This window comes from Perissodus microlepis, chromosome 11 (assembly GCF_051167445.1).
Source record: "Perissodus microlepis isolate ML-2025 ecotype Zambia chromosome 11, ASM5116744v1, whole genome shotgun sequence".
Classification (NCBI taxonomy): Eukaryota; Metazoa; Chordata; class Actinopteri; order Cichliformes; family Cichlidae; genus Perissodus; species Perissodus microlepis.
Genome location: NC_140471.1, coordinates 27,163,953 through 27,308,131, shown reverse-complemented (window position 1 = coordinate 27,308,131; position 144,179 = coordinate 27,163,953). Strand labels below are relative to the sequence as shown.

Sequence of the window (144,179 nt, the reverse complement as noted above, 5' to 3'; positions counted from 1 at the left end):
GTGAACAGGCCTACTGTTGAGGGCTGTGAGTTCACACTCTATGGTGTATATAGAGACTGTATGTTGCTAACAAACAAATATACATATGCATATTCATTAATTCTACAATGTTTTAGAAGGGGGGCATGTGTAGACCCCATCTGATTAATTGTGTTCCTCCTCCACCATTATTAAATCGCTGAGGCAAATATCCCCCATATAATAAATCCCTCTTGGCCAATGATTAATCAAAAGGCACACAAACCTGAGACTGGTGGCGGGCAGGTAGAGTTACAGTGCTAAATCATCTTTATTGCACGACGAGCAGGTTTGTGCATTTGTTCAGGGTTTGCTGCCAAGGTGGACTCTCTGGTCTCTGGTCAGCCATGTCAGGGCCACACAGTCAAGCATTTTGGCCTCTGTGACATTGATTTGCCAACCTGACCAGGGCAGAAAGGTGAAGAAGATGGTTGCAGAATAGACTCTGAAAAGGCCCAGTGATTAAAAGGATTTTGCAATCCCATCGACAAGTTTCCTAGTCATCCCCAAAAAGAAAGTCAGAGATATGAAGCCATTTTATTCATATATGTAAAAGCATGTGTGGAAGGTTGGGGAGAAAAGTTTAACCTTGTCCTTCTCTAATTAGTGGTAGGTCATACTGCGATAATAGTGGGTGATGTAATTAGGGTGGGTAACACTCTTTCACTACTGGTACATGGAGACTCTGCGGGGGGCAGTGACATGAAGTAGAGATGGGTATTCTATAAGACGCAGCTTTCTGGAAACCTCAATTAACCTAAATGATTAGCTGTAGCCATGTAGCACCCCTCACTAGCTTGACATTTCTCAACCAAGTTAATATTAGCATAGTGACTTCATTCTGTCCAGATGTACTTCATCAAGGTCCTTTTACCGGGAGGTCTTTCTTGTCTTATTGACCGAAAATGATATTGTTTGTCGAATTAGCGCCTCGTTATTTCCACTGAGCACAGAAGGGCTGATGCAGATTTTATGGTTGTGTAATGAGTTTTATTTTTGTTTGATTTACAGGGTGCCGGGTAGTGGTACAGCAACAGAGACCATGGTTAAACCATGGCCGTATGGTTAAACTTCACCTTATTTTAAATACTGATTGATTCCAGTGCATTTTTAATTACATACTAATTCATGATTATGCTTTTAAACTGCATGGCCTGTTGCTGCTCTGAAAGAATTACAGGGTTGTTGAGTGTGAAGACGGAGTTTAAAGGGCATAGTCTTCTTAGCATCCACTACTAAATGTCACAGTTGTCTGTTAATGTGTCAACCAAATCAAACATGCACAGTGGTCGAGGGGTGCTAAGTGACAGGTGACCTTGGTGGCGTGATGGAAGACTGGGCTGCTGTTTGAGCCCTCTGATCTTGGAGTGGGAAACCCTGTCTGGTCTTGTCTAGAGATGTTCCCCCAACCAATTAGACAAGAAATGGCAGTGACACTCACACCCCACTTATCAAAACTGTTTTCAAGTGTGTTCATGAATTCAAATGAAATGCTTCAAACGTAAAGGCAGCGACATGTGATGTTCCGTCTGTATTATTTGTATCTCGGTCAACATGCATAATGTTGTTCTGGAGGTCAAAAAAGGGTTCTTTTTTCAAGTGTAACCCTTTCAAGAATACACAACCTCTCTTGCTTGTCTTCTTGCCCTGTAAGGTTTGCATAATACACAAAACAAGCTATAGATATTCTTTCTTTTTTTCTATTCTTCCCTTACCCCTAGTTACCCCTTCATGGACAGACATTCCCATTGGTTGAGACAGAGGACCCAGACACCTGGTTGGGTTGTCTGCGAGGCATCTGACCTCTCATACACATACCTGCCCCCCTCCTACATCTATTACTGGGCCCCACAGTGTTCCATAATGTTCTGAGTAGTCAAGCATATAAATAAAGGTGAAGCAAAATGACTGCCTCTGTCTTGACAGAAGTGCTGAACCACAAAGAACACCTTGAAGGGCATGTTAACTGTCAATAGAGTTCTGTGTAAGCCCCTTCAATTAACATAAAACTAAACAGCTCCCCAGTTAGCCGCTATATAACCCTGGCGCTGTCTCCCGTCACCCGTTCGCTATTTAACCCCCACAGTGTGGATGCCGTCATGCAGCCTAGCCGCGGAAAAGGCAGTAAACAACATTTCACCATGTACTTGCACAGGGGCGGTTACAAACATGCATACGCATAATGATATTCTACGCACACACATTCAGACCCACATTCACTCGCAAGAAATTCAAACACACACTAGTAAAGCTTCCTCACAGTCCCTGCAAATTACAAACCCAAAGAGGCCATGCCCACATTCTGCACACACACACACAAATTTGAAAAATCCCATTTACTGTGATGTTACGTGACTGAACATCGCTAGCGCAGTGTAGCTTACCCCTCTCTCCTAGGCCCATGGTAATGCTGCATGAGATTTGTGATGCAGTGGGGAGATGCATATGGAAGGCCTGTGCTCAGATCTCTCGGTCATGCACCCCATTAGGTCCTGCTGTTGATGCTGTTGCTATCAAAGCTGAAGTAAACGGCTCAGCAGTCGGCTGTATGCCTAAGCACAGAGACAGGCTAGCGATCACGCTATACTGCGACGATAGGCCTATCTATCTTGTAATTAGGACGTGTTAGTAGGCTACAGGGAGGTTACTTCAAGCACACAAACAACAAAGGAAGTATTCTGGTGTGCGAGATCAGCCTGATTTGGATTCTGCTACATTCTCCAATATATACCTTTGCTGTGTGCAAACTGAACCTGATATACTTTGCGATTTTAAACTAATGGTGTATTCCTTATTGAATTTCAACTGTAGTAAAGTATTTCATCATGCAAATTCTCAGACTTCACAGAATCACAACCAATCTAAAGAGGATAATTTGCCCTAAAGACAAACAGAATGATGAAAATGCCCAGAATGAATGGGCTAGAAGATACAACCCTCTATGTGTTGAATAGCCCCTAATGTGTTTGGGTTTTGCGATAACATGCAGTAAATACCCGCATTCTTCTGCTCGTCACAAAAAAACCAATGGCAGCTTTCACATTTGCTTCCCATCACCGGTGATTCCTGGGGAGGCGTTATTTGTGCAGCACACAACAGTGCTGCTCTGTTATAATTGTCTAGGTTTTGCAAAAGGCCACTCATCTTTCATTCCCCTGCCAACACACATACATATTTGTGGAGGTGAAACTAACATGCTTAGTTGTTGTCTTCCTGCTTTTGCTTTAGTTCTGGTGTGGATTTGCTCCCTTTACGCCCGGAGCAATATGCCTGTGTCTCAGGGAGAGGGATGGCATCAGCTGGCATCGGATGGCAGCAGTTCAAACCTTGGTTTCTGTCTGTGGGCGCTCCTGTTCAGCTAAGTAAATTGCTGGGGGAGGTTGCTATCTACCTTCTGTCCTTTATTTCCTTTTCCCTTTAAAAAAAATTCTTTAATTCCCTTCTTTATCCCCACCCTGTGTCTCTGCCTCATCCCTGCACACATATGACTCTTCTCGCGGTACTCATAGCATTAGTGAAAAGAACAACAGATGTGGAGAAGTGTGCTTGGATAAAGAAACTTAAAAGAAGTTTGAAATATCTGATATAGATTAAAAAACAACAGAAGTAAAAGGCGATGTGAAGTAAGACAGTGTTCACCACAGTTGAATGAAACCAAGAGGTGTCTGTGAGTGACAAAAGGTTGCTCATCCTATTGCTACCCGGCCTTATCCCTTTAGTGTAGCATGCTGGTTTTAGGTTTGCGGAAAGACTCTGCCGTGAAATTCTGCTAAGCATGGTCGGGAGCCGCGGAACATGGAACAGGGATGAGCCGGGATTAGGGAGGCCCAAAGCCCTCCCTTCATCTACGCCTTGTAGGGCGTCTGTGATCTGGATGGTGCTCAGTAGGCGCCACATGCCTGTCAATGTCCACCGACACTGACTCGCAACAAATCGCGGTCTGCGCGACAACATGGCCACACGCCACCTCCATAAATCCCCTGCTCTCCCACCGTGCCACACGTCTATACACCTCTGTCCACCAATCACCCCCCTCCTCACCCTCGATTGCCAGTCCCTCTCTTTATCTCCCTTCCTGTTTCCCTCTTCACATGACAATGTGTTCTCACTGTGATCTCGTCACGCCTCAAACCGCACTAGGCCACTTACTTCGTATATGATACTAGATGTGCTGGGTGTTTACAGGAGTTTAAATGTTTGCTTGAACGCCCATGTCAGGCTTGGATTAATGCAGTGCATGGGTGTGAATTTATTGTCTTAACTTGTGCTTTCTGTATCCATCTCTATGCACTTATGACTGTGCGTGTCAAGGGCCCATATGCTGTCCTCATTGAGTCATCCACCTTGTCTGCTGTTCTTGTCCTGTCCTTAAGACTGGCCATACTTGCACACGCCTTTCATCTGCAGTCAATACCTATTGAGCTTTTCATGAAAGGGAAATGACAGCTAGTTCATAACTTCAAAGGCTGATCGATATGTACCTGCACGGGCTCGAGTCCTCTATGAATCAACCCTCTATGCAAAAACTCCTCCTCGTGAACGACCTTCCCAAGCGCAGTGTACCTGAATGAAAATGTACCCATATTTAACTTGAAAAATATTTCAAACATATGAGTTGAAGCCGTATAATATACTCTTTGGGTTTAAGAATAATACAAAAATGATTCGGTGCAACTGCAGGTGTTAATTCTACTTGAGACTTTTACATGTGAAATTAAAAAAAAATGCAAAGATTGTTAGATGTTTGAGTCCTGATTCATGTTGTAAATTTGTGCTTGAATTTTCAGTGTGACAAGGGTGTCTGCCTGGAACAAGGGAAAAGTGTTGAAATCACGACTTAGATATTTACATGAAGCATTTTTTGCATATTTACTTTCTAATACGCATGAAATCATTTTTTAATTTCTTGACACTTTTTTTGTATTTTGTGTTATCGTGTGACTACATTTTTGCAGTAGGTATGTCATTGTTAATAGCTTGGTGTCTCAGAGGTGCAGTGCAGTCACAACAAAGCCTGCAGCCCTCAAAAACACACACACTTGTCCCCTGAGTCCAGGGATGTCGACACAGAAGACAGAGGAGTCTTTGAGGGCCTAACTAAGAAAGCTCAGGGCCAGCAGAGGAAGAAAAACTAAGGTGGAGGAGGGGAATAAATGATAAATATCTTTGCTTAGTTTTTCAAACATGAGCAGAAAAAAAAAAGAAAATTCGGAGCTTGAAATGCTGAACTCTGTCTACGTCCGGTTGCGACCAGCCAGCAGGCAGCTGTGGCAGCAACGCTTTGCTATGTATCTCTGACTCTCTCTCCCTCTTTCTGATGCTTTCTCCCTCGACCTCCCGTTCAAAGCAAAGTTGGCTCCTTATTTATGTGCAAATTTGCTCTTAGGCCCTACGAGGGTGGCGCGCATGCTGAATCTCTCCTTTCTGGGCTTTAGCAGATTATCCCGCTGCTCCCTTTGGTCCCTGTCGCCCTAAGCCCAGCTGCCCCGACCTTTTGTCATTGAGACTTTCTCTTCTCGCCTTGGTGTCTTTCTTTACCTCTCCTCTCCTCCCTCCCCCTTCCACCATCTCTCTGTACACTTCCCCCATGCCGCAAGGCCTGAACTCTCCTATCCTTCTCTAGACGCCACAGCCACCACCCCCGCAACTCCTCCTCATCTTACTCCTTCCCCCTCCTTCTTCATCTCGTCCCTTGCCTCTCTCCTCCATCTCCTGCCTCCCTCCTTCACTCCCTCTCAAAGGGCCATTATATCGCTCTCTTCATGGACAAAGGACCCTGGAGAGACAGAGGGACGGAGGGGGAGAGGGAGAGAGAGAAGTAACATGACTGGTGGTTTGCTGCTCTCTCGTTCCTAATCGATGAAAGTGGCCCACGTGGAGCTCTGAAGGCTAATCGATAGTCTTTTTTCCCCTCTTTTTTCCATTTTTTTTTCTTGACCGTCCGTTTTGTTGCTGACTCTGACAAAACATGATGGCAGAGCAAAATAAGTGGGGGAGGGGCATGTTTGGAGGGGACACCCCCTGATCCCTTCCCTCTGGGGGGGGGGGGGGTTCCAGAGGAGTGGTATAAACTGAATGTGTGCTTGACGGTGTCAATCTGCACACAGTAGAACAGAGGGTGCATGGACAAAATAGCCTATAAAAAATAGACAACGAAATCAAAAATGTGACCTCTGCTGACCCCATCTGTATCCCTACCCCAGCCTCACATCCCATCCCACCCGCTCCACACATTTGCCCCTTTTCTCTTTTTTTTTGTTGCCTCCCTGCCGGGTTGGGTTGCTGAGCAAACAGAAGGCAGAGTTGACTCCTTCTCCGCCTCAGCTTGCCGTATGAGCGCATAGACGGATTTGGGAAGCCTCCGTCTGTTAAGCCACTTCATTGTATTCTTCTCCATCTTCTTTCTCCCACCTCTCCCCCCTTGCTTTCTTTTGCTGGTCTCATACTGTCTGCATCTGGCCTACTGCTACTCATACTTGATGTAAAAGTGGTGTTGTCATCTAAAAAAAGAAAGAAAGAAAGAAAGAAAAGAACAAAAAAGAATATGACAACGGCAAAAAATTATTTTACTTGAGAGATGGTTTTTGTCGGAGCTGTGCTATTGTCACTTCATTAAAAATCCACATAATCTTCAAAAGACATGACAGTTACAGTGCACATCATTTTTGTGGACACTGGTGTACAGAAGCTTTGACTCTAAATCATTGAGGATTTCTTTTTGCTAAAGTCTTCTCTCTGTTTACCTACCTGATGAAGTCAGTGTTATTCAGACAATAAGATGCAATGTGCAGATGTTTTCACTCTGCCTCTCACTTTTTATAATTCTGTAATACAATATTAATGTTTGCACATGTAAAAACCAAACAACTAGCTGTCAGATTTTCCATATATCAGTACTACTTCCTTCCTACTGACCACTGAATATTTACAGTGACATGTACTCAAAGCTGTGATGTGAAGTATCAGTGAAATATTGAGATGAACTGAATTCAGTGTGTTGACAGTTACACCACAGCTTGAAGCACAGTCACCGGGTTGTTGCAAGAAGAAAATGACAGCGATCCATCAGTCAACAATTATTGTAATCAACTTTTCAGTACCTGATGTCCTAAAATAATTAATCTCACAAGTACTTCTCTGGAGGGTTTTATTCTTTTTCTGTTTTAATCTGCGATAAATGAACATACAACACGAAAGGAAATGGATGATTGAATTAAGAACAAATGAGGTGAAATGGATTTAGATGGAGTAAACTTGTTGTCTCAGGCAGAGAGCTGCACTTGCATGCATACACATCACATATAAAGCAGCGCACAACCAGGACCTTGTCCCTCCCTACTCATTGCTTTACTCACCTGCCTAACTGGATATTTAACAGCTTTTTCCCTTCCCTATCACATTCCTAACACCAGCAGAGAGAAACAATTACCCTCAACTCTGCCACTAAAATGACAATGCGACATCCTCTTCACTTTACACCATCCGACTGTTAACCATATGTGGTAATTACCTTTCTCCAGCATCTTCACAGTCACTTTATTAGTCCCCTAACAAGGCTTTTTAAAATATAAATAGTGGCCAATGAAATGGCAATTAACCTTGCAAATAGGTATAAATGACTGTCCAGGAGATAAGGCTATTGACAGGTACTGTCAGAGTGAAGGAGGGAGAGAAGGGGATAAAAGAGGGAAAAAGCAGATGGAGAAACAGGGAATGGTAGGAGATGATGCAGCCCATAGGCAAACTGCTCCCACGGGCCATTGTTTGTTGTGTCTGCGTTCGACTATTGTTTCGGCCCCTATTAACCTCTTGGCCTGCTGCGCGAGAGCGGGACGGGATGGGCGGATTCAAAATGACAGACATGGCCCAATGACATGGGAGGTGAGGAGTGGTTTTAACAGGGGCTTAGGGGCATTGGGGACTCAGCTGTCTGGCTAAATAAAGAGGGGAGGTGAATGTAAGATAGCGTTTCTGTGTATTTTTAAGACGAAACCGGGGGGTATGAGTGGCTGACCAGAAGGGGGAGGAGTTGGTCAGCCTATGACTTAGTGCAGATCTCTGATTTGCACCTCAGACAGTGCTCATGCCTCTCTGGCCCAGGACTGTCCTTATGGATGTATAGACTGTTTGTAAGTTGTTCTGGGAAAATGTCTGCCTGCTACATTTTTGCACTACGAACATAAACCTGTATTTTACAGTACATGTTTTACTTTTTCACTGACGTGACAGAAATGCTCTCTGTTAGATTAAAAAATGGGAAGTCAAAGTATTTTAAAAGATGCTCATCATTGATGTGCAGGTTGTCCACTTATAAAAGTGCTTGGATACAGCACTACTTTGTAATTCTTGCTTGTGGATTTCCATTTTGCTTTTATATTTGTAATCTTATTGCATTGCCTACTCATAGTACGTGCCCTTCTCACCTTAGTATTTTTTACACTCTCTTGATCTAATTTTTTTGCAATATTTTTCTTTGTCTGAATCAAGACTTTAAGTATGTAGAGGATAAGTATTCTGTGTGGTTCACGTAGCCTTTTTATCCTGTGAGTTAGAAATGACTGAACCTGACTTTATTCTCACATTTGCACAAAGACAGCCAGGCAGTCAGCCCGGCACCCGAGGTTGGCTTTATACTTAAAAGATTTAACTGAGAACAAAACAGAGGAGAAACTGGCACGTACAAGACTGAACCTATAGTAAAATATTGTAATCCTCACTTGCCACTTCATTAGGTATATCTTGCTAGTACTGAGTTGGATCCACCTTTTGCATTTAGTAGTGCCTTTATTCTTTGTGGTATAGATTTACAAGGTGCTGAAAATATTCCTCTGAGATTTAAACTGTCTTAAAGTTACATCCATATTGACATGATAGCATCCCACAGTTCCTGCAGATTTTTCAGCTGCACATCCATGATGCAAATCTACTGTTGAACCACATCCAGAAGGCACTCTACTCGATTGGGATTTGGTGACTGTGGAGGCTTTTTGAGTCCAATGAACCCAATTTCATGTTCAACAAGCCGGTTTGATTGGTATATGAAGGGATGGACATGGTCAGCAACAGTACTCAGCTGTGGCTGTGGCATGCAAACAAAGCTAAGTTGGTACTAAAGGGCCCAAACCATGCCAAGAAACCAGAGTGAACCACAAATCCAAGGTGAGATGGATCCTTGTTCTCATGTTGTTTACACCACATTATTCTGACCATCCAAATGCTGCAGACCAGGTAGCGTTGTTCCAGTCTTTTGTAGTCCAATTTTGGTGAGATTGTGTGAATTGGAGCCTCAGATTTCTGATCAGTCAGGAGTGGTGCCCAGTGTTGTCTTCTTCAATTGCTTCAAGATTTAATATGTTGTGCTTTTGAGATGCATAACGTGTTAAACATGAGTGGTTATTTCATTTACTGTTGCCTTCTACCAGCTTCTTCTCTAATCTCAGGGATCAACGAGGCATTTATACCCGGAGAACTGCTGCTTACTGGAATTTTTCACCTTTTCGGACCATTCTCTGTAAACCCTGAAGATGCCTGTGCAGGAAAATAGATCAGTAGAGCAACAGCTTCTCATATATTCCAATAAGGTCATCTGTCACCAAAAATCATGCCATATTCTGAGTCAATTAAATCACCCTACATGCTATTTGAACTTTATCAGGTAATTTCACCATGTCTGAATACACTTGGTTGCTGCCAGTTCAACAAGTGTACCTAGTGAAGTGGCCGGTGAGTGTGTACTCAGTGTGTCTTTTGAAAACAGCAGCAAAAAAGCATTTAATATGTTTTTCAGATTTTATGACTTCAAGTTAAGACTTTCCAAGATAAGAGACTTGTTCAAGGCAGCAGGGATCTTTCTCACAGTGGTTATAAAAAGACACTTGCAAAAGTCACTGTTTCTTAACCAATACATGTCTTACTGCATCAGCCAGAAGCCGCATTACAAAAAAATAGCCTTCCATTGCTTTGCACCATTTCCTGCTAACGAATGATGCGGTCTCTGCCTCCACCTATGTGTTCAAGTATTACAGGATTGTGACAAGAGGCGAGCTAACCCTTGAGAGCTGTACCTATGCTCTAGTCAGGAGTGAAACGATAGCTCTTTGCCACACATTGAGAGCCAGTGGGAAGAAGAAGCTGGAGGAAGGAAGCCCTAAGAGGATGAACCGTGGGATTTAGAGTCCTGTGGGTAGGGCAGAATGCCAGATATACTAGCTGAAAGTCCTGTGGATCAGATGAAGCTGTCAAACAGGGCAGTGAGATGAGAGAGCCATGGGGAGAGGGAGCTTGGAGATGGAGGCCAGGCAGGGAAGCTCGACAGATAGCAGAGACAGAGAGCTTAGACTGAGGATCAGGGCTGTTTTACAGGAAACTGTCAAAAGGTAGGAAGAAAAAGGGAGCTGAGATAGGGTGTGACTAGAGAATCAATGAGGTGAATGGAAAGTTCAACACAAAATAATTCCCACAAAGGTTAGATTAAGAAAATGATATAAGCTAATTTGGGGCTTCAATTATTATTGTGAATGAATGCACAGGAGACTACTATGTGGAAACAGGTCAAGCTCTTAAAATCAGCTGCCAGCTTCAGCTATAGCCACTTGAGAAACAAGATATAAAGGGTCAGGCAGTGGAAATCTTAGAGTAGAATCGACAAGACATATGAGCTGTGTTTAACACGTCCTTGTATGTCTGGACCCATTCAGGGAGCCTGGGAAAGTAGTGTTAAATTACGCAGAAGGAGGTAGCGGGACCTTGTCAGGACATGGCGTGGTGTTGTGGAGGGAAAAGCGGATGGACGTGGCACTGGTTTGTGCCCCCCGGAGTGCCCTGTCAGGCCTCATGACCACATTGTGTGACCACACACAGATGCCCACACACACACACAGACACACACACACACGGACATTACAATGGAAGAGGAGAGATTACAGGGCAAAAGAGGGAAAGGGAGCCATAGGCTTATTATCGCCTTCACCTTTTAACCTCTGGAGTTTTGAACTTTTAAGACTCTTTGTTTCTCTTGATTGGATACTTTAGCTTTTTCAATCCTGCCTGTCCTTCAAGTAAAATCCACACTACTGAAAATGAAATCCAGATTCCCATTCATTTATCAGACTTTTGTAAACTTTTGCCAGTATTTTAAACTGAAAGATATTATCTGACTGGTATTAACGTTTCAATTTGTGCCTCTGTATGTATAATTTGTGATGTATGTACATTAGCCTCTTTTGGTGCATTTTGTCATTACACATATTCCACCCACGTGGTTGGTTTGTGTCTATAGAAAATAAAATGCCATTATTAAAGACTAGTGTCATTACTGTATTTAGCCACCAGGGACACAGCTGTCACTATCTTTTTTTCTGTTGGTTCTGCTTTAAAGACAAAGTGTTTTGTTATTCATCTTAAACATAAAGTCCTTCACCTTCAATAAACATGAATGATTATATAGCGGCTGCCACCAAAACTCACACTGAAACGCCATATAAAGCCTGACAGTCTGCTTATCGATCAGCAAAGCATTGATCATACGGCCTGACACACTGTTGCGCTGCTCATTAGGTGAACATTAACATGCAGCCACATGAACTTAAATCAAGCTCTTCCTCATCATTTACATAGATCACTGGGCAAAGCTTTTTAAGGTACATCTCTGACCAGATCTGGTTTCGTTGCTACCATCAGTGAGAAGCTGAGATGCATCTGAATCATTTTGGTTAATAGATTTAATTCTATTGCTGTTCTTGATTTATGTCATTGTTCAATTGCTGGCTTATCTAACACGATGCCAGTGCTTCAACTGGTATGTCCACCACAGCTTGTTCAGCACAAAGCAGACACCTTGATGCGCTTGAGCAAATTCACTTGATGTGTCACATGTGACACATCAAACTTATTGGTAATGTCACAAGAAAAACAATGGTGTGCTTGGTTTCAACGTAACTTTATTCTTTCATGAGTTATTTACAAGTTTCTGACCACTTATAAAATGTGTTCAATGTGCTGCCCATTGTGTTGGATTGTCAATGCAACCCTCTTCTCCCCCTCTTCACACACTGATAGCAACACCGCAGGACAAATGCCAGCACAGGCATCCAGTATTTTGAATATGAGAGAAAATTCAGAGTCCACATGAAGTATTTTCATAATATATCGAAGCACACAGTGCGTACGTGTCCTTGTTCCTTCTCTGCTGTTCTCTTCTGCCTCGATCCGCAGCTTCTGTCTGTTTTTGTCTGTTTCAAGGTGCTACAGAATAACATTCAGTCCCCAGTCTGATTCTCTATTGTACTGTGTGGAGCAAAAACCTTGATGTGAAAAGTTGATGCTTAGCTGATAGATGTGGTCAGACCTTTCGGTTGGCGTTGTTGCATACAGCTGGTGAATGTCTTCCTCTGATGTGTCTGCAGCATCACTGCTGAATTAGGTATTGGAACAACAGAATAACCGTAAAATTGTGTTTTTTTATGGCAAGGGTATGGAGCCATTTTCATTCAGCATTCAGCATATTCTGCGACACTTCAGGGGTTACAAATCGGATTAATAAACGCCTAATTATTTTGAAAGGAAATTCCTCTGGCTTTAATCGAATATTAATCACTGCTTATCGTTGTCTTTTAGTCTCACTTAATTACCATGCTTTTTTGCTTTTTGCATTTTTTTTGCCTGTTCTCTAGGATGTGCACAGATAAAACGGTTAGTAATGGCACGGCTGAGTCACAGCTTTTATTTTTAATACACTCGATTATCCATGTTTTTTACTCCACCCAAACCCAGTTTTATAGTGGATAAGACCTTGAATGTTTTCGCTATGCTATACATTAAAGCATTTTTCTAACATAATATAGAAAAACAGTATGGAAAACATATTTCTTCTTTAAATGAAAACATTGTAGATGCTGAAAACTGTCATTTAATATAAATTATACATAGTACTTGTGTAAAAGTGTGGAAAACTACTGTATTTCCTTTATAGTTTTACTAAAGCACTCTCCTTCAAGGTTTCAGGTGTCAATTCAGTTTGTGATTTTAACAAGATAAATTTAATCAAGGCACAAATCAATCTACAACCTCGTTTTCAAAGTTAGAAGACTGTGAAAAAAGTAAATAACAACAGAATGCAAAGATTTGCAAATCATTTAAAGCCTGCATTTAATGAGAAAAAATTACAAAGAATCTATGAAATGTTAATTTTAAATTTGATCCAAGCAACATGTTGGAACAGAGGAAGATTGCATATCCTCTTCTTTTATTACTCCAAGTGCTTAAAAGTGACTTTTAAGCGATTTTTTTCCCCCTCATTCTTGCTTGATATAGGACTTCAATTGCAGTTAGAGGCAGTCTCTAACATATTTTCTTTATTTCATAATGCATGGATATCTTTGTTTTTAATTAAAGGGTGTCATTTGGGCTTGGCTACAGGAATAAACGCTGGGCCACTTTAGTAACTGTTTTGACGTTACAGAGCTATGCTTTTGTATTCGGTGTAGAATCCGGTTTTGCATTTGCTTGAGGAAATAAGCAAGACATTTCCTGGAAGAGTCTGAAGGACAGCATGTGAAAAACCAATGAAAGACAGAGACTTAGAATCCTGGTTGTACAGAAAAAACAGCCAAGCAATGAGCAGCCTCTCTCTCAAAACTATGCCCAAAAAGGTATGCATTCGAACAGCTTCTCATGCATATATTTCAAATAACACCTTATTTTGAATTCAGGTTTTTTTTTAATGTAAATATATAAGTTTTAAAATCTTAAACTACATTAAAAAGTAAAAAAACACTGATTTTTCCACGCTGCGTCACTCCAAATGCTATATATAGCCTTCAGTACTGTTAATGCATTAACAGCAAGTTATGTAACTCATGGATGCCATGTGCTTTCATCATGCACCCCCATATTATGCTGGCATTTAAAATATGTGCTGATGGTCCATTTCATCTTGAAACCAGAGAATGCATTGTGAGAAAAGAGTCCCACACAGAAGGTGATGACGTTTGTGGCTTATGTTTATAAATGATCGTTTTAAATAGCATTTTATGACACAGTAGCAATCAAGAGACCCACTCTGTATTGGTTTTTGGCTTCACTTTTAGAAGTTGCTGATTAATGTAATAATTGATGACAAGTTGCTTTTAGTTTCTGTAAAATATTACACAAGTTTTCTGGAGTTTTTTGAAATGTGCTGCCAACATCAAACTGAGATAAGCTTTTGTTTTAAATACATGTAAAAAAAACTCTATTTCAGCATCTCATATGATTTAAGTACTGTTTTCAATTAAATGATGGATTTAAATAGTTTACAAATGATTGCTTTGCATGCTGCTTTATTCACATTTTACACAGAAACTTATCAGTTTTGAAAATAGGGGTATGAACGGTTTGCATTTATCATTAGATTATACAAAAAAAGTCACTTTTTTCCTTTGGTGCTCATCCTTTACCTGTGGCTACACAAAGAGATGGACATTTCTGCCATCGTATCATATGTGGAAACTGAGGCATTTGTCTCCAGGGCACTGACTGACCACACGTACAAATCTTTGCTGTGTCCAACCCGAATATTCCCTGACGTGTCGGTCCAGCGCCCAGGGAGTATAATTTAACGTGATTGGCCAGCAGAGCTGGAAGGCATGATTCTGGCCTGTCCAACACCGTACATCACTGTGGCCTAGGGGCACTGTAGAAAGGGGGGGGGGTAGGATTTTATCCTGGTCCAGTTAACACCGGTGATTTAGATGAAGGAAAAGTCTGTTGGTTGCATATTTTTTGCGGGGAGATTTTTGCCTACTATTTTGAGGGGTTCTTTTACAGTTTGCATTCACTTGGAGGATTTTCTTTTCAAACCCATGTAGTCTCTCCACTTTCCTTTATTTTGTTCTCTCACACGGTTTCCCCCTCTTAACACTTCAATTGCTCTCATACGCATATGCACAAACGGTGTGCAATCTAGCATGTGCTCTTCTTTTGTTTCTTGATTGTGACACGCAGTGCTTTGGGCCAAACTGGGGAGCACAAGGGATGCTTAGCCTGATTCTGTCTCTCAGTGCCCCTGGATGCCCTGCAGGCCAAAGGAGATGGCCTGGGAAATTTTGCCATGTGCCTTACTTACATCATGTATGACATGTCTAGAACTGCCCTCGCTGTTTGTCATGTAAAAAATAGATCATTCAGGTTGCTTTATATGTTTGTCGGTATAAAATTATTGTGTTAAGGCCAGGAATTCATGTATTTGAATTATCCTTTTATCCTCACCGTATCACTGTTTCAGTTTTATACTTTCACTTTTTATACTGTGTGTGGTTTATATAAACACAAATGCAAGCAAAGTAATAAGAAAAGGGCTGGCAAAAGGGAAACTGATTAATTATCTGTTGTTCCTATGCCACAACCTGGCACGATGCATCCACTGGGTGGGTATTGCCAGCTGTATTTCTTTTCTGTCTTGCAGGAAAAAAAGTCTGTAGGACTCCAGACTGCACTGTAATAACAGCAGTAAGCTACACTGTCTACAAATGAGCTATGCCACCCACCTTTCCTTTACCATAATATCTTCAAAGAGGTGGAGATAGAGGGTGGTGGTTATCGTTGCGAGGGGAGATGTAGAGCGCAGCCGATTATCCTCTAATTAACGCTGATACCTCCCCCATGGACAATGTCCCATCTCATCAGTGGGCTGCTGCGTCTTAATGTTAGGTGCTAACTGCCTCTTTCGCATATGTCAGTCCTCGTTAAGGGACTATGGCGTGCTGTAATGTCCTTCTGTTTAATGGCTTGTAAAAAGATGGTTAACCCTCACTATTTAGCTTCTCTCCTTTTTCTCTTCTGGGTGCCACCGCGAGATGACAGATACTGCATGATCGAGCGCTCTTTAGGGGACTTTAATTGCAGACAGAGAGTACCTGCAAACGAGGATGTTGATAGAAGGTAAATGATTTCCACCTTAGCCATATGAGTGCCACAGTGTTAAACCGAGCAGAGTCACAGTTTGGTTACAAACAACTTGTTAGGGTGAGTGTTATTAGCAGTTAAAATTATTAGCTGTCTGTTAATACATTATTCTTCATACTGGGTTGATTCATGAATAAAGTACAGTTTTACCACAGCTATTCCATAATCATTAACGATGACACGTGAGTACACGTGTAACCCCCCCCTCCCGGAACAATTAAACGTTTTCCTTTTGAACTTCACTTCTGCTTTCATTAACCAGTAAGCACGTCTCAGAAATCTATTACTCAGTATAACTTTTACTCTTGCCATTAGTCCGTAAGGCAGTCACACATGAACTGTCACTTCTCAGGATGTGTGTCTTCACTAGACAACAGTAAGAATTCTTCTAATGTCAAGAGTAATGTTTCCTTTTTCTCTCGGCATCTCCTCACTCATCCTCTCTCCACCCCCGCCCCCACCTCCATCTATGCATTCTTGTTGTATTATGAAAAAAGCAAACACAATTATTTTTGATTTCCCGTTTGCCTGAGCAGTACATTTGGCCCACCCCTCTCTCCCCCGACCCTCTTGATTGAGGGCTAATGAAAAAGCTGTCCTGAGCGTCGCTCCCTCCCTGTATCCATTAAGAATAATTAGACGGGAACAATTTTGATGCCTGTAACCTCGGCGAGTGTGGCTAATGGTGTTATAAATTGCTCCTTGTCCTGGGCCCTGCAAGCATTGGCGCGCGGCAGTGGGGGCGAGACGCTTAATTCAAAAGCACTCTGTCAACAGCACTGATTTGTGTGGTTAATGAGAGCGTTTAAAACAACAGGCGCAGCTCATGCATCCTAATGCTGATGGCAGGAGCAGGTTCGATAAAGAGGCTTGTCCACCATAATTAGCCGCGACAAACGCCCAGGATTAAGAGACAGGGGGCCGTGCATAGTGTGCCCTCTTAAAATGAGCCCGTTTGCTCTCACTCTCCCTTTGCCTCTGTTTGACTGACTCTCTCCTTATATCCTCTTAAACAGCATGACTAACTGCATTTTTCTGTCATCTGTCTCTTTTGGTCAGACAAATTGAATGCCATATTTTTTTTTAAGAATTCGCTGTAGCTTTTCCTTTTTTAATTTATTTTTTGATGTATAATAAATGTTTCTGAGGCAGTAGAAAGATTAAAGTCTAAGATGGCTCTTTGGGACAGGGACTGCTGGTAGGGATACATGTTCTCTTCTCGTAAAATGTCCCATTTTCTCCCCTTGAGTCGACCCATTTCTCCGATGATCTTCATTACATTTTTTACTCTCTGCATTGAACTGATCTGTGTCCCTCTACCTGTGCATCTTAATTTATTCCCTCCCTCCCTCACTCTCTCTTTGATGCCCATTTTCACTTTTGTCCAGTTTCTATAACTCACTGTCAGCTTTTACAGTAGTAAAAGGAGTATGCCTGTGGGCTAAAGGCCTCAGGCTAAGATGTAAGGAAGTCATGAAACTTTAGCAGTACCTGAAAGCTGTCCCTTTGTGCTGATTTCCTGAGACAACAACTCAAAGAAATTAAAAGTGTCTTCATACTTCTTTTTAAAAGCCAAAGTAAAGAAGGGGAAAATAAACAAAACAACTACAGAAACCGATTCTGGTCACTTTGGTCGCTGCGATTGCAACGGACCTCAAATTGGGTAAAAGTCTTAAGACTGGGGTGAAATTTATCCTTTCTAGTCTTGTCCCTGTCTTAAAGGGGACTTTAATATGTTTTAATCAGCTGCATTCTGCAGAAGGTCTTCCAAAGGACTGTGTATGTGTCTCTGTAATGGATGGAGAAGCAGAGAGTGACAAAGCCAGGTCCATTTTAAAAGGTGTTCAATTCCCCTGTAAATGCAGGCTGACAAGATTAATTGAGCATTGCAAATGGTAAACTCTGATACCCACAGCTCAAAAAATGGGAGCGCATGCACAAAGATGCAGGTGTTGACACACAAAAACACACAAACATACATAAACACGTTGATATATGCATACAAACACATATATATTGTGTTAATAAACACACTAATGTGCACATATCTGCACACCAGTGTGTTTTCTTGCACACACATACAGCATACGTGCACGCACACCCCTGCTGGCCTCCCTCAGCCTACTTCGGAGTGTCTTGCCCAACACAAATGACTTGATGGGCAGTTAAATGCAGGGGTCGAGGGTTAAATGAACACCGTTGTTTATGAGGATGTGGTGTGAATCCATTTGCATTCTAATATTTGCTCTGTTCTGAAGACACACACACGTAGACACACACACATATGCACAGGGCCCGTTATGGGCAAAAGGGAGGGTGCGAAAGGAGGGGAGATGACTGGTGGACGGCTTGTTTTAAAATCCCATTATCAAGTTATTTATGGAATTCATGGCCTGACAACCTCTGTGACCTTGTTTTGTTAAACATGAACCAGACACGATTCCAACACGTGGTGCTGCCTATTAGCTTTTGTTTTCAATAGCCTTAAAATGTCAGCAACTTCAATCACCCTTTGGGCAGCTTTCCACTTGTGTGTTTTGGCCCTCATCAAACGGACACACGGTACACATATACAAACACAATCTCTCACATTTAGGTGTGCATAAGAGTATGTATGCGTAAGAGCACTCATGCATGCAGCCATAATCACTCACAAGCATGATGAAAGTGTGCACACTTGCACAGAATTATAGAAATGGGCGCACATGCACAAACATTTACACACACAAAATTCAAAATGTATAGATTCACACTCGCTTCAACTATCCCAAAACAAGGCCCCCAGACAGATGCCACCCCACCCCAGACCAGACCCCATTACTCCCTGTCTGTATTTGTGTTTGCTTGGAATTTAACCCAATCACTATGACTAGTCATGAGCTGACCGACACAGAAGGATGAAATCCATGCAAATCCCAACAACCTCTTTACCCTAATGCCCCTGTTTAAACATGGAAGGACCTTTCATTTTCCTTCAGCTATCAGCAACAGACATAAGTCAGCAACAACTCATTACATGTAAACAAATTGAGGGATTATTCAAAGATGTTTGGCTTGCAAGGTTGTTTTCAAAATTGGCTTGGTAACCGCGTTCACTTAAGGTGTAAAATACTGTTTTTACTTGTGTCTATTGTGGTTTACTGTATATTTTTGTGTTTATTGGGTGGTTAACCATCTGGATTCTGTCACCTCCTGACCTGTGTCTGAGGAAGGCATTGCGTGCGGTCTGGGTCATAGCTGCTTAGAAATAGGCCAATACCTCAATTTCAACCTCAATTGAAAATAGATATCAAGTTTTACATTATCAGTGCATTGTGATCTTGTATCACATCAGAGTTGTTCATGAACTTTTTGTTGTATTGTATACACTAAGATTTGTTCAGTTATGCACAAGTCACAAAATGCATGTTATCCTACTTGATCAGCAACTGTAATTTTAGCTTCTTTTTCTTCTTTTTATTATAAAAAACCTCACGTGCGAAATGTATTTGTTTTCAGGAAAAAAACAGTGCAGTGCACTTTACCGTTAACTGTTAAATTCTATTAGCAAGTTTCTCCATTTAATCCCTCATTCCTCAGGTTGCTCCACTGTATAACTGCACAGTTCAGTGTATAAATATATTATGATTGTGCCCGTTTCAATGAAGAACAGAGATCTTACAGTTTCACAATGTTCCCTGGCTCCATCATCTCTTTCTTGTTATTTGCCCACAAAACTCTGAGCAACGCCACTGGCAAAGATCAAGTATTTGAAGAGGGCAAACGTAAAATCGAGCCACAGACTGCCCCTGTGTGTCTTGCATTATTTAACGAGGCCCCAGCTGTGAGGCATGGAAGATTAAATCCCCCACATTCTAACATATGCCAGCTAAAAGACTTTAACACCAGTGTGGGCCAGTGCCACCAGGCAGAAACAGACTAAAACAACAACATATAAGCAGCCCTCACGTACTTCGCGATACTTTTTTAACCATTTAAGAAGATCAAGCCTAACGCTGATTAACATTTAGTGATCAACTGTGGCAGCTATAGGTCTGCCACAGGCCAAACTTCACTGTGCAATGTCAATCCATTATATATTGGATAAAGAATATATTTAATGGTTTTAGAAATGAATACATTATCCTTGGGTTTTTGTGCAGCCTCCAACACTAACCAGGCATTAACAACTGTTTGAATGTTGATCTTACTTTTTTCCACAATTTCTCAAAGACTTTGAGAATAACTTGAAAAATAATAAACAAGAAAAAGTGTTATACTGAAGAAATTTACAAGCTACTCACAAGAAATTCAAATAAATAATTTAAAGCAAAATAATTTCAGTGTTTAATGATATAATGTAGATGAAATGTTACTGAGCTACCCGGTAGACACTAGAGTGCTTTTATAGGTTGTAGATATAATGATGCTTCATTGTGTTTATTCCCAAAATAGGAACAAATAATGAGCAACTGAACTGTACCAACAATTCACATATATTAAATTAGGCAAAGGTAAATATTTCTGTACTGGTTGGCCATTTGATTTCAAAACACAAGAATTGGCCAACCCTTTATGACTTGAATAACTTTAAACATACTCTTCAGTTTTATAACGATGGGAATAACAACAAAGGACAGAATGTAGAATGTATTTTGTCTCAAGCATTTCTTCTTCTACAGCCACATTTTCTCTGACGTGTCACTGCAAAACAGTTTAGCAGTGAAGGGATTCAGCAAGCAAACATCTCTCAACATGACCATATATTCGGTGGAATTAATTTACCCCAAGTTGACAGCACAAGCAACACAATAAAGTCAATAAAAATAAAGTCTGTTTATTCCCCGTAAAGCAGGATGACAGAGAAAGCCACTGTGTGAACAATCAACAAGCTTGTAAACATGACTCGCGGTCATCAGCTGTTGTGAGCTACTCAGATTCCTGTGCTTTCTCCTTTCTTTACTGTCGGAGAGTGGCCTCATTACAAGTAATTATATGTTTAAATGCTGTGAGAATAAAGTTCAAACAAGGCCTGGAGAAAGCTTGCATCAGCTGCAGTGGTGGATAACAGTGCAAGTGAATAAAATTGCTTCAATTCTTCTGCATGTTGCAGAAATTTGTATCAGAGCAGACAAACAGACATGTTACTTTTATAGTGAAGGAGGAATGTATTTCACTGGAATTAATTCCGTTCTAAAGAGTTCATTCTCAACAATTTAATCTGCACTTGCACTGACGCGTATGTGCAGTTTGGAGAAATAAAAAGGTGCGCACACATACACAAATGTACACTGACTCGCACATAAAGCCCTGGGACGTTGTGCAGGTGGTTGTCATTGCCCCAGGAAAGAGTCGTTTTCACTAAAGAAGAGGTGCCAAAACACAGTAACTGGGTACAGGCCAACAACTGGGTAAGTGCTTTCCAGAGAGGAGAGAGGAAACTGAATAAGCAAGAGAACTTTTTGAGCAGTACTGACATGTTGGCTGCAAGATGAACAAAGTTCAGACTGAGTCCCGATGCCTAATTGGGCATTCCTTACCTAGGTCTCTAATTTAAAGTAAATGCAGTGATTTTTTTAATAGTCTATTAGTTTAAAATAATGATGTTTTACTACAACTGAGTCAGAAGTGTGTATAGATAATAAAATAAAATGTATTTAAAACAACATAGCATTGTGCAAAGTGTAGTGTGGTGTTTCCAGCTTGCCATGACTGCTGAGTGAGCAGAATGGAAAAAATTGTTAAGTGGTCTTTTAAGGCACTCTTGTGCATTACAATTTAGTACAGGATTTTTTTGGACATTCGGCTGTTGTGAATTTCTTGTATGACAAGAAAAAAAAGTGATGCTACATGCCAGAAACAACTTTTCACTGCTTTAAAGTCAACATGTTCATTTGCAAAGAAAGCATGCTAAAATAAAGCTAAAGATGCTGCAAGTTGATGCTTGAACTGACCCTAAGTAAGCAGATACAGCTTTTTTAGCAGGGCACAAATGCGAGGATGAACAGGCTTGTACCGTTGCAGATAAGCAGAGGAAAGGTTGGACAGTGCATCTCTAGAAACCGTGCAGGCTACTGAAAAACTAACACAGCAAATATAAAAAGAAATGTATTCGTATAGCAAGAAATGTCTCACACATTAGCTTTTTTTGATTAAGAACCCCAACACTAATCAGTTCACAAGCAGATGTTTGATAGAAGTACATCTGGTTTTTAAAAACAATAGTGTTTAATAAGCCTCTTTGTGCCCTCGGGTGACAAACAATCTCAAGCATGTCTTAAGCATTGTTTATTTATTATTATTACTATTATTGTTGTTACTTCTCAGTTGGCATGCACTGATATCAGCCACTGGATCTCTTTTTCTTTACACTTAAATAATTATTTAAAACACGTTGCTTTTGATTTTGACCTCTAAACGTATTAAAGGCATTTTCATGTCTGTGTTTATACTTCATGTTATCCAGTGAGAGTGCGGTTTCAGATTTTTCTCTGGGTATCCTGTAACATGCAAATACAGAATCTACTTTTCCTTATGCATTCAGCACATCAGAGTGGGTACCAAAGCTGTAGTGCACACTGCACCGTTGGCTCCAATCTGTACTGAAACTCCCTACCGGATCCAAAGGTGGTCTGCAGGGCCTCGTGGGCAGAGAACCTGCTCTTCTCCCTCTACCCCTTATGTTAGATACCTCTCTGGGGAGTGTATATGTGTGAGTATGTGTGCTAGGGGTGGCAGCACTCCCCAGTGTAGTGTTGGCCTCAGGCAGCACAAGGTAACATCAAACGATTCTTCTCTTTATGACTTATTTATTTATTATAGCAGCTCACTGTGACGTGTAGCGGAGAGAAAAAGAGAGGGAGAGTTTGTACTTGAACAGACTCGTGTGCATTTGTCACTTGTGTTGATTTGTTTTCATCCTGTCCTCAGACACCACCACCGGTTGCAGGAGCATCCTCCCTGGTGGGGAGCAAAATGAGCCAGGGGAGAGTGGGGGGTCCCTGTAACTCCAACTATGGGACCCCCACAGGTCTCTCTGCTCCAGCTTCCACTGTGTTCAAAGAGTGTGGGAACCTCCCTCATCTGCTGTAACTACCTTTCCAGAGCAGGCAGATACACAGAAACTCATAAAACTCAAGAAGAGAGATGTTTATAGCCTGTGTCACCTTGGGTGAGGCTGATTTTTTTAAGTCTTCCTCCATGCCATTCACCCTGGGAAAGCTTCACATAGGAAACACCTGCTGCTTCACTTTGACATACAAAAATCCCTGGAAAAAAAGCAAATATGACAAGGTAAATGCTCCAAGGCGGGCAGACATGACACCAACATCCAAATAAACATTCGTGCCAATACATTTATTATGTTTACTGAGTTGTCTTTGTGTTTTTTTCAAGTACTGCAAAATTCAGTTTATATTTGCCATTAAAAATGAAAATATAATATTAAAGCAGCTTAGAAGAAAAAGATAAATCAGTCGCTATTAGAACAAGCAGGGTTTTGTGTCAAAATGTAGCATTTTACTTAGGTCACCTGGTCTTCCTTGTGCACTTGGTTTTTAGTTGCAGTTCTTTGATTAGTTGTCCCGGTACTTCCTCTTGTTATGCTTATGGGCTACTCCACAGAAAGCCCAGGGAAAGTCAGGGCTCCTACCTACTTTACCTGTGATGAATCGCATTACTGCTGGACCAAGTGTCAGCCGAGCCCTTTGCTAAAAAATCGACCAGCTAAAATGGGTGGACGGGAAGCGGTATGGCAGAGCACTTCGTCCCGACACCTCCCCCACCCTCTCCCTCCTTCCAAATGAATATCCAACCTCGTCCTCCATAAAGTGCATTAGGCATAGAGAGTCATTAGTACAAATGGGCACAAGGTACTCCTGCAAGGAGCCTGCGTGTGTGTATGTGTGTGTGTAATGGGGATGCAGATGGGGAGGGCTGCCAAGCTGTAGGATACGCCTCTCTTGCCCATTGCTCGGTTTACCCAGCTAATCCTCTCTCTACACACACATACATAAAACTAGTCGGTGAATCTGCACCCATCCCTATTCACACCCCCTTCCTCCTCTGCCCCTGACTCCCACCTCACCCACCATTCCTGTGGAGAAGACAGGGTGCCCCCCTGCCCCTTGTTCTCTCCTGCTGCGATGGGGAAGTGCATCCTCAGTTAATAATGTATCAGAGAGAAGACAGAGCGAGAGAGAGAGCTCTGACCCAGACGAATGCAGCCTCTCCATTATTTAGCATTTACAGACACCTTCCAGCTCATTTCTGACTCAATATTTAATATAGCACTCGGAGAGGGAGGGCATTCTCTAATACTCACACCCACTTGATTTTCCGCTGTTAGTTTGTATTTTGGCCTAATGAAAAAAGAAGCTGCATACATATATATTTACAGACAAGCATGGGCTAAAAAGTAGGGGACAAATGGGTGATGCATTTTTGTGTAAGCGTGTTGGATGAAGGGCAGGAGTAATATGCAAACAGACATATGCACACAGGAAGTGAAGTGCTCACAAGGACGGGAAAATGTGTTTCCAGTCCTCTGCTTTTGTTCTGCTGGGTTACATGTGAAAGGACAGATGAGAGAGGCGTGTGTGTGTTTGTATGCGTGTGTGTGTTTGTATGCGTGTGTGTGTGTGTGTGTGTGTGTGTGTGTGGAACGGGGTCATGGTGGCTGTAGCTCTATGCCTCTATGGGGGGTCCTTGGCACGGATGGACAGACAGTCTTGAAAAGCATGATGGTTTGTCAACATGGCCTGCTGGGGCCAGCAACCTCACACCCCACTCTCCCTTTTGTCTGTCACAGATACATCTTTACAACACCTTGAGGTCAAATGTTTTACCCATCCATTTGAACACAGAGAATGCAATTTTGGGCTACAATCTTAATTTTTTGCACCCTACTTTACATACATCACCTGCTGTGATTGCAGTGAATGAACTTGATTGGCTGGAATTTTTGCAAAAAAGCTCTATATTGTGAAAACAAAATAAACGTGCCTGCTTTTTCTCGAACACCGCAGTGCTCGATATGTGCTAATAGCGACGCTGGCAGTAGTGCTCACTGGACCTTTGGCGATAATGCAAGCTGTCGGTGTCTTCTGCAACACACACACAGGTTTGAGCTTTACTGCTCCAGCACATATAGAAGCCACTGTCATGATTTTCAGTGTCACCCAGATTGCAGAGGCAGGTGAAGGAAACAACAGGGTATAGCTGGCATGTTATACATTTACAAAAGTTTTAGGAACCGTGCTGTCACAATTGTTTTTCACAGATAGCACTGCCCTGTTTGCATGTGATTTATCACCGAACATTTGCTCCTAGTGTTTTCTTTATAGCCTTGCTGGTGGTGCTTTTCTGCTGATGGTCTTGCAGAAAAAGAAAAATAATTTTCTGTCAAATTTGTAAATCTGTGGGGGGAAAAAAGGGATTTGAATTGTGCAAAAATACTCTGACTGTGTCTCTGGCTGTTTGATGGGTTTGGAATATGCAGGCCGTGTTCACACCAGTGTGGTGAAACATTTGTTTACAGTGGAACTGAGACTTTTTTTTCCTCCTAGCATGAAATGGGTTCAGTGCTGTTTGAGGTCATACTAAATACTAAATGGTATTATCTGCTTTTTCTCCACAGTGTACTGACTTTAATTTAAGTATAATGTGATTCCTATTACAATGTACATTAAATTTTAGTTTATATCCTTTAGTCTCGTTCTTGCCGTAGGAAATGACTGTTGGTGGTGGAATGGAGATGCCATGAGAAATTAGTGTTTCTCAAATACAAAATTAAAGAAAAGAGCTTTAATATTTATCAGCAATTTAAAGACTGAACTTAAATTGAAGGTGAAATATGAAAACAGTGAAACACTTTTAAACAAAGTAAAATGTTACAGGTAAAAACTCTGATGGAATTAATAGTTACAGCCAACTTAATTCAAGTGCATGACCAGTTCACCTTTAGTGAGACTTCTCACTGAGAGTTTATTTCTTATCAACAAAAAATATAAATAATATATTAACTTGTCAACAAACTGAGATGGCACATAACATAAACAAATAAATGCGAAATGTGTTTGAGATTTTTTTTTTTCCGGTTAACAGGTTGGGAGAGAACATTTCCTGTGCTTGCAAATATTAGAAAGTAGAGAGTTTGCACCTTTTTTCAGAGTGTGTTTTACTCTGGGCCCAATTCACATGTCACATGAAATATTCATCACACTTAAAATTTTAGTGGAGTTAATGAATTCTCAATTAACTGCGACAAAATGTTTGCCTGTGTTTCTCTTCCTGTCCGCATGACTACATGCATTTGTGAAACTCATTTAAGCATGTGATAATGCATGTACAGTACACCTAAACCCGCATGTCTACATATATATAAGATATATATGCAGGTGCATGTTGATGCTCACATTCACATAGAGTATATCAGTGCTTTAATCACAGCCCAGTGTTACACGCTGAGCAGTTGGCTTAAGACCAGTGGCTTTTAACCTGGCAGATATGTCACGCTTGTGTATTATTAGCTACAGGCAAAGGAAAGGAAGGACGTGTAGAAAGAATGCAGGCTCTTTATATGCAAATATTTGGCCCTGGCTTGTCAGGGCTCACCCCTGTCCCTGTGACAACAGAGGGAGCAAAGAAACAGAGAGAGTGATACAGAAAGAGGGATGTGAAAGAGGGAGAGAAGGAGGCTTTCCTCTCTGTTTTGGCTCCTTAGGGAAAAGCACTAGCCAATGTAAATAATGCCCAGGCACCAACCAGAAGGAAGCTACATGCAAATGATGGTGAGTCTCACCAAATGTACCTGCCTCTGTGTGTGTGCATTCTTTTTTTTAAATTACCTGTTCAGTAGGCTATGTCTGTTAGTCACCCACTCACTTATTCTGTCTCATTCTATCTGTCCTGTATTTCTGTTATCTTATAAATTCACTTCACCTTTCTGTGTCTTTTATGGCTCTGTATTTCTCACAGTTTATACTGTTGCACAACTTCCCTTGCCATTTCATTTGTGAGACAGTGCAACGGCAAAATGCTGCTCTTACAGTATTGAGCTATTTCACTTTGTGAAAAAGCTCTAGGCAGTGTCATTTTTCAAGTCGTGTAAAAATCACTTTGTCAGGGGTGATATAAATTACCTAGATAAATGCTGTCTGACCAGCTCTACTCTTATAGTTCCCTGGGTTTCCCATTCCCACAAGAGGGGATAATATGACTTCATCGTACAGCCTGTGTTTGAATTTCCCACATAAAGAATTCACATAAATTCACTCACTAGACTTCAGATGTAACACAGATTAAAAAAAAAAAAGTAAGATTAAAACTGAATAATAATAATAGTAATAATAAAAATCATCTCTCTTCTGGATGGTCAGTCTTGTTTTTTTGTTTTGCAGGCTCACGTTAGTGCTTGGTTTTTAATATTGTTAACTGAGCCTAAGCTATTAGCGTGGACTCGCTAATTATTTAATGCGTTGCCTCGTTTGTTTGCATTATTTCCTTGTTGACTAATCGAAAGCTGTACTGTAACTCGGAGGATGTTTTTATGTGTTTTCCTCCTCATACGACCTCTCTTTAGCGTTGTTCTTATCTGTCACACACAGTGTGCAGAAGTAGACAGTGTAAATCTAAGAAGCAAATGCTCTGCTTTATCTAGAATAACTTCAGTACATGAATATTAATCTATTTTTCTGATGCAAGACAGGTTCTCTGCAAAGGTAGTCAGGAAATTTATTTCCATGATAATAAATAAAAAAAAACAAAAAAACTATAAACCAAATGAGCCGAACAAACACGTGGTGCTGAAAATACTGTTTTACAAATCAGTCAACACATTCTTATTTACTGTAACCTTGGTTGTGTTTACATGGGCGTTGGGGGGTCACACACATTCATATTTTAAACGATCACACTCTCATTCAGAAGTAGTTGTTTACTTTGGGAAAAAAATGAGAAAAGATGCTCATTCATTCATTATCTCTATAAAAATGAGCACCACGATTTGGAGAATGTATTGACCTCGCAGTGATATAGTTACTAAACCAAATTCTTTAAACTGTTCTTGTTCCACCATACTATGTTACAGTTTTTATTATCATTATTATTATTATTATGTTCAGTCCTTCCTCTCCTTCACACTTACAGCATTTTTCCTGAAAGCACAGGACACACACATACACACATGAACTTACTGAGCACAGAGACAGAAAATCTATCTCAACAAAAAAAACAAAAAACTAAGGAGGAATGAGACGGACATGGCTGCTGACAGAAATGGGAATCTGACACAGAAAATAGGAGCCCACAGCCACTGACCACCCCTTTACTTCTCTCTCGTTTTACTCTCCTTCTGTCAGTGCCCACCACTGCCGCCATTTCTCTTTTTCCCATGGAATCCATTTCACATAATTAAAGACACTCAAATGAAATGGACCCTCAGGAAAAGTGGCTTTCAGCAAGGACGAGGTTGTGGAGGAGGTGGATGAGAGGCAGAGAGCTGGGAATGGGGTATTGGTTCTTCAAGGAGCACCCCTCCTTGCTACCACCCTCCCTCCTTCTCCTTCTCGACTGGGGCCCACCCTGAAGGGAGGCAGAGTGGCTCTGGCCCCAGTACGGATCAATATCATCTCCGTTATTAATATCAAAAGCACATTACTTTGTTTTGCCTCTGGCTGTGAGCCAATGCAGCTCAAAGGCCTTGTCCCGACCAACGGCCGTTTCCTTCCTTCCTCTCTACCCCACCCTCGCTGGCCATTTACCAGGACCATAATTTACTTTGGTGAGTTTTTAGGGTATTGTTTTGTCAGGGCCAATCAGGGCTGAGTAACAAATGATCCCAGTGGAGTGGCGGTGGCCTGGCCCCAGCCACCCCTCCTTCCCACTCTGTAAGTGACACACGTGGCCAAATTCATTTTTGAAAGTTTCACATCAATTGTGTTCGTCCTTGACTCCGGGAAGAACAGAGAGAAATAAGGAGGGGTTAAGAAGAAATAAAAAAAAGGGGGGGGGGGGGGGGGTGTCTGAGGACAAGCAGGTGCCAGGGTTAAACGGGACAGGGTGTGTCATTTACTCCCTCACCGTACGCCTTCCCACTCTTCCACAAGGGATGAGGTAACAACACAAACAAGCATCCCTGTAGCCAGAATTAGACATGACGGTATCTAATTGGCCCATTGAATTAAAAGGGCCATGGTGGAGCTCGCTGTGAGAAACAAAAAATATTGACCACTTAAAGGAAGAGAGGGGGAATTGATTTTCAAGACGACAGCAAGCGTTTACCTCATACCGCCAAGCTCACTCACTTTAAAGAGTAAAGGCTTACACACTGTTCAGCATGATAGCTCAACCATCCGTGTTTCTCAGTGTACATGGCTCAAATCTTCCATTGCTTGACAAGCAAACCCAATATGCTCATCTCAAATTCAGCGAGGATGCAGGCAATTCTTTGCATTATACCAATTATTTATTTGCTTATTCATTCATCCTTTCATTCATTTATTTATTTATTGAGAAATCATCTGCGTTATGATTTTATTTCGTGATCATACTTTATGCCTTTTCTTTTTGCAACAGAATGCACACAGTGGTTATTTTGGACATTGCTGCTTAAATGTTGATCTCTCACGTTCACGTCTGACAACTAAAAAAACAACGCGTGCCGATCATGCTGCATTATATCTTATTTTTACTGATACATTTATAGAACCAAGAGGGGAGTGGGACTAAGTGCAAGGTTTTTTGCACACCTTCTGTCTCACTGCTGTGTAGAAGTGCCACTAATGAAGGCTCTGGAGCCTTCTTCGTCTCCTGTCCCGTTCATCACATTTGTGGGACATACTGGGATGCCCAAGTGCCTCCTCGTCTTGCTCACATTTCACACTCATAAGAGAAACATAATTCACTGCTTATTGGATATAACTTTGGGCCTTTTTTGGTCTTGGATTGGATTGCTTTTCTTGCTTTTCCACGTATTATTCACTGGTTTTTGTGAGGTTAAAGAAATGGGAAAAGGAGAAGGATGCAAGGCTGCATAGCAAACCAAGTTTCATGTCTATTGAGCGAGCAGTCAAGCACCACCAACAGGTGCGTCTATGTTTGTATTTGAATGTGAATAGCGATTGACTTCAGAATGTTAATGTTGTGGAGGACTGCATGTTCTGTAGATGAGATCCTGCAACATGTGCATCAACATGATGGGAATTATCAGTTCTGGTGAGCACAGTGTACTTTTTCTGATCAGGGAGCAGTTTCAAAGTTGGTGACAAAGACTAAGTAAACTGATTAAGAATATTTGCTCTGTGATTGGATGCAAGCTGGACACTTTTGAAGCTGTGTTGGATGTCCTTGAACACCTGAACATCATAAATATTCCTTACCACCCAAAGCTCCATTTACTGGATAGGCAGCGGAGCACCTTCTCTAACAGACTGATTCAGCTCATCTGCCTCAAAAACAGATGTTTGTGACAGGAAATCTTTCCTACCACTTGCTATCAACTTCTATAGTACAGTATATATTATTGGCAAACACACCTGCCAGAAATTATTATCAGTGTCATTATTCATCATCATTTAAATTGCTGTAACAAAAGAATGGTAACACAGAATGAATGACTCAGGTCACCTTATGTTGTAAACCTAGTCGTTGCTACGACCATATTGGATTACACTGGGAGATTTAAAAGAAAATTACAAGCTTTATATTTCTTAAATCTTCACCACAAGTAGAAAAGATCTTCTGATGAGGTTGATGATTTAGTGTAAAAAAAATATCTAATACAACAAATTCAGTGGTCAAGTTGTTAAACAGGAAGTATATCTCAGTACTGTGAACTACTTGCAGATACTAGAGTGTCCATCTCTGGAAGTCTACCTCACTGGATATGTGTGAGAGCTGCTGATGGTGGAAAATTTCTGAATAGTGACATCTCCTCCCAACCATTTGGCCTCTGACAGTACGTGCTCGCAGCTTGCTTCTCGCTCCATATTGATGTCACGCACCAGGAGGTTGCTTCAGGGTGCCATTGTAGAGGGCGCTAATTTATGCTTCTTTCAGGGCGCCCAACACCAGGCACTGCAAACATCGCAGCATGGGTAAACACTCAGGTGCACTTCCTCTCTCTCAAACCAAAGTGCAAACGAGAATCAATGGAATTAAAGAGAGAAGTGAGCCCTGTTGCAAAGAAAAACAAGCCACCTTGGTTGGGGTGAGATGGCTGGAGGCAATCCAGTATGATGGGGTAGATGTTGGAGACGGTTGGATGTCAAAATGAACACACACGCACATGCACACAAAAAACGACCCAACAAAAAACAAAAAAACCTCACAGCAGAATTATGCTTCCTTAGATGAGTCTGTTGGGGATCCAGAAATACTTAAAGGCAATAAAGATGTTTGCTAGAAGTCAGGTTTTGTAACTGTTTCTTCAACACTGTTTATTAGGATGTGCACTGAAACATTATTATATTTGACAGTATTTTTTCTTTTTTTTTGCTGTGATTTTTAGAGCGGCAAGCATCTATCTTTTTTTTCTTTTTTGAAGGAATGCAGCATTTATCCAGTCTAGTAAGGAGGTGAGAACGGCAGGTGGAATTGACGGCAGGTGGTTGCTGCCATGCCAAGTTCTACTGTTTGACATGAGAGTAACGTGTCAATCAATGGCTTCCTCCCAGCCTCTCCTGTGGGGCCTTGTGCTATTGATTTCAGAGTGTGTCAGAGTGCCAGGGGGTCTTTACAACCACGCAGAAGATTCACACCACAGAAAAGCTCTTCCGTATATACACAGTAAGCTATTGCGACCCAATTGAACAAATTAATTGCTCAGTTACAATCGGAAAAAAAAAAGAAATGCTACAGATAAAACTATTTATGAAGCTAAAACTTCCCGCATGATGTTGCGGTCATGTCTTTCAAGTAGTGGTTTGGCTTACTGCTTTATTATGTTAATCACTTGCTTATCAGCTCAAGTATATTGTTTAATTTATGTGTGCTCCCGTGAGTGAGTAGAAGGCTCTAAAACAATCTTTAAATATAGCTGCACTTTCGAACAGTTCACAGGCTCACCGTTTCTTATTAACCCTCTGTGGACAAGTTAATTAAGAGCTCATTAAATCATATCTCCATCGCATCAGAGAGCCTTCTCTTCTGGCAACAAATGGGTAAGGTAATAAATCTCATCATCAAATGGTCCCAAATCAAAACGCTATGGCATCTGTTTGTTATCAAGGAGACAAGTTGATTAGAGGAGATAATAGGGGTCTTTAGTCCTTTCATTTTTGTATAGCCTCTTGAAATTGGAACAAAAAGATGAGGGTCTTGTGCAGATAAAATGAAAGTTGTTTTTAGTGCTGTACATTTGTCGAGTATCTGCTTGAGTTTCCACTTCCACCCCAACCTCTGCCTGGTGCAACACGAGACTGTTGTTTTACACAAATGGCTTAAAAAAGCTATCAAAGGGGAATTGTTTTGGTGGCATTATTAATTCAAGATTTAATTGCAGCCTCTTTATGTTTCACCTTGTAGCACAAAATGAAAGTGTGTCTTTATTGTTCCTGGAATTTAAGGACTGGTCTCTTTCAGGGTTTTACTTTCACGGCTACTGGTCTTTGATTGTCTACAAAGGCGCTGCCAGCTATCACTTGCCATAGGATGCACAATGCGCTTATGATCATTCTGTTTGAATCACTCGTGTGTCACAAAGTGCTGTTTGAATGCATAATAGGCATAGGGTGGATTCTGTAATCACTGTGCTTGTCTTCTTGCCAGCCGCTGTTATTTGAAGCTAACAAGAATTGGAGCAATGAAGCAAAGTGAGGTCACCCATATTGTTATGCAGTGGCCAGGCTTCTTCTCTTTTCCTTTTATCTGTCGGAGTCTTTTTTACCTTCCATCCTTTTTTCTTCTTTACTTCTCTTTCTACTTCCACTACCACCTCCTTCCCCCCGTCTCTCTCTCTGTCTCTGTGCACGGTGGGGGGAAATGTATGCTGGTGCCCAGGTGGAGAGGGGGAGAAATCAATAGTGAGGCTGTTTGAAGTTTTCTGAAAGACTTCCCAGGGAAGACGCTCTTGTCAGGGTGATAGATAAAGCTCGCACCTCAGTCAACCCCGGCAAGAGGCGGCCAGAGGAGAGGAGAAGAGAGCGCCTCACCTTTTTAAGTGGGGCCCTAATAATAAAACAGCATGAATAAAACATCCTGGCTGAACCACGCGCTGCATTAGCGCTGCTGTCCCGTTATAAATGATACCGGTGGCCCTGGCGCCATTTGGGTAAAAGCCCACAGCACCGCTTTAAAAGAGGGCTGTGCACAGGGAAAGGGAGATAGATTGATATGTGTGTTCTTCACTTATTTATTTATATGTTATGGAGCTCAAGGAAGAATGAGGGAGAATTAGTAAGCGTTAGTGTTGCAGGGTGAGTTATTGTTACTTTGTTGCTTTTGGAGAGTTGGTGTGATCAGCACTGTGAGGTCATTATCTTTACAGCCTATTTTTCCTCCCCAGTGACCCAAAAAGCAATCCTCAGAAAGCATGGTTGAAGGCATGCAACAATTAGAGAAAGAACTGCAACAAAAGTTATGTTTTTCACCAAGTTTATTGCTTCAACTCCCTTTCATATATCCTGGCACTGGGCCCCAACACTTACATCAGATACCCTCAAGCTCTGCTATCATAAAGAGTTATATTTTACCATGATAAGGTGAGTACTTGTTCTCACGCCTCATTGATCCTGTAGGTTGTATCATGCCAAGACAAGTGCATGCAAGTAACTCTTTCTACACGTTACAGTGTCAATACACTGGCAAAATAACATGGCTGCACTTTACAATTTCATCATTCATCCGCAGCATGCTAAGGTTTCGGCATAGTCTCAGAGCCAGAAGGCTATCAGAGCTTCAGAGGGACATAAATCTCCCAGCATTGCTGCCCTGACCTCGTTTGTTTTTGCCTTGACCATTTCTTACTCTGGGCTTGTGGTGGAAGGGTGGGTTTGCAGCCACGGGCTCCTGGACCAAGGAAAGCTCCCTGAGCGCAAGGGTAAGCAGGGTCAAGTGGCATGTCGCAGGGGTCAACAGCTCTCAATAATCCCCCTGGCCCAGAGGTGAAACCCTTGACCTCAGCTGTGGCTGGACACTTCTGAGGGAGGCAGAAAGAGAGGTCAAGCCTTCTCCACCTCCGCTTTCACCTCCGCTTCCTCTAGCTACACAGGTGTCGAACGCCCCAGTCCTAGCTAAAGGTCAGAGGTTTCAGTGCAAAAGGGGTTCCAGTTTATTGCTTTGGATCAGGCCGTGGTGGACTGCTGCTGAAAGTGCAGGAGGCAGTATTGACACAGAGGAAAGGTGCTGGAACCGTAGGTGTGTGAGATTTGCTTATCTGCCGAAGTTGAAGCCTCACTGGATCTGAGCCATGTGGTCTTGTTTTCTTGGGTTACGTGTTTAAAAAGTTCTGTGAAATCTAGATTATCTATGTGGAATAACTCTGCTCTTTAGTCAGTGTTTTACCTCAATCTGTCCTGCACCTCTCTTCTTTATGTACTTAAATATGGCTATGTCCAAAATCCCCCAGTATTCTGCATTTACCCTCTGCCCATTGCAAAATGATGGCGATTACGTTGTGGTGAGCACAGTTCCAAAAATCTCACTTTACCAATCATAACAGATTTTCTATTATGTATAAATTACAGGGATAAAGCCTATGAATAATGTTTAAAAACTGAGGCAACTTTGTAATCTGTGAGCATCTGTTGTGTCATTTGCCAAGAGAACACAGGAAATATGTTAAAGCTATTCTTGAGGAGCATCGTGAAGGACGTTGAGGAATGCTGAAACACATAAACCAAAACAAAAACCTTTGGAGAATATTTGGCGAACACGTAGAGAATGCAGAGAGAGAGCACAGCTGGAACGTTGAGTTTGTTGCATACTGAAGGGAGATGCGCACCTAAATCTGACAGCACCCCACTGAGACAATCACAGAACTGGGAGTCTCGTTATTTGTTTAGCAGCCACTGGATAAATAACAACATTGTGCTCTGAACTAAAACACTCTCTGTCTCCCTCTGTCTCTTGGTCTCTTTCCTGCTCAGATCTCACTTTCCCCGACTGCCGCTATTGCTTGCTTTGTCTCTTTCTGAGCCTTGACAGTTATTTGTATCTTTGTTGCTCTCTACATCTACCTGTCTGCAGCTATTCACACAGCCAGAGGCTAGCTGTTTCTTCTTCCTCTATGAATTGTAATATATCTTCCTTACTCGGTTTTGCTACCTCTCTGATTCACTTGTGGAGGATACGAACCGCTTATCTGTAAAACGCGTGTTTTTTTTTTAGGAATTAGAAGCAGCTGAATGTGCGAAATCAAAATAGCAAAGTAAACCTTTTCATTAAAAGCAGTCCAGTTGTTGTGCTTTATATCCTTTGCTCTCTTGTACGTCTGACAAGGGACAAGAAATATCCGGCACACGGACAGTGGCAGTGTGATACCAATCAAATGCCCCCAGTTATATTCTGATTTCCTGGATATGAACCAACGTTGTTTGATATTCAGAGTGCGAAACATTGATTCATAAAGATTTATTGTTTGTGTTCTGCACTTAAGGGTTTATTCTGACCAGAGTGAATGATAAGCCCATTGCACAGTATGTCCTATTTGCCTTCTAAAAATTACTGTGCCTTTTACTTGCTATTATCAGATGAATAGTTATCATAAAGTTTCATCTACACATCTTTTTCTAGGCCTTAAAAAAAACATTGTTTTGTAAATGAAATCTTGTTCCCACTCAGCCGCATCTGAATATTTAATGCACGCAAGTCCACAGTGGTTAAAACAAAAAAGACAAAGAGGAAGCAAAAAGAAATCACTGTAAAAAGGAATAACATGAATTGCTCAGTGGATTTAAACCTTTGCATATAGCTCCCACGTTCATCAAGATTTCTCATGAAGTCCCAAAAATATTTCAGCTTTACATTTCCTCACTGACACTGCTTTTCTAAATCAGTCTCCAGAACATATGGTGACAAGTCACTTTGCAGTGATTATAGTACAAAATGTTATAATACAGTTAAACGATACCTAAAAATAGAGGTTATTGCAGAGGATGACAGCAACAGTGTTGTACCAGGTGAATGTTTAAAAGCACAAAATGTTCACCACGAATGCCGAGCATGTGTATGAGATCATTAGTGGAAGCACATTGATCGGCATTAAAGCCTTCACTCCAGAGAGGCGGGTGTGCTCAGTTACTGAAATTTATGGACACATTAGGGCCCCTCCTATAGACCGCTGAATACATCACGGTGAAAAGTGCAATGATAAAGTGTTAGTGTGTTGCTTTTCACTCCTCTGCGAGAGAACCAGAAATGTAGGCTATGGACACTTAATTGTTGTCTGTTAATTGATGAAGGACAGGCCCTTTGTTTTTGAGCTTAGGTAGTTTGCTTGTGGAATACGTTGCATCCCCCGCAGAATGTTTTTACATTGCTGATTGCTGCAGGTTGCCACTTCCACTACCAGCTCTGTGTGAATGAGAGCTTGACAGGGGATACCTTGACTGTGTTGCTCCAGCTTCTGTAATTAAATTTACAGATGAAATAGCAAAACAGCGGTGAGAGTAGAGGCCAAAGCCCGGAGAGCTCAGACAGAAAGTGCTGAGCAGGACATTTTGCCTCCTCTCACACAGGCTTTATGTTTCTGGCCCCCGACAGATGGAGCCCGGCTAAAATCACAATGGGTGCAAGGGTGGCAGGGGCAAGGCTATGGAGGTCCGTGAAAATTTATGAAGTTATTGATTGACTCGTTTGGCTATCACTAACCTTCGCCCATTGCATCAGGGAAAGGGGAGAAAAATGATAAAGAATTTGAGCGGCCCTTTTTTTTGTTTGTTTTTCTGCCCACTCTACCAAATATTAATCTCCTAATTTTTAATTTTTAATCTGGACAGAGCGGGAAAATAAATGCCTCTGTCCGGCAGGCCATAGTAAATAATTAAAATTGAAAATTGATTGTTTGCACCAGAGCCGGGATTTATGGGATAGGGGCTCCACCGCACCCCCGGGGGACCCACTCTCACGTCTGCACACACCGGCCTTGTTCCCGTGTGCTAAGCATTTTTTCACATTATTCTCCACCTAATATGCTAAGGAGAGAGTGGGTAGGGGGGTTGGAAAAGAAGACGGAGGGAGGGAGAGGTGCAGTGGAGGTTTGCTTTGTTAGAAGACTACTAGGATATTGTATTTTTTTCACAAAAATCAATGGATTGGAACCTTCCCCCATCTTCCACACGGCTCTAATATTTATTTCAATGTCCTGTCAATAAATATAACAAGGTTAGTTTTATGACGGTTTACCCGGGGAATTTGATTCAAGGGAAGTTATATTTGTTATGCCCGATTAAAAGGAGGCAATCGATGGGGATGAAACGACCACGTAACCGCCTTCCCCCCCAAACTCTTTCTCCACATATACCCTTTACCATTTTCCCCCAAATACCCCCCATCCCTTTGGCAACAGGCAATAAATAATGCACTTCTAAACACAAAGGCACGCCTCCTGTCTGGCTGGTTACAAACGTCTTCCAACTGTGGTGGCCCACCGTGTCAGGCTCACCTGACTAATGAACAGTGGGAAAACAAATAATAGTCCTCCGGTTAAATTAATGAGGAGGGAAATTCGCCTCGCCTAACGTTCATTTTTTTTTTTTTTGTGCTTCTGACCAGCTTTACTGCATGTACGTGGGTGTTCACTGTAATGATAATTCACTTCATGTAGCCTCGCATATCAAGATGAATCTATCTAGTCACCTGTGGCTCACAGTCTCACTGCCAAGACTCATCATATCCATTTCAGCGTGGATTTATATTCAAATACAAATATTTTAGCGGATATTTTTATCATATAGCTGTACAACTAAAGTCTGTAACCAGGCTGTACTGTTTTATATAACGCCCAACCATCACTGAGTCACTGAAGTGTCATCGCTTGCTGTATTGTCTTTTTTCTGCCCTTCTTTTTAGATTTAGAGTTCAGTACTTTAGTTCTGTTGTCCTTTTGTTGTTCCACCTTGCAGTGTTGCTCTCTAAGCACTGTGCCGGCAAAAATTCAAATTTTTCGTCTCTCTAGTTGCGGGTAGAGAACAGTGTGATAACCTCCATGGTTCTAACTTAATAATTAAAACACAGTGATATAAAGTAGAGCGCTGCTCCTTTATTTATGAGCGAAGTGTGCGGAGTGAAGTGATTGTGTTGAAACCAGGCAAGTCCTTGATCCCTGACATAAGGGTTTGTATTTTCAGGGCATATTTGAATATCATTGCAGGGACGCGACCACCCCGCGAGCACAGCCCCGCCATTAGCAGTCTCAATGTCACCCCCATCCTACACCCACACCACAGCACCAGGAGTCTTTTAGAGGTGTGAGAGAAGGAGCCGTGATCAGACAAACGTCAGTCATATGTGCACACTTATTTGGAAGCACATGACAGTACATAGGCTTACTTTTGCACATAAAATATGCATATGCAAAACAGATACTCTATACTTTTAAAATATAGTAAATAGTGTGCTTTGTGGATTTTTTTAAAAATAATAATGATATTGGTGAGAAATATTTCTTGGCAAATGTTCATTGCTTCTCCAGTTTTTGGGTGGAGGCAGCAATATCAGATAAACCTGTCTCCACACCTGTACAAATGATGCAAATGATTTCCAAATGCTTTTCTTTAGTGAGTTTTAGTAACCAGTCTGTGCACGTATAGTTCCTTGAACATATAGCTGGCAAGTAAGTCCTTTGTCTTCCCCTCACAGTTTCCCACCTACGAAGACAGTGACTGTAGGTTTTGGTTTTCAGGTGCTAGCTCATAATGCCACAATCCTTGTGCAGTTCTTTCATGCATCATGACCCATGTATGTGTGAGCTGAACATATACGTGAAGTAAGAGCTTCTTCCAGTGTTTCCATCACCATCAACACCACTGCCTCAACAGGAAGCTCTGAGGAAATCAATTACTCCCAGGGCGGGTGTGTCGGGCTGCAGGCGAGAGCCCATACATCCAGCAGGGGGAATTATTTAGGAGAGAGAAGGAAAGGTATAAAGTGGGAGGAGGGAAGAGGTAGAAGGATGTGGCCTTGCTGGGGTCCTCTATCTCCTATAGCTCAGAACCCTAATCCCTCAAGGCGACATGGGCCTATCTTCTCACATTATTGCGCCGATACACTCCTCATTCCTGTTGGCCTGCCGACTCATTAGATCCGGATTCTCATCCCTTAGCCTGCTGCCAAATTGCACGATCAGATGAAGGGGGGGAAAAACAATACCCGTTCAGCAGCATAAGGCATACACGTGCATGCATGGATGTCTTTACCGACACATGCGCACACACATACACACACACAGAATATGGCCTTGTTGGGTAAGTGTGTATTTGGTTGGTCATAGTTGCAGTGATTTCAGAACCCACATATAAAATTAAGGGAGAGAAGGAGCACCATCCTGCGTGTTTGTATGTTGCAAATGCATGCGTCTGTTTTTAATGTGGGAGTGATATGGTTGTGTAAAAATATGGAGAGCGAAAACAGTCACCTCTGTCAACACCCGCCTGCCCAGTGCATGCACTCACACTTGCACACATGCACACAAATACACGCATGCTCACCCTGTTCCCTGTGTCACTGCCACAAGGCTTTTTGTAACGATATTGATATCACCACATTATGTACAGGTTCAGCTCAAGAAAAAGGATGTTGGCAAAATTATTTTATCTTCTGAGAAAGGAGGAAAGGGAAAATTATTACAAATTCACTTCTGCAAGGTTATTTATTAATGCCTAACCAATGTGCCCTTTTGAAAAACCAATGCCAGTCCAATGCCAATGTAATTTTTTTAATATGGTTGTGTTGTTTTTGAGACATTGCTGGGTGTTTTATTGTGACGCAAATGAAGTAGTACAGTAATGTGAAAACTATAGAAGACAATCGTCAGATTATACAGATTATATATAGATGACAGTTGCCTGTTGAAATGACTTTTAATTAAAAGTCGTACCCAGATTTCAGTTTCCTGTGTAATGCTGGAAGATTTTTTCACACCTGAAGAAATTACATCCCTTTTTTCAATTAAGCAGTTTTGCATTTCTTTTTGGGCTTTGACTAGATTGAGTAACCTTGTTTACACTGTTCATGCTGTATGAATATTACCGAGTGCTGTGATAAGGGGTATTTTCTCTTTTCCCAGAAATTCATTTTACATTTTTGCCTTGGAAAATTTCATATTGGCATCATTATTGCAGTAAACATTACAGTAACATATGTACATGTGGATTCAGCAGATTGCAGAGGTTTTTTTTGTTTTTTTATTTCAACATTATGCTCACATTTTCTTGTGGATTTTATCTGCTCAAATCAGGGCGACCATAGAGTATGGAGGCAAGAGCAAGGCAAGCTCATACTTGATACTTTAATTGATCAGATAAGGTACAAGTAGAGCCCAATTTTTTATTCACAGAACGATAAAAAGAAAGTGTTTTATACATGAAATCCTTCCATCTTAATTTGACGCGCGGTTTGGCTTTCTCCTCTAATATTCTCCTTGATGCTTCCAAGCTCTTGCCATATACCTTGACTCTGAGCAAAGAAGGGAAGCTTTCTCTCGCCTTCCCAATGTAGTGGGTGGAGAACCAGAAGGATGTTGGGTGGAGAGCTGGGGAGAAGGAAGAATCTTAGGGCCTTGTCAGGGTCCCAGGTCATTAAATATCCATGCTGAGGAGGAGTGCTCGGCACTTCCAAACTTCCAGCTGCAACACACTGGCTTTGAAACCAGACTATCCACTTTCTGTTCTTAGCACTCCTCCCTGTTTTCCCTCACCTTCCACTCTTTTCCTGCTGTCTCATACACACTCTGTTTACAACCTCTGGAGATTTACATAGGCTGGAACAGCACGAACAAACTAACAAATACACACATATCCGCACAAGCACAGTCATACTTTAGTCCAAAAATCTCTCCATGCGCTATCCATGGTCTCACTCTCTCTGCTCAGCAGTCCCTCCCTCCTAATTGACTCGCAAACACTGACTTTGTATCACTGTTAACTACGTGACGTAAATACATTGCACACACACACACACGCACACACACTAAAGAAATGTTCTCCCTGGACCCCCTATGTGATTCTATTAATAGCTAATACACAGCGCCATTAGCATGCATGGAAACCTCCCCTGCACTATTAATAGGACATGTCCAAATCACTGCTGTCGCATTAGTGGCTAACCACTGCAGCACAGGGAGTTTAAGTGTTGCTAACCGAGCGTGCCTGGTTTATTATGCCTTGTGTGAATAATAAAATACTCTCCCTCGCTCTCCTTGTCGTCTCCCAGTTTTCCTCTAAGTCTCACGCTCTCCCTCTCGCTGTCTAACTCTCTCTCTCGCTGCCACACTTTCTCCCGTCACTGCACCTCAACATACATGGGTGAACTTGGCAGAGCACTTTGTTTGAACACTGAGTAGCTTGGCTTGTATCGTGAATATTTAACTTTCTCTGATAGGATGCGGTTAACGTTGCTGAAGAGGAAGGCAGATGAAAGATTAATCGGAAACTATTTTGATAATTAGTTAAACATTTGGGTCATTTTTTAACAAAAAATAATGTATTTGTAATTTTTTTTCTGTTTTAAGAAAAATTGGATTCTCTTTTTCTGTCATAAATAATTGCAAACTGAGCTTTTATGCCTCCGCCATGATACCAGAGGCAGACTTGTGTTTTCCATGCTGTCTGACTGTTTGCAAGGTCAACCAAAAAATACCAAACTAACACTCATGAAACTTTCTGGACTGGTTGGGCATCGTTAAAGACAGAATTCAATAAATTTTGGTGCAGCTCTGGTTACTTCTTTTTAAAATTACAGAATTGCAAAAATAGTGGTTTATGCACTCTCTCAATACACTTTTATTCAAATATTAAACCATGTATCATTTCTTAACAAAAGCATCCATCAAAAATAAAAATTATATAGATTTGAAACTTTAATTTGATGATCCAACAGTCAATTTTCATATAGTTAAATTATTGTAAGTGGCTTTTGGGAAAGCATAAAAGCTGTGACACTGTTGTTTTAAAATAGTTTTTTGGTTTTCAGTTAAAATAACATGTTTCACATACATTTGTAAAGATTTCAGCTTACCAATTATTTATTCGTTTTTATATGAATACATAATCATCTACTTTATATTGTTGTTAAATGAAATATGCACTGGGAACACCTGAGCAGACAAAAGTGGAATAATAAAGTAGCTCTGCAAGTGAAAAATTGAAAAAACAAACAAACATAAAAAATGGCAACATGCTTCACAATTTTGTAAGATAACTTTTCAGACTATATGGTAACATGTTAGGATGTAAATGTGTCTGTAATTCATCCAGAAACTCTTAAAAAGTTTCCTTTTGTTCTTTGGTCTAACTACATGTTTTTCCATCTCAGTTACCACTCTCCCACCTTTCCCTCTTTCCTATTTTTCCTCCTCATGTGTTCCATTTTCTTCTTTCATTTCATACAGAGGAGGTCCTTTGGGATGGCATTTTCATGTAACATGCCAACAAACGGAGAACAAGGGGGAAGGAGTTTTAAATGTCCTGCTAAACTGTATGTGCTTTTCCTTCTCCCTGTTTTTCTTTCACACTCTACTCTCCTCCGCTGCTCTCATTACCTTTTGTTGCACACAGAATGCTGCTCTGCACATTCTTTGTCACTTCCTAAACTGTTTTTCTGTTTGGTGAAGAAAAAAGTGTTTTTCTTTGTGTGTCTGTGTGTTTCTGAATGTTTGAATGTGCAATTTTGGCTTAAATTTGAACTCATGCTTTTGTGTTGTTTATATAATTCACAGTCTATATTGTAGCTGAATTTATATGTACTGTAGCATAATTGAATGGCAAATTAGACGCTAATATTTTGTGGCTGTTGTGGTGAAATAATTAATAGTCATATATTCGCAATTCATTATCCTTTCAAGCGAGGTGGTTGAAACATTGTACATGACATTGTACAACTCTACAAACGGAGGAAGTCATTGCAAAACCCCCGCACCACAAACTTCATTCTCTGTTTTTTTTTTCTTCTTTTTTTTCATGTTCCAGGGTCATGGTTCTTAATTGGCCAAGACCAGTCCTTCATCCTGGCCTCCTTGGATTTGTCATTAGCCTATCATACCGCTGAAGGACTACGGCCAAGCTCCAAAACAGCAGCAGCCCATTATTTCTCAAGGAAATTGATTATTGATTGTGAGCAACAACAGAACTGATTGAGGCCGGAGAACGAGTGACAGATAGAGAGAGAGAAAGCATGAGAGAGACTGAGAGCTCAATAAAGAATGATTGAAGCGTGTCTCACAGCAGGTGTATTGGCCGTACAGCAATCGAAACAGAAAGGGTCTACAATTTTCCTTCATTCCCTCGAGAACTGACAGCTTGCCTCCTTGCCTGCACTCATCCTTTCTTCTTTTTTTTCTTTTCTTTTCTTTTCTTTTCTCATCTTTGTTATCCTCTTTTCCTTAGTATCCTTCACTTTATTAAGGCTATACTACTATACTATACTATACTAGCCATGTACCACCTAGGTTTATAGGTTACTGTATCTGACACATTCACAATCTTATCCTCTTATTTGTTGTTGCTTTGTGGTTGTATAGGTGTGCTGATACATAGGGCTGTTTTGTCCACTATGTGTTTGTCTGTGTGTGTTTACGTGTGTGTGATCCTAGTCGCTGCAGTGTTGACAGGTCTCTTGCATGTCCTGGCCACTCTAAACAAACCAAGGTTGGGTTTAATCTTATAATGGCTGAGAGAAGGCCTCCTTAAAGCAAATCACAATGCATTGACCAAAAGACTCATGCATTATTCAGAGTTTCTTTTTTTTTTTTCATGCCACACAACCTCAGCAATGAGCACATACACATACTCAGTAACACACAGGCTCGTTTGTACTAATGTTTCTGTGCAAAGTGCACACACACTCACTGCTGGCTGTCCATAGACCCGATGACCGCTCGCTCTGGATTTAGATGTAATTCAAATGATATCTGTGTTTTGATTGAATGATTGCTCTTTTGTTAATTCAAATACTTTTAAAGTCAAGCACATTTATGCCTTTCAAATAGGATTTGACATGAACCTTTTGTTGTCAAAGTTAACAAAGGACTTACAATATATTTTCATCCCAAACAAACAAGATTGCATTGCATAGTCGCTGTTCTGTGTCTCTGTCCATATGTACGTGTACATCCGTCTGAAGTGGTCTCCATCAATCTCCAGCATTCAATACACTAATTGCAGCAAGATTAAATATTCATTAAGAGCTTAAAGTAAAATAATCTGATAGACTGGAAGAAAGAAAAGAGTGCCAAACCCAAGTGTTAAATAGAGAAAAGACACCTAATTACTGAGGAATAACAATAACAAGTCCACTCCAGAAAAACCCATTCAACCAGTATAGATGAGATATGTTGAGTGATGGTATAAAGTACAGTAAACTTTGATTGTATATAGCGTGTGGCTAAAGCACATGATGTTCTGATCAGTTTGTGAGCACCCTCAGGTTCTTTATAGACATGGCCACACACATAAACTTCCACACATTTGCCCAGCCACTGTAGGTTTTGTATACTTAGCTATACTTGTCTTACCTCCCTCCTAATTGGCTCCTTTGCAGCAGAGCCCTGCCACTTAAACGCAGGGTGTGCCTCTCTCCTCCACTTGTCTATCCTTCTATCCTTCATTCTCTCTACTGAATAACCTCCAACCTTCACCTTTTCTCTCTTCCACCCCTTTTCTTTCAGATGGCCTTGACGTATTCTCAGCTCATCATCACTTTTTCTGCAGCACGGTGAGGCTACTAGTAAGACTAAATAAAACCTGGTGTATTTCCAACAGCTGTTAAAAATCCTCATTGCAAGCCCAGGTATTTACTAAATAATACCAAATACCAAATATCATATAATAATGCTAAATGTGGCACCTCGTTCTAACCATAGAAACCTGTTCCTTGACCATTGTGAATACTCTGTTAATTACCTGAAGCCAGCTTGTTATAAGGCATGTGCTTTTAGGTTCCTTTCTTTCATAGTGTTTATGTTTAGGATTACAAGAGCAACATGATCGAAAAGAAATGAATGTATTTTAATACTTGTATGTCATCTTTTTCTCTCTTTTTCCTTTTCTTGCTTTATTTTTCTTTGTTTGATTTTTTAGATCCGTTAATGTATGACGTTTCTCTTGTGGCAGAAGGTTTGACATTTGCACTTTTTTACACAGTCGTCATGTATTCGAGGTAAAGAATGGTTCCATTAACAGAAAATTTCATCAATTTTTTTGATAAGAGTAAAATAAATATTTATGTATGTATCTTGCTTTGACACCTCATGATTGCTGGGGGACATGGTTCAGACGCTTTTTCATTTAGCTGCACGTTATTGATGATGTTACCGAGTGTATATATAAAATGTCATTGTCTGTTTTGGGGCATTGGTTGTGGGCGAATGTACTGAATTGCAGATAGAGGGAGTATTATTTGGAACAATGTCCTGTTTCAAGAGACAGCTTAGCCATGTTTGGCCTGAGGGGACATTTATAAACACATGAATATGCCCTGACCCAGACACAAAGAGATGACACCATACATAAACACACACTCACACGTGTGCGCACACATAGTCCACGCACACATATGTGTGGAAAGACAGACACAAACACAGACAGTGTGGACATAAGTGAGACTGCACAAGGTGTTTGGTGAATGAATAAATATACTCATGCATGCATGAACACACACACACACACACACACACACACACACACACACACACACACACACACATGCAGGCCCTACTTCTACTCACCTTAATTGGCCCACCAAGCATCACTTAAGAAGCCTTTGAGACAGAGAGAGTGTGAGATAGACATGGAGGAGGAGGAGAGGGGAGTTCAGAGATATAGACAGAAAAAGGAAAGAGATGGAGTCTTGGAGAGAAGGAGGAGATCGGGAAGAGAGAAGAGAAGGAGAGGGAGGGCAGAAGGCACGAGGAGGAGAGAGAAAGAAAGCTCCCTGTGTATTTCTGGGGGTAATTACAGATGCAGATTTGCGTTGCCACTTGCAACATGGCTGAATTCATTTCCATCTTCGCTCTGCCCTTCCCTGGTGCCCCTGGGGAGGTACATACAGATCTGTGTGTATGCACACGTGTGTGTGTGTGTGTGTGTGTGTGTGTGTGTATGTTTGTGTGTGTGTGCACATGTGTGAATGTTGAAGGAGGCAAATCTGGGAATCTGCATAACAAGCTGGGAGAGAAAAGAGGTGAAAGGAAGAAGAGCATAAGCATAAGAAAGAAAAAGATGGTTTTTCCAAGGAGTGTCTAAGAGGTGTGTGTGTGTGTGTTGTGTCTAAGAGGTGGCATCTATAAACAGCTGCTAAGTGATACAATTCAGTTAATGCTTAACGCCTCTGTTGAAGGACCACACTGGACAATGTTGTTATGAAATCATACATTAAGTACTGTAAAGACATATACTATAGGGGAAGTGGTAACATTTACGTGATGGTTTTGTTGTAAATTATACACAGTTGGCGTTGGCATTACAATCCATGCCACACAGATTCATCAATCATGGAAAAGTACATTTAATCCACTTCTACATGATTGATGGCTCAAGAAAAAAAGTGCACTCTTGTAGTAAACTTCACACACCTTATGTGGAGAATAAAACAGTTGGAGGGATAATTTCACTACTGCTTTATGACCCAATCTTTACTATCAAATAAGTAATAATAATATTTAATTCAGTTTATCAAGGATTTATTGCCTTTTTCATTTATTAATTTCCCTATTAATTATTTTTGAATGATTAGAAGCAGTTTGCCCTCTCAAGATTCATTTTCTGCTTCCTCCAGATGCAAACAATTGCCCAAGAAGCTAATATTGGCTTTAACATACTGTTACTCTGTTTCATCGAAAGAGAATACAGGTGTTTGATGCCAAAGCAGAAATCCCTGCGGTGTGTTTACCTCAGACTTGTCCTTCAGTCAGGAGAAGATTGATGGAGAGCTGCACGCTCCCTGAGTGCACTTATGTTTGTGTAATGACTACACATGGCCACCAGGGGCTTACTGATCACAGCACTGTGTGTGTATGTGGGGGAGAGAGAGTCAAAATTATAAACAGAGTGAAAGAGTAAGGTATAAAATGAACAGCAAATATGCATGTTATTGTATTAAAACATGCATGAAGGAAATTTAAAATATAGCGCGATGTGGTGTGGATGCGTTTGGAGCCCTTTTATTTTGCACTTTGTTATATTTCTTTCTTATTCAGTTGTCTCAGTAGATAGAAAGCAAAAGGGAAAAGCGAGAGAATGAGATGAGAAGATGAAGATTCACTGAATCTATCATCGTTTTTAATCCTTTTATGTAACGTAACATATACAGATACGCACACAAAACATGCATATGCACACTCACTCATTCCTGTAAGACCACCTGGCTTCCTGCTGCCAGTCCGCCAGCCAGCTCAGCAGCCAGAGACTTGGCCCGATTAATTATCTTCCTGCTAATTGAATGTAGAGGGACTCTACAGGGATGGGTCATTAAACTGATGCAGCGTATGTTTGTCTCCACTGTTTATTTATCTGCAGCTAAAAGATACATCAGACTCACTGCACACATGCACAAACACAGGCAGACTCAAACACAAATGCAAGGATGCACATACGCATGTGCTTATGAATGATACGTAGGCACTTGTGTCACTTAAACACATGGAAGAATTACACGCATATACAAAGAATGACTTTTGAGCCAGTACATTCACTGTATGAAACAGTGAAAGCAGTCATTTTAATTTCCCAGTGCCCAAGGTGACTTTTTTTCAACAGAAAAAGCATTAAATTGGCACAGTCGAAACTGGAAATGGTGAAAATGGGATTTGTTTCCTTTACAAATACCTTAGAGCTAAACCCATTAAATGTAAGTAGTCACTATTGGTTAACAGAAGAGAGGAAACTATTCCATTAATCGCTTAGGTCAGTTTTCACTCAGAAATACAACAAGGTAAATTTAAGCTGAGATATATTTTATTTGCCCCAAAGTTAGAGCATGTAAAACAGTAGGCTGAAGACAACAAACATAGAATATTATACCAAGAATTCGAATTTTAAAGATTCATAGTTGAGAGGATTTTTTTTTGCCCAGTGTTTTGTTTAATTGATGATTTTCAAATTGTCTGATATTGATTCACTAGACATCAACTTTCTTAAAAGAGAAATGTTTCTGTTTTTAACAAACCAATCAATTAATTAAATGCTATGGAAACTGACATATTAATTATTTCTGAAAATATCTTTGGACTCATAGATGGTTAATTAATGGTAATGTTTTTAATTCATTTTTCCTTGATTGACTGAAAAATCACAGGAATTTCAACTAACTCCTCTCACCTCACAAATAGCACAGTTGTACTGTGGTTTAATGCTCTTCCCGTCATATTAGGATCACATGATAATTATTTCAAGGTTCAAGGTTCTTTATTTGTCACATGCATAGTTATACAAGTATAACACACAGTGAAATGTAGCCTGACACGCTCCTCGACATGTGCAAAAATTGGGGGGGGGGGGGGGGGGGTAGAGGAAGAACATTATATATATATATATATATATAGTATATACATTGGGTGAATGTGCAGTAGTAGCAGCAAGCAGGTGAATTCTGTACATTAATATGAATAGACATCTGACTATTTTACAGGATAGACAATATAAACATATTTAAAATTAAAGGAATTTGAAATGTACATTGTGCCTTGGTTTAGAGTGTCTGGAAGAGAGTCCTGTCTCAGTCAATTATAGATGATGTGAGAGGGTGGGTGTGTGTGTTTAGGGCCCGGATGGCTTGGGGATAGAAGCTCCTCTTGAGTCTCTCTGTCCTTGCCCGGATGATGCGGAACCTTCTACCAGATTGCAGAAGTTGGAACAGTTTGTTGCCAGGATGGGACGGGTCCTTCAGTATCTGCGCTGCTCTAGTCCGGCATCTCCTGGTGTAGGTGTCCTGAAGCGGGGGGAGTATGTTTAGATGTTTAGATGTTGTCTGACACAGATATTATAGTGGCAGGACACATGTTGAGGCTTTATAAAAGTGTTACTAATAGAGTGGATATGAGGTGTAATTAATGCAAAGCATAGATGTCAGAAGCAAGCCCTCAGTCCTGAAAATTAAACCTATGTTGTTTCAGTGCTAATGAGCAGGCTCTCAGGAGAAGAGCTATCTTTGTCAACTAATGTTATTGGTGTCATGTAATCCCTGGTACTGTGACTCAGTAATAATATGCCACTCTGTAATGGAAGTGCCATGTTGATGCACTCTTGGTGTTTGGAATAAAGAAAATAGACCAACTAGATTAATTGACAAAGACATTCTTGTTTGCTTTCCTAAAAGGAATGGGTTGATTGAAATACTTATATGTCTCACTCATGGCATCTTCAAAAAGTATTCACCCCTTTTAGCAGGTTTTCTGCTTTATTGTCTTATGACAAGGATCAGCAGAAACATAACTTTTTAATGAAAACAGACATCTAGAGTAGGGTTGCAGTGTTTCATCGAGTAATTCGAATAATTCAATCAGAAAATATATTCAATGTAAATTCTTTATTTGATGCTTCGTTTAATGCATGTGCCATTGTCACTGTATAAACGCAAATGTGAGTGTTTCACACACATTTGCACCTAAAAGTAGGCCTGCATTAGAAATGTATTTAGGAACAACATATGAGTAAAATGTCTGACCACATTAAGCCCACACAGCCTAAAAGGGTTGATAACACAACAGCAACAGCGATGATGATGCTGGCCTAATTTAACATGGAGACAGATTTTGTTAACACACTAAAACCTTTTCCTGGGAAAAAGCTAGCGGGAGTCCTTCATAAAAGCACCTGATCAACAAACGTGAACTTTAGAGCTGCTCCATTTGTTTTACACAGTGAAAAAACTGCAGTAAGTCTCCCAAAGTTGTAGTAAAATACACAGATGAACTTTTAACTTAGTCTAACAATTACACAGTTTGCTGAAGGCAGCTGTTCTATTTCAAATGGAAGTGATACCATAACGTCTTGTTTGCAGCAGCACAAATACTTTGCATCAAAGTATATCCTCGCTTTTCTTCATCGCAGCAAACAGATACTCCTTTAAAGGCTTACAGACACAAACCCGCTCATTCACTTGCACAGTTAAACATGCAGATACACTCAGAAACATAAACATGCACCAAATCTACCTCATCCAGGAGCTAAAACGCTGTCAGAAGTCTTTTTGCCTACTATTAATGTCAGAAAGCCTTTCAAGAGGACAGAGTAAAGGTAAATGGTTTATGCTTTAGTTTAGATTGCATATATATATAATTTTATTTTACTTTGACCATTGACTGTACTTGAGGTTATTTATATATTTTTGCATTTTTTCTTTAATAAGTTAAATTTGATATAACACATAAATACAATCAAAGGTTTACTTGTTTGTTTTTTGACAGATTTGTGCAGTTCAACTTTTAAAACATTGCAATTTTTCTATTTTGAATATTTATTATTGCTCATTAATAACACAAAAGTATTTCTTATCTGATTAGCTGAGTAGTCAATTAATTGATTAATAGATGGAATAATCAATAGAATACTCAATCACTAAAAGAATCTATATCTGCAGCTCCAGTCTAGAGTGATCCCAGTTAATCACAAATGTAAAATACAATATACATATTTTCTCTAATAGTCTTGTAACACTGTAGTTTGTCATCAATAGTGCAGCCAATAGGTGTAAGATGTCAGATAATTAGTTGAATGAATACCTTCTGTGTGTTGCAGTGAAGGGCTTTAAACGTATTTTAGAGTCAATACACAAATAAGCAGCATTATATATCCATACAGCATACAGATGAGTAACAGATCAAATGAACACCATTAAAATGCCCTAGTGCAGGTTAAGTCCTGCAAAATCTGCCAGAGTAATTTCAGAGTGCCACTGCAAACATGTTAGTCTCTGAAACTCAATAGGAGGAAACAACATTCTTCTAAACGATGGTCTCACATTTGGTGTTCTGAAAATCGGCATTGGAGAGTGAAGTCTAATATTACTTTTAGATGTGGTTTTACTCACGCTTCAAAGTCTCCATCGGCTCATTTTGCTTCTCACTGTCAACAAAGACTCCAGTCTGCTGTATAATTCCATACATGACAGTCACACTGAATTGCCATGAATGATTTTTGGATACGTCAACACATTTCTGTCTCTCCGTACACATGCACTCTCTCTTCTGAATGCTTATTCACTATATGGGCAAAAGTACTGGGCCACCAACACATTTACACCTGCAGGAGTTGCTCTGAAATGGGAAACCATGCCCTGAAGCTCCTGGCACACAGCTTTTGTGCTGCTGTTTAAACCAGCAGAATTGTAGAACTCTGGCATTATTGCAGGCACAATGCGCCTCAGCACTCAGTGACCCCGCTCTGTAACTTTACATGGTTTGGTTGGTTACATGGTTGTTGTAAAGACATGGTTGTCTTTACAACAACTCATTCTTTTGTGAATGTTTGTAAAAGCAGACTGCATGTCTAGAGCCTTGATTTGAATAGTCTATCATCAGTTTCTGACTGCTCAGGCACAAATTAAAACTTAGATTTCTAAAAGTCTCTGTTTTTGGGTGCATGACTCACTGGGATAAAGTTGATGCCAGGTATTAAACTAGTAAAAGTTTTTATATTGTATCGAAGAGTGCTGAGTCACTCTGTCGGTCTGAGCAGGATACAGAATCCATACATTTTTTAACCACTTTTCCACTGTAGGGTCACAGGAAGGCTACAGCCAATCTCTGCTGTCATAGTGACAATTAACTTAATATGCAGGTCTTTGGAGCACGTAGAGAGAATCCTCACAGGCAGCGGCAGAAGACAGAACATCCATCCATACATTTTCTTAAGCACTAATCTAGCTTATGGTCACCCAGTACATGACATGTTATGATCTGTGTCTGTTTTGTGTCTTCTTTTGGTTGATCTTCCCTGAAACGGTGACTCAGTGTTATTTCACTGTATTTAAATTTACTTGTCTGAGCAGGGTATCCAACCCTATATGAGGCCCATTGTTGGTTGGTAAAGGCTGACGGCCGACACAGAAGCCAATTCCCACCACATGCCTGCACACACATAATGGCCATTTCACAGCTCGTATGGGGGTAATGGAGCCTGCCTGGGCCTACCGTGATGGATTGCTCCAGAAAGGGATGAAATGGGTGATCTAGCAAAATTGACAATGCCTAAGAGGTGCTTTTATTGGACCTGGTGACTGAAGTTAGACACCCAAACTTCTACTCTTTTATTTCCTTCTTGGTAAGTCAAAGAATGGGTTGAGGCCAGATTTTGAGTGGTGTGGTTAATAGAGCAGTTTTTTAGGGTGTTTGATAAGGGGGTGTTTTATAAATGAAGCTATTGTCTATGCTTATGTGTTTTTATGTGTTCAACAAACAAAGTTAAATAAAGTGAAACTTGAAGCAGCTGCTTTAATCACTAGTCTGGGACCACAAAATTACCTAAATGACGCACACTTCCAAACCTTCCCCTTCAAACTCAACACAGCCAAAACACAACATGACTGTGCTGGTATTTCAACTGGACCTTTGAGGTGAGCGTTAGCCGATGTTATAAATGGCGTGTGGTAGATAATGTCAATACTCTGTGATTGGACTGAGCCTGCTGAGTCGCTAAAGGTCAGGGAGGAGCACATTGCTGATTGTTTTCCAAAGACAGCCCATTGAAGTTTGTCTGATAGGGGTCATTTAGTTTAAGACATGCTCAGAGGATAAGTTATCAGTCTGCGTCATGCTCTTTCCTTTACAAGTGCTGCTTATTTGAAAATTAGATGGAGGAGGGGAGAAGTTTGCAAAATTTGTTTGCAGACTTTTTGGTGTTGAATCAGTGTAAATGATAAACATAAGTATGAGCGTATGGTTCCATTATGGCTCTCAACTGTCTGCACACAAGAAACAGTCTATCCCTCACTGTCAAGTTGATGGATTAATGTCATATCATGCACTGATATGTTAGTATCCTATAACTTTGCTTGAGCTGTAGTTCTGCCATTGAACGACAATGACCTCTCAGTTTATGATGGGCTACGTAAAGAGTACGCACAATCCAAAAGCCGCTGTTTATTTCTCAGGTTTTATCAGTTACATAATAAAAGGTCATCTTCACCCTCAGTAAATGTACTGTTTTGTTGTTGTTTTTTATAAAACATGCTGCAGTACAAATGGAATAACAATATTGTAATTACAAGTACCTTCACAATGTTCAGCATGATGTAGATCCCATTTCACACTTTAGCTTCAGTGTTTACATAATTTTAATATAATTTTAAAAAAATCTCTGTTTGCTTGTTTGTTTGCAAAGCCCTCTTAAATTATTAGGAGGACATCTTAGGCCCATGAAGGTTCTTATCTATATCAGCTATTAGGACATCATTATTTTGCCTAGCAACCACATACCAATGGCCTGTTTGCGGTATTTATCCAGCTATAACACCTTAAGAAATCACAGTATCACTTTCATTTCACAGCAATAACATCTGATTTATTTTCAGAAAACTTTCATTATGCATGGCATGTTATAATGTTATCATGTTGCCTAGCAACCACAACAGACTAAACCCAAACCCAAACAATGTGGGCATGTATTAGGATACATGCAAAGGCATTAAAAGGTCTGAGATTAAAAGATTATGTTTTTATTCAGGATTGGTAAATCATCAAATACTCATCAAAATGAGGTGAGTCAACATAAATGAAGTTAATACATTTTATTTACTTTAGCTTTACATTGTGGGATACACAAAATACCATGATCAATTAAGTCTCCAAATGAAAGCCAAGAGTATGCCCCCAGCTGCTTTGAAGAGTAAAACAAATTGTGCAGTTAGATTTGGTTAATTTATTCATTTGTTGCCATGGAAAATATCTGTCGTTGCTACCACATCTCATATCCTCTTACAACCTTTAAAGATGCTTTAATCTCAGCTGCCTTAATGCCTATTAAAACGCATAGACCACTCCAAACACATGTATGCATCTATTTTCGTCTTCTAATTAAGGCTTTTAGGTCTAAATCATTAACGATGATCCCTTTGTCCTATATCCTGACAAGTGATCTAAACAACACGAGATGCAAATGGGGGTATTTGCTATCCTATCCACCCACATCATTTTGGTGGTTGGTGTATGTGTGCGCGTGTGTTTGTGCAAGGTGCGTACATTTGTGCTCACGACACCCCTCGCCTCAGTGTCTCTTCAAAGGCATTGAGTGGTACCCTTTGTGGCCCCCGCTCCCACCCCTTTCACTCACTCCTTTTGTCTTAGCATTTCATATTTAATAGAGCTGGCTCAGAAACAGAGCAAGGATAGGTACCTGAGGCTGAGGGCGAAGGGCTACTGATGCCTCGGTGAAGTGTCTGCTCTATCTCTCTGTCTCTGTGTCTCTCTCTACCAGGATCCTTTCAAGAGAATATATGAGCAGCAGATCAAAGGGAACCACAATGACGTCTCCCTATTCTGTTGGGACAGCATGGCCGTTGATACACCCTCTTCTCTGTATGCGTGGACACACTTGGCCGCTTTTAAACAGGTGTCTTGACTGATAAGTGATACATATCCAGAGTGTCAAAGAGAGCTGGAACAAAATTTAGGAGCTCTCCAAAACTAAGTGCAGTTTATGCATTGCCTTTATCTCTGATTTTCTTCCATGACATGACATTCAGTGTTTAGTCCATTCCCTCATTGCTTCTCTAATCTTTTTTATTCCAAGCGTGGTTGAAATTGATTCACTGATTCTCTTAGTTCAGTTCCTTTTAGTAATATGAGTATTTCAACCGAGCTCAAAAAGACAAGAAATAAGAGCCTTCCAGTGTGTTTACCCTGTACCCTTATTATCCTGTGCTCCACTTTTTCCCCCTTACAGGGGTGATGAGAGCCCACTGGCGTTTGTCAAACTATCTGGCTGATTTTATAGCTGGCTTTCAATCACTTGCCTTGTAAAGGACAAGAACACATGTTCGTATTGATCATCAATCAATGATCAATTAAGCAAGCCATTTGTCCAATTAGAGCAAAGGGCCCATCCGGACCATGGCTTATTTAGCTGTTTGATTGGAAAGGAGCAGAGGGAATAGATATGCTTGCATAATTGATTAGAATTGGTTCTTTAAACACTTATCTAAGTCAAATACTGAGGCCCTTCAGGTTTTCTGTCTGAGCTACAATAGACTATTACAAATCAAATGTGTTTTTATTGCTTGACACTTTGGTCCCTATTTAAATTGTGAAAGCAGTCCAACAAGGGCAAAACAGTAGACAAAGGGTTAACGGACTGTGTGGTTCTTCATGCGTACCTGCTATTTTCTGTTCGTGGTAGTGTAGCAGTGTAATCTATACAACTTCCTGAGTGCATAAAATGTGGTGATTTAATTCATTATTAGCGATTTATATCACTGGTGTCATTGTTTTGAATAATGATAGTAATAATAAAGTGTGCTCCAGAGAAGGATGAACTGTTTGCTTCTGGCAGAAGATCAGATCAAAAAATGTGCATATTGCACTAGAGTGCAATTAAAAATTATGATCTCCTTTAGGGTTAGGGCTGGCTCGTGTAGCATTTCCTAGCTTGAGGTCTTTGAAGTCTATAGTTTCAAGTTAGTCATTGATCTAATTTTTTTAAGTTCTTGTGACTATTTGGCTTATTGACTTCCAGATAGAGTGAGGGTGCAAGAGTTTGGCAGGACTCTTATAAACTCACTTTTCCTCTTCCTATGACAGTGCTCTCTCCCCATACAATTATTTTACCTAGGTGGCGCTGTCTCCCCATCTCTATCCACCTCTAAACATAAGCCCTCCTCCTTCTTTTGCCACTTCTCTCAGTGGACACAGATTGTTTATTTGGGTCAAATAGTCAGTTATCTCAGGAAAAGAAAGAGGGGGTGTCTTCCAACCCTGCCATCCTCTTTTCCCAAATCCTCACACTCCTTCTCTTTTTCCACTTTTTTCCACCCCCGACCCCTCCATTTTAGTTTTCAGCCATTTAACCAGTCTGCAACAATCAGAGCTGACAGAGTGATGGAAAACAATTGAGGCGGGGTCACTGGAGGGTTGACCTTAGAGCTTTGGGGGGGGGTGGGCATTGGAGGGAGGCCCAGGGTAAAAAACCGCCACCCTAGCGCAGTGTCCTGCCTGGGTCTTTGTTCTACATGTTCGGTGAGAAAATGCAGGAAACTTAGCTTTCTGCATCCACCTCTCTTTCAATACCTGCTCCACTTTCCTTTACTATCGCCTTCTCATGTGCTTTTCCCCAAGTCTTTTTTATCCCTCTTTGTGTTATCACCCAGACAGGGTGAAGTGAGGGAGCAGAAGGTGATGAAGTGACTGACTTTTTCCTCCCATTTTCTTCATCTTCCCTCTCTCTTCCGAGACGGTGACTGCGTGACACTTGTGTTTTTGATTGGCAGGAGGCGTGGAGGTGCATGTGTGCACGTCTGTATGTTCGGAGGGGGAGGCTAAGTGACTGCGCGTCTTTGTGCATGTTTGTCTGGATGCTTTAACGGGGCAGAGGGAGTTATCGAGACTGTAGTGGTTCAAGAGGGAGGAGGGTTGATGGTAGGATGGGAGAGACGAGGGGAAGGAGTGAAGAGAGGGGGAAGGGGGGGTTCATCCGCTCTTTCTCTCACCCTGTCTGTGACAGTTTGGAGGTTTCACACTTAGCTGCCCTTGCGTTTGTTTGTCTGCTCGCTTCGACCAGGTTCCCACGTGAAAGTGTGCTCTTAAAGTCCTCATGCACTCGTCTGACCGTTGGGCATCACAGCAGTCAAAATCAGAGCTTAGAGGGACGTGTGCATGACAGCTGGTTCCAGGTCCACAGGAACAAGCCATACAGCACCTCAGGAGGACTACTTCTGGTTCCCATGCTTCTGGCCCAGTTGGTTATTTATTTATATATGTATTGTTTTTCCAAATTATGCCTAATGGACAAATTATGCTGCGTTTAATTCTTATACAAAACACTATGATTTTTTTGTGTTATTTTTCCAATTAATTAGTGTTTATTTTAATATTACAAGATGATTCTTTTTAAAGATAATTTAAAAAGATTGGTAGTGTCATGTCCTTGTGTGATGTGCTATTGCAGTAAGTCTAACATCTATATTAAATTACCATCACTGAATGCATATCATTGCTTTATCTACTGGAAAAATGTCAAAGTTGGTTGACTTCATTCTGTCTAAATATCTAACTAATACACTGATACGCATAATTAGAGGTCGTGGGCTGGCAATTAAAACAGTATCCCTTGTTCTCACAAGGCTCATCACAAACGTATGATAATTTAATAATTTTGCCACTGGTGTTATATATGGATGATTGATTGGAGAAAGAGAGAAAGGGGAGCGAGAGGTGGGTGGATGCGAAGCAAAAGGAGGCAGAGTGGGAGGGAAATGAAGGGGGAGTGGGGGTGAATTAGTGATGGGATGGAGGGAGAACGAGAGAGAGAGAGGGGGGGGGGGGGGGGTTCCTGGTGATTCAGCACAGTGGACCAATGTGAAGGAGGATGCAATGTGACGATGGCGAGTGGATGGACAGAGGGTGGGATGGATGGACAGGAGGAGGGGTGACAGGGCTCCCCTCTAGCAAGTGGTGCGGCGACAGGGACAGATGGCGTCCCTTGACGGACAGAGTGAGTCCCAGTTTTCACCTGCGGCCCCATGGGAAAAATCCGCCTTCCTCACACATGCAGCCATACAAGAGGCCCTGGAATGCTCATGCTACACTACAGCAAGATGAAGGATGTACTCGGAGGAGCTGGGGGGAGGGGGAGGGGGTTGATGATAGGAGGGAGGAAAGCAGAGAAGCGGGTCAGGGGAACAGTGATATAGGATTGTCTGAGAAAACTTTAAGGGAGGAAATACGTAGAGTGGGAAAAAAGCATAGAGGATTAGAAGGCTGTAGAAAGTAGAAATTGAAGGAAACTATAAAGAAGGCAGTAAAAAAAATCAATAAGGACAATGTTTGAAGAAAGAAAAGCAGCAGGGAAGCCTTCACACTGTGAAAACTATTTGACAGATACTTTCCGACAGACAGCGCAACACCCAGGCAGATGCCTCTTGTTCTCTTTCCCTTTCTCTCCCTTTCCTTCTTTCCCTCCTAAGCCGTCATCTCCTTTCTCCCCGCCTTGTTTTCTTTCCTCTCCTTGCCCCGTCTCTCTCTCTCTCTCCCTGACTGTTGGGTGATACAGATGGTGCCTTTGAGTACTGTGAATGGGGTCAGGCCGGGTCGGGAGGGAAGGGGGTACAAGAGAAGACCAGACAATAATGTAACGATTTGGCCGCCCCCCCCTTGGACCAGCAGGGCCGTGGAGGAGAGTGAAAGTAAACAATGGTCCTTCGCTGAGGGGGTCAGTGGGAGGGGAGAGAGAAGAGGGGAAAGGGGTATGCAGGGGAGGGTTTGGGGGGCCGCGTGGGGTCAGTCTCCCAGGGTCTTGATGCAGGCCGCGGTTGGGAGGGGGCTGAAATGTGTGTATTTGTGGGTGTGTGTGCTCGCTGGCTGGTTGGAAGGGCACAGAGGTCACAAGGTAGCAGCACTCCAGTCTTGGCATGTGGTCTATGTTCGCAAGTCTGTGCTTTGAAAACTCATTACTGCACTGATTCTTTAGCCTACCGCTTTTGTTGTCAGTGATTCTTGTTCCACGTGTGATCAATTTTCATTCTTTATATTCTTTAATACACCCTTTCATCAGACTTGGTAAGACTGTCAGTGATATATGCAACGAAGCAATGACAAATCAATGGTAATTTGATCTAATGAAGAGTGGACTCATGCACAAACAAAACTTAAGGATTCCAGTGATTTAGATCTTATGGTTATACAGGATGAAATTCTTAGGGGAATCGTATATGTTCTGGATGTTGATTGTTGGGATTTCAAACTAAATCTAAATTTATCTTGAAGTGTCATTTTGAAACTGTGGAGAAGATTGAATGTTGCAGATGTGTGGTTAGAGCAGGTCTTACCTGTAGATTTCTGGAAAAGAAGACAAATTTTAAGTCATAGTATTCAAAGCCAAATTTTAAACTGATACGATTTTTCTTTTTGTAGATGCAGATCTTTTAACTTTAAGATTTCATCCTGTTTGTGGTAATGTTTTTATAAAATAAAGAAAAATGAAAAAAAAATTGTATGAGGTAATCTGTACCCAATGTATAATCTACATGAATAGAACATCTAAATATCTGTATTAATAATTATATAATCAAATAACAATTTAACAGTTAATTCGTGCATTCATGCTTGATATAATGCTCGTAGATGCAATTGAGGTCTAATAAGACAATTACTGCACATAAAAAACATGACATGGTCTTAAAAAAACACTTTAACTTGTAACTTAACTTGAAAATCACAACCACACCAAATATAACTATTCTTAAAAAAAAGAGAGAAATTCATGATTTCAAATGTGTGTTCCAGTTTCTTCATACCATTCCCCCCCCCTTGGTAGACAAAAGTTGTTTAAGCCTCGTTATTTTCTGCATGTTCATACTACTAAGGTTCATAAGGCAATCAATATGCATACTTGAATTCTTGACTTTTGCTTAGCTGTTGAATTATAATAATATAATATGCATCATTTAAATGTAAAACAGACTAATTTGTATGATTTCACACTTGCAAATGAATTACCTACTGATAATTGTTTTCTAAGGAAAATCTGAGGAATCGTGCTTTAATACTAGGCAGCAGATTTTGTTTTGAATAGGTTCATTCAATTCTCAGTGCCTATTTTGTTAATCAGTTTCAGATTATTGTCTGCAGGCTGTAGTGGACTGTATAGGTTACCATCTGTGCACTGACAGCATGTGCTTGAGTACAAATGAAAGGGATAGTGGAGTGTGACAGTTGACACATGGCTAAGTATGTCTAAAGATGCCCCATTGATCTAATTGACTGGAGAGGCAGGAATCAATGGCAGTGATCAGCAGTCCCCCAAAGTCCAATATTTGCACAATGACTTAACTGCTCCAACTAGCCAGATGTTGCTCGCTGGTCTCTGTGTAACTGCTTGTTAAATAAATAAAATATAGGATTCATATTTAACTGTACTGCACGGTGATGTAAGTCTGGAGAGCTACATTTACTTTACAATATCTGATGTTGGAACTGGTTTAGCTCTTTACATTTTAACCTTTTGTTTTCCTTAAAAATTTCCATCACATTTAAAAATAAAAACATTCCCAAGTATGGGACAAATGAAGATTTTTTTTCTTATTATACTAAACAATACCACCTTAAGATCCCATCTGACTTCTCGAACATCTTTCTCTACACTTCCCATCTGTGGCTTTTGATCAACAGCTGCTCGGAAGTGGAAAGGGAGTTTCAATGCAAAGATGAGAATTCAGGCAGCAGGAGTGGGGTCGCTGAGCCCCTGGGGGTTTGCCTTTTCCTCCATCCCTATGCCAGAGCGAGGGGCGCTTGCAGGGGCCGAGAGATGATGCAGAAACCTGCATTGTCTGTGAGGCCCTCACATGTCAATACTAAAAGTCAAATAGTGTTGTGACATGTTTTGGGATGTGTAAGCGACAAACACGTGTGAATGTCTTTGGGCATGGTGTGCGCACATGCTCATGGTGCATCACTTTTTCTCCGTGCACATGGGACGCATGAACAGACAGACATCTACACTTGGATAAAGAACGGCACACTGCACAGATTTCACACAACAAACCACTTTATTTACTGCCACTCTAAGTCTGTGGAAAAGGCAGCAGTAAATGATGACACTTTTAAGGGATTATTGCTAGTGAAAACTATAACAGCTACAGTTGTGAGCGTGCGAATGTGTGTGAGGGGTCTGATTTTGCCATATTTGACTGGACTGATTTGAGTTCTGGGCTGTGATTAGATTTCATACCCCAGGAGTCATGTCTTAAACTACTACCCATGAAAGTTATTTTAGGTGTGCTTTTACGGTGGTGGTTAGAGGTAGAACTATGATAAATTCAGGAATGTTTAACCATTTTTCTCATTTATGTCTGTCTTTACCTTAAACCATATCATTTCTATGCTTTGCTGAAAACGTGGCTCCTTCCTCTGCCCTTCTTTGAAAACAAATCTCTGTGCAGTATATCTCTGCAGTGTTACATTATCATCACTGACACCTGTGCATATAATGGTCACATCACTTACAGTATTTTATAGAAACATATATTTTCTTGTTCTGTATTCATGGTGCTACTTAAATTCCTTATGGCTGATGTTGTCTTTTGTAAATAGTGAGAGGTGATTCTATTTTTATCTTATACTTCATCCTTGAAATATGAAGCCCATGAAATTAGTTGTAAATTTAAATAGGTGAATTGAGGTTGCTGGTATTTTCATCTATAGTTATATAAATGTACACTATATTAGCTACATTCAGTGCAGTCTCCATTCATCTTCTATCTTTTTATGTTCCATTTGGTTTTTCACATAAAGTAAATTGTGAAAATCAGGTTCCAGGATTGATCAAGCACTGTCACTTTACTTCTGAACATTATTCTGCACCTCTCTATATCATCCTGTAGTTCTCATTGCAAGGCTGTCTACCAGATAGTATTCAGTCCTATGCAGACACACATATAATCATACACTTTAAACAAAATCATAATTTTCTGAGGTTTCTTTGTGACTTTATTAGATTACACAGTGAAGACAGTCAGGAAGCAAGGAGAGAAAGAATGCAGAAGACACGCACAGCAAAGGGCATCGAGTCAGAGTCAGGCCGCTGCATCCATCCTTGTGTTTTTTGGCCACCTGCTCAACTTGCGAGCTGAAGTGGTGTGCAGTTTTTAAAGAAAACTAAGTGAGTGTAAAGAGAAAAGCAGTAAACCAGATGTGGATGATGTTATTATTTCACTTAAGGTCGTTATATTCTGACATTTTCATTTTTTTTCAGTCTGAAGTTGATTGCATTACTTTTGTGACTAGTTCAGGAGAACAGTGACGTTCCCTAAGAGGTGCAGTCTTGATTCAGGTATATTGGAGGAGGGTGTCTTCATTGTAGCTAAGGTAGAGAATATGTGAAACTACTTTTTCTCAGAAGGTAATAACAAGGCAACTTAACCACCTGGTGAAATAACTGGATGTATTATTGTAGGGCAGGGGTAGGCAACTCCAGGCCTCGAGTGCCGGTGTCCTGCAGGTTTTAGATGTGTCCTTGATCAAACACAGCTGATTCAAATGGCTAAATTACCTCCTCAACATGTCTTGAAGTTCTCCAGAGGCCTGGTAATGAACTAATCATTTGATTCAGGTGTGTTGACACAGGGTGCAATCTAAAACCTGCAGGACACCGGCACTCGAGGCCTGGCGTTGCCTACCCCTGTTGTAGGGTCTTTACCTTACAGTATAAAGCACCCGGAGGCAACTGTCATTGTGATTTGGTGCTGTATAAATACACTTGAATTTAATTGATAAAAGTCATTAACCCAACCTATTTCTGGATGTTTTCAAGTCAGATTTGTGGAGGCGAGCGATGAGCCAGATGAACCATACTACTGACTTGCTACACATTGGTTTACAACATAAGCATTATTATGTGTAAAGTGCTCATTTTTTAAATAAAAAAAGATGAGCACCAAAACTAGAAAAGGCACGTGCATTAATCTTCTACATTAGCACACAGTCTATGTCAGTGACAAAACTAATATCATTTTATCACTGAAGTGAGAAAATGATTTAAAATGCATGCCAGTGTAGAACTAACAAGGAGAATAATACTGTGCATTGCTCATTCAGACTCTTATTTTTCTTATTTTAACTCCAAATTATTCTAAACTTATAGTTTGTAGCAGTTTAAATAACCTTAGTCTGTAGAGTCTTGAAATGATGAATGACCAGTGGCTTGACCTTTTAAGCAACTTCAAACATAAAAGCTTTTGAACACTGAAAATACATACCCTGAGTAAAAGTGAGTACATTAAGCGTGTCCTTCAGCCTTCAATGGCACACATGTCGATGGAGCAGAGGGGCCACAGGAAAAATCACGCAGCTTTGTGCTCGCAGATAGTAGTGCCTTGACTATCTTTATGAAGGAATTACAGGACCGGTGTGAATATTGTCGTTGGGGGTGCTGTGACACGTTGCTTTTCCCAGTGAACAAAGGTTGATATAAGAAAAGAGTTAAGGACTTTAAAATCTGTTATTGGAATTAATTTCTGGTGTTAGAGGGCAAGTCTAGAGAGTCTAGTTTAGAACCTGTTCTTACATTAAAGCCCTAAAACAAACAACCTCTGTGTACCCGTGTAGAATAATTGATTTTTCCATCAAGATCTTCAAAATGTGTTCCTCGTTTTCACCAATATGCTCCAACATCGTGAGTCGTTCTGAACTAAGCTCTGACGGCAAGTGTTTACAGGAGACAAAAAAAAAAGATTATTTTTAATCATTGCAGTAGAGTGTAAAAGTCTTGTGAAACAATCTCCGAAATCATGTTGGCTTTTACACAAAACTACCTAATAACTGTAATGGCTTTAAATAGTCATGTGGAGCTAGAGATTTGTATTCCTTCGGAATAATTGAAAACTTTCCAGCAGGGTATGGGAAAAGGATCAAAACGCAAGATCTTAAAAAGTGTTATTTCTTCTTCTTTCCTCTAAATCGCAGTTTTATTGTATACCATCAAAAAACAAAACAAAACAATAATAGCACAATCACGAATTGGTAGCATATGAAAATTGGTCAGCTGAGCCAGCAGCTACTCCCTTATAGTGGAGACAGAATTATATATGTTTGTGTGCTGCACCTGCAGGGCAAAGAAGAGTAAGCTATTGGGCTATAAGAAATTTAGTTCAGAGTTTTGGAACAAGTTGCATTTTTGAAATTTGATTACAGTGATAGATGGCAAGGTTGTGATCTGACAGTAATGATGCATTTTGAATTATGGCTTTTTCCATTATATTGCTTGCACTTTCAGATAAAAAAACTATTTTCAAACTAGGTTTGCTTCTATGCAACAGGGAAAATTTGAAGGCCCAGTGGTGGGGCCATTTAAACTCCTACCAATCGGCTTTCTGACCTAAGTTGTGAACCAGATAGAAACAGAGATAACAATAACTCGCAGGGGCACAGTGCACCTCTAGCAGTTGCACAGAGGAAGAATGCCTGGAAGAGTACATGTTGCTGTTGTCTAAAGCCTTCTGGAAAGAACACTCTCAGGATTGATGCCAGTTTTAACTCCAGACTCTTGAGGACTCGCAATACAACAGGGAAAGTGTTTGACATTCTTTCTGCCAGATGCCAGGCCAGTCAGCTGAAACCTGAGAAGACTGGCTCACTGGGTATTGCTTCCTGCAACTTCCATAACTGTCTGACAACAAACATTGTGGAACCCCCCCCCCCAGCCCCCCAAAATAAATAAATAAATAAATAAAAAATAAGCCAATCACTTTTATGTGAGAGTGTAAAAATGTTGTGGCTTCAGGAGCAACTATGCTGGTATTGGCCATGCTGTGTAACTGTTGAGTCTTTGCTTATTTCCAAGGCTTCATGCTAAGCTAGTCAGTAAGTAACCACCTTTCTTTAACCCTTTAAAACCAGTCGGAGTGGGCACGCTCCGTTTTGCATAACTATTTTTAAATCCCTGTAGAACTGCAACCTCATAAGTTAGCGCAATAATTTTTTTGCATATGAAACCGGAGGAGTTGTACTTACATCTTATCCCATCAGCTTGTCCTAGGTCACGGTGTCCTTCCACATATAGCTTTGCAAAGATTGCATTAAAAACCACTTGCAGCAACAAAAACATAATATTCCAGAAACACGGTTTGCCGATCTGATCAGCTGTTCAAAACACTTCCTAGGTTGGAATAGACGGCAGCGCGAACTATCGCATGTCCGCCATTACCTGCCCGAAACCGGAAGTGAAACGCGGAAAATGTAGTTTTTACCTTCAGGGCCTTATAAGTCTAGACTGGTGTTTTTAAAAGTTATGTTTGACTTTATGACTTCTGTATAGTTTCTGGGATGCTTAGAGCTCAAGTTGCACTGCTGGAAATAGTTTATTTTGATGCATATGGTGTTTTTTTTGCAAATTTGCATTACAATATTAGTTTTCGTTTTATAAATATATAAAAATTATATAGTATATAAAAATTGGTGTATTTCAAAAATAAAACTATGAAGACACTGAAAATAAATTTCCTGTGGTGGGGAACTATTTTGTGCAACTTTTTTGTATTTACAGTTTTGAGCAATAAACCTCTTAAATTTCTCTGACTAGAAATATATGTAAAAAAAAACCCAAAAACGATTTTCAATTCTTTTGTAGTTTATTGCACTTTTTGCAATTTCTGTAGTTACTATGCACTTAATGCATACATATGATTAAAATTTGGGCTACAATGGTTGTATTGATGTATAGCAACTGGAAATGCTCCCAAAAATGGCACTACAGCATGTAAAAATATAAAGATAAGCTCTGGCAGACTTGGTTCTATGGTAGGTCTTAAAGGGTTAAATACTTTAAATGTACTGTTCACACAGGAGGGTGGAATTATGCTTTATGAGTAAAATATTTTCTTCAGGAAAAAATATTTAATATCCAAGCAGACATTGTTACAATGTTGTTATCTCCTCAGTCAAAATTGCTCAAGGTGTAAAAAAAAAAGTGCACTTAAATGGATATTTTATAGAGGTTCATGCTCCACAATACATACTGTGTCTCCCAAACACAAAAAAGAAAACAGTGGTCTCACCTGTGTGTGTGTGTGTGTGTGTGTGTGTGTGTGTGTGTGTGTGTGTGCAAGAAAGAGAGTGATATAAACACACTTTACTTGTTTCTTACTTCCAGTATGATGAGAAAAAAAAACATACACTTTGGGCAAGGATAAGTTGGCCTGTCGTAATTAATGATTGTAAGTGAATAGATATTAGATGAACAGCTCGTAATCTCTATTTGCTTTTCTTTTTTCTTTTAACTTTTTACCCTAATTCTCATTCAGTTAGTGTGGAAATGTCTTTTCATCCACTCTTCAGCATTGAATCAAAAATTTAAGGAGATAAACTCTAACTGTGACTTAAAAAAACACAAACACGACTTGTTATGTATTTTTTCATGGCACTTCAATTCTCTTACTTGCTGACAGTGAACGTTTGTAAGTTTTGTATTTGCTTTAGACCTCATTCTTGTTTCTCCAATCCATGAACCATGGCATCGACGTCAACGTTGTATTTTTCCTGGCTTTGTTTGCACTGAAAATGAGATGTGGGTTCATAAACACACTTGTGTGATGTATGTGTTTGTTTTTATCTGTAGTACAGTCAGACAAATCCTGAAGACATCTAACTGTGTTCTCTATTAGAGCAGCACAGCTCCTAGGATGATCAAATGCCTCAGTGGCTGTATCCTAGTCAAAGCTCACATGCAACATGTGGATAGAGAAAAAAATGAACCAAGGTGCACTCCAGTGCTGTATGTCCTCGGTCAAGTTCTTCATTCTCTTGGCTGAATCACCGTGCTTTTATATTAGTGTGATTGGCAGCCACAAGAGCTTTATGAACACCCGGCTCTGTCAAAGGGATGTACAATTCACAAGCTAGTCTTTGTAAGGCTTTGCCAGGAAACAAGGCTGAGAAAAAATCATATAGAGGGAAAGGTCTCAGTCCTCTCAATCCTTCACCTCTTTGCTGATCCTTGGAGAGAGCGACAGCAGCTATGTGCATATCTAAAGGTATATTTTTGTGTATCAATGTGTCTGAGTTTCTACAGTTTGTAATGGGGAATTGGTGTGTGTTACAATTATGCGTGTCTGTTCTTCAGCATGGGCAGACCTGTAAGAACTATGAAAAGATAGAGGTGTGGATGACAGACACACGTGACGATGAGGAGCGCAACAGTGGAATTGGGAGTTGGTAGGAGTTTATAATGGGGCACTGTAGACGCTGGGCCCTGGCCCTAATTGATCTCTGGGTAGTGCAGAGGGCCCAGCCTCGGGTGCCACTGGAGGGGTCATTAGGATGCAAATATAACAGTGTTTTTGCAGCACACACCAGACAGATGCACTGACATGGGAGGGAGTGATGGAGAAAAATTATTTGAATCAAAGCAGAGAAAAGGAATCTGCCTTTTTCTGTCACCTTGCAGTCTTTTTTGTACGCTTTCTCTGTCTGTTTCCTGCTGTATAATAAAAAACCAGGGATGCTTTTCTATTTGTTTAAATTATGTTACATTTTAGCACGATCTAAGTTACCTACAACAACCCAAAAAGATATCCATCCATCCATCTTCAACTACTTATCCTATTCAGGGTTAGAGGAAGGCCTGGAGCCAACCCCATGGTTGATGGTGTTTTTATGCTTGCCGTGTTTAACATTACATCATCTGGTGCATGCTACTGTACAATTTGTATTCACCTGAAAGAAGCGCAACACCTATCTTTCAGTCAGTCCTGCAGTGGTTTCTTGTGCGTTAACAGCAGGCATAAAGAGAAGTGACTGCGTGATGACGTTGCGGTGGTGTGCAAAGAGGGTATACTGGCGTCTTAAGAGGCAGGACACACCCTGGACATGTCACCAATCCATTGCAGGGCTAGAATATGCATTGTATTAAATTAAAATAAACTTAGAAACTTGGTCAGTGGTGTTTTTCAAAGACTATGAAATGTCGTTTTGGCATTACAAGTGAATTTTCCAATGCATATACTGTGTTGAATTTGAAAAAGTTAATCCATTTATTCTTCCAGACATAGATAAAAATGGTGATGAAGTTGCATATTGTGACCACATTTCTCTGGGGACCAAACCAGCATCACTTTGTCATTTATGTTTATTGTGTTTGCACTGAAAAACCAATCATGTTCTTCCACTGAAACAAACCTGGACCTCTGCCCATGAACACTCCTTTCATTATTCGTCTTTTTCATGTCTCCATTTTTTAAGACAAAAGCAGAGGATATCCGTGGCAGAGGTTGGGGGGCTGGGGCCAGCTAGAATGGGGATCGTTTTTTTTTCCATTCTCCCCTAATTGACGTGAACAGTTCTTTTGACCCTAATTAGCGCTCTGTAATCTCTCATTTGCATATCACAAAGGCAACAGCATTTGCATATTTGTAAACGAGATGGGTCCTGCATCTGCATGCGTTCCCTTGTTTCCTTGTCTTTCTTCTTTGCCCCTCTCCTTTCTCTCTGTCTCTTTCTGGCGCTCTTTCTTTCATCGCGTCCCCCTCTCTCGCGCTCTCTCCCTCACATGGGTACAGTGCCAGAAAGTGGCAGCGACAACAGGGTGACACGCAGACAGGGACAAGAGGCAGGCGCTGGTCGCTTGGCACGTGCCCTGGCACAGGCACTGACAAGGATAAAATGAGGCAAAGGGGAAAGGAAAAGAAGTTTAAAAGAGTTTGCAGGTGGAAGGAAGCGGAAGAAGTTAAAGAGAAAACAATGAAATGAGGTCATTAAGGATGAGCTGGTGAGAGACATTACAGAGCTGTAGGCAGACCGATGATGGAGAGTAATAGGATGAGATAAAGGGACAAATTATGGCGATAAAGGGATGAAAAATGGTGGTAAGATGCAGGACAGTGAGAGGGGATCAAGAGAAAGATGGGGACTTGTATACAACATGCAAATCACTGGCTCTGTGTCCAGCAGTATCTTTGCCTAAACAATAATGTAGCTAGTCTGCTTGCCCTCTCTCTTGCAACCAACCACTCAAGCAAGTAAAGCATTATGAAGTGTAGACAGGTGTTCACACTGTGTCAGTGTCATCATCTTCAGTTCTCTTCTTTCTTCTCGCTCCTCTGTAATACACAATACCACTCAGAGCTAAAATTTGTATTCATTATTGACACTGTGGAAAATGGCCACGTAAAACCAGCAAATTTTCTTTAGCTTTCTCTTTTATTTCCACCATAAATTAATTGGTTGTTCAAATAACTAGATGCTGTAGAAAAATGGATGCAACCCAAGGTGAGGTCAAGGAGTTCAACTAGAGACTACTCATGTTTGAGATACCCCTTTTATCTATCTGTGTGATTTTTATCTTCCATATTCACACATCAGTGGCTACAGAGTCCCTATTTTAGGTCATAGTAGACACTAACATTCATCTGCCTTCAGTTACACAGGCATCTCTTTTTCTGTGTCCCTGTTAGTCCCTCTGACTCCTCTCCTCCTCCCCTTGTCAGTCCTGACCCCAGTGAATCAGCTCTCTATTACTATGGTAATGGGGGCTAATTGAATGGCCGAGATGTAATGGAGAAGACAACACAGCCTACATTATGATAAGGAGCCTAGACAACAGCCCTCCGTCAAGGGTCACCCACCAAAAAGGTGGGCTTAAAGCCCCTTTTGCACATCGACCTTCCCATACCAGTTCCATTTTTTATTTCTGAGGATGCGAGCATCCTGTGTGCAAGGCTTTGAATCTCTAAGGAATCTCTGAGTTTTTCCATTCAGAATTGACATGTAGTTACTCTGCATTGGCATACAGTGTTGGGTGTCTGTAAATGTACTGTAAGTTGGAGATGTGTTTCAGCATTCCCTTATGGGAAGGAGAGATGTGGACATCCTCTCATGCAGGTATGATGAAAAATTTAATGGGGATGAATTGTTGTTCTCCGCTGTGATGCCAGAGCGCTGGGGAAGTGAGCGGGCATTCATTTCCTCTCATTCTACGGGTCCTCTAATGTATTCAACAGGGAAAGGTACTCTGTCAAACGTGAAAGCGAGAGGTCTCCTCGTATTGCCTTTTTTGCATATGTGAGATCAACGCCTGATTGCAGAGTTTGGGACAATGTAGTTTTTATTTTTTGCCATTTTGACACTTTCAAAATCTGCATGGAGTAAAAACACCAAACATCTCATCAATGAAAACACTGAAATTAGTCACAACACGTTAGGGAGGAATAAAAGTAAAAGAAATGTTGTCGTAAACTTTTACTTTTTAAATGGATATGATTTAGAAAGCAATTAAATCCCAATCCAAATTGAAACTTTTAGGTTTGGTGCTGTTCTGCTTCCCTTGAAGTGTTTAGAATCCAGTTTAGAAAAGAAGATGGGAAGTGGTAATGTGTTGTTGTTTTTTAACTGCTTCCATTATGGCCTTCCCTGGCAAAGGAGAACAATGTAGTCTTTTACAACAAGGAGAGGTGTTTCTGTGAGGTGGACCCAAATTCACTTACTGAATATCATTAAAGAGGGCACACGGAAGGGAGAAAGTGCTGCTCCCTTTGATTTTGTTTATGTTCTGGAAATTGCATCGCCTTTGCAATTAGCCTGGTTGAGTGTGTGAGTCTGTGCTTTAAACAGATAAAAGAAGGAGGTGAGAGATCAGAGAAGATGCTGTTTAGGAGTACTGCTAAACCCAGCTGTTACCCAGCTGGCACTTAATGTTCTCCTTTTTTGTTCCCCTGCCTTTGTCAAATAATAAACCTTCACCCCTGCCCTGCTCTGTTGTTACACTTACTGAACTACCACACACACTTCATTACTGCAGATATTTAAGAGAATGTTGAACTTAGAAAATGATGTGTAAGTTATGTATTGTTAGTCTTCTTAGTTTTTGTGCTCAAGTTATCAGATGTCATCATCCGTCCATCCATTTTATATGCTGGAGCCTGTTGTAGCTGTCTTTGGGCAATAGGTGGGGTACACCCTGGACATGTCCCCAGTCTGTCACAGGGGAACATACAAATGAAACACTCATGATAGATCTACCAATTTTTTTGCTCTCTGTTTAGTTATTCATAATGATTTTCTAGTGTAATTCAGATGGGGATATTTACCAGGTCAATCACTGAAGGGTTTTGTGGTATTTGCATTTATTGCTATTTTACCAATGCTGGAACATCACCAGAAATTGAAAGGCACCATCCGCGTTCACTTGCTAGAATCTGTGTTCACAGGCAGTTGTTTTAGCTTTTGTAGCATGTATTTTCTATACAAATCTCCTGAAGTTCATCATTAACAACTGTCAGCATATATTTGATGTAAGAACTGAATTGTACATCTTTTCTTTAGCTCTCCACATTCAGTTCCAAATAAATAAAGGGATTCGATTTAAAGTATCAACCCTTTCAGTGATGGTTGGAGAATAAAGTGATCTTAACTGTTACTAATAAATAATTGATTTTTTTTCTAACATTAATCTCACTGTTGTAAGGTAAACTATGGGAATTTCACAGTAAAGTAATGTAAAATATGAAGTTCAGTGCTGACTCTCTAAGTTTTGTCTATATTTGTGTACTGGCAACAAGTGCTTTCTAACAGTTAAATGCTATTTTTCCTAAAAAAAAAATGTGTTCCCCCACACTGACTAAATTATTCCTTGAAACTACAACTGAATCCTCAGCCTACTCATCTCATCTTCTGCCTTCCTCCCTCCTCCCACCCCCTACGCCCTCTGCCAGTATGCCTCTCACCTTTAGCCGCGCTCCGCTCTTTGTTGATGTGTAACTCCCCGACCTGAGAGACCCAGCGGCTATGCATAAAACATGTCATATTGTGCTTGTGCTTCTACTCAGGGCTAACCATGTTTTTCTTCATCATTTATACAAAGTGGTATCTTTTTTGACTTTTCAAACCCACGGAAACAACTTTAAGAAGTTGGACTCTGCTCTAGCTTTTAGACTTCTTGATGTGCAAGAGAGGTGTGAAGAGTTAGGGTGAAATAATAACAGAGAGGTGGACAGACACCTGCACACACCTTTACAGTCATGTAAACAAACACACACACACTGGTTCCAACCCCTGCTGGGTCGCAGCATCAGGGTCAAGCGGGCTGCACTTTGCAATCTCAGCACTACCCGAATGAGCAGGGCATCAGTGAGGAAAAACAGAGAAAAAAGGGACACAAAGAGTGAAGCCAGAGACAGAGAGACATGAAGGGAGGGTAAGGAATGGAAGAAAGAGAGGGAGCAGGAAAGCCATTTGAAGCCATCTTCTGTTGGAGGTCTGGGCATCAACCACCTCTATCCTTCACTCTCCGCCTCCTCCTTGTGTTCATCGTGTTGTTGCTGTGTATTCCACCCCTGCTGAGGGCCCACTCACGCCCCCCTGCCTCAGCCCCATATTGGATCTCAGTAGGTATTTTGTGCTTTTAAATGAATAGGCAAATGAGAAACAGGGTCCAATTGAAGGAGGGTGAGCAGTGGTAGAGGAGGGGGAAATAAGTAGCAGGGGAGCGGAGGCAATCGGGTCTTTGGGCGGAAACACAAGCCCCCACCCTTCACCCTGAACACTACACACAATCACACACACATACACCCAAAATGTCAGGAGTGGCTAAGAGCCTGGGGGAAGGCATCTCATTTCAATATGGCCTCCTGCCGGGTGCCCCGATGCAGCAAACTGGGAGACCCCCGCTCAGAGACCCACTGATCTGTGATAAAAGCAGCCCTGCATCCTCATCATCCTCTTCCAACTTCAAAATCCAATTCAAACTCCTCCAAATTGCTTATTGGTGTTTTTTTCTCTTTCGGTACACTGCACTCATGTGCTAGGATATTTGCTTCATGTCACATTTTACCTGATATTTAGTTTTTAAGTACATCTACTGTGGAAAATTCCAGTTTATTAAAATTCTGATCTTGTGTTTATAGTTTTGGTAATTCTGCTTTTTGTGGGATTATTTAATTATAATCACCAAGTTAGTGCTGGAAATGCTGGAACATTGTTTAAAAGAGATATGACGAGGAAGGAAGGTAGCTTATAAATGCACTACTTCAGAATTATCAGCAAGTCTTATAATATAGATGACTGAGATGCTTGTATGTGTTGCAACACATATGGCTACATATGGACATTAAATATTGGGCCATGAAGGGTTGCAATGCAATCACTATTTTTTCTCCCCTTATGCTTATTTTAAGTCTTGCCCTCCCGAACATGCTGGTTCACAAAGTGTCTTTTTCTTTGCTGTGGGAATACTTTTTTCTTTGGTACATTGAACTCCAGCGTAACAACTTCATGGCACTTGTATCGTTTACTCCAGAGATCAGCTGATTGGCCTGCAGCTTTGTTTGTCAGCTAGAGCAACAGAGATTCCAGTTAAAATCTGGAGAAAATCATGGAGGATGCAGAGCTGGACAGAAGAAGAGGGAAACGAGGGGATGGGGCGAGACAGCGGAGAGTTTTGGAGAAACCGAATTATAAGCCACGTCTCCCCACTCTGATCATGTGGACTGCAGGGTCGCTGGAGAATAAAATAGAAGAGCTGACGGCGCTGGCCCAAAGTCAGAGGGAGTACCGGGAGTGTAGTTCAACATGCTTCATAGAGACATGGCTGCACCAGGATATTCCCGACAGCAACATGTCTATGGAGGGCTTTTATACAATTTGGCCTGACAGACTGCACAACTAGTTGTAAGATGAATGTGGATGAGTCTTGCTATTCTAGTTAATAATTGTTGGTTTGACCCTGCTCATTTTAACATAAAAAGTATATTTGTTGCCCAGATATTGAACTGTGTACTCGTGAACTTCTAACATATCATCATAGTGGCTGTATAAATTTCTCCAGCCCGAATTCTGCATCTACCACCATCACCTCTGCTGTAGCCTGGTTACACTCACAACACCTGAGTGAGTACTTTCTTTGCTGTCTCAGACTACCACATCACCTTTGAAATCAAAGTTTGTGAGCTGTACCATCAGAGAGGAGAGAACAACAGATCAGCTTTATACAAATGTTAAGGATACGTACAGCTCCTTTTACCTCGCCCCACTTGATAGGTCAGCTGAACACCTGGTGCACCTCACTCCCCTTACAGGTTACTAGAGGTATCCTGTGGCCTGTGAAGGCAGTGACGAGATGGTCAAAGGAGGTTTTTGTGCTCCTGCAGAGCTTTTTTGAAGTGACTATTTGGCAAACACTCTGGGAGTCACAGGGAGAGGACACTGATGTGCTGCTCACATGATTAATCACAGCCTACATACGTTTCTGTGCAGGCATCATTCCAATAGAAACTGTGTAGTGTTATCCAAACAGCAAGCTGTGGGTAACAAAGGACATCAAATTCCACAAAAGGAAGATGAGCTAGAGCTAGGAATAGGGATGAGGTATTGTATGTTATATCTTTGTCCTTCTCCGTGGCTGACTGATGGATCCACAACAGTGCAGAGTAGCAGAACACTACCACATATCTTTGACACTGCACCCATCTGACAACAGATGCTCTCCGCAGATAGATGGACAGTCTGAAATGTCCCATGGACTCTGTACCCGGGTACCTCCTTTCCTCCTACTCCAGTCACCTTCACTGCTGACCAAATCAGGAGACAGTGATGAGACTCCTCTCAGGCAAGTCTGTGTCCTCCGATGATGTGAGGCCCAGGGTTCTCAAAGACCGTGAGTGTGGAGCATTTCATTACATCTTCAGGATAAGCCCGAATCCACAAAAGGTCACTGTGAGGTCGAGAGGTCATACCATGTGTCCATTTCAAAGACGTTACATCCCAGTGGCACATCCAACCATACCACAATATTTGCCAAACATGGTGGAGGCAGTGTTATGGCGTGGGATTGTTTGGCTGCCAGTGGAAACGAGTCACTAATGTTTGTCGATATATATATATAAGTAAGGGCATGAATTCTGAAGTGTATATAGCTATAATCTCTACTCAGATTGAGCCAAATGTTGCAAAACTGATTGGACAGCACTTCTGAGTGGGAAAAAGAGATAATGACCCAAAGCATACTGCATAAGCAACCCTGTCCTGCTGAATGATGAAACACTGAGCAAGTTTTGAGACATTTGGCTGCATGTAAGTACACAAAATGTTCCTCTATACAGTATCTTTGCAGTCATCCTCTTGCTTCTGTCAGCAGTGGAATCATCAATTAATACCAGTGTGACAGGTACACATACATGTTTGGCAGATAATGTGGTCTGGGTGAGGAATAAATTTTTTTGTTTAGTTCTTTTTTTTTTGCACCATTATTCACAGTCTGTTAAATTTTGCTTCACAACTCAACCGTTTGTTTTAGTTTTCTTTCAACCGTATCCTTGCTATTATCTAGCCAAATATCCAGTTGATTTTGAACCCATGCAAATTTTATGGTTTGCTAGAAGCTCTAAGTTTCACTCTGTTCTTTAGAAATTGATCTAAACTTGTGCAAATTAGCAGAGGCTTGACGCTTTAATTTAGTTTCCATTATTTTATTACAAATAGAAATAGACTTAACCACAATGCCTGAAGAATTATAAGTGAATAACTATCCATCCAGATATTTATATGGATTGTAACTAAAATGAAATCGGGGGAATAAAATAAAATGCAGGCGTAGATGTGAAGGCACAAAGGTTGGATGGAGCAGCTAGGTGAGCTGGTATATTGCCATGCACCCATGCCATGGTGTTTTGGTGGAACTGGTACAGGGGTCTCCAGTAAGGTCCGCTGAAATATTAATCCTTTCCCCTCCTACAGTTGAAATATAACACACACACACACACACACACACACACACACACACACACTTGCATCAAGACACTCAGTAGCTCCCACTGCCTCCTGCACCAAGCCTGCAGAGGGCCCTGAAATATTAATGTACAAAGTAAATTAAAGCTGCAACAAAAAGAGATAGGGTTTTGTCTTTCTCTTCCTGTATATCTGACTGACTGGTCTTTATGACTGAGAGAGGGTGGCATTCAGTGTAAGGCAGGGAAAAGAGAGACAGTGGGTGGTTGAAGTGGAGAGGAGAGGAGGTGAGGAAGATGGGTGGCAGATAAAGGGACTACACCATGTCTAATGACACAGGGCATAGAGAAGATTGTGCTGTCACAACTTTGGTGGATTTGATTAGCTGGATGGCTTCAGAGCGCAAAGTTAGATGAGATGAGAAAAAATCTTGGAAAGGACGAGAGAGAGAAAACTTGAGGAGGAAGTCTGATACAAGTTTGAGCAGGGTTATTTTAAAAGGTTCTGGGGTCATGCTTGCTAGAACTGAGCAAGAGAATGAATTGGCACAGGCTTGTTAGCATGTATATGCATACCCCTGCAGCTTGTTTGTGAATGCTGAGTCTTCTTCGCCCTCCTGCCTGTAATAAAGCTATGTAGTGAAGCGAATGAAATGCAGCAAGCAATCTTACACCCTCACTCTGGCCCCTGACCCTTTTGACTGGCAATTCATCAGACAGCTATAATAACTTTGAGGGGAAATGATCACAAATCCTTGCACAGAAGTAAGTCGGCAATGAGAATAATCCACTCTCAAAAAATCTACAAAGCTGATCTTGACATTCTCACTTACTTCATATCTCTCAGAAATACACTGACACTTAGCATGGACTCATTTCCATATCTGCTTGCTTGTACAGTATCAGCTAATCAGACCTTGCCAAACGTACCCGTCTTTAAACGTGTTCACACAGCACAAAGACTCCTCCTAAAAGCCCCAGATTGCCACCTGATCAAACACTCCCATATGGACATTGATACAATGCATAAATCTTTCTCTGCCTCATTCTCTTTCTTTGCTACACAATCATAGACACACATACACACTCACACGCAGGCACACAGTGAGCAGCAGCAGCACAGACTTTATCTCCACCATCAATTTCCGCTTTCTGCATATGGGTAGAGCTGCTTATGCATGTGCCGCAGAGCTGCACTTTATCAAAGGGCCCGTCCTGGGCTTGGGGCCATGCATTATTAAACACAAGCACCACACATGTGCACACGTGCACATGCACTAACTAAGAAAGGGCCTGATCGGACAGGTACACGCACACACACTGCAGTATTTGCAGTGGACAGACACTACTCATGCTTTTTTGGAACTTTAGGTAAAAACACAAAATTAAGCACACATAACTGTACATGCAGCACATTCAAAGGAGGCACATGGTGGTATTTTTGAGTTACACAGATATAATGTTGGTAAAGAAATTGTCATTAAGCCTACTGTGTAATACTTTTCATTCATAAAAAAGAAGTACATTCACTTCATCAAAGTACTTAAGTACTAAGACAAACCCAGTGAAATAAAAAAAAGCTTTTTAAACCAACATAAACCCTTTAAAACGGGTCTTTTATTAAGTTACATTTTGAACATTACCATTTTTATATATTAATTGTTGCATTTTTGTATTGCATTCTCTTTTTTGGGGTTCTTTAGCATTTGTATTTTGTTTTTACTTAAAGAAAAACAGGTAAATACAAGTGAGGTTTCCTAACATCACATGTTGGTGAAAGTATTACTGCAATGCCATACAATTAGGAAACCCACACTTGTTCGTTATGATTCTCAGTGATCAAAGCTTGTGACACAACATGGCATAAATATCTGTGTATACAAAGGGAGATAGCTGCTTTCTGCTACAAAACACTGTATAGATCTTTACATACACATACAAAACACCCATAAGTAGACAAACACAAAGAGACTTTCAGCCTCTGTGCTGAGGCCGGCTACTCACTGGGGTAATATGCTGTCACTCTGTAGAAAATGAATTTGACAAATTGAGTCTCAAGTGTTTGCTGCATTGAACTTTAAATCTGAACTACTTAAAAAAAAACCTTCCATTGTCTGCAGTGAGGTAAAACTGGAGAATGCTTTGTTCCACAACCTGGCAAGGATTTATCAGATGGTATGATTTTTGACATGTATGGTACACAAGTGGGTCTTAGTGGATGAAATGCTGCTTGCATTGCAGAAATTCTTATGCCACAGACATGCTCATTTCTTGTCTACCTTTGGATTAAATAGTTGATGAATTTTCCACTAATGGCAGAATAAGTACACGGGAAACCAAGGCTCCGCTGGCCATTGCTGCATGCTTGCATCAGCCATTTATTCAAGCTTGTTAATACTATAATATAGGGTGATATGTGCCTCTTTCCTTAACAGGTGTGAGAGTCAGGCGAGGTAAGCAGCTGCTGGGTCGCCCTCTCTTTCACCTCCCTTACCCTCTCTGTCTGAAAGAAACTGGAACACTTACAGCGTTAGTGGCAGGAAGTACCACAGCTGTATGTGTGTTATGATAACCACCTCACCCAAACACTGACATGCCTAGCAGGTGTGTGAATCGACTCTTCTGATCTTGGAGACCTTTCAAAGTTTCGATAGACTGCGATTGGAATTTGATTTATTGTTAGATTGGTAGGTTTTATATCAGCTCTGAACCCATCCTAGCAGAAGAAATAATTCCAACAAAGGAGAGTGCTCGCTCTTGAAATAGAAATGAAAGGAAAATTCCCCTGTTTTTTTTTTTTTAAATCCAACAAGTAGCATGAGCATTTAAGCAAATTTCATATTAAACTAGAAAAAAAAGAAACATTAAAAATTATATCCCAATTTTTCAACTGTATTCATCTTACATTGTATTTTAACAGGCTTATCCAATCATAGCTGAGCGTGAAAACTTTAATTATTTCAATATACTGTGATTGCATTACTGTGATTTTAAATAACTGCCTTACATGACAGTGCTAAAATAAAGCCCAGTGCTCACATCTTCTGTTTCACTGTGGGATTACGATCTCTGCTAAACAGTTTCTGACTGCGGGATTAGCTAAATAGAAACATCTAGTGCAGACCTGGGCATTTAAGGCCCGCGTGCCACATCCGACCTCTTGAGCCTTCTGCTTTGGCCTGCGTGTGGTCACTTGCAAACAAGAAAAGTAAACGGAAACTAGTTCATGCAATGCGTCCTGTGCAGCTTTTATTTTGAAAGTGTGACTTTTATTGTGTAAGGCTGCATGTGCAGGTAAATCCTTACTGACTGTCATGTCAGACATGTCAGCTCATGCAAAAAAAAGAATGACTGATAGCGAATGCCGCATTGCTAACAAGGCATGGACTGTAACATATTTATGTACATAAGTCAAAGAAAAAGCTGTGAGCTTAGTTTGCGGTGAACAGGTTGCTGTGTTCAAGGACTACAATTTAAATCACTATGTGACCAAACATGCAGGAAAATACAAGTACTTGTCTGATGAATAGCAAGTCAGGAGTCAGATGCTTTGCTAGCTTAACTGCAAAACCAACAAGGAATTTATTTTTACAAAACTACACACATCCAGGGATGCAGCTCACAAAGCAAGTTATGTCATATCCCACAAAATCTTAAAAGAGGTAGTAAACCATTTTCTGATTAAAGAGTGCTAGGTGGACTCTGCAGGGCTAAGTCCAGATAAATCAGTGCACTTGTTAAAGCCCAAAACAAACTTTAGTTTTCCGCTCCTAATCTGCTGCTTTTTACAGTTGGAGAAAGTTAATATTGAACATGGTTAAATTCAGGTTATTGTTGGTTCGACCGTATAACACAGCTCACGTTTCTCATGTGGCCCTTTGGAAAAAATAATTGCCCATACCCTGATCTAGTGTTATCCATTAGTCTGTGCCATATGGCTATTAGAGCCCAGTGTTTCTCGTAACTTCTATTCTGATCATGAAAATCTAATTTGCTGTCACAATCTTTGGTAATGTTTACTTTACTAAGATCTAACTTCCACACATGTGTTCATTAAAGGGGAAATTCCCTGTTGTTGCTCAGTATCAGTTCCCTCAGAGTGCAAAGGCGTTTCCATCAGATGTAACTTTGAAAATATTTGCTATCATTAGTCAGTTCTTTGGCGTGTCTGTGACTGAACTGGGAGTTTGTTTACAACCTTAGTGATTATCTCACTGTTTATGTTCTTGTTTGGCTCTAATGTAGTTATGAAGCTGCATCCCCAGAGCTAAACACTAACACTGCAAAATATATTGACTGTTCCTAAAGTTGAAATGAAAATGCTACAGTTTTTTGTACTTGCAGGTTTTCCTGGTAAGTTTAACCTGTATCACTTAAAAGGAATTTTATAGCCTCCACTGTGCGTCAATTCAAGCAAAATGGGAATCTCAAAACTATGCCACTCATATCTATGTATGTTTCTTATGGAGCAGTAGAGACAGAGCACAAAGAGGACCTTGACACTGTTAGTGCATTTGTTTTTTATTGAGACAGGCACATATTGCTCTTTGAAGTATAATGAGTGAAACCTAACAGACTGAAAGACAAGGCATTTACAAATATTGGTACTTGTTCATTCTGCAAAGCTCCAGGCTTGCTGGACTTCGACTGACTTACAGGCAATCTGCTGCAGCCAAGGAGCCACTGTTTACCTATATTACATCCCTTAACCTGGAATTATGCATTTACAAGGAATTAACTGTATGAGTAAAAAAACACATATATAACATTAACTCTATCTTCAGAAACATAACTATGAAATATCCAAACATAAAACTGTATTTTTTTTTATGTAAGAATGCAAGAAATGCAGTATTTTGAATTTTGTGTTGACTTGTGTATCACATTGTGCATACCACCTGATAGATGAGAATAACAGAAGAGAAATCTTTTCCATATGTGTGACTGTTTTTGTGGTACTTTTGCTGATATTTCTCTTTGACCTGCAGAAATGACAGACTCTCAACTTCTGTCACAGACAATCTTCTCTGCAACCAATGTTTTGTTCTATGACATTAAAAAAAGTGATGTTTTTATTCATATTTAGGACTTTGCTTGCACCTGTACTAACAGGAAGTGTTAGGTATACTGATGAGCTCATATTGTGAGCATTCAACTCTGGCCCTCACAGCACAGACATGAGACAGGTGGTGCAGAGTAGCTGGGTAGAGAGCTGTACACCGGTGTGTATCGGTCATCGAGGTGAATGGAGCGAAGAGAGGGCAGTGGATGACCGCTGTGTTCTTCACCCTGCATGTCTGTCACGCTTTCGGACCACCGTCGTGACTGTAGCCTTTGCAAATGAGGAGCAAACAGGCGATGTAGAAAATGCATGAGCTGTGATGGGATGGAGTGTGAGAGTTAGAGGAATGCGGAGATGGAGATGCAGACAACACCCCCCAAACATATCATTTTTATTCAGAAAGTGAAGTGACTGCAAGGGCTTCTAAACCCTGCCATGTTCAAGAATGAGCTGGAGACATTTTGTTGTGTCCCACTGGAGCAAGAACATTTACACGGATATGTTGTAGGTTATGACCCACTCGGAGATCAGTCTCCTCTACTGCAAAGACAAAGAGAGGCACTATATTGAGGAGTTGACAGGAATCCCATACATTCTTTATCAAGCCGTATTTCCTCTGCAGTGATGAACAACTTCAGATGGTTGGAGTTAAACACATTAAGGAAGGTTAAAAGAGGTGATTAGTTTGGCATTTATTCATTGTTTATAGCTGTTGGGCAAAGGCTGGACTGCTGGGATGCGTCTGACCTGTGGCATCACAGAACATGTTTTATTAGCATTTCCACCCTGCGAGGCACTACGTTGATTGCGATTGCCAGCCCTGGCTAGCTCTGTCTCATCCCTATCGGGGCTGATGCTGGCTGTGTTTCCTTTCTGGATATCTAGCCAAAATTTTCCTCAGTAGCTCTCTCTTCTTTGAAGATTACAGTTCAATGGGTGGTTGCCCTGACATTTCTGAACATTTTGACTTGAAAACATATGTATCTGTACGTGTGTGTGTGTGTGTGTGTGTGTGTGTGTGTGTGTGTGTGTGTGCATGCAAGGTGTCTTTCAGCAGTCACAGCTCACGAACAACAAGCTTGAAAAGCAGTCTAGCACATTCTGTCTGCCTCATTGCATCCGCGCCCAGCCGCAACATGCTTGCTTACCCCAACAAAATGAAAAATCAATACATGTCTCCCATCGCCCCCATCTTTTGCAGGACAATTGACCCTGACACCATGATCTCTCAGTGTGAGTGATATTATTTCCACTAGGTTGGGCAAGAGGTAAGAGACACATTTTTCAATAGGCAAGCAGGCACCTCTGAAGGCACCTCTCTGCCAACGGCCAATAAAGTCAAGTGCAGGCCATTGAACAAATAAATAGTTGTGGCAGGTTTAGGGTCTTTAAGGGCTTTGTTCAAAAAAAGGGAGAATTTTCAGGCACTTTTACTGCTGGTTATAAAAATCATGCCAAAGTTGGAATTTTAAAACCACCAGAAGTTTAAAACAATTTTTCTTCCCTTCTGCATACGTGAAAATGAATTCTCCTGTATATTAAAGATTAACCCAAACTGTCAAAAGATGGTCTTCAGTTAATTTCTACTTTCCTATTAAACGATCACATCATATCTCACAAAATGTAGCAACATAATATGAAAGAAAACAAGTTGTTTTTCTTCTGAATTCTTCCTATTACCCCAGTATGCCATAACTCAAAGCCAGAGACAGAGACTTCCTGCTGAGGTGTGGCGCTTTGAGCTTTCTCAAACACAGCCATGTTTTAATGTATCAAAATACACTCTGTCAGCACATTTCAGAAATTATGGGCTAGATTAAACGGCAACTTTGACCCACCTGTCAGAGGATACAAGCTTTTTTGCTGAGAGAGATTAATGCTTTGCTCTAACATTTTCTCCTGAACCCCCCAGAATGTTAATCAGAGCCCAGGAGCAGCAGTAGGGAGATTGGTCATTAGGTGAGGTGGAACACATTGATTTTTAATTTTGACATGCAAATTTGTTTGCCACCTTATTTGTACAGTAAGCTGACCTGCTTGCATTCTTCTCAGCACTTCTCAGCATCATGGGATACTTTGTTTCAAAGTGAGTGATTAGTTTACTTTCCTGGCAAGTTGCGCCAAGGTGGTGTACGTGTACAGATGTTTTCCTTTCCCGTGAAAGATTTCAAACCTGATGTGTCTTGAAACGTGTTTACATTAGGTGTAAATGTAATAACTGCTTAAGGACTTAAAACAACAAGACTTTTGAGTTTTGACAGATATATCTGACAAAAAAAGACAACAGTGGAAGTCATTAGGCCGCAAACCTAGCCTTACACCTAACAGGTCGTTACTTGCCTGGAGTACTTTGTGAAACAGCGATCGATGCGGGCAGAGGACGTGGCGGTGTTCCTGACCTCTAATCCCCACCTCCTTAACGGGGGTGAGAAACAGGCCTGGAGGCGAGAAGGGATCGGGCCCCTGAGGAGAAATGTACCAGTGAGAGGAATAAACAAGAGCACAGAGGGAAGAAAACACATAACATTAGCACAGGGCAGGGAGAGGCAGTATAAAGGGATGTTATATGGATGAGAATGGGTTGTACCTGAGGCTCAGCACCAATTGATCCGTTCGCCTTCCCTCGCACCTCTGGCATTACTCCTACTGTCTCTGCAAAACACCTGCTCTGTGCACGTTTGGCTCGACTTCCTTCCACACTGACCTCCTCATCTACATCTGTCTGACTGACCTGTGTCACTTCGCCTGCTTGGGCATTATCTGTAAGAACTTGAGGTCACTAATCTGTAAAGGTAAGGAGGTAAAGACACATTACATTACTTTTGAAACCTTTTCACTTCTTTCCGTGTTCAGTAAGTCTCCGTTTGCTTCGTTGCACAGCCATATGAGTCGTGGCGGCAGTGCAACGATAGTTGCTCAGAAGCGCGTTAGCCATATCAGGGGAGCAGATAACTCACAAAACCTGCACTCTGTCAAAGCGCATCACAAATTTAACTCAGCACGCAAGAGTGCCTGTGGCACTGTCAGGCAGAATTAGAAAAAAATTAAGACATCCATCCCAGCGACATCCAGTAGAAAGATAGAAACAGAGACAGGCACCAGTAGATTGACATATTTGCCACATTCATTTGAGCGTGTTCATGGGAGCACAAGCGGTGTCAGTGACAGCACTTTCTCACCTCAGTGACAGTGAAAAAGGCGCTGTGATCAGTGCAGTGGAAGGCGCAGCATGGCGGAGCTGGATTAGCTATGATAATATGATGACAGTAATTGAGCTTGTCATAATTGCTCAATCACGGAGCCTTTCCCCGGGGTCTGAGAGGCAACTGTTAGCGCTGTACAAGCCTTCATTACAGGGTTGTGATATCAGGATAATTCACTTAGAGTGGGACGACTGGCACTGTGATCATTTTGTGTGCATTACCAGATTAGGCCACTAAAGATTAAATAATCTTAACTGTGCCATCTGATTGTGACATTGAATTAGCTAACACAGACATATATTCATCTCAGTTCTGACAGATATTGAGGGTAGGTGGTAATCTAAAGGACTCTGATTAGCAGTGAAATCTGCTTACATATTGGAAGCTGTGAAAGTAGTTTTCAGTGTGTTGATTGACTCGGTATAAAGCAGAGGCCATAAACAACCCCATCACAATGCCTTCAGTTCTTACTGTCCCTCAAAGGGCAGAATAGGAGGATGAGATGGAGGGTAGGAGGGGTGGGAAGACAGAGAAAGGGGGGAAATATTGGAATAAGGAGGTGGCGACGACAGGACCACCTCACGGCGGAATTTACTGTCAGAATTTCTCCACGAGACTCTGGACCAAAATCCCCCTCGCCACGAACGAGCGGACGAAGAGGGAAAAAAAAGAGAGAAATTGGAAAAAACAGCTGAGGGTGTAAATAATTCATGCAGACAATATGACTTTTTTATGTAAATTCAGTGCATTAACCCTCTATTATAATGATGGACGACAGATACGGGTGATGTTTCCTTGGTAAGAGCTAATGGATGACCATCATAAATTCACTGCACATTTTATTGTGTTGCCAGGAAAATTGTGCCTGCAGGCAACGTTGTTTACTTTTATGTCAGGGAGGAGGAGAAAAATCCCGCCGTCTTCAAAAGGAGAGAGGGGAAAAAGAGAATGGGGAGTAAAAATAATGGGGCCCACACAGTGCGCCTTGTTCCATACCTTCTGCTATGTTTGGAGCAAGCGATCCCCCAACAGCCTCTGTGTGTGTTCTTCTTCCTGCTCATCCCTCTGCCTCTCCTTCTCCTCGTCTTCTTCCTCCCCTCCAGCAGTCTTCCTCGGAGAACAGCAGGGTCTAGTCGCATTAGCTGCACTGCACTCCTCCACATCGCTCCGATTACAGATTACTCACTTTTGCCACCACTGTTACTCTAGAAAATTTGGGGAGGTAAAGGGACATCATTTTTCATTACTGTCTTCTGTGAGCAGCATCATACTTGCTGGGCAGTGTGCGCGCACGCATCCTGCAGATGACATCCGTTTTAACAACAGACATTTTTTGTCATCAAACGCCGAAAGTTTCAGCCATTTCTAGATCAAAACGCAGAATTGATTAGACTCAAGTCAAGTGACACTTGGTGGTTTTTAAGGCTGACTTTGAAGCAAATAAGTGTGCAGCTAACAGGATTTCTCTTGCCACTTTTTTTGTTCACTATTGATGAAAAGAAGAGAGCTACACAGGCCTGATCAACATCTGGTTAGCCAGTCTATCATTCCCTTCTCTACCCTGTAGGCTGCCCCCAGGCCTTGCTCAAATCAACACCCTGCCCTCCCTCTCTCTCTGTTTCTCAATCTCTCTTTTCCCCACTTCCCTTTCCTCCACTTCTGTGCCTCCTCCCTCATCTCGCTCTCCTTCACACCTTCCCTCCATCTCTGATTTATCCTGTAATATTGGCTCCCTAATTAACAGTAGAACTGAATGTCTCTCGTGTCTTGTTTTGGGTGGATTTTAGCATACTAACCCCCCCTAACCTCCCAATCCTTCTCTTTTTTCCCTGAGTCTGTTAGATAGAGTAGACTTGCTTGGAGCAAATGATTAACAACCAAAGGGAAAAGCTAAAATACACTAGATAGTGTAGCTTTTAAAGAAAAGTACATTCACTGTTTTACTTACTTCAATAATCAAAGTCTGGTTTCTCTGTTTGAAAGGAGCCACACTGCATACATGGCATGTTTTTTGTTTTGTTTTGTTTTGATTTGTGTGTACACAGTATAACCTCTCAAAGTTGTTTGATATTACATTTATGCATGATGTTTTTAATTGTTCGAAATGTTGAAGGAATAATACTGAAAAAGAAGGGATCAACACATGGGACGCACACACACACATCCAGTCTATACACATTCTGGAGCTGCTCATGAAGAGGAGTAGCAGATGGTGGGAGCCAGCTGTTTCATACAAAGCTGGCACTGGGCAGACATGTATGCACTAAAAGGCTCACAATCACATGTAAACACACTCTTGCACACACACACAGACACATCTGGGCCACATGCTCACCGGGCACCCAGCTGGAGCTTCATGGGGTCACTCTTTCACCTTCCCCAAGGACACCAAGTTACCCTCATTCAACGCGAGGCCAAGTTAGCCACAGTGGGTCACACACCTGGATCGGCCCAAGGTGCCAACTATGCCTGAGTTGGCATACTGACACTTAATGCTAAAGTAGCATACTAATGGAAATCCCCTCCTCATCCACTTCTCACACATGCATCCAACACCAAACGGGCCAACTAAGTGATTAAAACAGAATTCCTATATGTTGCCCTGGTTAAGGGCGCTGTGCTAAACACATGATGATAATTACCACACAGCTGCCTAGTGCCATGAGCTCTAATAGGTCTCGCCTCTGTACTGGGCCCTCGGAGACTTTCCCCACTCGCACGTTGTTAATTCCTCAATTTGTCCGCCACGTTTCTTTTCTCATTTTATCACGCTTAACCTTATCGTTTGCTGCTATATGCACTTTCTCAGCTTCTTTGTCAAATCTGGGCCAAAGTGATACTTCCTAATGATTCTCTTACCAGCAGAGTCATTCTGTAGATTCAAAAGAACAAACAGCTTCAATCTCACTGGGGGATTAATAATACCATGTACATAAAGAATTGATAAGTGAATGAATAATACGCTTTGTTCAAACGAACAAGCTTTGCTAGGTATTTAGTTGATTTTGTTTGTGCTTAAAAGTTCCATCCTGTGCCTCTGGCAAAGCAGACACTTTGTGCAATGCAGGGCCACTTTGCAGAGCCCAGCAAGTGTCTGGGGAGCCCATCTCCATTGCAATTGCTGGAGGAAAACCAAAGCTTGGCGTCTTTTCCCCCTTTTGTTTGCGGGCACTTGGAGGGTGTTTATCTAGAAAAGAATAACTTGTTTTATTCATGTTGTAGATGGAAGACAGTATGCCCTCTTGAGAGAGAGGGTTGATGGGTATTAGTAGAAGAGGGAAAGTCCTTTTTTTACTGTGGCATACATGAGTATGTACATTTGCACGCAGGTTTGCTTGGGGTTTGTTTTTGTAGTTCAGTAGGCAAAAAAAGTAATATCTCAAACTTAGATTGTTAAAATTTATGCCACAATTTTCTGCTTTTAAAAAACACTAGATAACCCACATCCAAAAAATAGTTGCACTGATTTTCATTTTTCATAGTTTGGGATAAAAGCTGATAAAGTAATTTGTATATTTTACAAAAAGTATTCGTGTTAAAGTGTTAGTATAATTTTTTTTGTTAATACCTTTAATTAGACACTGTCTTGGATATGATTACACCAGCTGTGATGCTAATTAAATCGCAGATCACATTCATATTCAAAAACTTTAAAACACAGATACAAAATACTTCCTGTGACGAGTTCCAAATAGATAACAAAATAAAAAGACTGGGACAGGTGTGTGAAGTGGTTATACCAAAGGCCCCTGCTGCCTCGCTATCACAGATGCGCTTTACTTATTGTTCTTGAATGAGACTACAGACATCATTGGGTTATTGAAATCTTGACTGCACACCTGTAAACCTTCATAACTGCATCTTACACAGTTGTGGCATGGAGGCAGAAGACAGACACATATATAAGCATTATCCAGAGTACAGGACAACAAAGTAAAGGACCACATTTAACAAACGTGGTCAGACTTTGAAAAAAACAAAAATAATGTCAGAGACTCACATCATCCTATAAAGGCAAGCTAACAATTTTTTCAAGTATAGGAAAGTGCAAAAATTTAGTCTAAACATCCAAATTGATTTGTGATGATGATATTAATAGTATAGTGTAACCATCAGGAGACACCTTAGATGTGGGCAACCTTGTACCAATCCCTCTTTTGTGGCATCCCAGTATATAAAATCTCGTGTAACTGGTTTAGGCATTTCAGTTCCTAAAAATTCCAACACATTTTGTGATACTTATTTAAGTTACTTTTACTCCTACCTGCCTCATCTTTTTGTGATTGGCTAGGGCAAGTATGATGTTCAAGCCTGTGTGAAAAAGATGAAAAGCATGACATGTTTTTAAGCGGTGGGCACAGGATGTCAACTTCTGCTCCTGTTAAGCTTCACTCTCGGCACGAGTGGTATTTAATCCCGGGCAATTAAAATATTAATCATCTTACTATTAATTAAGCGGTTAAGTGCTAGTTGTGGTTTTATTACTACCGCCATTTGGTAGTATAAGTGACAACCCTAATGGGGCCACTCTGAGGAAAAGACAGTAATTGGGTTTGGCAATTCCATTTCCACCACCGACCATCCTCTCACCCACCCGCTAGCCCATCAATAATTTATCTAATTACTGATATTGTGGCATGAGTCACTCTCAATTTAGGAGACAAACATGATTATTTAATAATAATAATGCTTCCAAACATATGCAATGTCTCCTTGCCCGCCTCACGTCCCTCAATTTTTAATGAGTTGTTAACACAATGGGCGAAAGAGACCTCAAACAGCACAACAAAAGAAGTCCATCAGTGACCTTTACTGGCTAAATACCAAGAGGAGAATTACAATAATACAAGCTGCAAAATACAAACACACCTCTTTGAATATGTGAGTGTGTGTGTGTGTGTGTGTGTTTATGTGTGACTGTACGCTTTATTGATTAATAGAAGCTCAAATTGGAAAGCTTTAGTAACCTTTCATGAGAGGTCTCTAAGATTCAGAACTGCAACAAAATGGGATTGGAGAGGGGAACGGGGGCAGTAGGTGGGGGAATCTGAATCCACATCCCATAATGATCTCAATAATAACCCTGACAACATTCATGGACATAAAAATAGTGTGTGATATGGTGATGTGAGTGCAAGTATATGTGCTTGTGCATGTGTGTGGTTGGCTTGGATTATGAGGAGCAGTAAAACACAGAGAAACTCAGTGAATATGCTGGAGGTAAATGAAGTCCCACGGGGGTAATATTCACCTCGCCATAATAACTCTGCTACTGTCAAAAGCCAGCTAGCTTTGCTGTAAGTGTGTAAATGTGTGTTTGTGTGCCTGCATGAAGTGTCTACCGATCCCTCCAGCCCACACCCCTTCCACAGTCAAGCCAAACCCAACTTCCCTTGTTCTTTTTCTCTCTGTTGCGAGCTCGACAACTCGGAACTGCACCTCAGTAGTCGACTGAGGCGAGCAGGAGGACGTAGTCATTCATCCAGTGTGTGTCAACCAGAAGTTGACTAGGAGAATGAGCAGGGAAGCAAAGCGATGTCTATTTCTGTCGCGGATGAGTGAGAATGGTCAGGGAGGAAAGCAAAGGCTTCCCACTCAGGGAGACACTGGGTTTCATTGTGAGCTCCAGGGCTATAGGGAGCAGTGATCGGAAGGATGGATCTGTTGAATATGTGTGTATGAGTGTGCTTGCATGTCTCCGCTCCACCCAGATGCAATGAATGTCCCTCATTAGCCCCATGTTAGCCTTGCTTGCTGCAATGCCCTGCAGCAATGAGGTCTCATACAAGGTCATGACTTGATTACATGGTAACACACTTGGTGACGTTGGTGTATAAGTAACATACACCCGACATGAATTTTCCATATACTTTCAATACTCCAACAGAGCAGAAGGCAGCATCGGGATTTTATGAGGGTTTTTTTTATTATTCACTTTGTTATTTTCTAATAAACACAAGTCCTGTTGTATATATATATATATATATATATATATATATATATATATATATATATATATATATATATACATGTATTTGTCTTTTCAGGCTTAAGTATGTTGATGAAATTCAGTCAGTCGATCCAGTCGAGCGAGATATCTGCTGGCAGGGATCCCAATAAATTCACTGCCGATATTTATGACACACAGCAGATTATTTCTAGCGTGTTTGTTGACCTTTGACATTTCTTTGAATGCAACGATCAGGCCAAATGTTCCACCTATGCATTACATTTGGAATATGTATAATATTGAAAGAGCATATAGATACCCCTATTGGACAATCTCTTTCCATTCACTCCATGAGCTTTTATCAGACAGCACAAAATCAGGGCTTTATGGACCAGTACTTTTAAGGGTTTTAGCAGATCAACACTGTCAATGTGTTTTTTTAATTCTAAAAACTCAAGAACTGTAAAGTTGATAAATAAATAACAATAAAATCGTATAAATTTTTAACTACTATCTTTATATTTTTATGCTGTAATTTTGCAATATACATGTCAGTGTGTTCATCTTCTAATTTGTGGCACTGTTCATGCAACATTTTTGGCATGAATTTCTTTGTGTGAGTGATTTAATATGTGCATTTGGGCTTGAGGTCCTCTTAGACTGTTGGTGGAGCAGGGGAGAGGCTCTGTCTGAAATTAGTCTCTGTGGGAAGACAGGAGGCATTGCTGAGGCCTTCTCTTTTAGCCAGTTGGCCCAGCCCACAGCTGGCCAGCCACTGTCACACTGAGAAGCACATGTCATTGAAAGAAGACATTAATTGCCTTGGTGCTATGGCAGGACACTCACTAGCTGAGCTCAGGTGCACCTTTGCTGCTGCCTTGCAAATGAGATGCAGAGTGTCGGCTACAGTACCTCCTTCGCAGGGATAATTGACCCTGGGGATCCGCCTTGCAGTCCACCCACCCTCGTACTTTCCCTGCTTACCTCCTCCTCTTCTTCACCTTCTCCTCCTCTTTCCCCCCTCTGTTTCCTCCAAGACAGCACAGGACACCTCCATATTGGTTGGTAGTCAGCAAGATAGGTTTGGTCCTTTGACCTGCAGCCTCTCTTCCCTCCTTCCGCACCTCTCCCTTTCTCTTCCTGTCTCGACCTCCTTCACAAGGGTATTCACGTGGCGACGTGGCCAGTGGAGACAACAGAAAAAGGAGATGCGTGACTTGGCTATGTCCAAGGGCATTACTGGCACTTCTGTGAGATGTGTATGGACCCCCCCCCCCTTCTCTTTTTCTGTTCTTAAAGTGCACCCACCCTACACAACTGCTTCCTAGTCATGCTGTTTTTGTTGTCGCAGCTCTAGGTTTTAATGAGCTAAGACTCCTTGTATACTACTGTGTTACTAGCTGAGCTACAGCAGGCAGTGCTTTTTATTTACAGTGAAAAGTCTGTGGCGCTAGACTTTAATCGCCTTTTGCGTCGCTCAATCACAGGCTGAAGTATGGAAAACAGCCTACCTGTGCACCTGTGCACAGTGCTGCAGATTACCTTTCCAACCCCCCTGCACACACACACACGCACATTTTGTTTTCTTCTTTTTACTTACTTGTTGTTTGTTCTCTCTTTTCACTGCTTTCCTGCTTGTTTCCCTCCTCTAACTGTCCCTCTTGATTGTTTGCCCTGTCCTCCTTTCAGTTTAGTCTCTCTCTTGCGTGTTTGGCTTCTCAGTGCAAAGCAGTTAGTAGACGCCTGGTAAGCCATTTGCAAGAAGCCTGCGGCTGAGATCGCTGCTCCCTGAGCATAATATACAAGGTGTGGCAGAGAATGACACTGTTAATCTTGAAGGATTACTTTCTCATAGAGCAATTTGTCACACAAAAAGTCTATACCGTTTACTTATGTGCTCTGTGAATATCCTCTGTGTTTTTTTTGCTCCCGCTGATGTGTGTATGTGCACTTGCTGATGTGTGGGTGTTAAAATGTCAAATTACCGATCAAATGTAATTGAATAGTCGGCCATGTGCTAGGATGCATATTTCCTTTTTTACTGTTTAGATCTATTCATGGTTGTATGTCTGCACGTGTCTGATGTTTATCTTAATATGGTCGTATGTGTGTTTTATCTGCAGCCTTTAACTCGCTGTGAGCGCCCGTTTTTTTTGGTGGTGAGGCCAGCCATGGCAGAAGAGGGCTGTGCTTAGTGCATTTCATGCTTAATTCTGTGTCAATTAGTTGACTGCTACCTTCCCTCCAGCAAAAAAGCGTGGAGAGAAACACAAGCCCACAGAAATCCTCTGGCTTTGACAGGCGCAGTGTTCAATCATTTATCCCAAGGCCCCGGGCCACGGAGCACTGTCAACAAACATTCCATTGAAATCATATCAAGCCTCTTCTGTTCCCTCATTTTTGTACTCTCCCTGCTCTGCCTCTCACTCTTTCCATCTCCCTCTGCCTCTTTATCTTGCTTGTTCTTTACCCTCTGCTTCCTCTCTCTTTTTCCCACCTTCGCTTTTCTTTCTCTCTTCCTCATCACCCTTCACCCTCTGGGGTTTCTCTGTGTCTGTAGCAGGGGTTTTTAGCTCCCTCTTTAAGCCTCTGTGCCTCTACCTCCCTCCCAGGACTTGGCAGCAGAGTATTAATTTGTTAAGCTGTTCCCTGTTTGCACTAGTTTCACCCCCCGACTTGGCATGCAGTCAAGTTGTGGTCAGATCGCAAGATGAGCACTAGATATACCAAGATCGCAGAAATAATATATTTCAGATTGAATTTGGATCAGAGGAGATATTAACAAGGCAGGAGTGGATAAATCATAAAGCACAAACATCAATAACCACACATCAAGTTTTACTGTTTATGCACTTGTATACACAACACCTTTGACCCATATCTATTGCACCATGAGCACACAGACTAAAACCTATCCATATGTCTTTGCAAATGCTGTGCTTTTCAATATAGGCTGATGTTGACAGGAGTCTTTGATCACAGCATGCGGCTGGATTGAAGATCTAACAAATATTGAAACTAAGCAAGGGTATCAGGCACTCTTCAGCCTAAGCCTAACTTGCTCGACTCACACTAATGAAATTAGTTTCATGTTTATTTTCTGTTTAAAAGAAAATAGAAATTAGGCTATTTAGAATGCATCAGACAAGTAGCTTCATTGCCTCCATCTTTTTTCCTCCCCTCGTTCTTTGCTTTTGGCCCTTTGGAGCTCTGCAGAATATGCTGATGCTGGATATTTCACAGGTAAGGTGGACACAGGCCAAATCTGAGGTTTTTTCTTCGCTTCCTCTGCTCTGGGCTACAAACACTAATGCAATGCAAGATAGTGAAGAGAAAAAAGAGAGGAATCTTCCACTCCCTCATCACCTCTCCTGAGCATTCATCCCGAGAGAAACTCAACTCACCTGGGTATCTCAGTGTAGAAGAGTAATAAATAAATGTACTAGCTTAATTATTAAAAACAGCCTAAACGAAGATAGATACTATCCTCTGTAGACTTGGTGGTTCCACAAGCTTGATCTTAACTCAGATGTTGTGATTCCTGTTTGTTTGCCCCACTGATGGTCAGGAGACACATGGCCTAGTGTAAGTCTTCGTGTTGTTATTTTTTGTCATTTTCGACAAGTTTCTCTGAATTTCTTTTGGCCTCGTTTTCTTCTTCACTTCCCATAAATTACACTTACTTAGACGCAGACAAATCCCAAACAGCTCTGGATCAAATGTGTATTTGAAATGAACCTTGAATACATGACAACTCTAATAAAAATGGATCAAAGGGCATGATTGAATTGTGTCTTACTCAGTTCAAATTTGAGGGGCTTTAAACTGTATTTGGTGGGTGCAATCTCTTACTCAGCACAAAATGAGCCACCCACGGTAAAAAAAAAAAAACAACAACAAAAAACCACAGAACCTTTCTGCAACAGTAACCATAAATCCAACTTTTGTCCTTTTCTTTGTGAAACTGAGAAATGTCAAGATGAAATGTTGGAGAAGTGATATAGAAAGAATACTTCTTTATTTGCACATGTTAGCCAAACAGCCTAAGACCTCCTCTGGCTCTTCAGGTTTACCTCACACAGTAGAGCGTCTCTGACTTGACAACTAAAAATCCAGAAGACAACAACAAGGCCCTCGCATCAGTCCCTGGACAAAGCTAAATTAATATTTAAAGATCATTACTAATGCCCTGAAGGAAAACGCACAGTCTAGGTAATTAATTGATTGAGCTGGGTGGTCCGCAGAGAGATTAGACCGGATGAGTGTTGTTTATCTCTGTTGTTATTGAAGTATGGAATTGCTTTGAGCAAATGATTTCCTATTGAATGTAAAGAAGGGGGACACACTGCTGTATGTCTGACCTGTAAGGCATATGAGTGAGTTCATATTCTTGGATTGATATAATCAGTTGAGGATTAATTGTCCCTCGTGGTTTTTCACGGTATGTATGTTGTGTAAATTTGCAGTGCCAGCGATATATTATACAACACCATTTGTTCAGGCAGGACCTGTAGACTTGTTTTCACAAGCTTATACAACAAGTGGATGGATTTCCACTGCTGATAATAGCAGATGCACTTGGCAAGACAATGAGTTGTGTTCGACATCATTTGGCCGACTTCGTGTATTAACTGTTGGATGTGAATAGAGTGTCAACTGAGTGCTAATTGTTGTTTGGCATTTTGATTTATCACAGGCACAAGCCAAGGGAGAACAGAGGATGATTTTGCATTTGGCAGAGTGTCCTCATTCCCCAGGAACATGTCGAAGATTCTGTTTTCTGGTAAAATGCCGAAATTCAGTGACTCAGTACTCTGGGTACAGCTGAAAGAACGACTGTGCGTGCTGCAGCTCTGTTCTAAATACGTACTGCAAATATGCAGTACTCTGTGGCTTTTATATCATATACACTATGTACTGTTAGGTGTTGTGGTATTTTCTTTTTACATCTGCTGCACTACATTTCAGAGGGAGACATATCGTGCATTTTAATTTATTTTTATTTATATGTGAGTTTTAGTTTGAGTGGAAATTTTACACGTTTAGAGCACGTGTTGCCATAATATAAAAAAGTTCATGTATAATAACTTATTAAGTTATTACTTGAAATTTGATACTTTTTAAGCATATTTTTTCTCTTTAAAAATACCACCACTGGCAAACAACAGCATTTTTTAAACCAAAAAGATGCAAGCGGGCACTGTTAATAACTTTTACTTAATGGCTTTTCTTGTCAAGGCTGTTTCCACATTAAAAAAAAAAACAAGCTGTGAGCGGCTTTATCAACTCCATTGTTTTTTGTTATTCAGAAGCATGAACATCCATCAACATCACACTCAGAAAATGAACCATTTCGTGCTGGCATTTTAAAATATTTCTTAATTTTATCATTTTCTATTTAATACATACAAGAAACTCCAGGTAGGGACACAATTAGCATATACAGTAGCATATGACAGGGACAGTGGGTATGAGGCTTTTTGGTCTTTTTTTTTCCTATAGCAGTGTAAATGTGAGAAGCGTCATAGAAAAACACATAAATAATCTTTTGGGCAGCATATTGAATAATCTTTTCTAAGTCGCCCCAAATGTCCTTGGCTTAAAAGGCATAAAAGGTGTTCTTTCTGCCTTTCTTTTTTGATTTTTTTTCCTTTTTGCACATTTTGAAAGCATCTTGCAAAAGGAGCATTCAAGAATCACCAGGTTTTTCACAAGTTTTTGGAGATGCCTGTCATGAATGAACATGGCGGTGTGTTTCAGTGCCAGCTGGCAATAGAAGCCTAACACGTCCCAGAGATGAGCAAAGGGCCAGCTGGATGCCCGCCGAGAGCTTTAACACACTCCTCACCATTGCTGTAAACTCCATCAGCCCATCCTGTTAACTGACAAAACACAACACTAATTGTGCATTAATCAGTGGGTTTAGTTACCCGATCCCATGAGCCTCTGGTGCATTTCAGTGGTTGTGAAACAGAAGTCTGATATTTGTGTTTCACAGTTTGAAGACTCCCTGGAGTCCTGCTATTGGCATGTTGTTAGTCACTTAGATAAAGTTGTATCTAACATATTTAAGAATAGATTTTATTTTAATTCTCGGTAGGCTAAAACTAAATATTTTAATTGAAGTTAGTCTTTACCATACAACTACTTTACTCCCCATTTTATCACAGTTATCTTTTCCTGCTTTTCAGCATCAGGCTAGAAGCTACGGCGTGCAGGAGTGGATATAATGCCACTGAAAACACCGAGCCTTTATCTGATGACTTATAAAACCTACCTGAAATGCACCAGCAACCCAGTCATCACTGTGTGATATAAAGAAGCTACTGTGAGAAAATGTTCACGACACAAACACTGACTAGTTTTGTGCTTTGCTCATTTTTCTGCTTTAGGCGGTAATCAATCATCAAGTCATTTATCTCACCCTGGTGCTGAGTTTCTTTTATCAACTGCCAGACTCCCTCAGCTGCACAGTATTACTGACTGCAGGTTCGTTGGCCCACTTTGTCAAAATTACCAGTAGATAAAAAGCCAAGTTCCCATGCCTGTCTACCCCATGTTGCTATTATGTGAATGTTGAGCCTGCTGAAAGGAACATAGGCTTATGTTGGGGCAGTGGCTCGGGGCAATAGCTAACTTCCTGATCAGGGTCCTTTTGGCTTATTCTAATTGCTAGAAGTAAATATACAAGGGAAATAAAACCCAAATTTAACCTTTGCTAGCAGGGGTTTTGCCATAAGTCAGCCTTTGCAATTTTGCTCTGTTGGGATGTTAGCTGCAGTATGAATGGCCTCTCACCTCTGTGGGTCAAAGCTAACTGTGTCTAGGATGCGTCTGGGCACTACGAAGTGTGTCTGTCTGTGTGTGTGGGTGTGTGTTGGAGTGGGGGTGCATGCAGATGGTTCACAAGCCAACCTTTCAATTAGGCCCGGAGTATAAATATCCGTGGCTGATTGGAATGTGGCGGCTGCTGGCACAAAAGGCTTCGCTTGGCCAGGCTCCAAGACCCCGTCGCTCACTCACTCTCTCAGTCATGCTGGAAGCCGCCCAAGGTTACTCCGTGATTGGACGCAATGATTTCTAACTCACTGTGTTCCTTGTGACCACCCTCCTTTTTCCATCCCTGCTTCTATCCTTTCCCGTTCCATCTCTTGCCAGCTCCATGGCTAACTTTACATTTGAAAGAGGCCTTCAGTTGAACCCATGTGGAGGTTTGATGTCTCTACGTCCCTCCTTCCTATGTTTTGTGCATCAACTGGATTTTGAAATCCCATTCCAAAATGTATTAACTGTGTTTTCAGCTTCACATTTTCAAACACATTTCCCTTATGTGATTTTGTATATACTCATATATATTTTATGGCCCACAGCGAGTGTTTGGGTTCCAGTCCAGCTTCTAATCTTATTTAGCTAATGCTGCAGGTGAACAGTCCCTGTTTTCTGCCTGGGGAGGCCCTGTATATCCTTCACAGATTATAGGGATGAGCTCCCAGACAACTTATCCCTTCGTCCCAAAAGCCTGTCACCCTAAGCTGTCTGAGAAATTATCCACACACCCAGACACATGGTGGTGAGGGTATGAAATGACAAAGCAGAAATGTTTTGGGAGAAGGATATGTTATCACTGTCACATGGCGATTTTGAATGTTGTGTAGTGCACAGATTGCAAATAGAATTGGAATCACTCCTGTTACAAGGAAGCCATAAGCTGCTATCTCTTTACTTTGATTTCACTACCGATATTTTGAGTTTGGCAACTTTTCTAGCACTTTATTGCATTTTGTGATTTGTGACTTGACAGTGACTAAAAATGCCCACTGTTGCTGCATTGAACGATTTCTGTTTGTTGTTCTCACACTTCCTTAAAGCAATACTACCATATTCCCTTTGTTAAGAAACCTTCCCACTTATCCTCTCAGCCCTCCTTCACCCCCTCCACTCTGTAACCCACCTACCCAAGCTGTGTCAGGGAAGCCGCCTAGTCTCTTATGCATCCCTCTGGAATCAAGAGAGATTAAAAATTAGGGGATTAGGTTCCCCTCCTAACCCTGTAATCCAACAAAACAATGCTTTCTAACGTCTAGTGAGAGCTCTCAAGGCGTGGGTCAGTCCTCCACGTCAGTTATTCCTTATGGAAGGATTCCCCTGGAAAAGACGCACGCTCCCTTTCTGTTTCCAACAACTTCCTCCATTCCGACCCCCTTTTTTATGATCCAGGGCTATAATGAGGCAACATGGGAGACGGGCCTAATATCTGCTAATAGGGTCAATGGAATAAACTGTTTTATAGGGGTCACTGATGGCACAAGGATGAAGGGGGCTGCTAAATGTTTGTCTCTTCTGATGCCAGCTGTAACTATGCTTTTTGTTTTTTTTAACAGTATTGTGTAAAGGAGTAATAATGATTCTGATAACACAGAGGAGCCCTGGTGATGTAAGACACACACAGGCTACTGAATTAAGGCCCTCTTTTAAATATGTCAGTGCCACGCTCAGGCTGGAGCTATAGCTGGCCATGGGATGCACTCCTTTAATTTCATTGCTCTGTCAGCTTTTATTAAAACCCATTTTTCACAAAGAGAAAGGGAGAAAACAAGAAGAAGAGAGAAAAAAGTACCGGGAAGGGGGGTGTGGAGGGGAGAGACACACAGATGGAGAGTGAGAGGGGAAAGGACCAAAGGGGGGATATATAGAGACATAAACAGAAAGGAAGAGATCTCGAGACAAAGAAGGGTGTCTTTCCCCAAAATGCTAGATCAGAGAAATTGTTGTTTTAAGGCGGGGCAAGTGTTGTGGGTGGTGCTGTTTTTTCTTCTTCTCTTTTTTTGTTGTTTTTTTTTTTTTTTGGTTTGTTTGTTTTGTTTTTGTGCGTTTGTACGTGTCGAGGGCGGGGGTTGCCATCACCTTGGGGACTGGGTCTTGTGGGCGGAAGGCAGGGGTGGCAAGGAGAAGTAGGAGGGTGTGAGGGGCTCAGCAGGAGTGATTAATGATGAATCTGGGATGTAGTGGACCAATGGGACTCTCCATCCACGTCTCCATCCCCATCCTGCTCATCCACCCCCCACCTCCTACCCAATCCCCCAGTCCTCGCCACCCCACCTTCGTGCCCATTTGTAACTGTCGTGGGAGGGGCCATCAAGGACCCAGTGATGTGCCCCCTCATTTTCTTGAAGACAAGAATGAGAAATATGTCCAGAAATGTGTCACACCACAATCCAGCTCTTTAGATTAATTTTGGATGGATATTGTTTATTAATGTCATTGACTCAAATCGAATTATTCCTCCATGCTTCTTACAACAAATTCCTTTAGATCTCAACAATGCTTTCAACACATATGCGCGTGGTGACTCACATTATTTTTTTAGTGGTAAAATAATATTTTGATGTTTCCCTCATTGTAATCCAAACAGGATTACATCCGGACTCCTGTCCTTCATTTTGAAGGCTTGAGGAAGCCATGAGCTGTAAGAAACTCACAAACATTTATTTGTTTTTGTCAGGGTTCCAGCCAAAGATATTATGTGCCTGTCTGAAAATGTGTGTGTATTAGTGTGTGGCAGCCACATTTTCCTCACTCTGTCAAATAGCTTTGACTTGGCGCAGAGTTCTGAAATCACATCAAAGTGGCCCGCCGCCACATCTCCACCCCGTCCTGTGGTCCCCTACTCCCTGTCTTCTACCTCTAAACCCACGCACCCCAGCACCTACAATCAAAAGGAAATTGAATGATTCATTATATCTTCCCGCCTTCTTCAGAAAGTAAAAACATAAAAAATAAAAGACAAGAAAGGTCTTTCAGAAACACTTGTACAATGCTTTTTACGTTCTCTGTTTTCCTCGTTTCTCTCTTTCTGCTGAATAGTACATGATGGCACTTGACGGAGAAGAGGAGTAGGAAGAAGAAGAAAAGGAAAAAAGCTGAAAGAAAAAGAGTAAGAGAGAGTTAGAGTGAGCGAGTGAGTGAGTGAGTGAGTGAGTGAGAGAGAGAGTAAGGGGGAATAAAATCAAGTGTGACAACATATGAATTTCAAATTTCTGAGGAGACATCAAAGTGCACCATCCGGGGTGTCTCTTCGACAAGGACACTTTCTGATTTTTAATTCCATCCCCTGATTGTATCGCTGAGGCCCTAACGAAGAACGGAGGAGCAACGCCAGAGAGTAGCATCAGGCAGCAAGAGATAGAGCAGGCAGGGAGGGAACGTGTGAGGAGGCGGGGGGGAGGGTTGGGGGGTGGGGGTGGCATAGAGGAAGGAGAGAGTAAGTGAGATCAGAGGGGGTTAGAAGAAATAGATAGAGAAGGAGGAGGAAGGAGAGAAGAAAGGAGAGTCTCATCCAAACACAAGCGGCTGGCCCCTTTGTTGTCGAAACGATCATAGCTCCTCTTTCATCAGACAGAGAGATGGAAAGAAGAGAAAGGAAAAGAGACACTGAGACTGAGAGTGATCCACTCCTTTTTCCGCTGGGGTGACAGGGACATGGATAGAAGGAGGGCAACTTTTTTCACCCTTTGCACATATCACATCAAGGCACTTCTTCCAAGGACTTATTATGTGGCGCACACTTTGAGAACAAAATGCTTACAAGTAGGGCTGGGGGGCTGCATGTTAACAGTATGCTCACTTTAACCAGAAACAATATGTTTGTTTACACTCAGTCGATTGGCTGTGTCAACACAGTGTCAACACAAACTGGTGTACATTGCTAATCGCCGGTCTTCTCTTCCTCTGCTTTACAGTTTAGACGGCAGCTCACTGCTGCAGCAGTCTAATTGCCTGGGAGGTTCTCAGCAGGAGTGTGGCAGGCTTCTGGCATTGCCTTTCCTGGCAAAGCTCTGTGCCAGTACTGCCGCAGTGCCAGCCCGCCCTGCCCAGCACACACGCCAGGGGTCTCATAACCCAGAAGGATCCCATGTTGGGAACTCCCCACAAGGCCTCTTTGGAAGCGGATGGAAAACCCCAGGGAAGAAGGAGAAAGGTTGGAAAGGTCAAAATACTGGCACATATTTGCATGTAGTGAAATCCCATCACCTCTCTCAGGTTTCCTCTCATATATGGAAGCATATACACGCACAAAGGTGCTTCCATCACTTACATTTATTTCCAAAAGCACTACTTGTTCTAATTCGCTCTGTAAATTTTCACACTCAGAATTAATGGTTTAGATTTTGGGGGTTTGGCTTAAGTCACCATAATAGGACATTATAATCATTTTATCATCATTTATCATTTATTATATACCTATTATAAAAAAGAAAAGAAAAAATCATGTAGAAGAGAAGTTGAAAGACATTTAATCAGCAGTCTTAAAACACAATTTTATGTTTTTTAAAAGGGAGCAATGCTAATGACAGTGATGATTATACTAAAAACTAGTATTTCACACATATGGGAAAGTGTTTCCAAAAATGAGAAGAATGCTCTTAGAGAGCTCCTATTGCCAAAGAGATCGCAGCATAGGAGTGCTTCAGGAAAATTCACAGAGCACAGTGGCACATTGATGGAGCTGAAACTGAGGATGTGGAGGTGTGATGAGCTCTTTGCTGCATCTGACACATTCTTTAAAAAATGTGATCAGGAAAAAAATCTAAATTCATTCTTAGTGAGTCTCATCATACAATTTAGTCTCCATTAAAGCTATTTTATTTTAATTTGAATGCTGTTTTATTTTATGCAATGGCCTACCTGCACAGTGGTCTATTCACACGCTCGTGCTTGTTATATTTATTTGCTTATGTTTATTGACCATGCTGGTAATTTTAGCATTTAATCTATTTGATATTAACAACGTGGGAAATGGGGAGGAAAAAACCTCAGCTTTTACCAATTTCTGTGGTGAAATGAACTATGTCACAGTGTGAAACTGTGAAAGCGCTGTAATTGTTTGTGTGATTACTGTGCTGATGGAAGGTTGCGACAGATCCGAGTCATCATTGCTGCATTGTTGCACTTTTTCCAGCTTCCAAATATCTGAGTGTTGAGTGGAAGATGTGTGTGCATTTCAAATGAGATAGACCACAAACATTATCTCTGCACAATCAATTGTGTAACGTCTCATTACCTCACTGTCCTTCAGCAGTTGGAGACTATTTTTCATACCTCTTTTTCTGCTTTGGTTAAGACTGTTGAATTAAAGGTCCCATTAACAATTTTTCAAACTATGACCTATCTTATAAAATGCTTTGCAAATAACTTACCTCTACCAACATTTAATCAGGACTGTGAGGGGAATTTCTTAGAAAGTATGACAATGCAAGCAATATTTTAAACATTTTGTCACTCGGATCAGCTCTTTGCTCTTTGTGGTTTTATGAATACGATCCCTGGGTTCAAGGGTCCTCCAGTATTCACCGGAGCAGAGGCAGAGCTGCAGGCCACTACAGCAACACACTTGGCATTTACTGTATATGCAGCTTACGTCAGCATGGAGACTAGTTGAGAGAAGTTAGGATGTATTTTTAAGTCAGGTTCAAACAATCAGACATGTGGCTTTAATGCAATACTTCCACAAATAAAACAATACAGACTATTCATTTGAATGGTAACATACTGCTGTTTTAACAGCTCACACAGCGAGCCCGTGCCATGCAAACCTCATCACCCTAATACCCAGCCTCGCTCACAAGAGCCCCTCCTTAGTTTTGGAGAGGGGTGCATGCTGAAGCAGCTGGGAGACGTGGAGCCACAATGGCCCTTTAGGGCGAGACGGCCCTAATCCATCCCAGCGTCCAACAGCGCCAGTGAAAGGAGACCTGTCAATCATAGAATGGCACCCTCGGGTCTCAGAGATGGGCGTGCTCTGATGTAGGATTTACTGTACCCCCCTCTCTTCTGTGTTATTAAAATCTCTATGCAGACCGAGATATATGTATGCACACAGTTACATGTTGGCATATATAGACACAAACAGTTTGCAGGCTCTTGTCTGTCACCGCTGAATAAGATATATCTTTGTGTATTTATGTGACTAGCGAAAAAAAGGGGGCAACAATAAAAATAAAAATATACAGCATGATTTTAAAAAAGTATCTCGTATCTTAAGCTCTCACAACACCTCTAAAAACTCCACATCAGACAAAATTTCATTCACATTTTTTTTTTTTATTTAGATTGTTTCACTTAATCAGCAAACAGTTCAGTTGTACTTCGCTGGCATATACATATGATGTAGACATTTTTAATCCAAATGAGCAGTTGAACATGGAATTACATGCCGCGTATGTTAATGACGGAGACAGTCGTGTAGAAGCAGACGATGGGTGATGATCATTTTGGATACATTTCATAGGGCTGTTGTCTGGCGTGTGTGTGTGCACACATACACAAACAGTTATGGATGGAGAAACACCCATACGAGCAAACAAAATGCAAATAGACATGCATGTGCAAACACACACACACACACACTCCAATATACACACACACACAAGGAGTAAACACTTATTTAGAGGTGTCAGACACTGCATGTAATATCCTCTGGCACAGTGGCTCTATGTGTACGTGTTTCAATGAGCTGAGCTGTGCACTGTCCGTTGCAGTTGGGTGATGGTGATCAAATCTAACAGACAGTGAGGACCAGAGCACGCTTTCTGCCTCAGAGACACGAAGAGAGAGAGAGAGGGGGGGGGGGCACTCAGACCGCCTCTGGCCACCATTATCTCTTCAGTGCATGACTGTGTCCATGTGAGTGTGACAGTGTGAAAAATAGAGTGTTTGTTTGTTTACTGTGTGCATGTTGGTGTGCGTGCGTGTGCCTGTGTGTGTGTGTGCATGCCAGTGTTTGCTTGTTCATGTGTGCGCCTGTCAGTGAATCCGAATAAGTGTGTGTTCACATTTGCTGTTCAATATGCTGAAGCCAATATAACTGACTGGGGGATAACTAGTGAGCCAGATGACATAGCGGGAAGATACTTCTCCTCAGACCTTAATTCAACCCCTCCGGGCAGGGTTAAAGCTTCTTAAACTTCACAGACGACTTTTTCATTCATTATAATTATTTAAGTGGACAAACTTCTCTGAAGCTACACTTATCTTGTGTAAAATAAATATAATCTCCTGCTAGAAGACAAGAGTCGCTAAGACCACTAAAATAGCTGACTGCAAGTTGAAGACTAACTTAAAGTAGGCTTGAGGTGAGATCAAAATGTAAAATCTATTCATACTGCTGATATCAGGTGTTGTTGTGTATCTCAAAACACCACAAGAGGATTAAAAAAAGGTTGATGGGTCTCAGATCAGGTTAAGAGCGTCTGGACACTCTATTATGTGCATATATGCAGCAGGTCAGGGAATCCTAATAAATCTGCTTAATTAATAATATATTAATCACTCTAATAATAATAATAATGATAATAATAATTGTTAAATGTTCTCATTAGTATGTAAACACCAGCATATCTGGAAACATGTTGGTACCTTTAAAATCTTGTTTTCGTGTTCAAATAAATAGAATGGATGGAGTATTAGTGGCAATGTATTTTTTTCTGACAAGAAATGTTGACATAAAGTAAAAAACACTAAACCTCTGAACTAACCTCCTTTTCACTGTAGCATAAAACACACTTTCTGCAGACTAGTTTGTGTTAAGCTATGTCATAATTTTGTCGTAATATTTCTGACAAGTAATTTTGCATTATTTTACTTTTACATGCCAAATCAAAATTTTTATTTTTGTCTGTTGGACAGCAAAGATAAAATTCTTTAAAGCAGTAAAGAGACCACAGTAGGATGTTGCTAACAGAAAATCACCCAGAGCTGGGCTGGCCTAGAGACCTACATCATTTAACATACTGCCAACACCACACTACCTATATAGCCAAAGCACCCCACACACTCTATCCACACATCAGTCACTGCTCGCTGTGTGTGTGATAGCGAGAGAGAGAGAGAGTGTGTGTGTGTGTACGTGTGTGTGTGTGAGTGCGGGAAACAGAGATGAATGACCGTCTAATCATGCACACAATGCATCTAAGCTCCATAATGAAAACCACTGATAAGAAAAATTAACATAACAACTAAGTGGTACAGAACAAGACAGTGGACTTAAATAAGGAGTCCTCACGCACCATAAATCTGAACCATAAACACAAATATGTAAGACACACAAACATAACTCAGTGACTTCCTCATTCTAAGCTGGGAAAAAAGACCCTAAGGCATATATACACATATCTGCTTCATCCTCATTTTTGCTTTTTGCCAGTTCCCGCAGAGCTGGGTCCTCCACTCATAGCACGGTGCAGTAAGTTTTAATGGTAAATCAACAAAGGGCCGACATGAAAGAAAGGCTAGCTTTCCAGTTTGCAGGGTGAAGAATTATTCATCAGCACTGTAGTGTTGCACTGCAGGCGAAAATCCTGCAGCAGCGCTCCATTTTAATTGCCAGAAAATGACTGTAAATGATACAGAGAGAAAGGGAGAAGAAGCCAAAAAAGGAGACAGAGGGAGAGAGAAAGGAAAAAGAGAGTTCGAATCAGAGGTATAAAGAAGGGGAGGAAAAAAAGGACACCCCCTCTACCAACAGCTGCCCCCCAAATTGAAGGCCATGGTGATAAAAAGCTATGTGGCAATCAGAGAAGTGAAGTGTCCCCCCAGCAGCCTAAAAGAGAGATAGTGAAGGGAGAAAAGAGGAGAGGAGGGCAAGGGGGAGTGCCATCAAAAAAGGACTGGTGGGATTAGGTCTGAGAGAGAGTTTACTACGCTCTTTTTGTGCGCCGAACCTGCAGGATTAGAGATAACAAATGTTAGCCGAGGACGGGCACCTGCTGTGAGCCGAAAAGAAGAAGAGGAGAAGAGGGGAGGAGAGACGAGAAGAGCTAACCCACTAAAACAGCAGAATGGGCTTTTGTAGCCCTGTGCAGAATTAGAGGAAAGAGGGCTGAAGGGGGGAGACAGAAGAGGATAAAGAGGGAGGGAGTAGAGAGGTAAAGAAGTGGATGGAACGGGTACAAAGTAAATTTGTAATTGTCAAACAGATGAAGGAGCTGAGATTTTGTGGAGGGGTAAACATTGAACTTGCTAATCTTTGGACCTCAAAGCCTGCTTTGCTCGCAGTCACTCTAACGCCTTCACCAATATGCGTTTCTGTTTGCTTGAATTGTGTGGCCCCTGTAAATCCACAGATCAGACTTCATGTAAAAACGAATAAAGCACAACAAATATTCCAAGTTTTTAAAGTCTCTCAGCTCTCACTTGTTCTCCTCGCCTTCTCCTAACTACCTTTACACTTCCTCCTCTCCACCCGTCTGCAGCACTTGGGTGTATGTGACTGAAATTGCTGCTGGGGCCTGGGGACCTCCCCACCTGCTCTCTGCAATGACCCCAGCCCAGGAAGCACTCAGACTGGTCAATCAACAATTAAAAGCCTGTCTGTAGCCACTAACTCAATTCAACCACTCAGCTTAGTGCTCCGTTAGAGCCGAGGCACCCAGACAGAGCCGAGACAGACTCAACAGCCTTGACCTCTCCACTCCAGATCTCTCTCTCTCACACACACACACACATACGGGGTGGTCCAAGCCAGTGTGGTCACACCTACACAGCCTTACCGATGTTTGAACCCCTGGGGGCTGTCTCGAACAAATGCATCCCTAGGTGGGGAGCAGTGTAGTAGATGTACACGTGACAAGAGGCGGGAGAGATTTACCTTGAGGCCTGGCCTGGACAAAAAGGTCACAACCTCTGTCTTGCAAATGTCTTGGTACCTGTACTTCAACCTGAGGGTTTAACCCTGTTTAGCGTTCAATACTGAGTTTGACCTTTTCTTCAGGCTTACTTAAGGCATTTACTATAGTGGACTCTGGGTCAGTATATGTGTGTGTGTCTGTGTAGTCCAAGTTTTCACACACGCAGACGCACAATCCTTAAACTAAATGATGTAGCGATAGAAGAGGCATGAACACAAACATATTGGCACCAGTTTCCACTCTAAAAATACACAGTAGCGCTCTTTAACACACACATACACCCACTAAAACGCTTCAGTCACCCCATATGTTTCCTGTTTTTACTGTTTCATCATTCAGTCACTGCTTGGAAAAAAAGACCTGGAAATGTAATATAAAAACAAAAGCCAGAGAATAACTGCAGGGGCTGGTAAACGAAGCATAAAGACCCCGAGTGACCGAGGGGAATTATTTGGCTCCATTAAGCAGGCATTAACATGAATTACTATCTAATTAAAATTAAACAGCTCATTAATAACTTTGCGGTGGGGCCTTAGTGTGGAAGTTCTCTGGAGTGTGTGTCTGGAGTGTGTGTATGTGTATTTGAAGATCTGTGTTTTGTCACAGCCAAGAGAGCAATCAAGTGGGATAAAGCCGAGCAGCTGCCCCAAAGGAAAGTCAAGGCCTGAGAGGGCTTACCTCTGGAACAAGACAACTCTGAAAAAAGATGTTCTTCAGCAAATAAAGTTAACTTTATTCACTGTTTAATCCTGCAGCATCAAAAACTACAGTAAATGAAGCCGGCATCCAGCTGACTTCGAGGTTAAAAGTGTGAAACGCAGATTCAATGGTACAAATCCGTATGCTGCATTTCTTTCCATTTGTTGTCTGTAATCTGTCAATTTAAATAAATAAATAAATAAAATGTCAACAACATATTTCAAATTTTAAAAAATGCACAAAAATCTTGTGTGTAGCTTTACCAGGTGAAAACGCCTCATTCTTAACTTAAAAGTGGTTTTAGGGGCCTAAATGTACACACACTTGTGGGTATTGAAAACGGCTTTTTAATAAGATATTTAGTATTAACAGTAATAATCAATAAAAGAATCGTGTGAGTCAGAAAGTTCCAGCAGTGTCATGGTATCTACACAAGCAAATAACAATCACACACACAGGAAACTAGAAGAGGGGTGTACATAGAATGAAAGATTGAAATGGAGCAAAAGGAGTCACGAACAATGATCGGTCATGAACAACAGACTTTCCACAGAACATGTTTGCACACTTGTGCGCGCACACACATGCATTTTGACAATATGTGAGACACGTCGACTCACTCCTGCCGTGTCCTTTTGGGGTCATGGCCTTCATGTCGGCAAGCCGCTCAGCCTTGCAGGGTCTGTCAGGCGAAAACCAGACAGAAAGAGAGAGATGGTCTGAGTCGGAGATCAATGTGTTACCAGTCTTGTCATCATTTTAACAAGAGGATATTGAAGAGAAGAGGTGTGGGCTGTGTAGGGTACAGCTGATGCTCAGTAAAGATGGTAACAGTGGTCATTGTTACATTTGTTTTCATGGCACAGGCACAGAAACAATTCCAATGTTAAATCCTGGCCTGCACTGATCTTACTGTTCTTAAAAATGCACTATCAGCAAAGTGAACCCAAAAACTTTTGGCTTTTTCAGCCTAAAGTCAGATTTGCAAACATCATTTCCTGTGCATTGATAATGCAACCTAATAATCAAAATCCACAAGATTGTCCAAAGCAAACACTCGACATTCTACAACAAAATAACTTGAAGAAATAATGATAGATAGTCTTCAGAGATGCGGAGTGAATGACAGAGAGGGGGGGTATGGACTTAGGCCCCAAATGTATGCCAGTGCATGCATCAGCCACCCCCCTGCACTCTCCTCTGGGCCAGAAGCTGTTTACCTCTCTATCAGCGGTCCTCTCTAAAAGCTGGGACCCCATCCATATTCACCGGCCTCAAATTCCTCTGCTTATCTCCCCCCAACCCTTGAAAAACCTCCTCGTGTTCCCCTTTGCACATACATACATACATAAACACGTCTTTATGGAGGCAAGAGGCAAACGCGCTGGGCCAGGAGGGTGTCGGGATAAGAATCACCTTGAATTCAAAGCAGAGGATTGTGGGTCCTTGGCGGGCGGATGGATGGACAGGAAACCAGGCACATAGGCTAAGGATCACACTGGCATGACACACAAAACTGCTAGACAGGTAGAAAGAGGCTTTAGGCAGGGGGAAGAGGTGTGTGCAGCAAGAATATTAGCAATTCAGAGGATTTGGAACAGTGAGGTGTGATGCTTTCAAAATTGTGTGTGATGTCAGGTGATCTGTGTCATTAGGTGATGGATGCTTGTGCAGGTTGTTTTTCTGTATAAGCACATTTGTGCTCTACTCTAAACATGAGCTTTAAATGTGGAGTTTTATGAGGAGTCTTTTGAAATTGAATTGAAATTTTTGCTTGTATGTCAAAAAGTGAACTCAAAAAGCTCTGCTGGCACAGGAAATAGGATAACTCTTATGGGCACTTATTGAGAAATATAATTGGATTAGCTGTTGTTCACAACACTGAGATTTATATGAAGTGGACAAATCACTTGTGATGGTGGCTGCTTTGAAAAGGGGAGCAGGAGACTGGCTGATAAGAGCTGAAAGTACAAGTGAGGGCTCAAAGAGTGCTTGAGCAGAAGCAGAGACACATGGAGTAGGGGGGACCGGTACCCCGTTCCTGTACAAGCTGCGTTGTTTGGGGATTGAAGTTGGGAACTCTCTCCACTACTAATTGCGCGCCGGTGCTTTCATGAATATTCATTCTGGCGTGTTCAGACCCCGCCTAATTAGCCGGGAGATAGAGGAAGAAATTCGCACCTTTTACCACAAGAGAAGCGTTTTTTCCCCGTCGCATTCTCAGGGGGATGCTGGCAGAATAGCCCAAGTTCATTAGCCAAAAAAGAAAGCGAAAAAAGTTACCTGAAAAGCACGGGACGATTTTGGTCTTCAAAATGGATGGGCAAACAGGATTTTTTTTTTTAATTACAATTGCATATTTAGTGCCTATTACGCATGTCTGTCAAAAAAAAAGAAAAAGGAAACGAATTACAATTATCTGATTGAGTGAGTTGGTGGATATTATTCTACTCGCGGTAGTTGAGGGGTACATCACATGAATTTTAAAATCTAAATATAGCTTGTGGCAGTTCGAAATGTTCCCCCTGGAATTGAGGAAGACTTGTATTAAACATCTAATATGAAGCCGCTGCCGTTTTAGGAACGCGAGTGTCTTATTTCGGATATATTTGTGGAAAACAAAACCCGATTTAACTTTATTTCGGACTTAAATGTCGCACTACTAAAACACTACTAAAACCTCGAAATGCAAAAAAATCTGATGTAAAGCTTTGCTGCTAAAATCAGTTACATTATGAAATGATATATATTCACTTTGTTTCATTTGTTCTCTGATAAAACATTTAAACTTTGTCTCCAGCAACATTTTATTCGAGATACAGAAACGGCTGTGAGATCATTTTATAATCATCCTATTTGTCGTGTTTAATTTTAATGCATCCCTCCCATCCTAACTGTACTCACAACAAGGCAGCGCGTAAATGAAAGGTGGGGTTTGGTTAATTGAAGGGTCGATGAGGTTTTGTTGGCTGAGTTGCGCCCTGGCAAAAACTGCTGCATTTAAGGAGATTGGGATTGAGGGGGGGAGATTAACACGTGACTGCCCCAAAAAGAAAAAGGCCTCTACTCCTAAACAACATCCTTAATTAGAAAAGCACGGATATTCTAAAATTGTGAGCGGTCCGGGAAAACGTTGTTTGGTTAGTTTTCTGTTGTTCAGATTTCGTTACACTGTCTCTCCAAATCTGTCAGTGCATCGCAGGAAAGGGACTCGCAAGAAAGTACAGAATAAATCAGAGAATTGTCTTCTCAGGGTGACACAAAGGGGACTTATTTCGGGTAAAAGAGGTCACCAAACTTCCTCATCTCTGCGGTTCCACTGTAAGTGTGCCTCGTAATTTCTCTCTTTTTTTCCCACTTTGTTTTCTGAATCCATCATATCGCCTTCATTTCCAGCCGCTTTTCCTGTACGGCCTGTCATTCACCACTAAGTTCTGTGTGATCCCTTTCATCGAGCGCACCATGGAAACCTCGCGCGTCCTGGCAAAAATGCACCTCAGCGCACACAAGGCCATATTCTTTACAAAAGGGCCAAAGCATCTGGACCTTTCTTTTCCAGCAGCTACTCGCTGGCATGGCAAAGCACAAGACTGGGTCTGTGAGGCAGAAACCACTGCTTTTTATAGACTGGGGACAAGAATGACTGAATGGCTAACGCATCTTCATTAACTGAGAGCTGCATGGAGCTCTGGTCTCTTATAGCAGTGACGCGCAAACCCGGGGTCTCTCAAGACACAGAGGAAAGACAGTGATTTTTATTAAAGGAGTCGCGTTAGAGGGGCTTTGTCATCCTCGTCATACATGTTACTTTTTATTTTTTTCTCAGATTTCTGCGTTGTATTCCATAAAATATTAATTAAACTACGTAAAGGTTAGTTGATAAATGTGGTAATAAATAGTGTAATTATGCATCAATGTATTTTATGATGTATAAAGACAAATTACTCATGCAAACTATTCATTTTTTAAGAATTAAAGAGAAACATCAAGTGTAACTTATCAATCACGAGTTGTGTTTCTTAAATTCTTACATTGCATCAGAAACGTAATCTTATACCCAAATATCTGACTGGTTACTAATAAATTGCTCCGAGATGACACGAAGATAACTCGCGAGGACTGTCTCCCACTCATTCCAAATAAATATATAACGGATGGGTGGACAAAAACCACGCCTTTCAAGAGATGATGACGAGCACCTGTGACCCCGACAACATTTTCCGCACACACGTACACACTCACGCCACACACACTCGCTACATTGTTAACGCTGGAGACAAGAGTACAGCAAGGACGCAGTGACAGCAGAAAGGAGACAACTTACCTTTTAGTCTTGTACTCCCGGATTAAAATGAACACTCGAGTTGAGTCGTACTGTAAATAGAAAGAGAATAGTCGCATGGGGAAGATGACAACAAACAAACACGCGGCAGAGATAAAAAGGCAAAACATTGCTTTCAGGTAAATGATTAAAATGGGACTGTTGCGCCTGAAAAACCTTCCAAAAAGCTCCTGTTTTAGAAGGAGCGGAACATGTGCCTGATTGCAGAGTTTTAGGCGAATGGAACGGGAGAGATGTAAGATTTGTTTAAAGCCCCGCATTTCCATTTAAGAACGTGATTGTGTTTGCAAAGATCCCTTTCAATCTTCGCATCCCCCCCTCTCTCTCTACCCCTCAGCGTCTCTGAGGCTGCTTTGCAATTCATAGAATTGGTAATTTGCTATTGGGACAAAACGTGAAGGGAAAAATAATCAGATCAACCGGGAGAGGTAGTGAGGAAGGAGCCAGGAGAAAGAAACACAAGGTTTCTCTCTCCAAGTTGCTGCTTAGTAAAATGCTTCGAGAGGTAAATGATAGTAGAATATAGACTTTAAAAAATTAAAAATTAAAAAAAAAAAATCTGGAATCTGTTAAATCTAAATTTCCAGGGCTGGGGAATATCCAGATTAACTGCAAGAGCTTGGCAGCGAAGAGTCCGTGTCATATTAAAAAAAAAATATTGTTTTATGATTATAAATGGTAATTATCAGATGTGGCAGTCTGGCTTTGAGGATATCAAAACAAGAGGCTTAATGATGGGACTAAATTGCATCGCTATAATATGTCACCTCTGTCACCTGTACTCAACGTATGTGCAGGGAGGAGGGCTAAGGAGCGAGAGAGCACGTTTTGGCCTTTCTGATCTAAGTGGGTGGTGATGATGAGATCACACAACATTGAAAATTACCGAGACAATACACACGCGGAGGCTTTGAAACAGAGCGAATGCTTTCGAATTTGTCACACATTTACGACAGCATCCACAGACACGTCGCATATTATTTACACGCCTCTCGTTGTGTGGGTGGCTGCAGAACTGGAGCAGCGCGCCTTATAATCTGTTTAAAACGAGGAGCGCTATAATCATCAGTGACCTATTATAAAGGTGCACGGGTGTGTGTCTGTAAGTGCATCTGTGTGTGTTAGAGGGAGGTGGGGGGTGGGGGGTATCCTTCAAAAAGATCTCCGTACTCCCCCACGTGGTTATTTGCAAAACAACCGATCTAAACCAGGGGAAATCTAATCAAACCCCGCTGCTGTAGCCCTGCTCACCTTCCTTGGAGAAAACTGGATGAAATGAGAGAGAGAGAAAAAAAAAGTTTAAAAAATTAATTAATTAAAAGACGCGCCTTGTGTGCAGGTTCGCCAAAACGAGCTGTAGAAACTACTGTTAAAAACTCAGAGACATTTATTAAATAGAACATATGTTTTTCTATAACATATGTAAGATCGGAGCTCTGTGCGAAAAATGCGCTGCACCGTGCTCTGAACCCCTGCGCCTATTGAGTGTGTCCCTAGTGGGCTTGAATCGGAGAGGAGCCAATACAAGCGGAGAGGAGGCGTGTCTTCGCTCTTCCACAAGACCTCCCAGAGCAGGTTGTTGCGTTTTGGCTCTAAAGCCTGGAGACCTCCGAAGTGCTCGTCAGTTTTCGAAGTAGGAGCCATGGCGACAACAGCTCAGTATATTCCGAGGAATAACTCCTTACCGTCTAACCCGCTCATGCATCCGGATTCGGACAGGATGCACCAGGGGACGACCTACAGAGAGGTACAGAAAATGATGCACCACGAGTACTTGCAAGGGCTTGCGGCGACCAACACGGGACACCCGATGAGCCTGACGCACCATCAGTGGCTGCCAACCTCCAACACAGACTGGTCCACCGGCACCCACATCGGACAGGAGCACAAAGCCAGCGTGCAGGCGAGCAGGGAGGACCTGAGCAACGGGTTCCACCACAGGTCTCACCTGGTGCACCAGCAGGCGCAGAGTGGCCACCATGGTTCGTGGGCGCCTGCCACAACGCACCACTTATCCCCGCTGTCCCCAGCATCTAACGGCCACCAGTCACTTGTCTACTCACAGCCTGGATACACAAACCTCAACGCAATGTTGAGTCCCCAGCCCGGCACGCTGCACCATGGCATGCGGGACCCACTCCACGATGATTCGGCCAGCCACGACAACCAGATGGAGTCGCCCCAGCAGGCTTTCAGCCACCACCAGGATCACTCGGACGAGGACGCGCCCAGCTCCGACGACCTGGAGCAGTTTGCCAAGCAGTTCAAGCAGCGGCGGATCAAACTTGGCTTTACGCAGGCGGACGTGGGGTTGGCCTTGGGCACCCTGTATGGAAACGTCTTTTCTCAGACCACTATCTGCAGGTTCGAGGCGCTGCAGCTCAGCTTCAAGAACATGTGCAAACTTAAGCCGCTCCTTAACAAGTGGCTGGAGGAGACAGACTCAAACACGGGCAGTCCCACCAATTTGGACAAGATTGCTGCGCAGGGCAGGAAACGAAAGAAGAGGACCTCCATCGAAGTGGCTGTGAAAGGGGCGCTGGAAAATCATTTCTTAAAATGCCCAAAGCCATCTGCTCATGAAATCAGCACTTTAGCCGGTACTCTGCAGTTGGATAAAGAGGTTGTCCGTGTTTGGTTTTGCAACAGAAGACAAAAAGAGAAAAGAATGACACCAGTGGGGGTCCCTCACCCGAATATGGAGGACGTATATTCCCAAGCAGAGACCCCTCCTCTACACCGCACACTACAGAGTCCTGTGCAGTGACTGTTTTCATGAACAATCCGAGCATTTCCGCGGGGGGATAGAAAAGGGAAAGGGGCTATGGAGTTTACAGTATTTAAGTTTGGCTTTTGTTTTCCTGAGAGAAAAGAGACGTGGAAAAGTTGAACAGATCAGTTTTGCCTTTAGTATTCGCGATTCGCGTGCTCATCAAATAGATGGCAAGAGGAAAAAAACGTTAAGAAAAAAGAATCATAAAAAAGAAAAAAAATATTCGCTATTACTGATTCCGTGCGCATTTAAAGTGAAACAAAGATCTTTATTTACCAAAATTTTACAGAGGAGACATGCATATAAAGTAAATTTGATATCCAATGGCTGCCCCAAATAGGGGGTAATTAAATGTGGCAACTGAGTCCATCTCCTCCTGGTGTGCCATGAACTGTAGGCGCTGACCCGAATGAGGTTGTTGCCTGAAAATGGTCAACACTGGAGATGAAAAGCCTACACTGAATGAACATTTAGCTTTTTTCAGGCTTAAACTGGTTATCTGAATATTAGTGTATACTTTCTTTGTTATATTAAGTGTGATGTTTTGGTTCGGGAAATTCTTTAACTTCAGTGTCTCTCTTCCTGCAAAGTGTCTATGATTTTGTTCATTATTTGCTATGGGTACTGTATCTCATCAGAGCAACCGCTAATTTCTTTATGTTTTCTGTTTACTCAGTGGGAGTTGATGGTTGGAGGAGTGATGGAAATTGTGGCACCCGAAAACACAACACTTACAAATAACGCCAGATACGTTTTAGAAATTGTGCAAGTGCAACAGGACATCCAAGTTCTGACTGCATGCCTTAAAAAAATTGAGCTTAACGCCGAAATTTTCAAAAAGCACCAAATTAGAAGCAAGCGTTTCTTTTCTTTTCTTTTCTTTTCTTTTCTTTTCTTTTCTTTTCTTTTCTTTTCTTTTCTTTTCTTTGCTTTTTGGGGGTTTTGATTGTTCTGAAATTATTGTTTTCTTTGCATGGAGCACTTATTCTTTCGTTAATATTAGTAATGCTATTTTATGTTTTTAATAAAAGTGTGAGTGTAGCTGATCTCATTAGGCTTAAACACAAAAGCCTAAAAATCCCATGTTTACAGGTTCCTGGTTATCACCACAGAGCGCTGTCAGCCCACACTGCTTACTGCCTGTTATCCTGTTGTATCCCAAACATTTTGAGAGATTGGTCAAATATGAAAAGTTATAATAACTCAGGTAACTTCAGTGCCCCATGTCGGAATATGACGCCTGTACATGATTTGTTTTCCTCTGAGTGTGTATTTTATTTTTATTTTATTTTTTAATATAATTCAGTTTTTTTTGTTTCACATTGTCATTGTATTATAGTTAAACGCTGGAATCGGAGAAAAGAAAATTACAATTCATTCATTGAGGGTAAGCGATGAAGGGATTTACTTTAGATATATTTATTTTTTCCCGATCTATAAGGAAATCTGAAAATCTCATGTGTCGTGTGTCATATCTCAGTGTTGGACCAGTCCAAAAGCCTACAGCAGTGCTATTCAATACAGATGAGGGAAACTTTTTTTCCAGGAAAAAAAATAATGATAATAATAAAGATTTTAGAGAAAATGTTGCCAGGATTATTTCCGATATGTAAATATGTCTAATATGTAAACTTGTATTTGTTCCGAGATATTGTTTTGTTTTTTGTTTTTTCGTTTTTGTTTCTTTCCGGGCAGTTTTGTACACTTACTAATTCCAAGAAGATATTTTAATATGATTTCATTTATGAATCTGACCATTTATATATATATATATTTATTTCTTAAAAGTGTTTGGAGCTTTTTTGTTCAGCTCTGTTAATGGTTACGTTGCAGTGGACTTCAGTATGTTTTTTTCCTTTTTGTTTACTACATTGGTTGTATGTTGATTGCTAAATGTAGACTGCAAAGTCACATTTATATTTATGTTATAGTAATATTTTATTACTTACATAAAACATATATACAAGAAATGGTCTTCTGTCTTCATTAAAATCCAAACTACTCGTCTTTTGTTGATGTCTGCTACAGAATCACCAGGCAAGAAAAAAATTAACCTGATCATCAAGTTGAATGCTTTTCACTGTGCTGAGCATCGGGAAGAAGTGAGCACCCCGTGTGTTCATTTTAAATAGCAGTGATTCGTTATGTAACAGGGGATCGTTTAAAATCAGAAGCTGTGTACATGTGCTGTTAAGGGGAATAGACAACAGTATTTTACCTCAGGCATTCCCTGCTAAGTTCACAGTCTGTGACGTTGTTCACATCTTTGTGTAAACGCAGTATTAAATTGTGCAATATAAATACGGAATTATTGTCTTTTCATTGAGTGATTATTACTATTATTATCATCATCATCATCATCATCATCATCATCATTATTATTATTATTATTATTATTATTATTATTTAACAGAGGAGTTTGTAGCTAAAATATGCTTTCTGGAATTATAATTTGAGCTGTATTCTTTATAAAAAGCATCGATCATCACTTGACGTGTTTTAGGCATTTAAAATGCGAATTGTGATGAATCTTTGATCTCAGACAGAAGTGCCTGCAGGCAAACATCAGCCTCTTTTCCAAAGATAGAGAGAGGAAAAGGCACACAGGCCCATAGGATCGACATAAACGACGGGCCCTAAACTTTTAAAAGGATAAAGACAAGCCTAATAAACAGGCAGGATATTTATGTGTTTCTAGCATTAAAAAAATCGACATCACTAAATAGTAAATTAAATACAGTCTCACCTCATGGAGCCTTCTGTCAATTACAACGGAACAAAGCGGCAGAAAGCATTATTTTTACATTTGCATGTGTAGATAAAACCAACATATATGTAGTGAAATTTGTGCAGCTGCGGATATTTTAAGAAAATTTACTGTTTATTGATACATTACGAAAACCGAGAAAATTAAAAAGATTTACTGTTGATTTCTCTTATTGAAGTAGCCACTACTAAATGGGATTATAGCTAAAATCTAAAGTTTGCGTTTCTTGATGAATTTATACTTTTATTAGAGGATAGTAAATTCATATTATTAATAGTTGCACATTTATATTTACGCATTTCCTCATGGTTTTTGTGGTGATCGTACAGGAACTCGCAATGCAAAGTTTTGTGTCCCGTTCAGTTTCTACTCAAGCCACTTTTTAATTTTTTTAACTTTCTTAATAAATAATGCCTTCGTCTGTTAGTATACATATATATGCACCAATGTTAAAATTTCTCTTCGTGAATTATTTCCTTCAATTTAGGATGTTCCGATTAATTTTAAACATGATTTTGTGAGCATCATTTGTTCATCCATGGCATGCCTTTGGAAAACTGCGATAAAATAACAAGAGAAACAACCCCAAAAAACAAAACAAAAATTCAGATTGTATTGGGTTTTTTTAGTCGATCTTTGGTGCTTCTGTGATGGAAGTGTAAAAGTTTATTTTTTTTCATAGGTTGAGGTGGTCAAATTGTGGGAGAAGAGGCCACATTAGGAAGCAAAGCAATTGCCAGACAACAGCGAGTCGCAGGCGCCCCCTGCTGGCTAAACTGGGGTACTTCAACGTCAAATGAGCCTTAAAACGAGGAACGTAATATTCCAATAATCATCAGGAACGAGATTATTTCTCTTCATTGTTTGTGGCTGTGTCAGAATCTTTAGCTGGCCAATCTTCAAACAGCTTTACAAAAGTTAAACACAACACTGCGCTCTATTTCCTTTAGTCTGCTATCAAGCTAATACATAAATTCATTTGGACTAAGGTTTATGACTCTGATAGACATTAAAAGGGTTTTTGCTGCTTGTAGCATTTTTTGGCACCCCCTAGAGAGATTTTACCCAGATACAGTGAAAAAGCTTTAGTGTTTTAATGATAATAGCAATAATAGTAAAAGAAATCACTATTATAATTTTTTTATTTACCCAAGTATAATACAGATTTTTGTTTATGAAATGTTAGTTACATGAAAAATACATAGATTCCAGCTAAATAAGATTACACAGACTCATTGCCTCTGCTATACCTGGATCAATCATGCTTACTGTCATGTTACCTGCCCCCCAAAGGCCCATACTGAGTTGAGGAACACCCTGATAAACTGTTGAGAATGACTTTTTATGCACAGCCTTGCATCCAATTCATCTCTTCATAGTAAACAGCTTCTCAATGAGCCACTTGTTCTCATTATTAAAAGTTTTATAGGTGAGTCAAACAGAGATCAAACAACAGGCCTGCCTGTGTTAGATCAGGCTCACAAACCACCTAAAGTGACCAGCAGAAATTGTGGCAAATGCACAGAGGCCTGCAGAGGGGACATAGAAGGCTAAACAGAAGACATCCACAGTTGACCAGACATGAGAGACTGTGGTGACTCACACCAACTGTTATTTTTTGATGATATGCAATTTTTATTCTGCACCGTATGGAGGGACACAACCTCCATTATGCCATTAAATCAATAATACATGAGGAGAACTCATCACAAAACAGCAAAACCCAGGTATTTGACCTAAGTATCACTGCAGTTCATTCTTTCCTCCCTTCCATCTCATTCACTCTCAGCAGTCTGCTTTCCTACTGAGCAGGCCCTCGGCAGCACTTGCAGTGGAGCTCCAGCCTCAGCACTGCCCGGGCGCCGATGAACACCAATGCCTCCTTCATCAGGGAAGTATCGTCACACACAGGAGATGTGGATTAGTGATGATTAGCAGGGATTATGGCTGGTTAATGGTGGGAAAATACATTAGGAACCATCGGCTCTTGAAGGGGGAGGGGATTTCACTCACACTAGCGGATTTGCATTGATCCACAGCAAATGAATGAGGATTAGTAGCATCAAGCTATCTGCCAACAGATAAATAACATTAAGCGTATTATACGCCAACGCCTGCTATTAATGACATTACAAACACCACTACAATGCTGGCAATTATGGAAATAATAGGAGCAGCTGAATAAGTTAGGCTGGGATTCTTGGGATTCCAGCTCATTCTCATGGAGAGGTTTGGGGTGATGCTGGAAAGTCAGGCTACTTAGTGGCAAAGACGCATGTAGCTTTTGGGTACCACTGTCTACTGGGACATACTTTAAGGGGTTTATATATTGTTAATGTTCTGATTTTTACTAAATAATTTATCACTGCTTTATAGGCTGGTAAGAAGCCTTTCGTAATCCCGTGTTTTACGTTTCCAGGCTATGAAATTTCATTTTGGTTGTCATACAACCTTGTGCAGCAAAACACGTCTTTTTAACTGTTACCTTAATTTATCCAAAAGAACCCTTTCAGAGATGAGCAGCATTTGTAGAAGAGATGAAGAGGACCTGGACCAGAAGGGATTCTGTAAGATCAAATAGTTAAACCTTTGGTAAATATTTACTCATAGTTTAGCGACTCTAACTTGCCAACTCAAAGACAATATTTGCTTATTACTCATAAAAACATTAATATATCCATTAAAAAAAGGGAACTAAGACAAAGAAGCAAGATTTAATACACAGTGGTGTGTTAATGATTTTCTTTAATATTAGACGTTCTAAAAAATGTGAAAAGAAATGTGGTGAATAATTTAAACAGTGTTGATAAGTGGCTACCAAAGTATACTTTGTCCTTTGGTATGCCCATGTGTATCCATTTTCATTTTATTGCAGTTAATGGTGAAGTTCTGCTGGAACTGACATCTTTATGCAATCAAAGTGCACGAGGATGGCATCGACAATATTTGTAACAAATTACATCTATCATATTACTCTGTAGGTAGGAGTGCAGAGAAGGCGACAGAGCCTTTAGCTTCCTTATTCTCCATTTCTACCTCTTCCTCTGGCCGAGTTCTCCTCTCCTCTTCTCACCGTTTATGTAATAAATACTCCTCTCCCACAGTGAGTGGTAGAGAAAGTGGGGTTGGAAACTGGAAAAAGAACAGAATAATGCATTTTTTCATCAAAAATTCCTTCTCTTCCCCTACCTCAAGGTTTCCTCCTCTGAGCCACTTGAAAGATGGGCAACAATGTGGCCACACAGTGAACACCTAGTTACCATATGAAACACTCCAGCAGTGAAGTGAAGGAGACGGAGAAGGGAGAGGAGAAGTCTTGTGTTATTTATGATACTGGACCTTGTAGCTATATGGGTTACCTCTTCATGTCTACTCCGAAGTATGGTCCCCATATGCGAAGGGGTATAAGTGCAGGTTTATAAAGTTACTCCCCCTCCTCACTGTATCTCTTTGCTCCTCACTGAGAGGTTTTGAAGAAGAGAAGTAGCCCGTCTCCCTCTGTCATGGCTTTGAGCGACATTTTATATCGCCTCAGGTGTCTGTCAGTGTGACTAACAGTTCTGAGAATGGAGAACTAATATCTCAGGAACTTGCCTTCAGGCAGCTGCACATAGATTTTACTGTTGGTGGCATACAATGAGACGAAAGTCATACTTTAGAAGCATTCAGTAGCAGTAATTACTAGTGATTCAGTGAGCTAGTAGGCATTAAACATTGCCTGTGACAACTTTAGCAGGTGATGAGAAAAGAGTGGGAAAGGCAAGATAAATACAATCATCTGTACTGCAAAAGCTGCCTTCATTTTGTGGGCTGTCAGGCAAAAAGGTTGAAAAGAACCAAAGGAAATGTATTAGGGATTGTTCTCTAACTAAGCAAAAGCAGTAATAATGATGGTTTTATTTTATTTTCAGAACCTCATGGCACTTCTAAAAGTGCTGCTAAAGAGGCTTTTTAGACTACTGCACAAGGTTGCAAAATTAATTATTTTTGCATAAAAGGACATAGTAGTCATATGTTAAAGGTTGCCCCCTCTTTTCGCCTTTATGCCAGTCCTTTGTCAGCTGTAGTGAAGGCGTTGCAGTATCTCTTGACTTCAATTACAGGGTTTACTGAAGAGAAGAGGAGAGAAAAAGAAAAGACAAGGCCTCGCAGTAAAGAGACACATACCAGAGTAGGAAGGTCATCTGAACCTCGAGCACACTGAGATGTTCAGGGCCTTTCTTCAGTCATGTGTATTCAAAAGAAAAAAAAATATGGCTAGTCAGTGTTCAAAAACATATAGGAACAGCTGAAAGATCATCTTTCTGCTCACCCTGAGCTGATCTATTGTTTGCTCTGCACTGTGTACCAGGCTTATAACCCAAATCTAAACAATATTCTTTGCCGTTGTCCTTTACATACGACTGATCGTTCCTGTTATGCATGATGGAACAGATATCACATTGTGAAGCCCTGCAAATTGGAGCCGGACAATAAATAGATCATCAAAGATGATCCTGCTGCCCCAGACAGTCGGCTTTGCCCTGCTACGCTGAGTTCAAAGGACGAAGATCGGTTGGCAAATGAGTGCGGTTGCTCAGCTCGCAGTCAATCGAAACAACAATAAAGATAAGGCTGATGGAAATAAATAAAAAAGGATGGAGGAATGAGGAGAGGAGAGGGGAAAAATAAGGCAAATGGGGGTGGGTGGGGGTGTGTGTGGGTAGGCAAAGCACAAAGATGAAATGGAGAACTGCCACTGTGCTCAAGGACACCGCATGCCACCATGTAATTAGAAATGTACACAGATGATTTGGATGCAGCGATATGATTAGGCAAAGCAGTCTCCAGTCTTAGGCCTAATCAGCTCACTTCTGAGAGATACTCCACCACTACTTGTGTGTGTGTGTGTGTGTGTGTGTGTGTAGGTGATGTAGAAAGGGGGTGAATATTACTACTCCTGTCACTACAAGCTTTGGGAGGGTACAATGAGGAAAAGTTTCTGAGAAGATTTGTGAATAAGCAAGCAGAGAGAATAAGGAGGTTTGGAGAAGACCTCATGATATTGTTTTTCTTAAAGATAAATATGGGGACAATATTAATAATCATATGCAAGAATATTATGAACCAGAATATGTTTCTGTCTTCTACTCTAAGTCACTTTCTAGGTTCAACTTTAAACCAGACATTTTTGAGCAATGCATTTTGATATCAGCTGAAAAAGTACAAGAAAGAAAAAAACACCCAATACATGTGTGACCAGGAGCTAAAGCCCAGGATGTGCACAAAATAATCGAGGATGTACAAAGACCCCACTAATGAGCACAGGCCAATTAAAAGAGCTTCTGCTTCCACCTCCCTTTCTATCCCCTTCTGTCTGTCCTTCTGTCTCTGTGCCTTCAGTGGCTTGTTATTGATCACCTTTAACCTCGTCCCTCAGTGGTGTCAAAACTACCATTTAGGCTCATCCCTAGGGCTAAGCATGTGTTGATAGCACCCTGCCTCATAAATCATTACTGGACGGAGGCCTTGGGAGGTTTTGCCTGCGCAAAATGCAGAGGGAAGGCTTGACTATCGTTGACACATTTCGGGACAGCCGACCCTTCGTGCCCCTAGGGGTCAAGGGTCATCGATGGCACCCAGACACTGCCGCCAACCCTGGTTTCTCCAGCCAACCCACCTCTAATCCCCAGCGGGCCTAGCAGTGGCACCCTTTTGATTTTTAAATAAGACAAAAGGTCAGTCGTCACCCTGCCCTGTCTTTACAGTGATCACCTTTGCTGTACGTGACAGTTCTTCTTTATTCATGATGGATCTCAGTGTCTGGATTGCTACAAACTGAATTAATGATTAGCAGAGTTTTAGGTTCACAGAATTAAGTATTTGAAGTTAGTGACAGTGGCATGAGTGAATGGTGCTACAGGGCACTATTGTTATCACTGTCTATCTTTTTGGTTATCTGTGTTAGCCTCACTCAAACTCTTCTTTACCTCCTCCTGGACTGAAGGCGCTTCATCTCCTCAGTACACGCCTGCATATCAGCCAGATGCTGCATCTACCCACAGCACTCCTCTTCTTTTTCTCTCCTTTCTGACCTCCACTGTGCTCCCTATGATTTTCTCCCCATGTAAAGAGGCAAATAAAGAATTCAATCTGATCCTCTCTCGCAGTTAATCTGCCTCTCTCAGTCCGCCTGTCTACCTGCTGCTCTCCAAGCAGTGGTCAGACAAGCACAGTTACCCTTTGCAGTGGCAGTCATGGGGCCTGGGGATCAGGTAGTGATGGGTAAAGGTGACAGGTCCTTTGTTGGGGATAAAGACTCAGGGCGCATGGGTAAGTATAGAGTAAAGGGTGGGGGAATCAATGCGTGCTTTTCATTATGCTAACTAATGCTCCTTTGCATTCTCTCTATTACTGTGACCCGGAAATCATTCCTCTGCCAAGATGTAGGATCTTTCAATCATTTAATTGCAACTCAAGGAGCAAGGAGGCTTCTGGAGGAACTTAGGAAATACGGGTCTATCCCTCACAGATGTCTTTTCAAGTGGGTGACTTATAATTGCTGCACCTCTACATGTCAGTAAGTAACTGATGTCACTTAAGACTGAGGCAGTGGAATCAATGATTTCTCACTCGGTAGCTTCGGCTCTTCCTTCTGTGGGGGGACCTAACTAAAGAAATCAGGGTGATTTTAGGATGAAAAATACTTTAAATACCAATGGGTCTTATGCAGTTGTATGTCATTTTTTCCTCATTTTGTGATCAGTGGTGCATTGAAGCCATTTACTCAAATATACTTAAGTACAATAGCCAAGCATTTTTACTTAGGATAGCCATTATACATACATTTCTTTTGCATGTGGTATGTTGCTTTCATTTATATAAAGAATCTGAATATTTTTACTTTTGCTGGCATTACGAACACATCTTTACATACTCGCATTAGTTAAAATAGTCGTTTTGAGTTGCATGCTTGAATAGCTAGATGAAAAGGATCCATTGATGTAGAAGTGGGATGTTGGTGAAGCAGAGCATACGGTATAGATTTGGTGCACATTGTTGATTGTTGTTGGTCCCCATGAGCCTCTCCACCACTGCACCCCACCTCTACCCTGCGGGACGGCCCTGCCAGGGGGTGCAGGCATGGGACAGGACACTCTGCCACCAAGGGGATTAATTGGTGTGGCACCTCTTTGGTGCACATGGTCAAAGCAATTAAATGGTGGCCCTAGGCCCTCAGTTTGCTATTACTAAACCAGTGACAAAGCTGCAAATTGGGTCTTTTCTCCTTGTGCCCGTAGTTCAGTGCATATGCGGATGAGATGAAACGAATTCTGCATGCGTCTGCAGAATTTGCTTTATGATGTGTGAATAAAGGCCAGAAGGATTGCAGGTGTGGCAACATCAAAGCTTCAACTGAGGTAATTTTAAAAATACATTATAATTTGTGCTGTGTGCATGTATTAGTGAATATATATATTATATGTGTCTGGATGGACATTTGGACGTACGATGTGCTTAGTGTAAGCATGGTATGGTGTCTTTCACATCTCTCCCAATCCCTGCAGCCATCAATTAGTGAGCCTGGGTGTTCGAAGGCCTTGTGCTCTTTCACATGAGCGTTTGTTGCTTCTGTCTCCCGTGCTCTGTCTCCCTTATGTTTGAAGATTGAGAAAGGACACAAGGCAGGTTACTGTAGCTTTTCTCTGGGGTGTTGGTTTCTAGCTGTCATCCCTCTGTTAGCCCGCATGGGTATGAAGACCACAAAATCCTCAGAGCCTTCAAACACAAGAAGGAAACACATGAACACACAAATGATCATTGCCAACTAAATTTATTCAGTAACAGATGATAGGACATATTTTTTACAGTAGTTTTTTTCTGGTCAGTTACCAGATTTTGTCTCTTATACAAATATATATAAATATATAATATTTAATAAAAATTATTTGTATTGAATAACTGACAGAAGCATTAAGAAATTCAAGAGATTTGGCTAATACTTGTTGTCCTTCAGCCTATAAAGAATCAAAGCACTTGAATATGCTTTGTTTAGATTGCAGACATTTGTCTAACAAACCCAGCCATGTTAACCCCCATCCACCTAGCAGCCCAGCCGTTCCGCCCCAATCTCCAGACACTGGGCTAGAGAAAAGCGTGAAGAAGGGGGCCAGACTGCAAACCATCCATCACATCTATCTGACCTGCCCTGCAGTGTTGAAAAGACCACGGTTATCACTCACCCCTGACACTGTCATCGATGTCTGTCCTTAAGAGTGCACACGTGTACACACACAAAGACACTGAAGCAGCATGCATATAGACAAGCTACAACATCTTGGCAGTCAGTCCAAAATGTCCCGTCACCTCCTGTCCTTCGCTCGATTGCACTCTCATGACCATTCATCAGCACCCATCATTCACAAAAATGCCAACATGCTCAACAGATGGCTCCAACCCAATGAGATCACGACGAACGACAGGTAACTCCCAAAAGAGACCGGCCACATTTGTCTGCGCTGGAACCGTTCTGCAAAGTTGGTGTCAGCTTGGACCTCGACTGGTGGAGGCCTTTGTGCTGATCTGAGTTGGAGCTAGGCATTACAATACAATAGCTTGTATTGTCCCACTGCCTCTCAGCTTTATTACATATGTATGTGTTGATTGCTCCAAAACAACAATGCTGGTGGATGGCATTAAGCACCAACAATAACAGTGATGCTTGGCGCTCCTACTCAGCGTTGGATGTTTATCTAACAAACCTCTGTGTTGACGCCCAGCATGCAATAGTGTGAAATACCAACACAAGTGCCAGTTTGGGAATATCATGAATGGGGAGTTTATAGGCTTTTTTCTTTTTCCAGAACCTATTTCAGCAATTTTAACTTTGTGAGCAAGGAACAATGACAGATGAATGATTGTCATACTGGTGTTTCCTCTATTACAGGATACAGACAAAAAGAATAGCAAACAGCTGGCTGTATACAAAATTTAGATTAAGTCTGAGTTCTGTGCTTAGTGTAAGAAATTAGTAAGAGCCACACTGCGTAGATTTGAGAAATTGATAAAGAGACCATGGCAAAATGGACACATGAGAGAGATCCATAGGCTCAAAGGTCATCTAGCCCACCCACGTCACTGTGGTGTAACAAGCCTGCAGGGAATGCTGGATCGTGCTGGTCGAAAACCTTGGGTTTGTCACCCGACCCAACCCTTCAAGCATCACAACACGCCCGATCAGGCCAAGCTATGTGCCACCCCTGCTGGTACCCTGTTGTATCAGAGACCTCCCCACCCTTAGGTCCCATTCACACTCAACCACACATGGGCGTTTGCAGACAACAGCCATCTCTGATGCCCTTCTGATTCGCTCTGCTGGCATTTAGCTGGTGAAGTTCAGTGTGTGCGTATGTGTGTGTGTTTGCTTCAGTGGGGCAGCAGGGAAAAGGGACTGAGGTGACAAGAGTTGTGGTGCAGATGTCTGCACAGCTAGCGGAGCCTCATGAATGGCAACTGTTGTGATGGTGACGGGGAAACGCGTTGGAGGCCTGGCCTACGCACTCCAGTCATCTGAATGGCCGGAATTCAACATGGTCGAAAGACAAGCTCATGCGTGCAGACTGGAAACAATGTGCCCTCTTTATTACTTTTTTTTTTCTATGTCTCTCTGTTACTGTCACTCAATTTTTAATCATTCCTTTTATGTAGCTGCAAGTTTCATTGTGCCAGTACTGTCAGTGGCACATATAAAATATATACTATACACTGATAGATAATATGACCAATGCATTCCTAATAATACTTTAAACATAACTAGTAATTCTTCAGGAAAAAATCAATTGAAACAAAGGAACAAAGATGAATAGGAAGTCAGCATAATTGATTTGAAGTGGAAATGTTGTGATTGATCTATTGAGTAGCTGTCTGGTGCTTAAGCCCTTTTTAACAGCAGTCATATGTCTTTACTCAGGGGACCATAAACCCTGGCCTCACATGAACAAATATATGCCATGGGTTATGTTTTTCTTTTTTTCTTCTTCTTCTTCTTTTTTTTTTTTTTACCATGTTTTTATCAAGACTATGAGACAAAAGAAATTCATGATCTAATAAGGCAATGCTTGCAGCTGATGAGCATTTGACACAACACAAAAGGTGTGCACAACTATGCGTGTGCTGAAAACACGTGTTTCAGAAAAGTCTCCTGCAGTATCTGTTTACTGCACAAAGATGTCCACGGCCCTCATTTACTGTTATTATAAATGAGATTGGTATGTATTACCTCACCTCACACTGACTGCAGACAAAAAAAAAACATCCTCATAAACAACTAGCCACAGCCAGCAAGGAACACAACCTCAAATATGATTAGATAACACTTACTGATAGATGGATGGTAAGCTATCTAGGCCTAAGACTGCAGTTTAGGCATAGCTTCACTGAGAAACAGCAGTGGCGCCTTAGCCGGACAGCCCTGGTACTAATGAGAGAAGGTGACAAACTGGAAGGCTGGGGTACAGAAAACACAAGAAAGAGGCACGTAGGGAAATAAGGCATTTAAACATGACTGTTCCTGAAATTTAGATGAGTTATCTACAATGTATGTGTAAAGGCATACATGCATAGTAGTGGAAACCTCGTGTTTATGTCTAAAAATGCGAACCACATTAGAGAAACAGCACATGCATGAGGGAAAAAATTAAAACACTAGATAATACTTAAAACATGCAAATCACCTGCCTTTGCCAGCATTTACAGGAGACTAGAATTTGAACATTTTCAGTCCTGTCTTGCCCTTTTTTTCCCATCAACTTCTCCCTTATGTTTTTTTTTTTTTTAAATTGACAGTCAGACTACAGTAAAATCTTTTATCCTGACTTACAACAGATAAATCCCTTACCCACCCACCTCACACAGTGGAGAGATAGACTGTAAAAGTCTAACAAGACTGACTAAGAAAAGGATTCTTGTTTGAAGCAGGAAGGGGTTATTGTTCACTAGATGGCTGGGCGTGGGCATCACGGCAGAGATTAGCTACAGAGAAACATTATCTCTCCGGGCCAGTTTACAAAACCCAATGAGGCCAGGACTGGCATAGTTTGGCTATCTAGGTACTTTATGTTCTAAGAGGCTCTTGTCCCCTATATGAACAAAGTTAGGGCTTGTTGTTGAAACCCAGAGGGGTGAGTCCCTGCTTTCCTCCCACCCCCTCTCCTCCCTGCTTCCCCTCCTCTCCTCCTCCCTGGCCCACGGACCAAATGCAAGGCTGCTGGAGTTCAAGTCTGGCCACGTGTTGGCCATTACACTCCCACAATGACCTTGTTGAGCTCAACATTTAGAGTCCCATAAAAACATTATTGTCCAGTTCCTGGGATCATTTGTCCACTACCACAAAGGCTCAGAGAAAACCAAAATGTTAACCACCCCCAGGGTTTTGCGGAGACACATTTTTCAGATTCTGCCCCTTCTCCTCTCTACCCATCCGCCTTCCTGGTACCACATTGCACCCACATTGACGCACTTCCCAGCAATGCCCACGGGGTACTCCTACACCAGCACATTCAGATATAACGCAAGCTGCATGGTCAAAATGCTGCCCCATAAAATAGCCATTTTGTGTGTTGTACTACAAAAGAAGAAAGCCAACAATAATGTCCATTCTCCTCTGCATACATCACCATTTCTACTTCCCCCCCTCTCATTTAATTGACTCCTGCCCTGAAATTGTTCCTGTTTGTCATCTATCAATCTATGCGCCCATCTTGCCTTCCGTTTTCAGATGCATAACTATGGACCCATAACAGCTAAAAGTCCCTAATGGTCATTCAGTCTCTAAATATGTCCACTTCATAACGGCTCAGTGCATGTACCTGCTGAGTGAATAGGCAAGGTCGTGCCAGTCTATTAGCCATATTAAAAACCAACCCATTATGGTAATTGGCGAGGTCTAATGCATGTACAGGTTGCTTAGCGCCCATGTATTAGCTCTGATAGATGACTCAGTGATTAGCATTGAAAGCTACATCGTATTACAAGACTGCTTTTTGCCCCAGTGCTTGGCGTCCTCTGATCCTGTCTCTCAGTGTGGTGACCTCTACTGTGGACAGATACACATGCCCCTGACCAAATGTTTCATGCTGGGAAACAGAATGTCTGCTATGGATGAGTTACTTACTGTGACAATCACAAAGACCTTTTTTTAAAAAATATAATTACTTAATTTCCATTTGGTCGAGAAGATGAGAAAGGTTGGAAGGCACCCTCATTGTTATTTTATCTACCTTACTTTAATTTGCCTAAAATCCACATGTAAATACAGAAACGTAACAGTCTGGACCTAATGCACATGATTTTTTTTATGCCAACAATTCTTAAAAGACAAATATCTTACCTCTGCCATTGTTAAGTATATTGCACAGACCAAAAACATTCAGGTTTTCTTAATTCCCTTTTTATTGGACAATCTCACAAGTCAAAAAGCAGTCAAAGACTTGAATTGAGAATGTGGGAAGGAAAAAAAACAGCTTTTGACAGCAGCGTTAATGCTTCACTACAAGTTTTTAATTTAGAAAGCCATAAGGGAAATGCTTTGCCTTGAGTATCCAAATCACATTTCATTAAATTTTACCATCTGTCCTAAACCACCGGCACCCACCCCAATCCTTGTCTTATTCCCAATCCAGAGCTGGCATCCCCTGCTCTGTGAGCGGCCCCGACTGGGTCTCTCAGGGAAGGGAGTAGATTCTCCTTTCATCCTCTCTTAGAGGACAAACATCAGTCCCATCTCACTGCTCATCCATATTCATGAGCTGCTTATAAATATCTGATAGCCGCCTTGCTACAGCTGTTTAGCTGGGAAAGCAACATAAACTGTGTTGCATTGTATATATATAAATATATATGTGTGTGTGTATTTAAATAAAAAGCACTTTTACCGAATGGTCCAATCATAATAAGCACATAGGTGCTTAAACATGCATTGTATTGCTGTATTGTTCTCTCTTTCAAACATATGTGTCCACCGATTGGAGACGAGATCTCAGCTTCTACCTGCCGGGCCCCCTGATACCATCGCCTCATTGCAGGGCTATCGCTCTCTCTTTTTCCCTCTCTCTTGGTTTTAATTAAAGTTAAGTGTGACTATAGAATAAGAGAGGAATCCTTAAGTGCTGTATTTACCTTCCCTCTGACAGGGCTCATGCTTATCAGTAAGGCTGAAGTACTGGAGCCACGAGACAGGGACTTCTCAAAGGTCTGAGTAATCGCTAGGGTCCCTCTCCCTCCCAACAAATAAACCCATGCATACACTTTTTCAATCTAAGCATACCTACCTTGTAGCACATCTCTCCCTCTTTGATGCAAATGGAATACAAGTGCTTCACACTTTCACTCGTGAAAGGGGAAAATCTTATGCTCAGTTATATGGTTGCAGTGATTCATGGTAATTATTCTTTTAATCTCAAACAAACAGGATATTTTTTTTCTGTTGTTGAAACATTTCACTTGCTGTTTAGCCTAACAATTGAAATTTACTCTGGAAAGATGTAGATGACTTCTACATGTTTTAGAAAAGCTCAACTTTCATATTATCGCTATTATAATGTGTTACATGAAATGACAAAAAGAATAAAAAACAGAAAAACAGAAAATAAAACAAAACAATGAAAACGTTGTACAGTCTTTCCCAAACTGCTCCTCACTATGAATGCATTTGGATAACAGGCTCTGAGGGACGACTGGAGGATAAAATCCAAATAAATAAAAAGTAACCTCAACTCTCTCCTGACATTCAGCTCATTTTTCCAGCTCTTGTGTTTTGATTTTACGACTAAAAAAAAAAACTTAGTTCAAGTGTGTGTCTCTAATTATCTAACATATTTTCATTAAAGATGATGTACAAGGTGCATTCGCAAAGTTTTTAGCAAATTTCCATTTCAAGGTCACCTTCTTGTGTGCTTGTGGGCCCCTTTTTTCCCACATTCACTGGTTTGTACATTGTAAATTTGCGTCCCAGGCTCAGGCTATCAATGCAGTCTCCAAAATGAAAATGAATAAGTGGCATTAAGACCATGCAACAGGTGGTGATATAACCCTAATGTACAAAAATATTTGCCATCCAAATGCAAGCAATAACACGATACACAGTCTGACATTTAAAAAAAAAGAAAAAGATGCACACCTTTGATGTTACAATACAACGCTAGAAAGGGTTTAAAATAATTTTTTTTTTAAAAAAGCAGTCAAGATGGAAGCAGTGCAGCCAAAGGGGAGCTAAAAGAGAGTGTGGAAAAACTGATATCAGGTATGATTATTGTTTTTATAGGCAGTGATTTTTTTTTCATTCATACAATATGTCATGTTCACTGTACATCTAATGAATTTCTATTAACTCAAAGAATGGTTTGATATTTGGATTTGTTTGTATTTCTTACAGAGAGTTAGTAAATATGGCTGATACTCTCCTCTCTGCTTTTCTGTTTGGTAGATATGAAGCTACAGACAAGAGAAATATTGCATAAGAATAAAGAATGACTAGCGTGGCTTTGTGGAGGGTTGGATTCGACCAGCATCAGTGACTTCCTGAAGCCAGTGATCCAGTAGTAAGCAAATACTTCATTGCTGTGGCTGAGGCGGTAGAGTGGGTTGTCTACCAATCTGAAGGTTAGTGGTTTGACCCTTATCTGCCCCAGTCTGTGTGCTGAAGTGTCCTTGGGCAACATACTGAACCTCATATTTCCCTTGATACATTCATCTGACTGTGTGTGAGATTGTTAAAAAGCACTTTGTTGAATAAAGTGCTGAGTGAATGTTGTTTGTAATAAAAAAAAAGCTTTGAGCTAGACTAGAAACGCTTAGATATTCCTTTAACATTTAGTTTTTACATGGCTTAAATAAATAAAGTACATGTTCTGTTGTACAGACCTTTTACTAGCTGTTTCTACTTGTTTCTAGTGTTAAATTTAAGCTGCTTTTTTTTTTCAAATTCATACATGAAAGTGACATTGTCACACTGATCTGATTCTATGCAAAATAATGCATTTTACCAAGATATCAAAGTGTCTCTTTCAATGTAACATTTTCTTTTCCCTGTCTTTAATATTTTTGAGCTTTCATTGTTCACGAATTCTCCTTCTAAGTGCTGTTTTCAAATATGAGCAGGTATCTTACAGAGATTTACATTGCAGAATTTTGGGGGGAGGAATTTTTTCCCTAGTGCTCCAGATTAGACTGGTGATAAGAGCACCTTCCTATCACTCTCTGCTAGTGGCTTCCGAATCACATCTCTGCAACTGATACTGAGGCCGAAACACTGAATGTGAGAGTAAGAGTGAGCAAGAAGAAGAGCGATAGGATGAGCAGCAGAGAGAGAGGGGCAGTTGAAGACACAGTCTTGAAAATCAAACACCACAATCCACCGTGAGCTTAGCACAGCACATATATAGCAGCAGCAGCAGCAGCATTCAGAGGTGACATTGCAATCGATGATGAATACTGTAACATGTTTACTGGACTGTTAGGAAGGTGGAAGCCACAAACTGCACTTATGAGGAACTCTTACAGTGTTTCTCTTCTTTACTTGTGATTTTATTCTATTTTTTTTAATTTACCGATACCTAAACCACTTCCACTCGCTCCACTTCTCTGCCAACTCATTAGAAACATTAGAATTGCTGATGCCGGCAAGAAAACACATTTTGCTTCAGTCTGAAGAATATCTTTGTTCTGCTTCCAATACAAATAGAAGGAGATTTAAATATTGCTCCTCTGGAGTGTGCCTGGGTGGCTCTGTGAGAGTGAGGCAGAGAGTCTGTGCATCTGAAGTTGAGCCGCTATTGGTTGTGTATACCAAAGGATGAGCTATTATGTGAGCTTGTATGTGTGCGTGTGACTGTATGTGTGTTCCCACAGGGTATTTCTGTTCCTTGTGGGGAGTACAGTTAAAGTGAACAATAGGCAGTGCTGCACTGCACCCTACGCTGCACGATACTACAGACGATCAACAAAAGGAAGGCTTCGGCTTTGTACGTGAATCTGGAATCCTGCTCGGTCAAATAAATGGTCAAAAATATTGTGAGTTTTTGGCCCCTAAGGTCATGCGTGACTCGTACAAAACAACTCAGGAGCTGATAAAAAGGGAAAGAATTGCACTTGCAGATAAGAGAGGTGAAATATAATGACTGAAAACAGCAAAAACAACAACGACAAAAAAATGTAAGTAAACAGAAGGTGGAGACATGAAAACAGAAAAGGGTGGGATGGTTAAAGCTTGCTAGCTTTCCTCATTAGCCATGCAGAGCATCTTGGCTGCTCTCCCACACCTCCCGGCTCATCATCGCCTGAGCCGTGGCTGCCAGCGCACCCCCACTTCCATGAACCATCCCTCTCTGCCTCATCCCTCCATCCCTTTCCCCCTCCCCTCCCGGCCCCTATAATCACACCCGCAATCACAGCCCCTAATTAGGTTAATTAATTTGTATCAGCCCTTGTAGGGACTTGGCTGATGAGGCTGCCATAATAGCGTCATCACCCCCTCCTTTAAAAAAAAAAAAAGGAAGAAAAAGATCTGATGCAAGCCTGTCTGTGGCAAGACAGTACTATAAACCATGGGGTCACATTTACATCCCCACCCCCAAACCTTTCTTTCAGCTGCATCTTTTCTCTTCTCCCCTCCAACTCCAACACATCCCTTCCCCCTGCTCTTTTTATTCAATAGGGGTGACGCTGACACCAAAATAGTGATATATAACCTGTCGTGTCACAGTGCATCATTGTGTTTACTAGAATGCAAACATCTCGTGTAATAATAATAATGATAATAACAGAGTCTGCATCTTTACAATGACACACTTCCCCACATATTGAAGTGTGCTGTTTTGCTTGTTTGTTTACACTTTGTTTGCTGCAGCGTTCCAAGAGCGGAGGGGGGAAAAAACTGTACGCTATGATAATGATTCTCTTGGCGGTTTGTCTCTGTAGTCGTCAGAGACCGATCGAAGCATCACATTACAATCAGCGGCCCTCATCGCCCCTCATCAGGCCACTGACGAACAAACTCTGATTAACACCCCCATCTGATTACTGCAATCACCCGAGATAACCACGCACAAGCACTGTCCCCCACCGGCGCACACACGCTCACACATACTGATTCTCACACCTCACCGTTAGTAGTAGTAGATAGAAGGCAAACGTGTGCACACAAAGTAGCTCTGATCAGGCATTGTCACATAGTTACCATTAAAGGAAAGCATTAGAGAAGCAAAACACTAACAAATTTTGAGAGGCAAAAAAAAAGTGCACGGAGGAGAGCGTGATTGTGTGGAAGATGGAGGTAGATTAAGATATTGAGATTATAATTAAGTCATAATGAGCATGCTTGTAGGTGTATAAATATAATGAATGGCTTTTAAAAACTCACAAGCACAATATCAAACTCAAACGTGGGTCTCTAGAATAGTACTTAATTTTAAGTAACCAAGTAACCCCCCCCAGTACACTTGAATTGGGTGCATTCAATTGTGATGCAAGCAGACACTTGCATAAATATACATACACACAATCTCAAGTCGACAATGACACAGGGAGACTGCGAGACAAGGACAGATCCGGTAGTTAAAGCGTAATGAACACGTCCCCAAGGCACGCGGCTGGCATTCCCCTGAATGATGGACTGACAGTAATGCCGGGGCAGATGGGTGCACTCCACGCCCCGTTCAACACCACAGATACACACACATACACACACCCACACCCTCCCCCTGGTCTATTCTGGCCTTCTTTCCTGAAGAGAGATACCCCCTGTAGGTCTGATATGGAGGTGGGGGAATAGCAGGGGTGCTGTGTATGTGTGTGCGCAACTAGAGGTGGGGTGCGCAAGTATGAGGCCTCTGTCATGATTTAGGCTCCCATGCAAATTTAATCAATTCGAGTACCTCTCGCCAGCCAGGGCTCATTAGCGGCAATTTAAAAAGGAGGCTCTGTGATCCCACCTCATTGCATGAGCCAGACATTCGGCTCAGGCACACGTTCATAGTATATACACACAATCATGCTAGAATACACACAGATATCCAAATACTCACACACAAATACACAAAAATGAATGCACATCAGGGGGACTGTCATGGTTGTAAAGATTTTCCTTCAGATACCTTCCCCCTGGCGTGGAGAGAGACCCTGCCTGAACATCCCCCATGCTCCCCCTCTTTGGTCTCTCCTCTCTTTCGACAACTTCAAAAGGTCCCTGACACCCAGCTTCAAGTTAAAGGATTGAGGGTATCCATGGATAAAGACTAGCTCTCACCCCCACCCCTCGCATTTGGAGATGCCCTCCCAAAAACTCAAACCTCAGGCTACTTCAGTCTTCTCACCACCTCTCACTCTCCACCTCTCAGTAATTGGGGGATCGATAAGTACTGTCCCCAAATCACGCTTTACTGTGGCACTGAACGCTGGCTTTGCAGAGGAAAAGTGGTACTGGTAAATGAAGTGGGTGAAGTGCAGCAGGTTGTAAGGATCAAGCACCTGTTTAAGGGAGGTGACAGCAGCACGTGTCTAATTAGAACCCTGTATAAATAAGAATAAAATTTCACCACTTTCCAGAATAATAAGCCATCACATCAATGCCACTGAAGATTTGTAATGTTTAAATGAAAACTGCTCACAGTGTGGTCTTTAGATCTCTCTCCAGAGGAGTTGTGTATTGTTTTGAATGACAAATATCAATACTGCAAGCAGTAAAAATGAGGTTTTGTTCACTCTGCCTGTACTAGTTGAACTCGTTGTGTGACCACTTTGACAAAATTTCCCAGAAGAATGCAACAATCTGAAGAAAACTGACCAGATATCAGACATCAGTTTAGGTTAAACCTTGAATATATTAGGCCACTAATAATCACATGAGGGGTATGACTGTTCAAAAGATTTTAACAAAAAAAATAGATGTTGGTATGATTTTATTCTGCTGTTTTTTATCTCTTGAATTTTTTTTAAAATTGATTCCATGCTGCCCGTTCTACTAGTTGTTCTTCACCCATTTAGCAATTACTAATATGAGGCATAAATCACTGGTAGTCCAGGCTGATTTGTTAATCCTGTAGTTTGTATACAGTAATTAACAAAATAAGATGGATTACCTGATTCCAGATAGCACACACTGGGACTCCTAATTCAGATCACTCTAACCCAGATTAAGTGTTGTTAACAAATGAGCCCTTGAACAATTCAAGTTTATTTAAAATGTGCAGTATTCAGTAGAAATGTACAAAAAAAACCCAAAGTGTGCCATTTTTTAGTTTTTCTTTCATATGTTTAATAACTAAAGTTAAAGAACAAAGGCCTGTTGTATTCCATTTTAACCAGGCTACACTTTCACTCTCAGTGAACAGTTACCATATATCAGGGTCAATGTCATACCCTGCAGCTGTGTGACTACCCCACAGTACTCCACTTCCACCCCCCCCCCCCCCCCCCCCAATTCCAAAAGTGACTATCCGTTAACAAACCTCAAGGGTCATTAACTTTAGAGATGGCTTATGGGGGACAGGATGGCCTGTGAGAGTAGTCAAATGAATTATGAGCCTTTTGACAAAAGAGGAATGCCTGTCTATATCTTTAAAATCAGAAGGTCACCCACTGCCCACCCCTGAGCCCTGCCTCTGCACCCCTGCATAAGAGTCCCGTTACTGGGGAGAATGAAAGGAGAGCTTGAGGAGGAACAGTGGCTGGTCTGTGCTTGGGTCGCATAGTCGGATTGGGGTCCCGGAACTGCGCACACAGTGTTTTGACCCCCGGGCTTTCCTCAATGACCTCCACCCCCTCCGCTTATGGACAGTGAGCCTCAGGGTCCCGGTACACACACGCCCTCATAGGAGTGTGACGCAGTAACAGAGGGCAGAGAGGGTGAGAGGAAGGCGTAAGGAAGGAGGAGGGAGAGCTGGCTGAGGATGCAAATCACTCGTACTGGGTACAACAGAATTCTGACATAAATCGTCAAACATACAAGAGCCTTGTTTATGCTTTGATTAAAGTGAAATACATCAATCTGTGCACTATATACTCGAGATGTTTATTATATAGGTGTATGTGTAGAGGTATTTGAAAACTTACATTAACAGAACATTTTGTAGTGCTAGATTTGTCAAGCTGTTCTTCTAGACGAGTGCAACTGAAGCAAGCAGGAGTCCTGCTATCACTCTTTGCCTCTTTTGGCCCATTCTGAGCTATTGGCGCACCTTTGCTCTGGTCAGCAAAGTTTGGGCCAAGACCTGTGGTCCCTATCCTGCAGCCTCTATGCCTCTCACTTTTCCTGATGACACATTCACTAGGTTCCCTGCCTGCCCTCTTACCCCCCCAGTGGCTCCCAGGAGAAACTGATGGATGGGCCCCATTTATGAAGCTGCTGCAACCAACAAGGATCAATCAAGACCGGGTCACTGAACTGTTGCTGGGCATCAGGTACTCAATTTGTTTCAAACTACTGGAAGTAAGAAAATATATTTTTACTTGCTTTATGTGCAGACAAGACAACATAAAAGATTAGTGGAGATCGTGAGACAAGGAGCAAGAAAGTCCAACCTTTATTTTATTTTTTTGAAAGTGTGCTTGCTTTACCCTAAATCATGATGCTTTCCTACATTTCAGGGAGTAGAGCAACCTCTGTTGCCCACCCAGGAATGGGATATCAACGGCTAACTGGAAAGGATTTGACAGACAAGTTTCATCATCAGCATATTGTACAATTGAATGCGAGTACTCATTTGGTTAATTAAAATTTAATTTTTAGCACCTTGATGTCCAGTAAGATTCTTAGTAAGCCTCAAATCAGTTCGCTGAAAGAGAACTACCTGCCGAAAATGAGCTAGCTGCAACAATTTATCTCTCAAGGGGGCCTTTTAACAGAGATGTTATTGCATAAGCACAGCTGCAGCTAATAAAATTAATAATGGGTAATTTTGATTAAAGTGAGCTAATGAGCAAGCATTGGCAATAGTGTTATTGTTATCGATGCTTGCTAACTGACACCTAAATCATTTTTAATTGTATTAGCTGCAGCTGTGTCTACCCTGCTGCGACATGTGAAAAGGGCCTGTTAGAGGTGTGCTGCATCCCAAGTCGAGGGCTGCAAACAAAGACGTGTCCTTCAGAGGCTCTGAAGGCTAAGCCAAGCCTGTGTCTCCACCACAGAAAGCAGTCCAGCACTTCAGCACGCAAACAATGTCCTCAGTTGATGTTAAAAATATATAAATGTGACTTCATTTTTTTAGATAATGTATCAGAGCTTCCAAAATATTTAACCTCGGTATACAAGTGTTATTCAGGACTAAATAACACATTATTAACACATCGTGGGTATCTCAACGTTCAACAAAGCATTACGTGTGTAATATGGAGAACTTCCAAAGTTGTCCTCAAACTTGGATAAAGAGAATGTATTTCTTGATGTTGTTGTTTAAATGGGACAGTTACTGAATTAGAGAGCAACAACACATGAGTGAGAAATGTTAGAACCTCAATCTGACACAAAAAGGAAATTGTAGGTCGTACTTGTAACTCAAACTGTGGGGCAAGGATGGCCTGGAATACAGTGCAGAGCCAACCTTAACTGAATATGGCTTTTATTAACTACAGTTCAGCTTGGATCTTAATATTATTATTATTACTAATAATAATACTACTTTTACTACTACCTGTCAGAAAAGAGTGAGGTGTGGGATGCAAGTCTTCTTCATCCTCTTAAAAAGGGTATGCTAAAAACAAGTTTAAGAACCACTATAGTAACTTCTGGGAACAAATGCACTTATGGCTCTCTTCTAGTTGCCTTAGATTGGAACACTCATGAAGAACACTAATGCCCCCTAGTGGTAAAAAAAAATATATATTTCTTAGCTAACCAGATCATACAGCACCCCTCGAGTCATAGAGCCTGAGAGCTCTCCACTTCTTCACGGGCAAAGAAATCCTTAAAATATAAGTTGTCTCCAAATCAAGAAATTAACTCCAATTACAAGTTCTTTTGATATTTATTTGAAACAAATTAAGCATAGTTGATAAATATATACAAAACTGAATTTTTATCCTTTGCCTCTGCTGTGCAGACCCATAGGATTCGAGAAGTTCATTATTTCCAAGTATCACCACCCGACAGTGATTTTCTTTCCCTCCTCTTGTCAACGTTTCCTCTTAGCTTCAAACTTGTAAATTGCTGCAGAACTGGTGGTCTCCTTCTTTACCTTCACTTTCTTGAACTTATCCTGGACAAAGGCAAAACATAAAAAAAAACTGAAATGAAGACAGTCATAGCACACCAGCACCAAAACTTTTAAGAACCATGTCCTCCTCACCTGCAGGTCCTTACGGGTCTGAATTTTCTGGCTGATGACAAACATTTTCTTTTCTCTGTCAATTCGCTGGGAAAGTATCTTGTATTGATGTTTCCTTTGCTTTGCCAGTTTCTACAGGTACAAATCACATAGACCCATCAGTGGAATGAAATGCCGAATCTTAAACTTTATTACCAATGAACAATTCCGAGGAGCTAAATTTTAAAGAAATATTCAAAAAATGAATAAATGTCATCTCCACCGACCCCCAGAGCACGCGGGTCTACAGCTCCCTGTATTCTCTTGGTTTCCAGTGTTCCCAGACTTGGTCTGTTGTACACTCTGTCCACCAGCTCCGGAGCTGTGTTGAGGTGGTCCGCCAGGTTAAATGACTGCACTGAGGGAGAATAAAAACAACTTCTCAGGCAATCTCAAGACTGAAAGCACAAGAGGAAAAGGATAGTTTGTGTGCACAGCACTTACACATTTCCAAGCACTCACTAAATTTATTAAATCTACCAAACGCTTATATTTACCTTCTTTTTTGGAGTCCACAAAAAATGTGTGCTTGTTTTTTGGTTTGCTCTCTGCATCCAGAAGATGGAGCTCTCCTTTCAGCCTCTCAATTTTCTGGAAGTACATGATATACCCAGAAAGATTAACCGAGGCACCACCACAGATATAAATGATGGTGATAATATCTATGCTCATGCTGCTGCCACTGCCCTTAAACTACTAGACACATGTACCACCACAGAGCCCTCTCATTCGTTACTGCAGATAGCTACTGGAAATTTGCCTTTTCAGGAACAGAAACCCTTCATCCCCCTTTATATTCCAGTACTAGGCCTACTCTGTGGAGCCTTTGGAAACTGAACAGTTTTCAGAGGGGAACAACTTTTAGCATTTGGTTTAACATTTAATTGTGATGTGATGCAATGATTTGTATGTTGAGAAGTTATTTCTTTGTTGTTTTAGGTTTTCTTTATGTTTCCAAATTGCGAACTCATGCTGTTGGAAAGAGTCATGCACAATATGCATGTTAAAAATATTAGTGCAAGGATAATATGTAGCCTGGGTACACTGCCCTGCAAAGTAACCACTTCCAAAATGGTATCGTGAGCAGTAACTAGTATTTAAAAACTGCACTGCAGTAGGATTGCTTTTAACATTTAAGAGCCTATAATTTATATCCATACCATTCTTCACCTTTGCTATTCATGTGTATTGACTTCATTTTCAGACCTTCACAGGTGCATTTCCGATGTCTAAAACAAACTCTGAACATCTCTCATTAGGAAAGCTTCATACATGCCAAATTCACTTGTTACTGGTCCTGCATCAGCAGTGTGTTTGGGGTCATGATCATGCCAAAGAATGAAGCCGCTGCCAATCAGAAGCTTTCCAGAAGGTGTTACGTGGAGACTCAAAATCTCGCGGTACTTTTTGGGTTCGTAATTTTATCAGTTTTAACAAGATCTTCAACACGACTGGCTGAAATGCTGCCTCACACCATGACAGAGGCTCTGTGTTCTCCAGATGGCCGTAGACACTCACTGTCGTACTTCTCTCCTGACCTGCGCCGTACATATTGATGACAATTTGAAGCAAAAATTTCAATTTGGATTCACCACTCCATAAGACATGTTGCCACTGATTGTCAGCTGAGTTGTTATTTAATTTGGGATACCTCAGCCTGTTCCCATTGCTTAAGAATGGTTTGTGTCAGGCCATATTTATTCCTATTTTTTAAGCACATGACTTTTTTAGTTATTGTTCATCTGCTGCAGATACTTTTTAAGCCCCGCCATTTTTGTTGTACTCCCTTTGGTTTTCAGCTAATAGCACTTTGCCAAATTGTCTTCTATGTGTAGACAGACAAGTAGTTAATAAATTGAGGAGCATTTTTAATGCTTGAATGATTGGCAGATCAGTATTAAATACCATTTTAAATAATTACAAGAAAGACTGGCTCGTTTGAAGCAGTTTATAAAGAAATGAAGGGTGAGTCAAGACTTTTGCACATTACTTTACCACAGTAGTTACTGGTTCAAAGACGTTATGATGTCACCAACCAACTAATTATCTATCAGTCAGATGCCTGGTGTAATCCAGTAAGATGATTTGTAGTAATGAATCTCATAAATGGTCAACAAGCATTTCCAAAAAAACCCAAAACAACAACAACAAAACCCAACAACATCACACTAATTGAACAGAGCAGAAAAATGCAAATTTGGTTATAAGGCAATGAGATAAGCTGTGGCCACTGAGCCTACTTTAAGTGAAAAGTGAGCCTATTAACAAGTCAGTTTTGCCACAGTGGTGGTATTTTTTTTCTTCTGCATGACTTATTACATGGAAATTAAAGGTTACCTTAACTTCTGCAACCCTTTTCATCTCCACGTAGTTGATATCCTGCGTCCTCATCATTTTCTTCTGTTCCTCGGTCACCTCCTCCTGCTCTTTTGGTTTTTTAATTATGTGAACTCCATCCTGTCAACACGCCACAAGATTAAAAAAAACGCTCAGGCAAAACTCATATATGACCTAATCTATGAAGCAAGGAGATGCTTCTTGTTGCTTTAATACCTGCAGTGCAGAGCTGATCATCTTGAAGTAAAATTCATCCGGGTTCTTCTCCAGAGCTTTCTTTCGCAGAGCAGCAAGTGTGTTCTGTTTCTTATGATAGTCACTATACCAGCAGACAAGGCAAACTTAAACATCTTACCTTCAACATGTAAACACAACTATAAAGTGTGGCAAAAAACTTGCACTTTTCCTTACTCTGCACGGAGTTTGTAGTCCTTCTTCTTCTCCAGCAATCCCAGTTGTTTCCTGAAGCCGGGCTACACACGCACACACACACAGACAGGACAGATCCAACATTAGTATCTATTACTGTAAGTGTGTGTGTCAGAAAAACAACCGAACACACGAGAAGTGTGTTGTTTTGCCTTGGCTAATAGGCTAACGAGCTAGCCAACAACATTGAAATGCTCACCTGAGATCTTTCATGGTGGTTTCTCTGTCGAGATTTCAGTGCCTTTCTGAACGAGGACATATTTGTGAAATGACCCCGACCGTATACACGCAAAAATAAGTTAAAACAGATGAATATAAGGCTTATTAAGCACACACACAGATATCTAAAGCCCCCTTGCTGCCTCTGGTTTCTAGTGCTTCCCTGTAAGAGGGACACGTGGGTTCCTGCCTGATTCAGAGCGTGCCGTTTTTCATTTCGCTGTCGCAGATTCGCAACTCAAAATCCGCTGAAAATATCGTCATATTTTTAAAATCTGGAGCTCAGCAACAAGTTGTATAACTATTTAAAATTATATATCATTTTTCATTTACATTCTAAATAAAATTAAACATGTTTTAGACAAATTAGAATAGTCGGTATTTTGGTGTTTCCTATTGTACATTCGGGTAGTAACACTAGGGGGCACTGTTGCATATGAAATGTTGATAAGATAACCTGTACGTGCGCTTCAGTGAATTATACAGAGGAGAGAAGAAAATATTAAGCAAAGCATTTTTAGATATATCTAAATAGCAAACCCAGCTAAAAATTCATTATTATATTTTTCTGTGCATTTGTAATCTTTATCCAAAACATACATTAAATATATAGGCTATTTTTTTAATACTTACAAGGGCTTTCTGGTGAAAATACTACTTAAAATCTGTTTTATTAAAACCCAGCATTTTTCTGATTCTGACTATAGACGATTGAAAGGTAATTAAGTATTTTGATTATTAAACTTTTTTTATTGATACTTTTAATATTTTTTAAATCAGTAATATTAAATTATGAAGTTATTTTGATATTATTAGTCTACATAGATGGGAAAAAACAGTGACATATTAACCAGTTATTTAATACATTTTCTAATAAATGTTATGTTTAAAAAAATAAACTAATGTAATATCATTGAAATCCGAAGCCCTGTAATTTGGTTGTCTTTTGGTTTTAAATGTTGGGTCTATAATACTACAGTTGTCGTGCTGTAAGGCTTACTGGCAAAGACAAACTGAATTAATCTTATTTATCTAACAAGTACTCTCAGGCTATATACAAGCCAGGTTTGGCACAGGAAAAAAAAAACCAAAACAAGTGAGGGTCATCATAGTACAGCTAACGTAATATGTGTTTGGCTGCACTACTCATACACCAAATTGCTTTGGTTATTATAATAACAGCCAGCATTTGCCAGAGAGCACAGTTAACACTAATTGGTAATACGTTTATGTTTTTCCAACATGAGCATTCACTGCGTGTTTCTGTTGGGATTCCAGACCCCTATTTTGATTAATGCCCTGTCCAACAGGCCTAAAAAGGATTACACAGAAATCCTGTAATATGCCTTAAAACAATCACATGTTCTCAAACAGAAAACAAACTCAATTACACTTAAAACATTTATATGTGCTTTTCTTATGGCTATAGAACTAAGACACTGTGACTTTAGCTCACATGCTTGAAATGAAATATATACATGAGGAATTTCTGTGTTTTTCTTTCTTTCCACTCTGAAGATGAGGGTCAACCCTTCTCTCTGTGAGAAAAGATTCTCCACTTCCTCACATTTCGGGGAGACAAAGACAAAGCCGCAACGGCACCAGTCCCTAATCTCACCCAGGTTCTCAACTCTCTGTGGGATAAAGCCAGCGAGACAGAGAGTGATATTCCACTTAACGGCCATTTTCTCCAATGGAAGCCCACTATCTCCTCACCAACCGCAAGGAATTTGTTTTATATGTGCGAGATTTGCCTGGCATGCAGAATGTCTTGCGGGTGATGAGACCTCTGAATGGGATCAGTTTTTCCACATTATGTCACGGGCTTGTTTATCAGTGTGATGGCTAATCACCCTGATTCCTGTGAAGGTTTCAGCCCAAGGCCCCACTGATCCACTCACCCACTAACATGTATTTAACTAGGCAAACACA

At 41.1% G+C, this 144,179-nt stretch overlaps 2 protein-coding genes and 1 long non-coding RNA gene across 5 annotated transcripts; 1 reads left to right on the top strand and 2 right to left on the bottom strand.

The window, feature by feature from the left end:
* Positions 1-79,960: 79,960 nt before the first annotated feature.
* LOC146378074 (uncharacterized) lies at positions 79,961-112,007 on the bottom strand. 3 transcript variants are annotated; one of them, XR_014801670.1, is made up of 4 exons: positions 111,368-112,007; positions 107,664-107,725; positions 83,094-84,914; positions 79,961-82,969 (listed from the first exon to the last, which is right to left on the bottom strand). It is a non-coding gene; the product is annotated as an uncharacterized LOC146378074 (long non-coding RNA). The 3 variants fall into 3 exon arrangements; XR_014801671.1 differs by having other exon boundaries at positions 79,961-83,290; positions 84,706-84,914; XR_014801669.1 differs by having other exon boundaries at positions 79,961-84,914.
* A 946-nt stretch (positions 112,008-112,953) lies between these two features.
* Positions 112,954-116,128, top strand: pou3f1 (POU class 3 homeobox 1). Its single transcript, XM_084944817.1, has one exon. It carries the CDS (start codon positions 113,028-113,030, stop codon positions 114,150-114,152), a length of 1,125 nt encoding a protein of 374 aa, XP_084800943.1. The 5' UTR covers positions 112,954-113,027; the 3' UTR covers positions 114,153-116,128.
* A 22,776-nt stretch (positions 116,129-138,904) lies between these two features.
* utp11 (UTP11 small subunit processome component) lies at positions 138,905-142,431 on the bottom strand. The gene is made up of 8 exons (XM_084944937.1): positions 142,228-142,431; positions 142,011-142,072; positions 141,816-141,918; positions 141,600-141,719; positions 139,760-139,853; positions 139,490-139,620; positions 139,245-139,355; positions 138,905-139,154 (listed from the first exon to the last, which is right to left on the bottom strand). Exons 1-8 carry the CDS (start codon positions 142,285-142,287, stop codon positions 139,071-139,073), a joined length of 765 nt encoding a protein of 254 aa, XP_084801063.1. The 5' UTR covers positions 142,288-142,431; the 3' UTR covers positions 138,905-139,070.
* Between the last annotated feature and the right edge of the window lie 1,748 nt (positions 142,432-144,179).

What these genes read in the sequence shown, in the direction of transcription:
- pou3f1 (XM_084944817.1), top strand. Translation starts at nt 113,028, where the DNA reads ATGGCGACAACAGCTCAGTATATTCCGAGGAATAACTCCTTACCGTCT.
- utp11 (XM_084944937.1), bottom strand. Translation starts at nt 142,287, where the DNA reads ATGTCCTCGTTCAGAAAGGCACTGAAATCTCGACAGAGAAACCACCAT. An exon ending in GACTACAAACTCCGTGCAGA is followed by an intron (nt 141,919 to 142,010) that starts GTAAGGAAAAGT and finishes CTGCTGGTATAG; the next exon opens with TGACTATCATAAGAAACAGA. An exon ending in AAAGGGTTGCAGAAGTTAAG is followed by an intron (nt 139,854 to 141,599) that starts GTAACCTTTAAT and finishes ATGTACTTCCAG; the next exon opens with AAAATTGAGAGGCTGAAAGG.